We start from the raw sequence: 144,179 nt of genomic DNA on the forward strand, positions 1-144,179 counted from the left end.
ATTTGGATATTGTTTATTTTGAGATTTATTTGATTAGAGGATTTATTGCCAAACAGAATATATAAAGTTTTGTCAATGTTAAGAGTGAGTTTGTTGGCAGATAGCCAAAGATGAACTTTATTTAGCTCAGTATTTACTGTGGCATTTAGAGCAAGGGGGTCAGGACTGGAGTAAATGAAGGTCGTGTCGTCAGCAAATAGAATTGGTTTGAGGTGTTGGGAGGCATTTGGAAGGTCATTAATGTAGATGAGAAAGAGGAGAGGGCCAAGTATGCTGCCCTGAGGAACACCAATGTTGATGGGTAGGGTTGGAGAAATTGAATTATTTACAGAAACATATGTACTCGGTTACCATCCTTATAATCTGTTGTATTCGTGTCGCTCCGGACACAAGCATGTTGCAGTTACTCCTTAAGACTTTTTTCCTATATCTGATTTTGTTGTTATTTATATGTTGATTTGATACTATATATATTTATCATATATATATATATATATATATATATATATATATATATATATATAGATTATTTTGGTCTGATCTATTGTTTTATATTATTATATTGGATTATATATGAATTGAGTTATTACTTCCTAGTTTCCCCTCTGGTTTAACTTCTGCCTTCGCTCCAGATACGGTAACTTGTTACCTGTCCCCCCCCCCCTTCCTTTTTTCACTTGTCCGGGTTTTCTTTTCTTTTTTCCGCTAAAGTTCTGCTCGGTTTGTTAGTTACCTTACTTCGCTAGTCTATTTTCCAGGAAGATCTTATTCTCCTCCTTTCACCTTAATTTTGCTCTAGACACTCCTATCCTCTGTGCCAGTGTTCCTTTCCGAGTTTTCCTCTGGGTTTCATCCTGGCTTTTTCATTTAATGACAGTTGCCCAGTTTGCTTCCGGAAAACGTCCCCCCCTCTTACAACCTAATTCCAGCAGTACCCTTAAGGGATAGGTTTATTGCCCATCACGTTCCTACTGCATGCCCGCTCTGCCCACCCTTACTGTACTCTCTTGAGCGCAGGCGGGAGAGATACATAATAATTTACACGTGGAAAATATAAGAGGGGCTGGTCCCAAACCTGCACACAGAAATAACATCACATGAGACCAGAAGACATGGCAGGATGTGCAGAATACCCCCGTTGAAAAGCAGAGGTGCAACAGGTACTCTGAGAGAGAACTCTATCAACATCAGAGGCCCGAGACTGTTAAACACGCTTCCGCTACACATAAGGGGCATAACTGGCAATCCCCTCACAGTGTTCAACAGAGAACTGGATAAGCACCTCCAAAGGATACCTGATCAACCAGGCTGTGACTCATACATCAGGCTGCGAGCAGCCGCGTCCAACAGCTTGGTTGATCAGTCCAGCAACCAGGAGGCATGGTCGACGACCGGGCCGCGGGGACGCTAAGCCCCGGAAGCACCTCAAGGTAACCATAATACTTCCAGAACCGACTACAGAAGGCGCACAAGGCACACCAATGAAGAACGAGGTAAAAGGGATGGAGCCCAAGGGCAGACTATGGTACCCATGAAGTCGACACCACCCTCACCGCCGTGGGGCGGGCCGCAGCGACAACGACGGACACGGGGTCGACTTTGGGGAGTCGGCCTTGGTGTAGGCGACTTCCCATGCCCGCCCTGGGGCCAGCATTACAGGATTGGTCCCTGTGAGGGTGGGCTCCAGCGATGACCAGTCTTACTCCAGCGGGCACAGCGCCCCCTACTCGGGTGCACAATCCCTGCTGTACGTTTACCTCACAAGGACGTGGCATCGGGGTTCCACCTTGCCTCTCTACGCTCTGTGGATCGACGCGATGATGCTCCGTTGGCCTCACCAAGGACGCTGTTTAACTTGCAGCATCTGCCTAGTAGAACTGGTTGAGCTCCTTTTTCAGTCAGGAGGAACCCGACTGTTTTTAATGCCCTCTCCGGGGATACGGGCACGGTTGCTGTCACGGAAACGAGTGGCCATATTTCTAGTCAAAGGTTGGCGAGGAACACTCGCCTCACAAGGTCTAGTTGGTGGGCTCTTGCCTCACTATGCCCATGGCCCGTCGCGATGGCGCTTCGTTCGCCTCGTCAAAGAAGCCGTTTCACTTGCAGCATCTGTCTAGTAAACCCGGTTGGGTAAATTTTAGTCAGGGAAACCTGTCACGGGCACGGTTGCAGCCACAGTCCGTGTAGTCACACTCCTAGTTACAGCGGCCAGCCGCCGGTCGCCCTTCGGGGTTGGGTTTTCCGCGCCGCTGGCCCGCGTGGGATGGGGGGGCTGCTTCGCCAGAACCCCCAAAGTGATAAGCCTGCAGAGAGCTAAGAAATATTAACATGAACTGTAAATAGTGTAAATTCAAATAATGCAACTTTCAGTTACTAACTATAGATGTAACTATTAATTGTAATTGATTTAATACTTTATCATTATAATGATTATTCATTATAATTATTCTTTACTCCAAAGGATACCTGATCAACCAGGCTGTGACTCAAACGTCAGGCTGCGAGCAGCCGCGTCCAACAGCCTGGTTGATCAGTCCGGCAACCAGAAGGCCTGGTCGACGACCGGGCCGCGGGGACGCTAAGCCCCGGAAGTACCTCAAGGTAACCTCAAGGTACTACTTTATTTTTATGCATTACAGTCACTAATAATTTATCATTCACCCTAATTAGCTATATGATGCATTAAAATTATTGCTTATCATTATACTATTTGTTATTATTATTATTATATTATTATTATATAATAATAATTATTAATTAATATATTATTTATTAATTTATTATTTATTAATTTATTATTAATTTATTATTTACTGATAAATAAATAAATAAATAAATGTTTATTCAGGTAAGGTACATACATACAAGAGGGTTTTAAAAAAATTGATAGATTTATAGATAGAGCTAGTACATACAATGTCTAACGCCACTATTACGCAAAGCATTTCGGGCAGGAAAAACATTAAAGACTAAAACTTAATAGTAATTGAGCTTAAAGTATAAAATGTGTTGAGAAACAAATAGAAATAGAAATAAAAAGGGGGGAACATGACTGAAAAAGCAGCACAAATACAATTAAGTCGACAAACAGCGTTGTTTAAAAAAAAACAGACGTGGGTTGACAATATAGGGGTAAGGTAGGTTATAAGGAATTTACTAGGTAGTGCTTCGTTTTTATCTTAAACTGGTTGAGAGAGGTACAGTCTTTAACATGATTGGGAAGGTCATTCCACATTCTGGGTACCTTGATTTGTAGAGCATTTCTAGTTTGATTAAGTCATACTCTTGGAATATCAAAACTGTATTTGTTTTTGGTGTGGTGCTCATGGGTTCTGTTACAACCTTCAATGAAGCTTTTGAGGTGAGGATTGGCATTACAGTTCAGCGTTATATATATGTATATTACACATGAGAGAATGTGCCAGTGCAGTGCAGTGACTTAATATCTAACATATTCAGAGATTTGAGTAGGGGTACTAAGTGATGTCTGAGGCCAGAGCTGGATATTGTCCTAATAGCAGCTTTGTGTTGAGTAATTAGAGGACGTAAATGATTTTGGGTAGTAGAACCCCATGCACAAATACCATAGTTGAGATATGGATAGATGAGGGAGTAATAGAGCGTCACCAGGGCAGGGCGGGGTACATAATATCTGATCTTAGAAAGAATGCCAACAGGTTTTGAAACTTTTTTTGATATATTTAGAATGTGTCCCCTGGAAATTCAGCTTGTGGTCAATGAGAACGCCAGGGAATTTGCCATCTATTTTGTTACAAATTTGAGTATTGTTTATTCTGAGATTTATTTGATTAGAGGATTTATTGCCAAACAGAATATAGAAAGTTTTGTCAATGTTAAGGGTGATTATAAAATAAACAAGTCCCCACTCTGAGCGCGTTTTCTTCCAACCTCAGAAAAAGAACACTGCTTTCCAAAGTGGTGGGTTTTCTGATGGAAGAAAACATAGGTCTGTGGAGATGCGTCTAACCGCCCACTCTGCGCGCGCAACAGCCAGTGTTTCTATAAGCTTTGCCTGCGGTCTGGTGGGTCCCTGTTCCCGCCATGCATGCAGCTGCTTCACTTACAAAACGCCCACCCTCCTCCTGGGATCCTCTGCATCCCCTGTTTTATTTTTAAAGGGATGACACACAGGCAGGTCATGGGGTACTTGTTCTAGGTTGCTAAGCATTTGCGGTATCTTTGGGGGGTGCTCCACCGGAACCCCCAAAATGATAAGCCTGCAGATTGCTAAGAAATATTAACATGAATTGTAATTAGTGTAAATACAAATAATGCAATTTTCAACTACTAACTATAGATGTAACTATTATAAATAAATAAAATAAATAAATGTTTATTCAGGTAAAGTACTTACATACAAAAGATTTTTACAAAAATTGTTAGGTTTATAGATAGAGCTGGTACATACAATGCCTAAAGCCACTATTACGCAAAGCATTTTGGGCAGATTGTAATTATCAGATCAATTAATTGTAATTGATTTAATACTTTATCATTATAATGATTATTCATTATACTTATTCTTTATTACTTTATTGTTATGCATTACAGTCACTAATTATTTATCATTCACCCTAATAAGCTATTTGATACATTAAAATTATTGCTTATCATTATACTATGTTATTATTATTATATTATTATTACTATAAAATAATAATTATTTATTAATTTATTATTAATTTATTATTTACTATTATAAAATAAATAAGTCCCCCCACTGAGCGCGTTTTCTTCCAACCTCAGAAAATGATTAACTCGCTACAAATTAAATTCATCTTCCTTGTGGAGCATGAAGTCACCGAGCCTTTCTCGATCGCCGTAACCAGCATTTAATCTGAACTGTGTGTCTGTGGGAAGATTATTGAAGCTAGAGGTGGTTGCCCAAGCATCGACTAACTAGTTTGCTCTGTGTAGAGGATGAGGGTGTGCTACTTGGCCGATCTTATCGCCTTTAAATTCTTTTAATATAATAATAATAATAATAATAATTTTTATTTAGGCAAAGGTACATACATGAAGAGATTTTACAAAGTTTGTTGGCTTTATAGATAAGAGCTAGTACATACAATGCCTAAAGCCACTATTACGCAAAGCGTTTCGGGCAGGAAAAAACACTACTGACTAAAGCTTAAAACTAATGGGTAAAAAGAAAAAAATGCGTTGAGTACAAATAAAAATAAAGGTAAAAGAGGGGGGAACATTGTTGAAAAAACAGCACAAATACAATTACAAATTATTACAGAAAATTACATTAAACCAGCGTTGATTTGTAAAACAAAAAAAACAAAAAACATACATGGGTTGACAATAGAGAGGTAAGGTAGGTTACAGGGAATTTATTAGGTATAGCTTCGTTTTTAACTTAAACTGGTTGAGAGAGGTACTGTCTTTAACATGGTTGGGAAGGTCATTCCACATCCTGGGCCCCTTGATTTGTAGAGCATTTCTGGTTTGATTAAGTCGTACTCTAGGAATATCAAAACTGTATTTATTTCTGGTGTGGTGCTCATGGGTTCTGTTACAACCTTCTATGAAGCTTTTGAGATCAGGATTGGCATTACAATTTAGCGTTTTGTATATGTATAGTACACATGAGAGAATGTGCAGTGACTTAATGTCTAACATATTCAGGGATTTGAATAGGGGTACCGAGTGATGTCTGGTGCCAGAATTGGATATTGTCCTAATAGCAGCTTTGTGTTGAGTAATTAGAGGACGTAAGTGATTTTGGGTAGTAGAGCCCCAAGCACAAATACCATAGTTGAGATATGGATAGATAAGGGAGTAATAGAGAGTCACCAGGGCAGGGCGTGGTACATAATATCTGATCTTAGAAAGAATGCCCACAGTTTTTGAAACTTTTTTTGATATGTTTAGAATGTGTCCCTGGAAATTCAGCTTGTGGTCAATAAGAATGCCAAGGAATTTGCCATCTAATTTGTTACAAATTTGGGTATTGTTTATTTTGAGATTTATTTGATTAGAGGATTTATTGCCAAACAGAATATAGAAAGTTTTGTCAATGTTAAGGGTGAGTTTGTTGGCAGTTAGCCACAGATGGACTTTATTTAGCTCAGTATTTACTGTGGCATTTAGAGCAAGGGGATCAGGACTGGAGTAAATGAAGGTTGTGTCGTCAGCAAATAGGATTGGTTTGAGGTGTTGGGAGGCATTTGGAAGGTCATTAATGTAGATGAGAAAGAGGAGAGGGCCAAGTATGCTGCCCTGGGGAACACCAATGTTGATGGGTAGGGTGGGAGAAATTGTATTATTCACAGAAACACATTGGAGCCTGTCAGTAAGGTAGGATTTGAGGTATTGTAGGGAGTGTCCTCTGACACCATAATGATGTAATTTAAGAAGAAGGTTTTGGTGGTTGACAGTATCGAAAGCTTTACGCAGGTCCACAAATAACCCAACAGGGAACTCATTTTTATCAAGAGCTGTATGAATCGAGTTAAGCATACTAATAAGTGCATCGTTAGTGCTTTTTTTGGGCCTGAAGCCATATTGGCAAGGGCTAAGTATGTTGAGTTTGGCTAGATATGAGTAAAGCTGCTTATAGATTAGTTTTTCAAAATTTTTTGACAAGTTTGGCAGGATTGATATAGGTCTGTAGTTGTTAACATCTGTGAGATCACCACATTTGTGGACAGGCGTTACTCTCGCTTTTTTTAGAATATCTGGAAAGGTTTGGAGTTCAAGTGACTTGTTGAAGAGCAAAGCAATAGCAGGGGCTAAAGATCTGGAGGCTTTTTTGTAGATTAAAGTTGGTATCTCCTCAAGGGCACCAGACTTGGTTTTAAGGGAAAGGATTATCTCATTGACGTCAATGGAATTAATAGGCTTTAGGTACAGAGACTGGGGATAGTTCCCTGTAAGATAGTCCTTAATGTCAGTACTGGAAGATGGAATATCATTAGCAAGGGATGAACCAATGGAAGAGAAGAACCTATTGAACTCAATAGCAGAATCAGAGGCTGAAAGCTGACCATCGTTATTAGACAGGAGAGTCGGTTTGTTATTTAAAGACTTCTTTGATATCTTTCCATCCCTGACTGAGGGGGTGTGTAAGAGTTGAGACTGTAAACAAAAGTTTCCCAGTTATCTTGCTTGGGCTCTGTCATGCGCTCCCTCGCCTTGGCTAGGGCTTTCTGAAAGAGCTTGAGCATTGCTGGCGTACGTGTTTCCCTATATGCAAGCCCAACTCGTCTGGCAGTGCGTTTCAAAGGACGCAGTTTGGAGTCATTATAATAGGCATGGTGTTTATTAACTTTCATATCGTTCTGGCTACTGAATGATGCAAGGGGCCGACCTAAAGGGTCAGCAAACGTCTGAATGCTCTGTACTAGACCGTCGTTAAATGTCTGGACTGTGGAGGGATCATAAGTGCTGTACCACTCTGACACATGAGCAACAAAGTCTTCACGTCGAGCAGGAGGAACACTGAGCCAGATTGTTTAATGTTAGACATTAAGTCACTGCACGTTCTCTCATGTGTATTATACATATATAAAACACTAAACTATAATGCCAATCCTGATCTCAAAAGCTTCATAGAAGGTTGCAACAGAACTCATGAGCACTACACCAGAAATAAATACAGTTTTGATATTCCTAGAGTACGACTTAATCAAACTAGAAATGCTCTACAAATCAAGGGGCCCAGAATGTGGAATGACCTTCCCAACTATGTTAAAGACTGTACCTCTCTCAACCAGTTTAAGATAAAAACTAAACACTACCTAATTAATTCCCTGTAACCTACCTTACCCCTCTATTGTCAACCCATGTCTGTTATTTTTTTTAATGAACACTGTTTGTCAACCTATTGTATTTGTGCTGCTTTTCAGTCATGTTCCCCCTTTTTTTTTTATCTTTATTTGTATTTGTTCTCAACACATTTTGTTCTTTATGCTCAATTAGTATTAAGTTCTAGATATTAATGTTCTTCCTGCCCGAAATGCATTGCGTAATAGTGGCTTTAGGCATTGTATGTACTGGCTCTATCTATATATTGATCCATTAATGTAACATCACTTGTATGTATGTACCTTACTTGAATAAACATATTTATTTATTTATTTATTTATGTGAGCCGTTTGCGTTTTAAAGTCCCACAGGTCAGGATGGTCTTTCCTATACATAGAGTACTCAATTTAGGGTAATGATTTGACAACAAATCTGTTACAATAGATTTTTTTTTGAGATATATACAAGAGTTGTTACATTCTTGTACAGCCACTAGTACGCGTAGCGTTTCGAGCAGGTCCCTGGAATACGATCCCCTGCCACAAAGAATCGTTTTTTCATCCAAGTAGACATTTTACTGTTGCGTTAAACAGAGGCTACATTTAAGGAATTGCGCCCAGTAAATCCTCCCCGGCCAGGATACGAACCCATGACATAGCGCTCGCGGAACGCCAAGCGAGTGTCTTACCCGTACGCCACGGAGACTAGAAGAGCAAACCACCTCTAGAGTCAAGAGAGTTACGTTTTAGACTGCACAATGAAACTGCTATAGACAATTTTATAACTGCTGCTGATAATGTCAACTGGGAGTCCGAGTTAGGTAACATATAGGACATCAACCTAGCAGTGCAATCTTTTCTCCAAAAAACTCTTAGCCTTTATAACACCCACTGTCTTATGCTTACAAAACAAGTCACAACCAAAAGGCTTAACAATCCCTGGCTTACAAAGGGAATACTTAAATCCATTAATAAAAAACATGACCTTGAGAAGAAGTATAGGTTAGGAATTGTCTCCAAAGAATTACTCATTATTGCTATCTAAGATAATTAGACGAGCCAAAACTAAATACTACGAAGATAAATTTACCCAAATAAAGAGCAACATTAAACAAACTTGGAGCACAATTTCACAAATATTGGGATCAAAGAAGTCTTTAAATAACAAACCAACACTCCGGTCCAATAACGATGGTCAGCTTTCAGCCTCTGATTCTGCTATTGAGTTCAATAGGTTCTTCTCTTACATTGGTTCATCCCTTGCAAATGATATTCCATCTTCCAGTACTGACATTAAGGACTATCTTACAGGTAACTATCCACAGTCTCTGTACCTAAAGCCTATTAATTTCACTGACGTCAATGAGATAATCCTTTCCCTTAAAAGCAAGTCTAGTGCCCTTGAGGAGATACCAACTTTAATTTACAAAAAAGCCTCCAGATCTTTAGCCCCTGCTATTGCATTGCTCTTCAACAAGTCACTTGAACTCCAATTAACCTTTCCAGATATTCTAAAAAAAGCGAGAGTAACGCCTGTCCACAAATGTGGTGATCTCACAGATGTTAACAACTACAGACCTATATCAATCCTGCCAAACTTGTCAAAAAATTTTGAAAAACTAATCTATAAGCAGCTTTACTCATATCTAGCCACACACAATATATTTAGCCCTTGCCAATATGGCTTCAGACCCAAAAAAAGCACTAACGATGCACTTATTAGTTTTTTATTTTTATTTTATTTTATTTTTATTTATATATATACAAGAAGGTACATTGGGTATGTGAGAATACATTGGATAGTACAGTATTTACATTCTTGTAAAGCCACTAGTACGCGCAGCGTTTCGGGCAGGTCCTTAATCTAGCAGATAATTTTAAGTAGGTAATTTCAATCAGAATTGATAAATGAAAGATACATTACAAGAGAAAAATGAGATGAGAGAGATAAGTAAGTATATTAAAGCACATTGTTATATTAAAGCTCTGATTGATTACATTGACAGCTTGATTAGTAATTTAAACAAGATTAATAGACACCATACAGCAGATTGACAGCACATATAAGACAGCAATGATCACAATGGTAAAGATATTCAGAATGGGTACATAAAGATTGGGAGACTGGGTAGCAAAAGATACAGATAAACAAGATTTATAAACACCATACAATAGAATGGCAGCACATATAAGAAAACAGCAATGATCTCAATGGTAAAGATGTTCAAATTGGGAACATAAAGGTTGGGAGATTGGGTAGCAATAGATACAGTGCAATTTTAAGGCAAAAAGTGAAAAACTATGAAGATGAAATTAGGTACTTTTTAGTATTGATTTTGAATGATGTAAAAGTTGGACAGCTTTTCAATTCAGTAGGGAGTGAGTTCCATAAACTGAGTCCCTTTATTTGCATAGAGTGTTTACACAAATTAAGTTTAACTCTGGGGATATCGAAGAGATATTTATTTCTGGTGTGGTGATAATGGGTCCTATTACATCTGTCCAGGAAGAGTTTCAGACAAGGATTTGCATTTAAGAACAGGGTTTTGTAAATGTAGTTGACACAAGAGAATTTGTGGAGTGAGATTATGTTTAGGACAGGATTAGTATGCTTAACTCGATTCATACAGCTCTTGATAAAAATGAGTTCCCTGTTGGGTTATTTGTGGACCTGCGTAAAGCTTTTGACACTGTCAACCACCAAAACCTTCTTCTTAAATTACATCATTATGGAGTCAGAGGACACTCCCTACAATACCTCAAATCCTACCTTACTGACAGGCTCCAATATGTTTCTGTGAATAATACAATTTCTCCCACCCTACCCATCAACATTGGTGTTCCTCAGGGCAGCATACTTGGCCCTCTCCTCTTTCTCATCTACATTAATGACCTTCCAAATGCCTCCCAACACCTCAAACCAATTCTATTTGCTGACGACATAACCTTCATTTACTCCAGTCCTGACCCCCTTGCTCTAAATGCCACAGTAAATACTGAGCTAAATAAAGTCCATCTTTGGCTAACTGCCAACAAACTCACCCTTAACATTGACAAAACTTTCTATATTCTGTTTGGCAATAAATCCTCTAATCAAATAAATCTCAAAATAAACAAATACCCAAATTTGTAACAAATTAGATGGCAAATTTCTTGGCATTCTCATTGACCCAAAGCTGAATTTCCAGGGACACATTCTAAATATATCAAAAAAAGTTTCAAAAACTGTGGGCATTCTTTCTAAGATCAGATATTATGTACCACGCCCTGCCCTGGTGACTCTCTATTACTCCCTTATCTATCCATATCTCAACTATGGTATTTGTGCTTGGGGCTCTACTACCCAAAATCACTTAAGTCCTCTAATTACTCAACACAAAGCTGCTATTAGGACAATATCCAACTCTGGCCCCAGACATCACTCGGTACCCCTACTCAAATCTCTGAATATGTTAGACATTAAGTCACTGCACATTCTCTCATGTGTATTATACATATATAAAACACTAAACTATAATGCCAATCCTGATCTCAAAAGCTTCATAGAAGGTTGTAACAGAACCCATGAGCACTACACCAGAAATAAATACAGTTTTGATATTCTTAGAGTACGACTTAATCAAACTAGAAATGCTCTACAAATCAAGGGGCCCTGAATGTGGAATGACCTTCCCAACCATGTTAAAGACTGTACCTCTCTCAACCAGTTTAAGATAAAAACTAAACACTACCTAATAAATTCCCTGTAACCTACCTTACCCCTCTATTGTCAACCCATGTCTGTTATTTTTTTTTTAATGAACACTGTTTGTCAACCTATTGTATTTGTGCTGCTTTTCAGTCATGTTCCCCCTTTTTTTTTATCTTTATTTGTATTTGTTCTCAACACATTTTATTCTTTATGCTCAATTAGTATTAAGTTCTAGATATTAATGTTCTTCCTGCCCGAAACGCATTGCGTAATAGTGGCTTTAGGCATTGTATGTACTAGCTCCATCTATATATTGATCCATTAATGTAACATCACTTGTATGTATGTACCTTACCTGAATAAACATATTTTATTTTATTTTATTTTAGATGTGCACCAGACGTGAGAGACGTTGAAACCAACACAGAGGTCTGGAATGCCTCCACATATATGCACGGGTTCAAGGTCACCCACAATCTGCACATTTTGGTGACTATTTAGTAACGACAGCAGTTGATTCCCACTACCGTTACTGAAACGAGAGCCACCATTTATTCAGACGAGAACAGCAGCGAAAACAAACCAGCGCATATAGAACGAAATGGGTTTTATGTACAAACCTCTCAGTGAACGAAGTTGTTTCTAGTGCGGTATCCGAAACTGCAGTAGACGACTTGACCAGTCCACGGCGTGCTTACCAAACCCGGATTATGTCCATTACATCACTAAACTTCATTCAATAACTATATGCCTGTTAAGTAGAAGATTTTAATTGTTAATAGCATTATATTGTTGCTCTAATATCAAATACGTACACATATGCGAAACGTCTGAAGCTGATATCTGAAATGGTAAAAATATTAGTGGTGTTGTGGTCAATGTATGGAGTGTCCTGTTTCCAATTCAAAGTACATTATTATCCCCAAACCACACACTAACACTTTCGCTAATTGGTGACAACAGTGTCGTCACCAATATTTCTACTTATTACGCTGGCGTGCGGCGCTCGGGAGTCACGAGAAAAAATATTTGTATAAAATCCATTTATTATCCGATCAACTTGGGAATAGTTTACAAATGTTTGCCATGAAATTTACGTTTTTTCTAATAGCCGAACAGCTTATTAAAGAGAACGTTGTGGCAGTGAATCATTGTGGTAAAACAATTGTATTATTGACACGACGAATATAATCGACGTAGTTTTTATATATGTTGCCGGTCGAACGCATCCTTATGTGATCTTTAATACTTATGTTCTTATAGAACATTCTATTGCGAACACATTGGTACAAAAATGAAATACATACATCGACAAATAATGTCAGGACAATGAATTGAATATACACTTTTCAAAGCGAGTTTCGCCGATATGCCGCCGCGGGTAACACTTCGGCCACTTCCCACACTGTTTTAGGTGGGCTACGACATTGAATCTATATTTATATGCATATGTCCGTGTAGAGAATTTTATTGCGATACCAATGATATCACAATTAGCGATGTAGGACAAATGTAGGCTTCGCAACCATTAGGAGAGTGGAAACATTTTGTTGCTGTTTGGCGCTCTCGGCGAGTGATCTGAATAGTTTTTTATTTGGTGTTGATAGTCCTTATGCTTTGGCGGCATTTTATAGAGATGTTCTTATAGACAATTTTATTGCGAACACAGTGATACCAAATTTAAATACGTGCGCCTTCAATTATTGTCAGGACAGTCAAAAGAGTGTACACTTTTTCGGTCTTACCGCGTAGGTGCGCGAACCACGGAAAGCATCTAGGGTATGATTTTTTTTTGAACGCGGAGAGCGCGAAAGTGCTAGAAAGTGAAGACGACTACGTTTCGGTCCGTCCCGGACCATTCTCAAGTCGATTGTGGAGTTCCAAGTACATTCTTTGATTGGAAAACATGAGGATAAATACAAATATTAATTGTAAATGACCAGGTATAAAGAAAAATATGAAGTAGGAAAAATGATATGCGGAACCAGAAAAAAAACATTGGAACGCTTAGGTGATGAGAGGGTAAGCGACCGCCGCCATTTTAGTAGCGCTGTCCGGTGATATTCAGCATGAGCATTAAGGGAAAACCTCGACACAAACTGCACCTATCATAAAGAAGAGGTACCACCATTGACCGTTAAGTGCTCACGTCAAGTCTAACTCTAAGAAACAACACTCAAGTCTTGACGCGTCTCCCCTCATCACTCGTGCAGTCATCCTGGGAGAAATCATCACACAAACGGCACTTTTCATAAAGATGAAGACTCACCAGTGTCCACAGTGTGGGAGGGTATTCACTCATCTTGGACATATGAAGAGTCACTTGTTAGTGCATTCTGGTGACAAACCTCATGAGTGTCCAGAATGTGGGAAGAAATTCAGACAGCGTGGAAGTATGAAAAGTCATATGTTAGTACATTCACATGACAAACCTCATGAATGTCCGGAGTGTGGGAAGAAATTCAGTCTGCTTGGAAATATGAAGACTCACATCTTAGTGCATTCAGATGACAAACCTCACGAGTGACCAGAATGTAGGAAGAGATTCAGAGAGCGTGGAACTATGAAGACTCACATGTTAGTGCATTGGGGTGACAAACCTCACGAGTGTCCAGAATGCGGGATGAGATTCAGATCGCCAGGAACTTTGAAGACTCACAGAATGGTGCATGCGGATGAGAGACCTTTTGAATGTGCTGAGTGTGGCAAAAAATTTAGAACACGTGGAAAGATAATAAACCACGTGTTAGTGCATTCGGGGGACAAACGTCATTGAGTATCCAGAGTGTGGGAAAAGATTCAATCGTCTTGGACATACAAAGAAGCACAAGGTGATGCATGCAGATGACACGTTAAACACTTTGAGTGTGGAAGATAATTAAGAGAATGTTGGAGGATAATGAGGCACATAATGGTATATTAACTTACCATTAATCTAACAGTGTGCTATCACAATGTCAGTTGGATGTCCTTCAGAGGTTCTAATTGTTATATTTTCTTTGAGAAATACACTTCAAAATGAAAGGTAAAGATCTAAAAATATTTCATTATATTCTGTTATGAAAGTTAGATGCTCTTCATAGACCAAGCAAAAACTAGAGATGCTGTAACTAGAAAAACTTAAAATTGCTTATAAGTAATCTTTTTTTTTTTCATTTAGCAAAAATAAAACAAAGCTTTAAATGTATTTTTCATCATGTTCATGTAAATAATGATGTGCTTTTTATTTTCAGATTCAGATTCAGATGTTTATTCAGGTAAGGTATATACATACAAGTGATGTTACATTAATGGATTGATATATAGATAGAGCTAGTACATACAATGCCTAAAGCCACTATTACGCAATGCGTTTCGGGCAAGAAAAACATTAATATCAAGAACTTAATACTAATTGAGCATAAAGAATAAAAGATGTTGAGAACAAATACAAATAAAGATAAAAAAAAGGGGGAACATGACTGAAAAAGCAGCACAAATACAATAGGTTGACAAACAGTGTTGATTAAAAAAAAAAGAAAAAAAAAGAAAATAAAAAGAAAATAACAGACATGGGTTGACAATAGAGGAGTGAGGTAGATTACAGGGAATTTATTAGGTAGTGTTTAGTTTTTATCTTAAACTGGTTGGGAGAGGTACAGTCTTTAACATGGTTGGGAAGGTCATTCCACATTCTGGGCCCCTTGATTTGCAGAGCATTTCTAGTTTGATTAAGACGTACTCTAGGAATATCAAAACTGTATTTATTTCTGGTGTGGTGCTCATGGGTTCTGTTACAACCTTCTATGAAGCTTTTAAGATCAGGATTGGCATTATAGTTTAGCGTTTTATATATGTATAATACACATGAGAGAATGTGCAGTGACTTAATATCTAACATATTAAGAGATTTGAGTAGGGGTACCGAGTGATGTCTGGGGCCAGAGTTGGATATTGTTCTAATAGCGGCTTTGTGTTGGGTAATTAGAGGACGTAAGTGATTTTGGGTAGTAGAACCCCAAGCACAAATACCATAGTTGAGATAAGGATAGATAAGGGAGTAATAGAGAGTCACCAGAGCAGGGCGTGGTACATAATATCTGATCTTAGAAAGAATGCCCACAGTTTTTGAAACTTTTTTTGATATATTTAGAATGTGTCCCTGGAAATTCAGCTTGTGGTCAATGAGAATGCCAAGGAATTTGCCATCTAATTTGTTACAAATTTGGGTATTGTTTATTTTGAGATTTATAAGACTAGAGGATTTATTGCCAAACAGAATATAGAAGGTTTTGTCAATGTTAAGGGTGAGTTTGTTGGCAGTTAGCCAAAGATGGACTTTATTTAGCTCAGTATTTACTGTGGCATTTAGAGCAAGAGGGTCAGGACTGGAGTAAATGAAGGTTGTGTCGTCAGCAAATAGAATTGGTTTGAGGTGTTGGGAGGCATTTGGAAGGTCATTAATGTAGATGAGAAAGAGGAGAGGGCCAAGTATGCTGCCCTGAGGAACACCAATGTTGATGGGTAGGGTGGGAGAAATTGTATTATTCACAGAAACATATTGGAGCCTGTCAGTAAGGTAGGACTCGAGGTATTGTAGGGAGTGTCCTCTGACTCCATAATGATGTAATTTAAGAAGAAGGTTATGGTGGTTGACAGTATCAAAAGCTTTACGCAGGTCCACAAATAACCCAACAGGGAGCTCCTTTTTATCAAGAGCTGTATGAATCGAGTTAAGCATACTAATAAGTGCATCGTTAGTGCTTTTTTTGGGTCTGAAGCCATATTGGCAAGGGCTAAGTATATTGAGTTTGGCTAGATATGAGTAATTTTTGTTCTCTGTGGAATTTTTGGAATTCTGCTAGATATGAGTAATTTTTGTTCTCTGTGGAATTTTTTTTCAAAATGTAATATTTTCTCTGTAGCTAAGTTATCTAGAGGTTATCGTGAGATGATTTCGGGGTTTAGTGTCCCCATTTCTGGTCCTCGACCAGGCCTCCTTTTTGTTGCACACCCCCAGGAAGCAGCTGTCTTAACTCCCAGGTACCTATTTACTGCTAGGTGAACAGGTATATCAGGGTGAAAGAAACTGCTCATTTGTTTCTGCCTCCAACCGGGGATCAAACCCGGAACATCAGGACTATGAATCCGAAGCGCTGTCCACTCAGCTGTCAGTTATGGACATTTTTATTTTAGTATTATATAGCATTGGAGCTGGTGATGAAGACAATCTGAGATGTCGTCAATATGAAACCATTTTATTAATGAGGAAATAATTCACTGTGTCGGGGGGACAGGAAGCCAGAGTGTATTCATATACATTTGGCCTTTATTTAGATCTAACCCAAGGCCGAATTACTGACCCCGCCCAGGATGCAATCTCATAACAAGCTGACTATCTCCTGAGTACATACACACTGCTTGGTGAACAGGGCCATTAGGTGACTGGAAATATGTTCAACTATTTCTGTCCCGCCTGGGATTCGAACCCAGAATTCTTGATTGTGCGTCGAGAACAAACCCAACTATTACTGGGACCCTAATCAATAATGTATAGTAATAATGATTAATTAATAATATATATTCTTCAAGGAATTAGCTCATCAGATTAATAAGCAAACTGATATCCATTTTGTATTTTTTGTTTAGGTCTATTTGTGAGTTCTACTCTTAATTAGAAATATGTATCACTCAAGAATTTGTAGGCAGACTGGCATTTATAACTGTCAGTCAAAAGTTTTTTATTTCTCTAGCCTAACTTTATCAGTTATGCTATAATTCTCTGGGAATTATATTTTTAGCCCCAGTGGCCTCGACGAGGACAGGAAGCCAGCAGCTTGTTGAAGCCACCCCCCCCCCCCTCCCCATTGCCTTGATCTTTTCCAGGTATATTTTGAAATTCAGCACAGTTTTGGCAGTTATATCTTTGGTGAGTAGGGGGGTTCCATGGGTCAATAACCCTATGACTGAAAAAGCCTGACTGGAAGCTATATTGGCCTGATTGTCAATTATATTATCCTCAGTGTCATATTATCCTCACTCAGTTATATTATCCTCACTAGCTGTCAATTATATTTGGTATCCCGGTAGTAGGTGGGTTTGTTCTCGATGCACAATCGAGAACTCCAGGTTCAAATCCCAAGGTGGGACAAAAATGGTTGGGCTCATTTCCTTTCACCTAATGTGCCCATTCACCTAACAGTGAGTAGGTACTCAGGTGTTAGTCAGCTTGTTGTGAGATTGCATCCTGGGTGGGGGGGGTCAGTAATCCTGCCTTGGGTGGGAGGGGGTAAACTTTGATTAATTAAAATAAATAAATAAATAAATAAATGTTTATTTAGGTAAGGTACATACATACAAGAGATTTTTACAAAGATTGGTGGACTTATAGATAGAGCTAGTACATACAATGCCTAAAGCCACTATTACGCAAAGCGTTTCGGGCATGAAAAACTTAAATGACTAAAGCTTGATACTAATTGAGCATAAAGAGTAAAATGAAAACAAGAAATGAGAACATAGCTGAAAAAGCAGCACAAATACAATTCTGTCGACAAACAGCGCTCTTTAAAAAAAAAAAACAGACATTGGTTGACAATAGAGGGGTAAGGTAGGTTACAGGGAATTTATTAGGTAAAGCTTCGTTTTTATCTTCAACTGGTTGAGAGAGGTACAGTCTTTAACATAGTTGGGAAGGTCATTCCACATTTAGGGCCCCTTGATTTGTAGAGCATTTCTAGTTTGATTAAGTCGTACTCTAGGAATATCAAAACTGTATTTATTTCTGGTGTGGTGCTCATGGGTTCTGTTACAACCTTCTATGAAGCTTTTGAGGTCAGGATTGGCATTACAGTTTAGCGTTTTATATATGTATAATACACATGAGAGAATGTGCAGTGACTTAATGTCTAACATCTTCAGAGATTTGAGTAGGGGTACCGAGTGATGTCTGGGGCCAGAGTTGGATATTGTCCTAATAGCAGCTTTGTGTTGAGTAATTAGAGGACGTAAATGATTTTGGGTAGTAGAGCCCCAAGCACAAATACCATAGTTGAGATATGGATAGATAAGGGAGTAATAGAGTCACCAGGGCAGGGCGTGGTACATAATATCTGATCTTAGAAAGAATGCCCACAGTTTTTGAAACTTTTTTTGATATATTTAGAATGTGTCCCTGGAAATTCAGCTTGGGGTCAATGAGAATGCCAAGGAATTTGCCATCTAATTTGTTACAAATTTGGGTATTGTTTATTTTGAGATTTATTTGATTAGAGGATTTATTGCCAAACAGAATATAGAAAGTTTTGTCAATGTTAAGGGTGAGTTTGTTGGCAGTTAGCCAAAGATGGACTTTCTCTAGCTCAGTATTTTCTGTGGCATTTAGAGCAAGGGGGTCAGGACTGGAGTAAATGAAGGTTGTGTCGTCAGCAAATAGAATTGGTTTGAGGTGTTGGGAGGCATTTGGAAGGTCATTAATGTAGATGAGAAAGAGGAGAGGGGCCAAGTATGCTGCCCTGAGGAACACCAATGTTGATGGGTAGGGTGGGAGAAATTGTATTATTCACAGAAACATACTGGAGCCTGTCAGTAAGGTAGGATTTGAGGTATTGCAGGGAGTGTCCTCTGACTCCATAATGATGTAATTTAAGAAGAAGGTTTTAGTGGTTGACAGTGTCAAAAGCTTTACGCAGGTCCACAAATAACCCAACAGGGAACTCATTTTTATCAAGAGCTGTATGAATCGAGTTAAGCATACTAATAAGTGCATCGTTAGTGCTTTTTTTGGGTCTGAAGCCATATTGGCAAGGGCTAAGTATATTGTGTTTGGCTAGATACGAGTAAAGCTGCTTATAGATTAGTTTTTCAAAAATTTTTGACAAGTTTGGCAGGATTGATATAGGTCTGTAGTTGTTAACATCTGTGAGATCACCACATTTGTGGACAGGCGTTACTCTTGCTTTTTTTAGAATATCTGGAAAGGTTTGGTTAAAGCCAAATGTGTATGAATACACTCCGGCTTCTTCTCACCCGACACAATGAATAATAATATGCATTATATCGAGATGATTGTGAATTACATAAGCCTGACTGGCAATTATATTAGCATGACTTTCAATTTACACCAGATATGTTTGTTTATGTTTTGGTACTTATGGGTTCTATTACATCTATTAATGAACAGTTTCAGATCAGGATTAGCATTTAAGAACAAGGTTTTGTATATGTAAATAGCACAAGAGAATGTGTGAAGTGAGTGTATATTTAGCATGTTTAGGGATTTAAACAGAGGCTGTGTGTTGTTTGGAAACATAATTTTTAGTTTTGATAGCAGATTTTTGCTGGCTGATGATGGGCTCGAGGTAATTTACAGTGGATGAATCCCATGCACACATACCATTTGTTGAGATACCAACCCTAATTTACAAAAAAAGCCTCTAGTTTTTAGCTCCAGCATTGCATTGCTCTTTAACAAATCATTTGAACTCCAAGCTTTTTCCTGATATTCTAAAGAAAAAAAAAGCAAGAGTAACCTCAGTCCATAATAATGGCGATCTCACTGAAATCAACAATTGTAGACCCATATAAATTCTGCCGATAAAATCATTTTCTAAAAAAAAAAATATTCTAAGAGTTAATCTACAAGCAGCCTTACTCCTATAACAAAACAAAATATACTTAGCCATTGCCAATATGGCTACAGGCCCAAAAAAGCACCAACCATGCACTGATTAGCATGATTAACTTGATATATGCAGCTCTTGAAAAAATGAGTACTGTATTCATTTATTTGTTGACCTATGTAAGACTTGATACTGTCAACACAATAACCTTCTTAAATTACAACATTACGGAGTCAGAAGTCACTCCCTCCAATACCTACAATCTTAACTCAGTGACAGGCTCCAGTATGTCTCTGTGAATAATTCCAATTCTCCCACCCTACCCATTAACCATGGTGTTCCAACTGGCAGTATACTTCACCCTCTCATCTTTCCTTCCCTTTCCAGCCTGTTGCCGTGGTGATGGGGCTTAATGGTCAGCTGCTGGAGTGTAATGCTCCATGGGACAGTGTGTTCTGTTCTTTTGAAGCCTTGTGCTCCGCTGCCATCTTCACTAATTGTGCTGGATGCTTTTTTCTTCTTCATTAAGTTTTATTTTTCAACCCCTCCCCCCCCCCCCCCTCCCATCTTCTCCTTTCTGATTGATATTTCCCACGGACTTCTTTTTGTTATTCTTGATTGTTCTTTCAGATGTCTTCTTTCTGTTTTGAAGGTGGATATTTGAGGAGGCAAATTCTCTCACCCGTAAAACTATGGTACCCGACATTGTCGAGTGAGGGGGAAGCTTTCATTGTCAATCTTTCCCTTCGTTGCTGAGCCCGAACTCGACAAGCTGATGGTTCTTAAGGTGGCTTTTGCAGGGCGTACACCCAAGATACACCCTTGGGGCTCTGTCTTGTTGGGTGGCTTACCTGTTCATTTATATGCCAATATCTGACCCTCTTTTTAACTACTCAGTCTCGTGGCGTGAGCAACCAGCTCCCCCCCCCCCCACCCCCCATCCCCCACCCCCAAGTCGAAATGTGTTGGAAGGCCGAGCTCTGCAGCTCCTACATTGGACCCAGACCAAGTTGCTTCTCTGACTCTCCTGACTACCCTTCTCTGCTCTCCTCCCACCTTTGTGGTAGGGTTGAGTCCCAAGCCCCAAGTGGTGACCACCTGGCTAGGTATGCCACTATGCTAGTCCCAGAGGTAAGTTCAGAGGTATGCCACTAGGCTAGTCCCAGAACTAAGAGGCATGAGTTACGAGGAAAGGCTGCGTAAAATGCACCTCACAACACTGGAAGACAGAAGAGTAAGGGGAGATGTGATCACTACCTACAAAATTCTCAGAAGCGACAGGGTAGATAAAGGTAAACTGTTTAACACTGGTGGTATGTGAACAAGGGAACACGGGTGGAAACTGAGTACCTAAATGAGCTACAGGGACATTAGAAAGAACTTTTTCAGTGTCAGAGTAGTTAACAGATGGAATGCATTAGGCAGTGATGTGGTGGAGGCAGACTCCATACACAGTTTCAAATGTAGATATGATAGAGCCCAGTAAGCTCAGGAATCTGTACACCAGTTGATTGACAGTTAACACTATCGCTCTCTTTGGACACCCCTCGTGTCCACTTTTTTTCTCTCGTGTCCTGGCTTTGGACACTGCTCGCGTCCAATAAATACATTTTTGGTCAAAATTTTAAAATATTTGTTATAATCCTATTGTGCTATTATTATGGGACTAGTTTTAAAATGTGCGCCTTTACATTGCAAACAATTTGATACAAACATTAAAGATGTAACAAAATTTTATGTCAGAACACTGGAAAGATATATAATATAACGTAAAGAACACTGGAAAGATATATAATTTTGGTCAAAATTTTAAAATATTTGTTAAAATTCCAGTTATTGCTCTATTATTATGAGACTAGTTTTAAAATACGCGCCTTTATATTGCGGACAATTTGATACCAAAACGAGCAACGTAACATGACAATTAACGTGAGAAAACTGAAACGAGTATACACATTTTACTGATTTTGTGCGCTCATGGGTAACTTTTCCCGACTTTAGGCTTTGCTGTGGGGAGTCAGGCTTGGCTTTTGGACCTTATATGCATATACACCTGTAGGGAATTGTATTGTGAACACAATGATTCCAAAATGAGCGACGTAGCACGACAATTAAGGTGAGAAAACTGAAACGAGTATACACATTTAGTTTTGCCGAGCGCTCGCCCGCACCATCAGGCCTACTTCGTGCATATGCGCAGAGCGCAATACTGTTAAGAGGCGAGACCAGAGAGTCAGAGTTCAACCCCCGCAAGCACAACTTGGTGTGTACAACTAGGTGAGTACCTACCTGGAGTAGTTCCATCTCTCTCTTTAACAACTGTGCCTTTTATCCCTCTCTTACTGGGGGCTTCTCAGTGCTGCCCTCTCTGCAGATGCACTCGCTTAATTCCTTCTGGTTCTAATAGGAGCCAAGCTTTATTTGGTCCTGCTACATGGACTAAGTATTTTAGTCATGTTGATTCTACTCATCCTGATGATTTATTCATCCATAAACACATTGTTGATTCAGTGGAGATCTTTGTCACTTTTAACCCCACCAGTAACCCTGCAGCTCCTCCTTAGGAAGCAGTTGACCACTTAGCCTCATTGTCCTGCATTGGGGAGACCCCTGTTCGGATCTCCAAAAATGCCTGGTTGAATGCCAGCATTGGCACAGTTATTCTCACACACCATGTTGCGACTGGTGATAGGGAACTTAAAGACTGTCACAAAGATATTAAACATGTCCTTGAGGCCCCAGGCCATCCTATCCTCCAGATTGATACGTTCACTCACTCCCTCGTGGTCATCGTCACCAGACAATGACATAAGGTCTTGTTCCATATATGCTGGGGAGCTGATAGGAACACTACACCTATATGCATCGCCTGCCTCCAGAGACTAGCATCTTCACGGCAGAACTTTATGCTATTTTATTTGCTGTTTGTCAACTGCTTCCTCGCTATCAATCTTCCTTTGTTGTTGTCGTTAACTTTCACAGTGCCCTCATGGATCTGGAATCCTTTAATCCAGTTCATCCTCTGGTAGTCAAAATTCAACATTGGCTGTTTCTTATCTCCAGCAGATTTAAGACGGGGGAGTTTAGCTGCATTCCCAGTCACATTGGTGTGTCCCTAAATGAGCGTGCGAACGCTGCCATTAAAGAGGCCTTCCGCACTTGTCCCCATTTCCTGTAAAGGTGTTCCTTATTCCGACTCCTACCCAGTTATTCATTCCTCAATCCTTGCCAATTGACAGGGTTATCTTGAGATGATTTCAGGGCTTTTTCTGGGGGGAGCCCCGTCGGCTCCCCGGAGCTTTACCGGCTGATATGCTAATGTCAGACTTTGGCATCAGTCATGTGTATGGAGTTCTAGGGCCTACCGGGGACCACGAGCCAGAACCTGGCCCCCTCAGAGAGGCAAGGAGAGCAATGGCCTATAGAAACCCCCGTGTGGTTGGAAGCATTCTATGTCTGCCATCGACCGGGTCAAGCATCCAGAAAGGTAAGCATTCCAAAACAAACCCCTATTCTGGTGAAAATTGCTACCTAAGCCGAACTAGTGGATAGAACTCTTCAACAGAAAACAAGGAAACTAGTATGACGTCATACGTCACTGCGCCGCTGTCTGCGCAGCTCCCCCTCCCCGGGAGGGGGAAGGGGGAGCCCCAGACCTCCCACGCCGGCTATCCACCCACCAGTTCTTCGGCTGATGCTATAGGCAATGGTTATGTGCTCCGGCTCCAGTGGTTGTTTCAGCACTGTGCCTAGAGTGTGGTGTCTGTTTTCTAGGTGGTGCGTGAGCCGGGAGTGGTTCTTCAGTACTCGGGCTGCATGCGCCTAGGGTTCCCTTCCCTAGGTGCCCTGTAAGTACTGCCCTTGGGGCTTGGGGTCACCTTCCACAAGTTCTTTGGGTCCTGCCCCTGCTTGGCCGTTTACTGCTTGGTTTTCGGCCGCTCTTTGTGTGCTCGGGTGTTCTGTCTCCCTTGTTCGCCTTAGAGTAAGGGGCAGTGTTTGCACTGGTGGGGCGCGGGGTACTGTGCAGCTTGTCTTTACCAATCATAGCGGCCGGCTCTGTTCCGCTTGGGTACGCTGTCCTCTTGCGGGGTTTTCTTTTTCTTTTTGTTTATCTACCTGGTGGGGGGGGTCTGCCTTCGTTCTTGCCCCTTGTGTCCCTTGTGTTCTGAGTATTTTCTGGTGGTACCCCCTGCTAGGTCCCCGTGAGTGTACACGTCCCAGGGGTTCAGCTCTTAGAAAGTTGTTTGGTAGCTTTGGGTGCCGGTTAGCAGTACCCTGCCTGGGATTACCTGAGCGCGAGTCCTCTTAAAGTAAATGCTCGGGACCCTGGGAAACCCCTGGGGGCGCGCGGGTCCGATGGATGTGACCCCAGAGTCCCCCCCTCGCTTCCAGCGAGTTTGAGGGTTGCTCTCACCTTTTGTCTCTGGGTGACTCTCTGTTTTGCCTCCGTCTGCTGCCTGTGGGGTCGGTGACACCTTCGACCCGGAGTCCTGCGAGTTTGGTTGCTCGTTGTGGCTCGGTTACCCAGTGGTGCTAACAAAGCGGGTGCGGGCAGCAGGGGCGTTGCACTTGAGCCTTGGTGGTGGCAACGTTCTCGTGGTTTCCTCCCCGGGAGCCCCGGGGCTGCCCCGTTGTAGTTCGTTTTGGGACTTGGGGGTGTTGGTTGCTTCGGTTCCATCCACGCCCCCTTGTCTTTCCCCTGGTTCACCCTTCCTTCCTGCATCCGGTTCCTTACCGTCTGTAGGTTCGGGGCGGGGTTTTTGGGGGTGTTGAGACTCGGGCAGTCTCGGGGAATTCCCCTTCCGGGGTAGTGACGGGGGCATTTGGGCCTGTTCCTCCAGCCGTGTTGTATGAGTCTGCCAGTGGGCTCCCTTCCTTAGTGTTTTCACGGCTGCCCCGGTTTTCTGGTACGGCCGGGGCTTTGGGGGAACGGCTCGGCCCCGGGGCCTGTCGTGTAGGTTCCCGGGGCTGGGGAGGGGCTGACTTGGGGGAGCCTTGGCCCCGTTAGACCCCGTGGGGGTTTTTATCCCCCTCTAGGCGGGACTTGTGGTTACGCGGAGTGGGGTCTTTCCTCCCCACTCGCCGTACGTGCTGTTGGACGTCAGCCCCTCCCCGGGCTCGGTTCCTTTGCCTTTGAGTCGGTTGGTTCCGTCCTGTGGGTGGATGTTTCCTTCCCCCATTTTTGGGACGGTGTTTTTGTCATGTTTCCCCGTTCGATGGGGTTCTGCGTGACTTCTGATCTCGGGTGCACCTGCGCCTTCGTGTGCCTTCGGGACTAGTGTTGGCTTCTGTGTTCTCGAGGGTACGGGAAGGTTTTTCGCTACTTTCCGCATTATTGGAACGTCTGTCGGCTCCTCGTACTTGTCGCCCTGTTGGGGTACTTGTCGCCCTGTTGGGGTACTTGTCGCCCGGTTGGGCTACTTGTCGCCCGGTTGGGCTACTTGTCGCCCGGTTGGGCTACTTGTCGCCCGGTTGGGTTCCTTTTTGGGCTCTTTGCTTCTTTGGCCGGTTTTATTGTTCCTGCTTCCTCTTTTGGCTACTTTTCTCGTGCAGTAGTCCTGGCTGGCGCCTTCCCGCAGGGAGGGTGTGCGGTTCGGTAAGCGTGTTATGCGCATGCGCGTGGAGTTTGTTTTGGTCTGGGCGGTGTTTCAGTGCTGGGGTTTTGCGCCCTTTTTTGCTACAGTGCTTCGCCTCTCGTTCTTCTCCCTGGCTGCGGTATGTGCCCCTTCGCGCCGGGGGTGTCCTGGTTCCCAGTTGTGGGGAGGACACCGTGGTTTTCCCTGTGTCATGGGTGTGGACCGCCTCCTTTGCCTCTCCCTGCTCTCCTGCGGGTCCGGCAGGGTCCGGCTCTGGCGTCTTCACCTGGCGGTGCTTCCAAGTTCTTCTGGGCACGGTTGAGTCGTGTCAAGTTCGTGCCACCATTCGCCAGGTGAGTTTCTGCGGTCTGGCGTCTTTTGGCCGGGCGCTGGATGCGGCGGTGTTTATATACCTTTTTTTATTTAGGTATATTTTTGTACGACTGAGACCGTTCGCACACCAGTGACTGTCCCTTTATCACCCCTTCCTGTCCCCCTCATGTGCATGTCCAACCCATGCTGGAGTCATTCAGGGGACCCTCCTTTTTTTTTTTTTAATGTTGTGAGGTGTGGGGGTTGTAGGGTTGGTTCTGTACTCACCTGGTGAGGCTCCTGGCTGTGCTTGCAGGATTTGAGCTCTGGCTCTTGGGTCCCGCCTATCTGGTAGAACTTGCGGGATAGTACCAGTGGAGTGCAGTGGTGCTATTGGCACTTTTGGGGAACACTGTATTCCCATCAGTGGTCTGTGCTTGTTACACGACCTACTTGCGAGCATAAGCCTTCTTGCTGGTTCGTCCGTGGACTTCCAGGGCGCACTGGCCTGTTTTCGTATGGCAGTTCCGGCCCGTCCTGGTTGTGGGGGTATGTGGGCTGGTGGACTGCTCCTAGCAGCTGCCTGGTGGGCCATCCTCTGGCCGGTCTGGCCTGACCTTGGGCCGGGCTTCAGGTGTAAAAGAGCTCCCAGTACCTCATCCAGCAGGTATCGAGCGGGGTTTCTCCGCCGTCGGTCGCCTGGTGCAGGTTTCTGGGCCTGCAGGGTTTTGTCGTTTCTCCGTTGGCCCTGTCTGGGGTCTGCCTGCTCCGTTCTCTGCCTTTGCAGAGGGGAGTTGCTATTTACATGTTGCATGTTGCAGTGGTGCCTGTTGCTGCTGCTGCACGTGTGCATTGGTACCGTGTCCTTGTTCCTGTGTCCGGTTGTGGAGTGGCACTTTGCTGCCGTTTTGTGCCTGGGGATTGCGTGGGTTTTTTTGTGCTTCTGCTCTTGTTTTTTTGTGCTCTTCCTGCCTCCTCTGCAGCAGGGATGTTCTGCGTGTGTTCTTAGGCGTTGGTCAGCCTGTGTCCTGTGATGTGCTTCTTTGTCTCGGTCTATTGCAGTTGTTCGTGCCCCTTGGTTCGGGTCCTGTTCTGGCGGCGACCCTTCCGCCTTCTTTGGTTTTCCTAGCTTGCCCTGCCGGTTGTTGTTGTTATTTTTTTTTTTTGGGGGGGGGGGTTTCTTGCGATGTCTCGCGTCGGACCCGTCGTTTCTGAACTCCTGGCGGGCTTGCATGCTTTGGGGAGTTTTTCTGTTCGGCAGACGTTCCATCTCCTTGTGCCGCCTGGGTTTCGGTGGTCGCGCCCGAGATCTTCTCGCGGCTCCGCCTTTTTCCTGGGCTCGGGGGGCCTTGTCGGGGCTGCTTATGTTCTGCCTCGTGGTCTCGCCTCCGGTTGGTGGTCGGGTGGCTTCGTGGTAGGTGTCCCACCTGCGTGCTTCTCTTGGCGGCAGTATGGGTATTTTGGCGGTCCTTCCTTTTCCTGTCCCTTCTTAGGTGGTTACTCTTGTTAGCTTGGTTTACTCTCGCCTTGGTTTTCTAGTGGGGGTTGGGGGCCGTCGTCTTGCCACATACTGTCGCCTCTTTTCGTGTGGCGCAGGCGGAGCCGCTTCAGCTTGCTTTCGGTCTTGGTGTTGCTTCTGCACCGTTAGTCAGCTGTCTTGTGCGTCGTTTCACCTCCGACCTGTTCGTGCGCCGCTTGCACCATCCTGGTCTCTGGTCAGCGTGCTCTATCTTCTCCTCGGTTGGTAGTGCCCCTTCGGTTCCGGTGTGTTTTTTCGTCGGCTCTTTCCTTTGGGCCTTTGCCTCTGGGGGTCGGTTCGCTGAGTTTTCTTGCTCCTTCGGTTTTAGCGTTTTGGTTGTTTGATGGCAGCAGTCTCCATCTTTTCTGGCGCGGGGTGGGGCTGCTGCATTCTGGAGGGGTCCAGGGTTTGTTGGTGCTTCGTTGGTCGGGCCGGGGGTGTGTCGTTTTTGTGTTCAGTGGCGGCCCTCCGCTGTTGTTTGCGTTCCACGGCGTTTGGGTCCGGAGCGCGTTTTGCGTTGATCCGGTTCTGTTCTTCCCGGTTCGCGGGTGATGGTGTCCCGGGTGGTCAGCCGTGTTCTTGCGGCTAAGCTGCCTGTGTTCTTCCCTCATGCCTGTGGCATTCGTGGCTTCGCTGCTCTCGCTGCCGTCTGGGCGACGTGGCCTTGCAGTCTTTCGGGCATGGATTTTTGGTGTTCATGCAGGGGCCTTGCTGCTCGTGGTTCTCGTGTTGTTCCCGGGATTTTCGGGGCTGTGGCGCCTTGGGTTGGCGTTTGCTGCCGGTTGTCTCACCTCCTTGGGGGGTGCGTGGTGTCCGCCTCCCGGTTTTGTCCCTTTGACCTTCCTCTGTGGGTAGTTAGCTCCGGGGAGCCGACGGGGCTCCCCCAGAAAACCAGCGTTGAATGTAATGAAACGCCATTTTCTGGGTGAGACCTGGAGGCTCCCCGGCAACCCTCCCTCCCTCCGGTCGGCGTTTTTCGCGTGTTTTGACATCCAGCCTCAGAACTGATGGGTGGATAGCCGGCGTGGGAGGTCTGGGGCTCCCCCTTCCCCCTGCCGGGGAGGGGGAGCTGCGCAGACAGCGGCGTGGTGACGTATGACGTCATACTAGTTTCCTTGTTTTCTGTTGAAGAGTTCTATCCACTAGTTCGGCTTAGGTAGCAATTTTCACCAAAATAGGGGTTTGTTTTGGAATGCTTACCTTTTTGGATGCTTGACCCGGTCGATGGCAGACATAGAATGCTTCCAACCACACGGGGGTTTCTATAGGCAATTGCTCCCCTTGCCTCTCTGAGGGGGCCAGGTTCTGGCTCGTGGTCCCCGGTAGGCCCTAGAACTCCATACACATGACTGATGCCAAAGTCTGACATTAGCATATCAGCCGGTAAAGCTCCGGGGAGCCTCCGGGTCTCACCCAGAAAATGGCGTTTCATTACATTCAACGCTGTTTTTTTTTTTTTTAGTGTCCCCGCGGCATGGTTCTCGACCAGGCCTCCACCCCCAGGAAGCAGCCTGTGACAGCTGACTAACTCCCAGGTACCTATTTTACTGCTAGTTAACAGGGGCATAGGGTGAAAGAAACTTTGCCCATTGTTTCTCGCCGGCGCCTGGGATCGAACCCAGGACCACAGGATCACAAGTCCAGCGTGCTGTCCGCTCGGCCGACCGGCTCCCTCGTTGTTGTTGGTCTTCTGTTACTAGTAACAAACTGCTTGCTCTTAAGGGTAGTGTGTCTCCTCGGCCTTCCTCCTATCACCGTAACCGGGAGTGGGAAACAGCTCTGGGCAGGTTAGGTTTTGTCCATACACGTTTAACTCACGGGCACTTAATGGAGCACCACAATGCTCCTTATTGTCCAAACTGCATTGTTCTTCTTACTACATATTTTTGCATATCCTTTTTTAATGTCCTGACTTCGAGGACGTGCATTTGTCTTGCTTCCCGACTGTCCCTCGCAGTCACTTATTCCTCGACAGAATCCTTGGTGAATCGAATACTTTTGATATCGTTTACCTTATGCGCTTTTGTTCTTGTATTGGCATCCTTAGTGATATTTAAAGTTTTTTGAATGTTCCACATATTTGATGGTGCTACATAGCCTTCCTGGCTTGGTGTCCTCTATTGATAATTACTTACTCTTTCTCATCTACATTAATGACATTCTGAATGCCTCTCAACACCTCTTGCCAGTTTTATTTGCTGTTGACACAACCTTTATTTTCTTCAATCCTAAGAATTAGCAATATCCAGTTTGTTAATAAAGTAGATGGTAAATTCAATGGTGTTCTCATTGATAACAAGCTGAACTTCCATTGCTACATCTATATAAATAAAAATGGAAAGGTTCATTTGTTCAAAATTGCTAATCTCTGAAAGTTCTTCACCGATTGCTTTGAAATTTTCACACAACTTCCCATTCCCATCCAGGCGGGTTTTTATATACATACTATATAGATGTCACGTCTGTGACAGGAAAAAACATGTTCTTTTGTTTAAACTGTGTTTTTCGTGTGTTTTTCATGTAAGGGAAATCTTCAAAACCTTTTTACCGATGGCTTTGAAATTTTGACACAACGTTGCATTCGAATAGATGTATGTTTTCATATAAATACTATATACATGCCTCATCTGTGACAGGAGAAAACATGCTTTTTATTTTTAAACATGGCCATCTGTTGGACGTAAGGGCAACACAAGCTGTAATCTCCGAAAGTTCTTCACCGATTGCTTTGAAATTTTGACACAACTTTCCATTCAAATACGTGCGTGTTCTTATACCTACTATATAGATGCCACAACTGTGACAGGTAAAAACATGCTTTTCGTGGAAAAACAGCGCCATCTGTTGCACATAAGAGCAACACGCACTATAGTACATATGTTGCAGTTCCATTTCAATATTTCCTATTGCATTGATTAATTGAATTTTCATAGATTTCGATTTGTTTTCATTTTTATTTACTTGTGTAACATTGTGTTGAATTGAGCTTATTTGTTGTTTACCATACCGTTCATTTTGTGAGTATAGATACATATGAGTTTCTATAAGTATAAATACCTACCACACTTGTGACAGGCAAAACCAGGCTCTTTTTAAAGAACAGCACCATCTTTTGCACGTAGTGCAACACACACTATACTAAATATGTTATGATTCCATTTCAATGCTTTAGATTACATTGATAAATTTAATTTTCATAGATTTTGATTTGTTTTCATTTTGATTTAATTATTTTATGTAACATTGCCTTGGAATTGAGCTGTGTTGTTTACCATATCGCTCATATCGTGAGTATAGTTTATATTTTATTTTTAATTTTTTAATTTGTTTTTTAACTAATTATTTTTCAGTGATTGGAACATCAGATCATTTGATGTTCCCAATTTTCTGATGGGAACACCAGATCACTTGGGAATGCATCTGACGAGGGAGTGAGGAATAGTGGTGAAGACGGGGGGGCTGGAGTGGGGGATTGTGGGAAAGACGACAGGACGGGAGGAGGTAATGGTGGGGATGAGGTGACAGGGGAATGGAGAACGGTGGGGGAGGACAAAGGGACAGGGGAGGGGGGGGATGGTGGAAAGGAAGAGGGGACATGGGAGGGGAGAATTATAGGAAGGACGAGGGGGAGGGGGGAGTGGGAGATGGTGGGGAGGACGAGGGGACGGTGGAGTGGGGAATTGTGGGGACGATGGTGGATGGTGGGGAGGACAAGAGGATGGGGGAGGGGGGAATGGCGGGGAAGACAAGGGTATTGGAGATAGGTTGGGAAGATGAGTGAGAGGGGAATGGTGGGGGAGGACTGGGGGACCGGGGAAGCTTAATGTGGCTCAGCAACGCACATGCATTGCAGAGCCACAGCAACACGTGGCTGGGTACAGCTAGTACAAAATATAGATAAAAAATTTTTTAAAATAATTTGGCATTCTTTCCTAAATCAGATAATATGTATGTTGCACTCTGCCTTGGTTAAGCTTTATTGGTCTCTCGTCTATCCATATCACAATTATGGAATCAGTGCCTGGGATTCTACTACCCAAAATTATCTCTGACCCCTACTTACTCAAGACATATCAGCAATTAGAACAAAACCAAACTGAAGCCCCAGACAGCACTCGGCCCTTTTAATTAAATCATTGAATATTTTAGATATTTAGCCACTTCACACCCTTTCAGGTGCCCCCTGTATATATATAATTTTGAACTACAATGCTAAACCAGTCCTTAAATACTTGGTAGATGGTTGTAACAGAACCTTTGGACTCCACACTAGAAATAAATATTTATTTACAGATGATGAGTCACAATAACACGGCTGAAGAATGTTGACCAAACCACACACTAGAAATTGAAGAGACGATGTTTTGGTCCATCCTGGACCATTATCAAGTCGAATCACACATTAGACTTGATAATTTCAAATTCAAATTCAAATGTTTATTCAGGTAAAGTACATACATACAAGGTGTGATACAAACATTGATGGATTTATAGATAGACCTAGTACATACAATGCCTATGCCTATGCCCAAAGCGTTTCGGGCAGATGGTCCATAATGGTCCAGGACGGACTGAAACGTCGTTGTTTCTTCAATTTCTAGTGTGTGGTTTGGTCAACAAATATTTATTTGATATTCCAAGAGTGCGATTTAGCCAAAAGTGGAAATGTTCCAGAAATCAAGGGTCCCAAATGTGGAATTATCTTCCCAATAACATCAAAGACTGTCCCTCTCTCAACCAGTTTAAGAGAGAAACTAAGTACAGTACTACCAGATAAACTCCATGTAACCTACCTTACCTATATGATTGTCAACCTATATCTTGCTATTATTAAACAATAATGATTAATGACTGAACTTCTAATACTGCTGATATCTGCCACGTAAAAAAAAAGTATTCTGTTTATTTAGTTAAACTTGCCATCTGCTGTTCTGTTGCAATTTCTGCTGTTCCATTCAACATGTAATTATTGTAATTTCTATCAATTTTTTTTTTACTTCAGTTCAACTTTTGCTTTTGATCTCAATTACCTTTAACTCTTAGTTTTAAGCTTTTGTCCACATCATGCCTGAAACTGTGCATATTAGTGGCTTTATGCATAGTATGTACTTGTTCCATCTAGAAATCCAACATTGTGCTTGTAACCAATTTTGTGTGTACTTTTCCCAAAGTAAACGTTATCACCAATAGCATTTTCATTATCGTGTTAAACAGGGATAGCTTAGATAATAGTACAGTATAGTGAAAGGAGAGAAAAGTGGGGAATATAATATCTGATTTTTAAATTATACCAACAGTTTTTGAGACTTCGTCTGTGCTATATGTGAGCGTTGAAGTTTAGTCTCTTGTTTGTGTATAGGCCAAGGAACTTTCCATCATTTTTAATGCTAACGTTGACATTATCTGAAGGTGAAGTTCGTTTGATGATTTACTTCCAAATACAATGTAGTAGGTATTTTCTATGTTTTGTGTGAGTTTGTTAGTTGACATGCAGGAGTGGATTTTTTTTTAATTTGTTATTTACAATATTATTTAGTATATGAGGATTGGGGGTTTGAATAGATGAAGGTAGTACATTAACACCATCAAATAGTATTGGTTTATGGATGTTAGAGACATTTCGTAAATCATTGATGTATATAAGAAATAGGAGAGGTCCTAAGATGCTGCCCTGTGGCACTCCTATAGTTAATGGTTGAGATGGGGAGGTTGTCATTAATGGCTACATATTGGTGTTTGTCATTAAGATATGATGGAATATAGTTGTCAGGATGGCCTCAGATTCCATAATGATTAAGTTTAAGTTAGTTGTAGGTATGGTTTACAGTATCAAAGCCTGACTGACAATTATATTAACCTGAATCTGGCACTTATATTATCCTGAGTCTGGTAATTATAAAACTCATATATCTGAAAATAACATATGGTAATTACATTTTCTTGAATCAAGCAGTTTTATATTCTTATGAATCTAGCAACTGTGTGTGTGTGTGTGTGTGTGTGTATATATGTATATATATATATATATATATATATATATATATATATATATATATATATATATATATATATATATATATATATATATATATTATATATATATATATATATATATATATATATATATATATATATATATATATATATATATATATATATAAATCTTGCAACAATAGTAGCATAATTCTGACACTATTATGCTGAATCTGGCATTTTATAAACCAGAACTTTGCATTTATATGAGTCTTACTCCAGAATTTATATTATAATGTGGAGTATTTCATTCCAGGCTTAATTACTGCTATTATTCATTACATTTGTTTACAAATGCCTGAATCTAACAATTTATTATCATAAAAGGATGTCTGCTTTTAAAAAATAGTTTTTTAAAAATTTTATGTAAAGTTTGAATATTGTTTAATTAGTAGGTATGATTATTATAGCCTTGTATTACCAGGTATAGGAGGAGCCTATATGGTTTTGATTGTTGTTTACTTTCTTGTTGTCTTGATGGATGTAAATGATGTTTAGTTATTATTTATTTATGCTATTATTAGTTCACATTGTTTATAGATAAAATAATGTGCAATAGTTAAAACCTGTTATTATATAATTATTACTTGATAGTTGTCTCAGCATTCAAATTTACTCTCCTCTTACTATAAATGTTCGTTTAATTAGCACATAAATGATCTTCTTGTAACATTGTTTATTTATCCTATGGCAGTGCTTTGGTATTTGTAAAGGCATAATTCCTAATTACTAAGGTAACTGGAGAAGTAACAAACCCTGAATGTTAAAAGCATTTTGGTATGTGTGAAATATTTTTGTTTTGCAAGAACACTGGCTTAAATCTTACGAATTTGAAAACTACTACAAATTTATTGACTGTTCTTTTTACACTGCCAGTATTGAAATGTGTGAAGACTGGTCAGGTCCTGGAAGACCCTATGGTGCTGTGGCATAAAAACATGCAATATAAAGTTGATGTTGTCAATACTGTTTCAGAGCTCACTCCTGCTGTACTTATCCCCAATTGTTAGGTTATCTTGAGATGATTTTGGGGCTTTAGTGTCCCCGCAGCCCAGTCCTCGACCAGGCCTCCACCCCAGGAAGCAGCCTGTGACAGCTGACTAACACCCAGGTACCTATTTTACTGCTAGGTAACAGAGGCATAGGGTGAAAGAAACTCTGCCCATTGTTTCTCGCCGGCGCCCGGGATCGAACCCGGGACCACAGGATCACAAGTCCAGCGTGATGTCCTCTCGGCCGACTGGCTCCCTAGGCATGGTGCTAGGCAGTATTTGATCACGTGTGTGTATATGCCTTGTTTCACCAGCAATAGTAACTGCAGATTATTGCAGCTTGGGGCTCAACCAGGCTCAATATTGAGCTTGGGGCTCAACCAGGTATCAACCAGATGTGTATGGGGATGAACTGGAGTGAACGATATGGAAGAAAATGCAAAATAAAACCAGTGAAGAGCAGGGGTGTCATAGGCACAATCAGAGAACACTATATAAACATCAGAGGTTCACAGTTGTTCAACATCTTCCCAGCGAGTATAAGAAATATTGCCGGAACAACCATGGACATCTTCAAGAGAAAACTAGATCATTTTCTCAAAGGAGTGTTGGACCAACCAGGCTATGGTGGATATGTGGGCGTGCGGGCAACTCCAAGCAACAGCATAGTGGACCAAACTCTCACAAGTCAAGCCTGGCCTCAGGCCGGGCTTGGGGAGTAGAAGAACATCCAGAACCCCATCAAGCAGGATATGTATAATCAGAAATATATCAATTGGCTAATTTGTATCATAATGCTGAACTCTGTGGTAGGTGATTTTTAACACTGATTTTTCTTGCCAAGATGTATTCTTAAATCTGCTTAAGTACTTATGTTAAAATTAACATCAACTGAGAATAAAGAATAAGCCTCGTATATTGGCAAAGAAGCATTCGACTTCAGTAAGAATATGGCATCTTGTTATTGGAAAACATGTACCTACCAGCTTGCTTGTTAATTCATGTAAATTAGTGAAATTTAAGTGCTATTGAATATTGTAATTAGCCTGGCTCAAGTATCTAGATAGTTTCCCAATTGTTTTTGAAAAATAAGTCACCTTCAGTGACAAGTATAGGGGCCAGATTCACGAAGCAGTAACAAACGTTTTTCTACTTAGCATCTTCCTTGCGGCTACATTGTGGTGCTTGGAGTTCTACTACCCAAAATCATTGAAGTCTTCTAATTACTTAACACAAAGCTGCTGCTAGGACAATATCCAACTCTGGCCCCAGACATCACTTGGTACCCCTACTCAAATCTCTGAATATGTCACTGCACATTAAGGCACTGCACATCCTCTCATGTGTATTATATACAGGTATATATAAAATGCTGAATTGTAATGTCAATCCTGACCTTAAAAGCTTCATTGAAGGTTGTAACAGAACCCATGAGCACCACACCAGAAACAAATACCATTTTGATATTCCAAGAGTACGACTTAATCAAAGTAGAAATGCTCTACAAATCAAGGGACCCAGAATGTGGAATGACCTTCCCAATCATGTTAAAGACTGTACCTCTCTCAATCAGTTTTAAGATAAAAACTAAGCACTACCTAATTAACTCCCTGTAACCTACCTTACCCCTATAATGTCAACCCATGTCTGCTATTTTTAAACAATGCTGTTTGTCGACCAAATTGTATTTTTGGTTGTTTTTCTGCCATGTTCCCCCTTTTTTATTTTTATATTTTCTCAATACATTTTATACTTTAATCTCAATTAGTATTAAGTTTTAGTCTTTAGCGTTTTTCCTGCCCAAAACGCTTTGCGTAATAGTAGCTATAGGCATTGTATGTACTAGCTCTAATTATAAACTCATCAATATTGGTATTACACCTTGTATGTATGTACTTTACCTGAATAAACATTTGAATTTGAATTTGAACATCGGTATTCAGGTAAGCATTTATGTGTGAAAATCTTAGTAAGTACATACTGTCAGCTAAAAGTGGTCTCGACCGCTCGTAGATTTACGTAAACAGGATATAACTAAATTTTTCTCTACTACACAACACGGAGGATCGATTTTATTACTGTATAAACAAACATTTTAGCTGGCGAGTCTCGCCAAGAAGTCCTTCATGTTAGCTATACAGTATATGCATTCTCTGTTTAAAACTTGTAGTAAATATGTCTTTTATATCAGAATTAGTTTTATAATAGCAAGATATTATACTAGTAGTTGTTAAGTAAATAAACACTGGTGAACATGAAACATAAGAGGTGATGATCCTGAGCTGGTGGGAGCATTTACTATCACCAACCCCCTCCCCATCCAGCCTGTTGGCGTCGTGAGGGGGCTTCGTGGTCGGCTGCCGGAGTGTGATACTCCGTGGGACAGTCCTCTGTCCTTTTATGGCCTTGCATTCCTGCTGCTGTCTTCTCTAATTATGCCGGATCGCTTTTCCTTTTCATTATGTTTCGTTTTTCTCCCCCCTCTTCTCCTATCTGCTTGTCGTTTCCTGACGACCTTTTGCTTGTTTTGGATTATTTCTTTGGACTTCTTCTATTTTGACGCCCGGGTGCTTGGGGAGGCATACTCTTGCACCCGTAGAACTGTTGTACCTGACGTCTCGAGTGAGGGGAACCTTTTATTGTCAATCCCCCTTTCGTCGCTGAACCCGATCTCGACGGACTGACGGTTCTTAAGGTGGCGTTTGTGGGGCGTATACTCACGGCACACCCCTAGGGGGCCCCGGCATGATCAGCGATAGCTTCCTGTTGGGTGTCCTGCCTCTAATTGTGGCTCCATGGTGGGTATGGGGGCACATTCGTGGATGAATTTCTTTCTCTTCGTCTCTATGTCGACGAATGTTTCCATTGTACCCTCTCAGGCTTGTGGGGTGGGCGACCAAGCCCCCGAGTCGGCCTGTATTGGAAGACCGGGCTCTGTAGCTCCTGCTGCGTTGGGCCCCGACCTTGCTCCTCCTTTGGCCGTCCTGACTTCTTCCCCCAGCTCCCCTCCCTCTGTGGTTGGGTCGAGCCTCCAGCCCCCAGTAGTGACCACTTCATCCCCTGGTGCGGCTAAGTCTCTCGTTGTGACTACTGCGCCTTTTGACCCCTCTCTCTCTCTCTGGGGGTTCTCAACGCCGTTCGCGCCCCAGCCGCACTCGCTCGATTCCTTCCCGTGTTGACGCGTATCAGGCCTTGTTTGGTCCTGCTTTATGGGCCAAATACTTTGATCTCCTCCCTCTTGATTCTGCACCTCCTGACGATTTCTCCCTCCATCGGCATCTTGTAGATTCCGTGGATGCGTCTGTTACTTTCAACCCCACTTGTCTCGGTACACGTGTCGTTGCTGCTCCTTCTCAGGATGCAGCTTCCCGCTTGGTTGTCTTATCTTGCCTAGGCAAGATCCCTTTTTGGGTCTCTAAGAATGTTCAGATGAATGCCAGTGTTGGCACTATTCTCCTCCCACCCCATGTTGCAACTAGTGTTTGGAATCTGCAGGATTGCCACGATGATATTCGGCATATCCTTGATGCCCAAGGCCATTCTGTCCTCCAGGTTGACTCGTTTACTCGTCCCCCTCGTGGTCATCGCCGTCAACCCCTTCGCGTTGTGAAGATCACCTTTGATGGTAGGACCCTTCCATCCTCTGTCATTCTTGCTGGTGCTAGGTGCTCTGTCCAGGAGTATATTCCTTCTCCTCGACTTTGTAACAAGTGCCGGAGGTTTGGGCATGGTGCCCTCCGCTGCTCTGGGACTGTCTCTCTCTGTCCTTTGTGTGGGGGTGAAGGTCACTCTAAGTCGGAGTGCACTTCTCCCCAAGCTCGCTGCCTCAACTGCGGTGAGGCCCATCATACCTTCTCCCGTGCCTGTGTTCATTACAAGCTTGAGGCAGCCGTCCTCAACCTGAAGCACTGGGAGCGTTTATCTTTTCCTGAGGCGAGGCGCCAGGTTCACCAGCTCCCGCCTTATACTACAACCCGTTCTCACACAAGACAGCACATATATGACTTAATGCTTAAAGTCAATATGTTGAATATGAATTAGTAAATATGTGATATATTCCCAGTTACTTGTTTTACCAAGGCCCAAACTCTTCCTCACGTACCAATTTACGTGTCACAGTACCCGTCCGTCAACATAGATAGCAGAATATTCGTGATTGGTTCAATTATAAGGAAAATTGTAGTTTTCAGGTCCCACATGGGTTGTGAAATTTACCTACTGTTGTCCATGCTCTTATAATATTACAGATCAGCTATATCCTATTGAAGGCTCGTAGTTTTGTTTTGAGAAATATTAGTTGTTCTTAGTAAATTATAATAAGCACTATAAATTATTACATAGAATAACAGTGCTTCACCAATCAATATTATATACCATAGTTTGGCTTTAAAAATCTTTAAAGAATGTTTTGTAGGAACGCTAACAGAAAACGATGTTACATTTGAATGTCTATGGGGTAAACTACTGCAAACAGGACGGTATTGTGTCTACTATACCAACTATAGCTAGGATGGGTATATTGTCACCTACCGCCTGTTAGGTGGGAAAGGGGTCCAATACCACCCACAGGATGGGTATGAGGGTCACATCCACCCACAGGATGAGTATGGGGATCACATCCACCCACAGGAAGGGTATGGGGTCCAATACCACCCACAGGATGAGTATGGCGTCCACTACAACCCACAGGATGGGTATGGGGCTCCAACCACCCATAGAATGGGTATGGGGCTCCAACCACAAATAAAATGGGTATAGGGTCCAATAACACCCACTGGATGTTTAAGGCGTCCATTGCCGCGCGTCGAGCTCGAAAACCGCAGCATTCATCTCAGAACCATGCCTATTTCACACAGATTCCTTAATAAACGTAAGAGTTTTATATGTCACAAGAAAGATAGAAATATAAGCTTCATTATAAATACCTTACCATGGGCATATTTAAATTTAAAGCGAAGATACGTGTACTTTTATAATAGCCGAGCTTTAACCCCGGACAGATTGATCGACCGAGCAACTCTCTCTCAGAACAATGTTTATTTCACGTGAATTCGTTAATAAACATATATGTTTTATATGTCTCAAGAAAGGCAGACATATAAGCTTCACTTTAAACACTTTACCATAGACATATTTAAAGTTCTAATGAAGATACATGTATTTTAAAAATTACGGAGCTCCCACCCCGTACAGACTGAACGACAGAGCAACTCTCTCTCAGATCAATGTTTATTTCACGTAAATTCGTTAATAAACACAAATGTTTTATATGACTTAAGCAAGATAGAAATAAGAGCTTCATTTTCAATACATTACAATAGACATATTTATAGCTCAAGTGAAGATACATATGTTTTTATAGTAGCGCTCAGTAGCTTGTCGGGCATGGAGTGCAGACGCCTACGCACTTGCCGATATATTGTATAATTATCAAAGATACGCTAATAAAGCCTAAAATCTTATATGCCTCCAGAAAGACCGAGATATGAACATTATTATGATTTCACCAAATGAAATATATCATGTTCGAGAACAAAGATATATCAATTTTAAATTAAGTTTCGACTCTTGCTCGGGCGAGAGAGAGGGAGCGACTCTCGCCCCATCTATTGGAGATTCTGTCCACTAAAGACCCAAAGCTACTCAAACCCTCCTAGCATTATTTAAGTAATGAAGTAATATGGTATATTTACTATAATGTGGGTGCTGAATGCAGAACATGAGAAAACATATATTTACTCCAAACTAATATAATTTCATTATGAAATAAGTAAATAAGTAGCATCAAAGGAAGTCGACGGTCCAAGCGTCAATGTTGTGGAACGACTTATCCAAGATATATCGTTGTTTGGAAAGTGTTTGTTGGCATATCCAGTTGTCGCACTTCTCTGCACAAATTATCACAAATTTAAATTATAATGTTAACAAGTAGAATACGTATTTTTAATAAAATCTAACATAGCTAGCCAGAAAACATTTAACATTTATTAAAAAAATATATGTTTGGAAGTTAAATCGACTTCATAGGACAATAGTGTTGTTATATATACTCGTTATTCGTTGACATGCGTTCGCTACTTAAACTACCATGTACTGTACTTATGTGAAATCTCCCATGTCTCTTCGCTCATCTCACCGAACCCTACAGGCTCTGTGATATATTGCTTAATTAATTGAGATTCACAAATAAAGCTTATAATTGTATATGTTATCAAAAAGGCAGAGCTTATTTTAGTTCATTTATTATGCACCCCATACCCATCCTATGGGCGATAATGGAGTGTTACAGAGGCGCATAATGGGCTCAGGGACTGAGCCCCACAATTCATATAGCCAAGGAAGTTATAATCTTGATAAGCTAGTTACAAAAGTCAATGCACATTGTCACATCAACAATGGGCTCGAGACCGACCACAAGTACAGTTTATAATTTAAGCAACTGACATATATGGAGGGCTAGTGTCACAATTGATTTGTTTATCCTACACATAACCCCCTCTCCCCCATCCAATGGGCAGCGGTGGATAGGTTACAATCAAGTCGTTTTTTGCGTTTTATTCAGAGATTAGATCTTATTGGGTGAGGAAAGATATTCATATTTTAAAGAAGGCTTCTTGGCTGATGCTCTCCATTGATGGAAAATATACAACCTTTTGAAAATCAATGTTAGTTTGATCTAGATATTGTAATTAACGAAAGTATTTATGTCATCTGAAAGGTAGAAATATAGGCTACATCTAAAATCCTTTGTCATAAATATAACTGAAGTGAAAACGAAGATATATGCGTTTTGATAGTTACTTGATGGCTAGCTCTGAGAGTGTGAAGCCCTGCACACCAGCCAATAAATTGTATAATTAGTTTCCATATATTTTAATTAATCTTAAAAATCTATATGTCAGAAGAAAGGAAGATGTAGCCGTTAATGTGACAACATTTAAAAATATATATATCTTAAGTTAAATAAATAATATCACCTTATCGCCGGTGTCCGGACACATAAAAATTACCTAGGTATCAGTATCCAGCCAGGCGGGGATCACAGGCTGCACAATACTGATAAATTATGTAATGCACTACTTGTGGTCCATCTCGAACCCATTTATGATGTGACGACTTATAGTGAATTTTGTAACTAGCTCACCAAGATTGTAACTTGCTTAGCTAAATGATTTGTGGGGTTCGGTCCATTTATTTTCTTTCTTTATTATGCACCCCATAATACACATCCCGTGGGCGGTGGTGTAAAGGATTACAGAGGCACATAATCGGTTCAGGAACTGAACCCTCTAGTTCGTTTAGCTAAGCAAATAACAATCTTTTGACGCTAGTTACAAAATTATTAATGTACACATACTTATGCATACATGTACATATTCATACGTATACATATATACATACACATACATATTTAATCACCACCACAAATACACACATCAGTAATCTTTTGTGTCACAAGTGATTCAACAAGAGGCTCACAACAGTCACTATACAAGGCACTTTACATTTATGGTAAGTCACACAGTTACTAGTCTTGCTCCACACCCACCCAACTGGGCGGCAGCTTTACAGTCATGTGCTCCACACCCACCCAACTGGGCGGCAGCTTTACAGTCATGTGCTCCACACCCACCCAACTGGGCGGCAGCTTTACAGTCATGTGCTCCACACCCACCCAACTGGGCGGCAGCTTTACAGTCATGTGCTCCACACCCTCCCAACTGGGCGGCAGCTTTACAGTCATGTGTATGCATTACCTACAGTAAGCAAATTTTGGATACTTCGCTAAGATTTCGGGCAGCACATCATTATGAATGAAGTACTTACACATTTCATGGACACTATTGATGTTGTTATCTTTAAATTCCGCTATTTTTCACATTCCATTATATAATGACTCAAAGTATGCGAATAGTTCTGCTGACAGAGTTTACATTTAGTCAAATCTACATCATCAGATGTTACAAACTTCCAGAGGTACTTGTAGCCGAGCCTAAACCTAGCAGTGGTAACATCTAGAAGTCTGCTAACATTATTGGATGACCCATAGACGAGCGATTCATCAAAGTTTATACAATATTGTGAAATTGAGAGTCAGTGTAGTAACATAAATTGGTAAATAATAAATATTGTAAGTTAAGAATCTGATGCATGTGTGTGTGTTGGGGGGAAGGGGTTATACCCTTGGTAAGCGAGATTGGAAAGTAACCTTAGACGTACTGCGGTCAATGTGGGAGGGGGAGGGGGAGGGAGGGTGGGAGAGTCAAATCCACCCTCCAACATCTGGACATAGTACCAGCAGCCTCCACAACCCTCCATCAGCCTCCAGCTGATGCTTGTAGATGCCTCATCTAACCTCACCTATGTCACACATTAACCTACAGTTCCTGTGATATTTAAACTCCTCATCACAGTGGCGTCTCACCAATATAAACTGTATTGGATTTTGTCCCGAAATAGCTATATGCTGACTGGACGTGTATGTATGTATGTATGTATGTATGTATGTATGTATGTATGTATGTATGTATGTATGTATGTATGTATGTATGTATGCATGTATGTATGTATGTATGCATGTATGAATGGATAGATGTATGTATGTACGCATGCATGCATGTATGCATGCATGTATGTATGTATGTATGTATGTATGTATGTATGTATGTATGTATGTATGTATGCATGTATGTATGTATGTATGGATAGATGGATGGATGTATGTATGTACGCATGCATGTATGTATGTATGTATGTATGTATGTATGTATGTATGTATGTATGTATGTATGTATGTATGTATGTATGTATGTATGTATGTATGTATGCATGTATGTATAGATGGATGGATGTATGTACGCATGCATGCATGTATGTATGTATTTATATATGCATGTATATACGCATGTATGTATGTATTTATATACGCATGTATATACACATGTATTTATATACGCATGTATGTATGTATGTATGGATGTACGCATGCATGTATGTATGGATGTATGTATGTATGTATGTACGCATGTATGTATGTATGTATTTATATATGCATGTATATACGCATGTATGTATGTATGTATTTATATACGCATGTATTTATATACGCATGTATTTATATACGCATGTATATATGTATGTATGCATGCATGTATGCATGTATGTATGTATGTACGCATGCATGTATGTATGGATGTACGCATGCATGTATGTATGTATGTACGCATGTATGTACGCATGTATGTATGTATGTATGTACGTACGTATGTATGTATGTATGTATGTATGTATGTATGTATGTATGTATGTATGTATGTATGTATGTATGCATGCATGTATGTATGCATGCATGTATGTATGTATGTATGTATGTATGTATGTATGTATGTATGTATGTATGTATGTACGCATGCATGTATGTATGGATGTATGTATGGATGTACGCATGTATGTACACATGTATGTACGCATGTATGTACGCATGTATGTACGCATGTATGTATGTATGTATATATGTATGTATGTACGCACGCATGTATGTATGTATGTATGTATGTATGTATGTATGTATGTATGTATGTATGTATGCATGTATGTATGTATGTACGCATGTATGTATGTATGTATGTATGTATGTATGTATGTATGTATGTATGTATGTATGTATGTATGTATGTATGTATGTATGTATGCATGTGTGTATGTATGTATGTATGTATGTATGTATGTATGTATGTATGTATGTATGTATGTATGTATGTATGTATGTATGTATGCATGTGTGTATGTATGTATTCCCAATCACGTTAGACTCCCCCTCTATCATCCAGTTAAAGAGAAAAACAACTATGTACTAAATAATCAACTCCTTGTAACTTTAATTATGCTGACCTTCCTATCTGTATTCAGACTGAGCCTACCATCATTAAAGGTGATTATAACGAATTATGCTGACCTTCCTGTCTGTATTCAGAATGAGCCTACCATCATTAAAGGTGATTATAACGCTAGACATAGGAATATTGGTAATTCGCAGTTCAGTAATCGTAACGGCAACCAACTGGTGTCACTATTAGGTAGTCACGATGATGCACAGATTGTGGGTGACCTTGAACCAACGCATATCTACGGAGGTATTCTTGATCTATGACTCGGTGTCAACGTCTCCCACACCGTGTGCGCCTCGTCAATAGTGCCAGATATGGCGTCTGGTCATCTGGCCATATTAGCCACTGTAAGCATTGGAAGCTCTATCCTCCCTGGTGGAGTGTTCAAGCGGAAGAGGCTGGCTGTGCCCATCGATCAACGAGACAATCTTGTTGCTCATGTGTCAGATTGGTGCAGTTCATCTGAGCCTTCATCAGTTGAAGATTTTAACAATGAGATCACAGGTACTATCGAACAGTTTATAGAATCACTTGATTCATCGTCCAGGCCACGTAACCCAAATTACACTGGTCATAGCACTTATGCTTATTATAATGATTCTAAATTGCATGCACTAAAACGCACTGCCAGAATAATTGGACTAGCTTGTAGAAGGACCCGCACTGCTGAAATGCTTCGGCTCTTTCAAGCGGCTCTGGCTAAGGCCAGAGGTGGAGCTGAGGCAGACAGACTGGGAAACTTTTGTCCGTGGTCTCAATTCTCACACGCCACTAAGTCGGGCATGGAAGGATATCAACAAGATCAAAGGGAAAAATGCTGCAGAGATCTCGTACCCTAATCCTCTGCACAGAGCAAATGAGCTTGTTGATGCTTGGGCCACGACTTCCAGCTTTGACAGTCTTCCTCTACCCTCACAGAATGAATTAAATGATAGATATACTGATAGGGCAAGGCTCCTTGACTTCATGCTTCATCAAGAGGATGACTGTGACATGCTTTTTACTGAATACAAACTAGATTCTGCTCTACATAAAGGCAAAGCTACATCACCCGGGGAGGATGGAGTTACTTACGGCATACTGCTTATGCTTCTGCTAGTTCCAAGGAATACCTTTCTTCAATTGTATAATATGAGCTATGTAACTGGGGAGCTTCCTAAGTCATGGACCAACAGTGTTATTATTCCCATTCCTAAACCTCACCAGCCGAGTGCTTTATGCCCAGTCTCCCTCACTAGTTGTCTCTATAAGTGTCTTGAGAAGATGGTTCTCAACCGTCTCCTTTACAAAATTATTAATATGTTGTCTCCCCAGATATATGGCTTTATGCATGGAAAGAGTGTACATCACTGTATTACCACATTCCTCACCCTGCATACTGATAGGTCATATACCACTTTCTTAGATCTTAAGTCAGCCTTTGACATTGCTAACCCACACGTCATTATGAGAGAACTTGCTAAAATGAATGTTGGAATGTTCATGTTAAAAATTGTTCAAACTGAAATAAATATATAATACTGTACGGTACAGTTGTGTTTAATTATGTTTTGCGATTCCTATGCAAAAGGTATTTGTGCACCAAGTACTACTAGGTCATTATGAGATATGCTGAATGTTGTCAATATACCATCTGAATACGCTTCACTTTGCGTTAATCATTGGACGTCCTAATGATTAAGGTCCCCAAAAGGACTTAATCAGACCTCAGTGGATAATTTTACTCTCTCTCTCTCTCTCTCTCTCTCTCTCTCTCTCTCTCTCTCTCTCTCTCTCTCTCTCTCTCTCTCTCTCTCTCTCTCTCTCTCTCTCTCTCTCTCTCTCTCTCTCTCTCTCTCTCTCTCTCTCTCTCTCTCTCTCTCTCTCTCTCTCTCTCTCTCTCTCTCTCTCTCTCTCTCTCTCTCTCTCTCTCTCTCTCTCTCTCTCTCTCTCTCTCTCTCTCTCTCTCTCTCTCTCTCTCTCTCTCTCTCTCTCTCTCTCTCTCTCTCTCTCTCTCTCTCTCTCTCTCTCTCTCTCTCTCTCTCTCTCTCTCTTTCTCTCTCTCTCTCTCTCTCTCTCTCTCTCTCTCTCAGAGCATCCCCTTATGTGTTGTATGTGGGTGCTGAAGTTCAGTCTCTTTTCTATGTATAGGTGAAGGAACTTTCCGTAATTGTTATTGCTAATGTTTACTTGTAATACTGGGTATACATCCGGTGTTCTTACCCTCGACCGCGGCGAGGGTAAGCCGTGGCCGTATGGTCTGAAACCCACAAATATTTACAATGGGGGGTGGGGGGGGGGGGATAACATTTCCTCTTCAAGCACGCGCACACAAATGAACTATGTTACTTAACTGGAAGCACTCGTACAACATAATTTACACGATTTCTCAGGATAATTATACTTCTTACCAGCATATATACAGTATAGTACCTAGGAGGTTCTCTTCAATGATATCTAAGATAATTAAAAGAACCCAAGCAAACCACTGTGGAAATGTGCAGGACAAACATATCAATTGTGACACTAGCTCTCCACATATGGCATTTGCTTAATTTAGAAACTGTACTTGTGGTCGATCTCGAACCCATGTTGTTGATGTGACGATGTGTTATGAATTTTGTGGCTAGCTCCTCAAGATTGTAACTTGCTTAGATAAATAAATTGTGTGTTCAGTCCCTGAACCCATTATGTGATAAATTAACTAAACTAAAAACTATAGTCTGGCGACGAAGCCTGAACTGCATAATGTAAATAGGGATTAACCAGAAAAAGATATAGGTGAAGAATAACATCAGGTAACTGCGTTAATTACAATATTAGATCAAACTAACATTGATTTTCAAAAGGTTGTATATTTTCCATCAATGGAGAGCATCAGCCAAGAAGTCTTCTTTAAAATATGAATATCTTTCCTCACCCAATAAGATCTAATCTCTGAATAAAACGCAAAAAACGACTTGATTGTAACCTATCCACCGCTGCCCATTGGATGGGGGAGAGGGGGTTATGTGTAGGATAAACAAATCAATTGTGACACTAGCCCTCCATATATGTCAGTTGCTTAAATTATAAACTGTACTTGTGGTCGGTCTCGAGCCCATTGTTGATGTGACAATGTGCATTGACTTTTGTAACTAGCTTATCAAGATTATAACTTCCTTGGCTATATGAATTGTGGGGCTCAGTCCCTGAGCCCATTATGCGCCTCTGTAACACTCCATTATCGCCCATAGGATGGGTATGGGGTGCATAATAAATGAACTAAAATAAGCTCTGCCTTTTTGATAACATATACAATTATAAGCTTTATTTGTGAATCTCAATTAATTAAGCAATATATCACAGAGCCTGTAGGGTTCGGTGAGATGAGCGAAGAGACATGGGAGATTTCACATAAGTACAGTACATGGTAGTTTAAGTAGCGAACGCATGTCAACGAATAACGAGTATATATAACAACACTATTGTCCTATGAAGTCGATTTAACTTCCAAACATATATTTTTTTAATAAATGTTAAATGTTTTCTGGCTAGCTATGTTAGATTTTATTAAAAATACGTATTCTACATGTTAACATTATAATTTAAATTTGTGATAATTTGTGCAGAGAAGTGCGACAACTGGATATGCCAACAAACACTTTCCAAACAACGATATATCTTGGATAAGTCGTTCCACAACATTGACGCTTGGACCGTCGACTTCCTTTGATGCTACTTATTTACTTATTTCATAATGAAATTATATTAGTTTGGAGTAAATATATGTTTTCTCATGTTCTGCATTCAGCACCCACATTATAGTAAATATACCATATTACTTCATTACTTAAATAATGCTAGGAGGGTTTGAGTAGCTTTGGGTCTTTAGTGGACAGAATCTCCAATAGATGGGGCGAGAGTCGCTCCCTCTCTCTCGCCCGAGCAAGAGTCGAAACTTAATTTAAAATTGATATATCTTTGTTCTCGAACATGATATATTTCATTTGGTGAAATCATAATAGTGTTCATATCTCGGTCTTTCTGGAGGCATATAAGATTTTAGGCTTTATTAGCGTATCTTTGATAATTATACAATATATCGGCAAGTGCGTAGGCGTCTGCACTCCATGCCCGACAAGCTACTGAGCGCTACTATAAAAACATATGTATCTTCACTTGAGCTATAAATATGTCTATTGTAATGTATTGAAAATGAAGCTCTTATTTCTATCTTGCTTAAGACATATAAAACATTTGTGTTTATTAACGAATTTACGTGAAATAAACATTGATCTGAGAGAGAGTTGCTCTGTCGTTCAGTCTGTACGGGGTGGGAGCTCCGTAATTTTTAAAATACATGTATCTTCATTAGAACTTTAAATATGTCTATGGTAAAGTGTTTAAAGTGAAGCTTATATGTCTGCCTTTCTTGAGACATATAAAACATATATGTTTATTAACGAATTCACGTGAAATAAACATTGTTCTGAGAGAGAGTTGCTCGGTCGATCAATCTGTCCGGGGTTAAAGCTCGGCTATTATAAAAGTACACGTATCTTCGCTTTAAATTTAAATATGCCCATGGTAAGGTATTTATAATGAAGCTTATATTTCTATCTTTCTTGTGACATATAAAACTCTTACGTTTATTAAGGAATCTGTGTGAAATAGGCATGGTTCTGAGATGAATGCTGCGGTTTTCGAGCTCGACGCGCGGCAATGGACGCCTTAAACATCCAGTGGGTGTTATTGGACCCTATACCCATTTTATTTGTGGTTGGAGCCCCATACCCATTCTATGGGTGGTTGGAGCCCCATACCCATCCTGTGGGTTGTAGTGGACGCCATACTCATCCTGTGGGTGGTATTGGACCCCATACCCTTCCTGTGGGTGGATGTGATCCCCATACTCATCCTGTGGGTGGATGTGACCCTCATACCCATCCTGTGGGTGGTATTGGACCCCTTTCCCACCTAACAGGCGGTAGGTGACAATATACCCATCCTAGCTATAGTTGGTATAGTAGACACAATACCGTCCTGTTTGCAGTAGTTTACCCCATAGACATTCAAATGTAACATCGTTTTCTGTTAGCGTTCCTACAAAACATTCTTTAAAGATTTTTAAAGCCAAACTATGGTATATAATATTGATTGGTGACGCACTGTTATTCTATGTAATAATTTATAGTGCTTATTATAATTTACTAAGAACAACTAATATTTCTCAAAACAAAACTACGAGCCTTCAATAGGATATAGCTGATCTGTAATATTATAAGAGCATGGACAACAGTAGGTAAATTTCACAACCCATGTGGGACCTGAAAACTACAATTTTCCTTATAATTGAACCAATCACGAATATTCTGCTATCTATGTTGACGGACGGGTACTGTGACACGTAAATTGGTACGTGAGGAAGAGTTTGGGCCTTGGTAAAAAAAGTAACTGGGAATATATCACATATTTACTAATTCATATTCAACATATTGACTTTAAGCATTAAGTCATATATGTGCTGTCTTGTGTGAGAACGGGTTGTATACTAACGTCTCTTATGCTCGCGTGTTGCGCTCTTCCTCTCCTCGTCCTTCCCTCCTTCCTCAGACTCACAACCGTTTCCGGGCCTTGGACCCTGATACGCCCACTGCCCCCTCCTCTGTTCCTGTCCCGAGGGGTCCCCCTCCTGGTCCTCTGTCTGGGGTTCCCCTTCTTTCTACCCGGTCTGTCATGTCTCCTGTGTCTTCTTCCTCGTCTCCCTCCGATCCTCCTTCCCATCCCCTTCCTCATCTATCGGCTCTCCCCGCCGCCTGTCGGTGCAGGCGGATGTCCATCGTTCTCCTAACAGCCGTCGTGTGTGCTCTCGTTCACCTTCTCCTGTTGAGACACTGGAATCCGTTGCCCGGTACGTGGTTGCTGGGACACCAGTCTCTTTAAGTCAGAAGCGTAAGCCTGGCTCCTTTCCTTCCTCCTCCCCGGCGGGTAAGAAGGCTTCGCTTTCTTCCTCAGCTCCTACTTCTGGCTCTGTTGCTCCTTCCCCTCCCATTTCAGTGATTGCGCCCCCTGTTCCTGCTATGGAGGTTTCTTTGGCCCCTGCTTCCCTTTCGGTTGCTGCTCGCAGCAACCAAAAGGCTCCCCTCTTTCTACTCCCCCTCTTCCTGCTGCTGTCCTTGACTGCTCCTCTCCGTTGTCTCCTCCTCCTCCTCCTCCTCCGGACCCCGCCCGCCCACCTCTGATCTGTTCTCCCGTTTCCTTCCCTCCGTCTTAGCTCAGTTTACCCATGCCCCCTAACCCTGACTTTGCTGACCCTGATCCCGACCCTGATATTCTTTAACGTGCTCTGTTGCTCTTTCGCCTTTGTTTCTTCCTTGTTCTCTGTTTTTGTCCTTTCTCTTCTCGTCGTTGTCCATTCTTCAATGGAACGTTCGAGGTTATTACGCCAATTTCCTCGAACTCCAACGTCTGATTTCGCGGTTTTCGCCCCTTTGTGTCTGTCTCCAGGAGCCGATGCTTGGTGCTCATCCTAGTCGTTTTTGTGGCTATTCCTTTCTCTCTCTCCCCCCCCCCAGCCGTTGCTGGGGCTTTTAATTCTTCTGCTCTCTTGATTCGTGCTGATGTTCCCTTTGTATCTTTACTTTTTCCTTCGCCTCTCCATTGTTCTGCTGCTCGTATCTTTGTGGGGAAATGGTACACAGTTTGTTCCATTTATCTCCCCCCGAGTGTCCCGCTTTCTCTTCCTGATTTGAAATACCTCCTAGACTCCTTGCCGGAGCCTGTGCTCCTGCTGGGTGACTTCAATTGTCGTCATTCTCTTTGGGGTGACGTTCTGACGAATACCCGGGGTCGCCTTCTTGAGCCGTTTCTCCTCTCTTCTTCCCTGTCTCTTCTGAATTCTGGTGAGCCCACTCATTTGGACTTTCGGACTCGCACCCTTTCTTGTCTTGATCTTTCTCTCTGCTCTTCTTCTCTTTACTTAGATTTCACGTGGCAGGTTCTTGATGACCTCCATGGAAGTGATCATTTCCCCATCCTTGTTATCTTTTTCTCTTTTCGCCCTTCCCTCTCTTTCCCTAGGTGGCAGTTTGCTAAGGCGGACTGGACCCTATTTACCGTCAGTGCTGCTCTCTCTGACCTCTCCCTTCTGCCTCTCTCTCTTGCGCTCTCCTCCTTTTTCATGACACTGTCTTCAACGCTGCCCTCCGCTCTATTTCTCGCTCTTCCTCTCGGGGTCCACGGAAGTGCGTTCCCTGATGGAATGCGGACTGTGCTCGGGCTGTCCGCTGTAAGCGTGCTTGGCTCGATGCCGTTGTCCTCCCTGTTCGCAAACCGGGGTCTCTGGGTACTTCCCCTAAGGACTTCCGCCCTATTGCCCTCACAAGTTGTGTCTGCAAACTCTTTAAACGTATGGTTAACGTTCGTCTGATGTGGTTCTTGGAACACCATCACCTCCTCTCTCCCCTTCTCAAATTTGGTTTCCGCAAGTGCCGCAGCACGACAGATGTCGTGGTGAACTTGGAGGTCTATATTCGTACTGCTTTTGCTGCGAAGACCTCCGTTGTTGCTGTCCTTTTTGACTTGGAAAAGGCTTATGGCACCACTTGGCGGTTTCATATTCTATCTCAACTTCATTCTTTTGGCCTTCGTGGTCGTCTCCCTCTCTTTCTCCGCAGCTTCCTCTCTCGTCGTTCCTTTCGGGTGCGCCTTGGTACCGCTCTTTCTGCTTCTTTTCAGCAATACGAAGGTGTGCCCCAGGGTAGTGTTCTGAGCACTACTCTTTTTCTGGTTGCCCTCAATGGTCTTCTTTCCTCTCTTCCTTCAGGTGTCTTCTCCACTCTCTATGTCGATGATCCTACCCTTTGCTGTCAGGGTGATGATTCGCCTTTCCTTCAGCGCCGGCTTCAACTTGCAATTGATGCCGTGTCGTCTTGGGCCACCGATCATGGCTTCAAGTTCTCTACTTCTAAGACTTGTGCCATGACTTTTACGCGGAAACGGGTCGTTCTTCGTCCCTCTTTGTCACTTTATGGTCATCCCCTTGAGTACAAAGATTCCGAGAAGCTTTTGGCTTCGCGGAATCTTTTATTCCTTGACACTCGTTTGTTTTGGTCTCCCCATATCTTTTACCTCCGTGTTGAGTGCTCTAAGGCCCTTACCCTCCTTCGGGTCTTGTCCCATACTTCTTGGGGGGCAGATAGCCGCATTCTCCTTGCTTTACATTCCTCTCTCGTCCTGTCTAAGCTCGATTATGGTTGCCCTGCTTACTCGTCTGCTTCTCCTTCTACTCTTCGCCGTGTTGATGCTTTGCACCTTACTGGGTTGCGCCTCAGTTCTGGTGCCTTTCGTTCGACTGCCGTCCTTAGCTTGTATGTTGACACTGGCTTCCTGTCTCTCTAAGACCGCCGTGATCGCTACTGTCTTTGCTATCTCGCGCGGTCCTTTCAACATCCTTCCTCTCGCCTCTGACGTGCTTTAACTTTTACCCCTCCTGCGGTTCGTGTTCCTCTTCACCACCTCCCTCTTTCTGTCCGGTTATCTCGCCTACAGGACTCTCTTTCCGTTCGTATTTCTAATGTTTCTCCTCGTGTTGTTCCTTCTTTGCCCCCATGGAGAGTCCCTCTTCCGTGGTTTTGTACATCCTTGACCCGTATCACTAAAGCTTTTACCCCTCCTACGGTTCTAAAACGCATATTCCTTGAGCACTTTTCTTCTCACTCCCGCTCCGTTTCTGTCTTCACCGATGGGTCTAAGTCTGCAGACGGTGTTGGCTACTCTGTTGTTTTTCCTGATTGCACTTATATGTGTCGCTTACCTCCGGAGACTAGCATCTTTACAGCGGAGCTTTATGCTATTCTCTATGCTCTTCGTCTCCTGCTTTCTCATTGTCCTTCTTCCTTTGTAGTTGTTGACTCTCGTAGTGCCCTCATGGCTATCGGGTCCTTTAATCCGGTTCATCCAGTAGTTGTCATGATCCAGCATTGGCTGTTTCTTGTTCACAGTAAATTTAAGTCGGTTGAGTTTTGTTGGGTTCCTAGCCATATTGGTGTGTCTTTAAATGAGCGTGCGGATGCTGCCGCCAAGGAAGCTGTCCGCTCTTGTCCCATCTCTCGTAAAAGTATTCCATATTCCGACTACTGGTAACAAACTGGTATTCTGTTACTGGTAACAAACTATGCACTCTTAAATGTTGCGTTTCCTCGTGGCCGTCCTCCTTCCACCGTAACCGGCGGTGGGAGACAGCTCTGGCGAGGTTGCGTATTGGGCATACTCGCTTAACCCATGGTCACTTGATGGAGCGCCGCCCTGCTCCTTATTGTCCTAGTTGCATTGTCCCTCTTACGGTCGTGCATGTCCTTCTTGAATGTCCTGACTTCCAGGACGAGCGTGTGTCTTGCTTTCCGACCGCCCCTCGCAGTCACCTGTCCCTCAATAGAATTCTTGGCGACTCGGATACTTTTGATATTGTTCACCTTATGCGTTTTTGTTCTCGTATTGGCATCCTTGGTGATATTTAGGGCCCTCTGATTATTTTGCGCATATGATGGTGCTACATAGCCTTCCTGGTTTGGTGCCTTCTTTTGATAATTACTTACTTACTATCACCAAATGCCCTTGTTCACCAAGCAGTAAGTATAGCTAGGGGGTATACCTTATCTATACATACCCATTTTTAATTTATTTTGTTTGGTTTTACTTTGAAATTTAGTCTGGGTGAGACATAATAGAAAAATATTCTGCACAAATGATGTTAGGTAAGGGTAAGGGTAAAAAATTCTAAAACTTTTATCATTTATTTATTTATTTATATACAAGAAGGTACATTGGTGGTTAAGAGAGAACATAGAAATGAAGTTGATTTTACATTCTTGTAAAGCCAGCATGCATAGCGTTTCGGGCAAGTCCTTACAAACTAACAGATAATTTTAAGTAGATAATTTACAGTAAGATTGACAAAAAATGTTTACAGGTACTCTACAGCTTTACTTTACAGGTACAGATAATTTTAACTAGAGAAATTACAGTAAAATTGACAAAAAATGTTTACAGGTACACTGTAAGAAATTTTGACACAAAAACAAAGGTTAGAATAATGCACAATAATAACAATACACTATAATGAACAAGGATTACTAGATACATTAGGATAAAATTTCAGGGTTATACATGGGTTCACAGCACAAATTGAGGATCATTTTAACCCTTTTACTGCGCGGCCTATAAATATGACAACCCCCCCCCCCCAGTGCGCAGGAAATGAAACCTCGGGAAAAAATTCTTTTTTCTTCTGAAAGTGTCAAAAACCCCTCCCTGTATATGGGTATAGCAACGGAAGTTCGAAATTGTACTTACTTTGGCTGCTATGGGGTCCGAAAGGTGGAGCGTGACGTCATCATTCCCCGTGCGCCAGAGCAGTATGCTCTCGGGGCCGGTGGGGCGCCTGGGGCGGGGCCCGCGAGTTGCCCGAATATATTTTTGTTCATTTTTTGCGCACAGTTCCAAATACATTTTATTTGTTTTTACGTGCTAATCCTATGTATAATGAACACGTACACCACATTATGGTAGTAAAACATCCGTACTGTCCAAGGACACTGTTACGTGCATGATCAAATCAAATCAAATGTTTATTTAGGTAAGGTACATACATACAAGAGATTTTACAAAGAGTGATGGATTTATAGATAGGGCTATAGTACATACAATGCCTAAAGCCACTATTACGCAAAGCATTTCGGGCATGAAAAACTTAAATGACTAAAGCTTAATACTAATTGAGCATAAAGAATAAAATGAGTTGAGAAAAAATAGAAAAAGAGATAAAAAAGGGGGGAACATGGCTGAAAAAGCAGCACAAATACAATTCTGTCAACAAACAGCGCCATTTAAAAAAAACACGACATTGGTTGACAATAGAGGGGTAAGGTAGGTTACAGGGAATTTATTAGGTATAGCTTCGTTTTTATCTTAAACTGGTTGAGAGAGGTACAGTCTTTAACGTGGTTGGGAAGCTCATTCCACATTCTGGGTCCCTTGATTTGTAGAGCATTTCTAGTTTGATTAAGTCATACTCTAGGAATATCAAAACTGTATTTATTTTTGGTGTGGTGCTCATGGGTTCTGTTACAACCTTCTATGAAACTTTTGAGGTCAGGTTTGGCATTACAGTTCAGCGTTTTATATATGTATAATACACATGAGAGAATGTGCAGTGACTTAATATCTAACATATTCAGAGATTTGAGTAGGGGTACCGAGTGATGTCTGGGGCCAGAGTTGGATATTGTCCTAATAGCAGCTTTGTGTTGAGTAATTAGAGGACGTAAATGATTTTGGGTAGTAGAACCCCAAGCACAAATATCATAGTTGAGATATGGATAGATGAGGGAGTAATAGAGAGTCACCAGGGCAGGGCGGGGTACATAATATCTAAAATCAAAATCAAAATGTTTATTTAGGTAAGGTACATACATAAGAGATTTTACAAAGAGTGATGGATTTATAGTTAGGGCTAGTACATACAATGCCTAAAGCCACTATTACGCAAAGCGTTTCGGGCATAAAAAACTTAAATGACTAAAGCTTAATACTAATTGAGCATAAAGAGTAAAATGAAAACATGGAATGAAAACATAGCTGAAAAAGCAGCACAAATACAATTCTGTCGACAAACAGCGCTCTTTAAAAAAAAACAGACATTGGATGACATTAGAGGGGTAAAGTAGGTTACAGGGAATTTATTAGGTATAGCTTCGTTTTTATCTTAAACTGGTTGAGAGAGGTACAGTCTTTAACATGGTTGGGAAGGTAATTCCACAATCTGGGTCCCTTGATTTGTAGAGCATTTCTAGTTTGATTAAGTTTGATCTGATCTTAGAAGGAATGCCAACAGTTTTTGAAACTTTTTTTGATATATTTAGAATGTGTCCCTGGAAATTCAACTTGTGGTCAATGAGAATGCCAAGGAATTTGCCATCTAATTTGTTACAAATTTGGGTATTGTTTATTTTGAGATTTATTTGATTAGAGGATTTATTGCCAAACAGAATATAGAAAGTTTTGTCAATGTTAAGGGTGAGTTTGTTGGCAGTTAGCCAAAGATGGACTTTATTTAGCTCAGTATTTACTGTGGCATTTAGAGCAAGGGGGTCAGGACTGGAGTAAATGAAGGTTGTGTCGTCAGCAAATAGAATTGGTTTGAGGTTCGTCGAGTCGAGGTCGAGGGAGGGGGAAGACGTACCGTGCGCGCTCCGTTAAAATCGTGACATTAACCGGGATTTCTTAGGACTACTGCCATGGATTACTGATTACAGACATAACAAAGTGCATAGTGACCCGCTGGAAAATTGAAAACAGTCATTAACAATAGAACTTTGTGTTAAATAGAGAATAAACGGGAGACCACGTGTGAGCCAGTGCACGAGGCTTTGTGTACATGCGTGTATGAGGAAAAAATAGTGAACGGTGATTCGTTGAGCAGTGATGTAGAACGGGTATCACAACAACATATAAGTTGGAAGTGAAGGAAAATCGTGCATAGAATATTATAAATATAGAATACTAGAAATATAGAATAGTGGCAAGAGGCTGCATCAGTGGTTATAAATCGGGTAACTGGAAACTGGTGACTATCAACCTGGGTCAACAAGAGGTCACCTGTACCGACCGGGGGACCAGCTTCGCTACCCTACGCTAAGTACCTGCCATAAAGTTTGAACAAAATAACATACATAATATTACAAATATACGGTATACATATAATATTATAAATATTAAACATAAATATATACATATAATTTTATAAAGAGTTAAAAGGACTGACATCAACAAGTGATCCATACAGTGAATCTCAAATACAATACAATACATCAGACACTGGAGAGGTGTGGCAAGTGTTCGGGAGTACTGGAAAAACGTAATGTAGGCGTAACGTGTTGCATCTGTAACTTAAGATTTCACCCGGGCTGTACAGAATTAGCTCCAGGATGCACAAAAAGGCAAGGAATTTACTGGGTTTGCAAAGATGACAGATTAATGTTAGAGAACATAACTAAACTGATGAAAAACATTCCCGAGTCACAGAGATTATCATTCACAGACAGGCTTCCAGTGATATGCGGACTGGGAAAAGACAACATTGGATAACGACCAAAACTCAGAAACAGATAGTTTAGAGAACCGCAGCAGTAGTGTGGAGGAGGAGACTATTGTGGTACAAAATAACAGCAATATTGCAGAGCCAGATAATATAAACGATGAGAGCAACAGTGAGACAGAGTGCATAGATGAAGGAATTGGGACGAAAAACGGAGATGGCTCCAATAAAGAGGTAGACAAGACAGACACAGATATAAATACCTTGAAAAACGCAAAACCGGAACACATTTGCAAATTCTACGCTAAAGGAATATGCAAATATGGAAAATTAGGAGCAAAATGCCATTTTCTGCATCCTCGAAAATGCAGGAACATGTTGGAGAGGGGTACATGCCGTTTTGGAACAGAGTGTAGATACTTCCACCCTAAATTATGTCAATTTTCAATTAGGGACAAAAAATGCTACAATCTTCAGTGTCCGGAATTCCACGTGAGAGATACAGTGCATTATAGACGGGAAGATCAATATGACACTACTGGAAATTTTTTAGAGGAAGGCAAAAACAGAGTAGTAAATATAAGAGAGAGGAACAGTCAGATGGAACCACTACAGGATTACAGAGGGGAACGGAGATACCCAAAAGACTGGAATTCAAATTTTCAACAAGCACACAGGTACTACACCAGACAACACCCGTCCTACTACCAAAACTGGACGAATCACTTCCAAAACGACACACCCTGGACGCAAACACAGTGGCCTCTTTACCAGAGCCTCAGATATTAACACCAAGAAAAGCATCCAGCACTTCCACTAACACGATAACATCATTTATATTTGCCAACATCCAGGGTGTAAAAACACGCAAATCCAACAAAGTTCACTTTATAGATGGTCTCCTTCATGAGGCAAATGCAGTGTTTGCAGCCCTAACATAAACCCACACAAAGGACAACCATGATGGTGAAATATGGATCTCAGAGTACAATCTTTTCAGATGTGATAGGAAACACTGGCTTCAGGGTGGGGTCAGCCTCTACATCAAAGACACACTCATTTGTACTGAGCTGCTAAACACCTCAAATGATATGGTGGAAGTGCTGATAATCAAAATAGAGATTTTAAATGTAGTTATTGTCCTTGTATATAAGTCACCAGAGGCAAACCCTCAGCAGTTTAAAGACCAACTAATGAAAATAGAACACTGCTTCGAAAACCTCACAAATCCAGCTCCGAACATCATCCTGCTTGGGGACTTCAACCTACGGCACCTGAAATGGAAGCACCTGGCTAATACAGTAATATCAGAAAGAATACCAGGAAGTAGCCTAAATGAACAGGCACATGCAAATGATCTGCTACGGATGTGCGTCAGGTTTGCCTTAAACCAGCAAACAGTAGAACCAACTAGGAAGGAGAACACGCTGGACCTCATTTTCACTAATAATGATGAATTGATCAGGAACATAATGATTACAAATACCTGTTACTCAGATCACAACTTAATTGAAGTTATGACAACCATGGGGAGTAGACCTTCAAAACCAGTCCAGATTCCCGGTGGAGGAGATTTCAGCAAATTCAAGTTCAATAATAAACAGATAAACTGGGAGCAAATAAACCAGGGCTTCACAGAAATAAACTGGGAAGAACAGCTAGAAAATACAAACCTGAACCAGTGCCTGGAAAAAATAAGCTCAGTAGCACTAGATTCAGATTCAGATTCAGATTCAGATGTTTATTCAGGTAAGGTATATACATACAAGTGATGTTACATTAATGGATTGATATATAGATAGAGCTAGTACATAAAATGCCTAAAGCCACTATTACGCAATGCGTTTCGGGCAAGAAAAACATTAATATCTAGAACTTAATACTAATTGAGCATAAAGAATAAAAAGTGTTGAGAACAAATACAAATAAAGATAAAAAAAAAGGGGGAACATGACTGAAAAAGCAGCACAAATACAATAGGTTGACAGTGTTGATTAAAAAAAAAAAAAAAAGAAAGAAAATAACAGACATGGGTTGACAATAGAGGAGTGAGGTAGATTACAGGGAATTTATTAGGTAGTGTTTAGTTTTTATCTTAAACTGGTTGAGAGAGGTACAGTCTTTAACATGGTTGGGAAGGTCATTCCACATTCTGGGCCCCTTGATTTGCAGAGCATTTCTAGTTTGATTAAGACGTACTCTAGGAATATCAAAACTGTATTTATTTCTGGTGTGGTGCTCATGGGTTCTGTTACAACCTTCTATGAAACTTTTAAGATCAGGATTGGCATTATAGTTTAGCGTTTTATATATGTATAATACACATGAGAGAATGTGCAGAGACTTAATATCTAACATATTCAGAGATTTGAGTAGGGGTACCGAGTGATGTCTGGGGCCAGAGTTGGATATTGTTCTAATAGCAGCTTTGTGTTGGGTAATTAGAGGACGTAAGTGATTTTGGGTAGTAGAACCCCAAGCACAAATACCATAGTTGAGATAAGGATAGATAAGGGAGTAATAGAGAGTCACCAGGGCAGGGCGTGGTACATAATATCTGATCTTAGAAAGAATGCCCACAGTTTTTTAAACTTTTTTTGATATATTTAGAATGTGTCCCTGGAAATTCAGCTTGTGGTCAATGAGAATGCCAAGGAATTTGCCATCTAATTTGTTACAAATTTGGGTATTGTTTATTTTGAGATTTATATGACTAGAGGATTTATTGCCAAACAGAATATAGAAAGTTTTGTCAATGTTAAGGGTGAGTTTGTTGGCAGTTAGCCAAAGATGGACTTTATTTAGCTCAGTATTAGAAAAATGTTCAACCGCATACCTCTAACAAAAAAGAGGAAGAGATGCAGATTGGAACGGGAACGTCGTTCCCTATATAGGCGAAGAAAACGAATCGCGGGACAACTTGAGAGTGGCACCCTATCTCAAGAACGGCGAAAAAGGTTAGGTAGAGAAATAGAAACAATTGAACGGAAGCTTCAAGAATCATACAAAACCCAGGAGAGGCAAAGAGAGCAAAAGGCCATCAGTGAAATAGAGAGAAATCTGAAATATTTTTTCTCCTATGCAAAATCAAGATCAAAAACCACATCTAGTATCGGGCCCCTGCGAAAGGGAGATGGAACTTTCACCGATGACAACAAAGAAATGAGCGAGCTACTGAGGAAGCAGTACGACTCTGTTTTCAGCGAGCCATTAAACACACTAAAGATTGATAACCCAAATGAATTTTTCATGGATATGATACCAACATCAAATCATATATCAGACGTCACCCTATCCCCACTGGATTTTGAAGAAGCCATAAACAGTATGCCTTTGCGCTCTGCACCAGGCCCGGATTCTTGGAACTCCATATTCATAAAGAACTGTAAAAAAAACACTATCGCAGGCCCTCCACATTCTGTGGAGACAAAGCCTAGATACTGGCGTTATTCCTGATATACTAAAAACAGCAGAGATAGCACCACTTCATAAAGGAGGCAGAGGCAAAAAATTACAGACCGATAGCACTAACATCGCACATCATAAAAAATTTTGAGAGAGTGCTAAGAAGTAAGATCTCAAAATACATGGAATCACAGCATTTCCATAACCCCGGATAACATGGTTTCAGAACAGGGCACTCTTGCCTATCACAGTTGCTGGACCACTATGATATGGCATCAGATGCTATGGAAGACAAACAAAACGCTGATGTAATTTACACAGATTTCGCAAAAGCTTTTGATAAATGTGACCATGGTGTCATTGCACATAAAATGCGTTCAAAAGGAATTACCGGAAAAATAGGCAGATGGATCTACAATTTCCTGACCAACAGAACCCAATGTGTAAGTCAACAAAATAAAATCCAGTCCATCAACCGTGAAGAGCTCAGTCCCCCAGGGTACTGTGCTTGCTCCAGTACTTTTTCTCTTCCTCATATCGGACATAGACAAGAACACAACCTATAGCACTGTATCATCTTTTGCAGATGACACTAGGATCTTCATGAGAGTAGGCAACATAGAGGACACGGCAAACCTCCAGTCAGATGTAGATCAGGTCTTTCTATGGGCTACAGAAAATAATATGGTGTTTAACGAAGATAAGTTCCAGCTCATGCGCTATGGAAAAAATGAAAATATAAAAACGGAAACCACATACAAAACTCAGGCAAATCAATAGATTTATGTTAATAGAACGAAAAGGCAATGTAAAGGATCTGGGTGTATTCATGTCGGAAGACCTTACCTTTAAAGAACACAATAAAGTAGCCGTCACAACTGCAAGAAAAAGGACAGGTTGGATAACAAGAACTTTTCACACTAGAGATGCTATACCGATGATGATACTTTTCAAAATGCTTGTGCTCTCTAGAGTGGAGTACTGCTGCACAATGACAGCCCCTTTCAAAGCTGGAGAAATTGCTGACCTGGAGAGCGTGCAGAGATCCTTTACTGCTAGAATCCACTCAGTAAAACATCTAAACTATTGGGACCGACTAAAGAGCCTAAAACTGTACTCCCTTGAGCGCAGGCGGGAGAGGTACATAATAATTTACACGTGGAAAATATTAGAGGGGATGGTCCCAAACCTGAACACAGAAATAACATCACATGAGACCAGAAGACATGGCAGGATGTGCAGAATACCCCCGTTGAAAAATAGAGGTGCAACAGGTACTCTGAGAGAGAACTCTATCAACATCAGAGGTCCGAGACTGTTCAACACGCTTCCACTACACATAAGGGGCATAACTGGCCGACCCCTCACAGTGTTCAAGAGAGAACTGGATAAGCACCTCCAAAGGATACCTGATCAACCAGGCTGTGACTCATACGTCAGGCTGCGAGCAGCCGTGTCCAACAGCCTGGTTGATCAGTCCGGCAACCAGGAGGCCTGGTCGATGACCGGGCCGCGGGGACGCTAAGCCCCGGAAGCACCTCAAGGTAACCTCAAGATAAGGAGGTGTTGGGAGGCATTTGGAAGGTCATTAATGTAGATGAGAAAGAGGAGAGGGCCAAGTATGCTGCCCTGAGGAACACCAATGTTGATGGGTAGTGTGGGAGAAATTGAATTATTCACAGAAACATACTGGAGCCTGTCAGTAAGGTAGGATTTGAGGTATTACAGGGAGTGTCCTCTGACTCCATAATGATGTAATTTAAGATGAAAGTTTTGGTGGTTGACAGTGTCAAAAGCCTTACGCAGGTCCACAAATAACCCAACAGGGAACTCATTTTTATCAAGAGCTGTATGAATCAAGTTAAGCATACTAATAAGTGCATCGTTAGTGTTTTTTTTTGGGGTCTGAAGCCATATTGGCAAGAGCTAAGTATATTGTGATAAGAGTAAAGCTGCTTGTAATTTAGTTTTTCAAAAATTTTCGACAAGTTAGGCAGGATTGATATAGGTCTGTAGTTGTTAACATCTGTGAGATCACCACATTTGTGTACAGGGGTAAATCTCGCTTTTTTTAGGATATCTGGAAAGGTTTGGAGTTCAAGTGACTTGTTGAAGAGCAATGCAATAGCAGGGGCTAAAGTTCTGGAGGCTTTTTTGTAAATTAAAGTTGGTATCTCCTCAAGGGCACTAGACTTGGTTTTAAGGGAAAGGATTATCTCATTGACGTCAGTGGAATTAATAGGCTTTAGGTACAGACACTGTGGATAGTTACCTGTCAGATAGTCCTTAACATCAGTACTGGAAGATGGAATATCATTTGCAAGGGATGACCCAATGGAAGAGAAGAACCTATTGAACTCAATAGCAGAATCTGAGGCTGAAAGCTGACAATCGTTATTGGACAGGAGTGCTGGTTTGTTACTTAAAATCTTCTTTGATCCCAATATTTGTGAAATTGTGCCCCAAGTTTTTTCAATGTTGCTCTTTATTTGGGTAAATTTATCTTCATAGTATTTAGTTTTGGCTCGTCTAATTATCTTAGATAGCAATAGTGAGTAATTCTTTGAGAATTCTTTGGAGACAATTCCTAACCTATACATCTTCTCAAGGTCATGTTTTTTAATAATGGATTTAAGTATTCCCTTTGTAAGCCAGGGATTGTTAAGCCTTTTGGTTGTGACTTGTTTTGTAAGCATATGACAGTGGGTGTTATAAAGGCTAAGAGTTTTTGGAAGAAAAGATTGCACTGCTAGGTTGATGTCCCCTATGTTACCTAACTCGGACTCCCAGTTGACATTATCAGCAGCAGTTATAAAATTGTCTATAGCAGTTTCATTGTGCAGCCTAAAACTTAACTCCCTTGACTCTAGAGGTGGTTTGCTAATGTTAGTTAAGAGAAATGTGGGGTAATGGTCTGTAGTGTTATCGGTGATTATACCTGAAGTAAGCGGAGAGGTTATGTTGGTCCAGATGTGATCTAGAGTCGTGGCAGTACTATCAGTGATTCTAGTAGGTCTAGTGATTAAGGGTATGAGGAAGCAGGAATTCATACAGTTGAGGAAGCTAACAGCAGTAGGGTGTTCAGGCTTGCAGAGGTCAATATTAAAGTCCCCTGCGATAATTAGATGGTTTTTGTTCAGTCTGTTATCGAGTATTAGATTTCTAAGGTTTGAGTTGAATTTGGACACATCAGTGTTAGGAATTCTATAGACTGCACCCACAGACAGGACAGACTCGGCACCCTTGACTCTGAAGCTGGCGAAGATATACTCCCCACAGCAGTCTCTAGTTCTAATTACTTTTAAGCATGTTAGTTCTTGGTGGTAGTAAAGAGCAGTGCCACCACCTCTCTGAATTTGACGACAGTTGGGAATTGTCGAGTAGTTAGGCATGTTAAAGAGTTGAGTAGTATCCTCTTTCAACCATGTTTCAGTAAGTATAATAAAAGAGAATTTGTTGTCAATAGTTTCAATCAAGGCACCAACATCATCGAAGTGTTTACCTAGGGATCTAACGTTCAAGTTGATTACAGATATATTGTGATTATGTGTTAATACATTGTTTACATCATGTGCTGCAAAATATCTGCAATTTAGATCATTAAAGTGATGATTGTCATAGATAGTGGATAAGAGGTTTAGTTCTGGGTCTATACTTGTCTGCATAAAAAAGCTGGTTGCAGGAAAACAAGGCAAGAATGGCAAATTACAAAGTAGAATTAAGCTATAAAAGGGGGAAAAATATATAAACAATACTATACAAAACAAACACAAAATGAACAACAAAAGAAAAAAATGAGGTAGCTTACAAGGGGCTTACAGGGGTACAATGGAGTAAGGGAGTATGGCGAGGCTAGGGAACCTAGATAATAAATGAAATGAAAGAAAAAACATATAAACATGGACTATACAAAACAAAAGATATAGATATACAAAACAAAGATATAAACAAGACTATACAATACATGGCCTCTGATTTGAAATACAAATCGGAGATGTTTCTGAAGAGGGGGACAAAGAAACAGTTGCGCAGTGCGCCCCGCGCAGATGCGCGGGAAGTCTGGGGCCATATAAATTCTGGGGCAGAGAGGGGCTCTCCCTCACTCCAACCGACCGTCGCAGTACTCGAAACTGCGCCGCGCTGCGCCTCAACGACATGTGGACCAGTACTCAGTCCTGCATTCATCAGTCTGTCGATAAGGCAGGGGCCCCCTGCCCTACTCATCCTACTCTAAGGTAATGTAAAAATTTTCTGTTAAAGTTTAGTCAGGACTGTCCAGTGTCTGGCGTGTATTGGCGCCTTTCCCCTGCGGTCCGTGTGGGCCGCCTTAGTTCCCTTGTGCCTTCTGCACGTTCGCCTGTCTTGAGGTATGCAGGCGCGCCTTTCAGTCTGTGCCAGGTGCTGCAGCGGCTGCTTTTTGCTGCTGCCGCAATGCCCCGGGTCGGCGTGTGTTTACGCCGTGCCCCGAGTGAACCGCCCTGGTAGTGTTATCTCCCAGGCGTGCACTATGGGCACTGGTCAGCTGTGTTCCCTAGGCGTGCGCCTAGGGGCCCCGGTTCGTGCCCCGCTCGGACGTGCGTGCCTGGCCGGGCCCCCTGCGAGCAGCTCGGCGTCGCCCTTGGAGGCGCCCCCACGTGGACAGGTTGCTGTGGTCCTATGCCAAGGGCCATGGTGCGTGCCGCGCCCGGACGTGCGTGCACGGCGGGTTCCCTGTGAGCGGTCTGGCGGCCTCCAAAGGATACCTGATCAACCAGGCTGTGACTCATACGTCAGGCTGCAAGCAGCCGCGTCCAACAGCCTGGTTGATCAGTCTGGCTACCAGGAGGCTTGGTCGACGACCGAGCCGCGGGGACGCTAAGCCCCGGAAGCACCTCAAGGTAGGCCCTTGGCGGGGGCGCCACGAGGCCAGGTTGCAGTGGTCCTATGCTCCTTGGGCCCGACCTTTGGGGCACATGCCCGGTGGGTGTCGCCCTCGTGCCATGGCGCTCAGAGAAGCGCTTGCCCTGGGTTGTGTCTCGCTTCCTTCCTGTCCCTCTTGGGTGCTAAGCCACGCAGATTAGCGGCGTGGCCTTCCCCGGGACGGGGGGTCTGTCTGCATTCATGTCGTACCCGGGCGTGCCCACTTGTGGGGGGCCTGCCTCACACCCACGCCTGGCGGTGGTGTCCTGGTCGGCAGGCCCTGAGGCTTCTTTGCCTAGGGGCTGCCTCGACGTCAGGTTGGGCTTAGCCGCGTGCCTCCCCGTCCCCTGCTGTTTTGGCCCAGGCTATCCACCGTTCTATGGTCCGTTCTGTTCTATGGTCCCCTGTTCTGTTTGGGGGTGTCTTGGTGAGCCAGGGCGCGCTCAGGCGTGTTTTGCGTTCATCAGGTATGCAGGTATGTTTGTATGGTAGGTGTGGTAACATACCTGCAGGTATGTTTGTCTCCAGACATCTCGTCTGGCAGGTTTAGCCCGGCACATTCGTACCTAGATGTTTTCGCCTGGCCGGTTTAGCCGGCACGTTTGTACCCAGACGTTGTCGTCTGTCCAGTGTAGCCCGGTACATTTGTTCCCAGACGTTTCGTCCGGCTGGTATAGCCGGCACGTTCGTACCCAGACGTTTTTGTCTGGCCGGTGTAGCCCGGTACATCAATTCCACCACGTTTCCTTCGAACGCTGTAGCACAGTACTCCCGTGGTTTTCCTTGGTTGCGTGTACCGAATGTTGGTCTGCCTGGAGTGCCCGGTTATGCGGCCCCTTCCCCATCACAAGTTTTCAGCGTCCAGCCCAACGCCTGGCCGTGCGGTCTGCCGCTTGAGCGTCTTCAAATCAAATCAAATCAAATGTTTATTTAGGTAAGGTACATACATACAAGATATTTTACAAAGAGTGATGGATTTAATTCTAATTATTGCGGTCATTTATTATTTAATTCTGTTCAATTTTAATACATTCCTTTATTTAGACTTTCAGCTTGATTAGTTTCATTACGCGGCAAATTTAGGAAATTTATAGCATTGCTTACACCTCTTGCCGTAAAAAAAAATTATATTTTCGTAAAAGAATTTGTATTTTCATGTCAATTTAGTGAACGGGAGCCCGCTCCTGTTTTGGTGATTTATGTTCCTCCATCATTAACTATACCCTTACTTAAATAACTTTTTATATTCTTAGTCTTTCAGTCATGACGTGTATTAAGACTTGCCTCCTTTATTCCTCAAGTTATTCCTCAATTTACCATTGCGCAAGCCTCTGGATTTAGATCCTTTAGTTTTAGAGGTAATTAGGTATTCGTTTTTCATGTCAATTTAGTGAACGGGAGCCCGCTCATATTTTGGTGATTTACGTTCCTCCTTCATTAACTAAACGCTTACTTAAATAACAGGTTATATCCTTAGTCTTTCAGTCATGACGTGTATTAAGACTAAAGTTATTCCTCAATTTAGCATTGAGCAAGCCTCTGGCTTTAGATTATTCCTGCAATTGATTTTATGAGTTAATTACCCTCAGCAATTTGTTACTGCAATTTATGCATTGAGTTTGCTCCACGTTTTATGTAACGTTTTGTGCCGCAATTATGTTTGTGTAACTGTTGCTTTTGTCATTGAGATTAAGTTAAGTCAGCTGGGATGTGCTAGTTAGGTTATACTATGGTGTCTTTCAGTCACGATGTGTATTAAAGACTTTCAGTTTATTCCTCAATTTAGCCAGAAGGTACCGCAGCTTCCCAGTCGACGTCCTTCCTGTGATGAATCAAGCTGGCGATGTTTTCAGTTTTATATTTATTTGGTCATATTAATATGCGGCCTCCCAGGCCACTGGTTTATCCAGACGTGTTGTCTGCCCGGTGTAGCCCGGATGTCACTGCGGCCTCACAGGCCGCAGGTTTACCCAGACGTGTTGTCTGCCCGGTGTAGCCCGGGAGTCACAGCGGCCTCCTAGGCCGCTGGTCACGAAGTTCCAGCTGAAGCGTTCTAGCTGACGTTGTGCCTATTTTCACTCCTTTTCGTTATTGTATTTGGTTGTATTTACCTCGGCTCAAAGTGTTAATCCCGTTTCTCTAATGAGTTATAGTCCAGCTTTATTTTGAGCATACTTTGTTTTGCAATTTATAATTATTTATAATTAGTTATAATTAATTAGTTATAATTGGTTTATAATTTTATTATTTACACCATTTATTTACGATTATTCATGTTAATATAATTTATTACATTGTTAGGCTTTTTTCCAACGACGTCGTCCCAGCAGTTGTTGTCCCAGCCGGTGTTGTTCCTGCAGAGGATGGGCCAGCTGGTGGCTCGGCCGAAGCTGTTGCAGCGGGCGCCCTCACAGGCTCAGCTAGTTTCAGCAAACGATGTTACAGCTGCTAACGCCCCAGTTCCATGTTAGGCTTCCCGGCAGCCGATGCTTCAGTCATGAAGCTCCAGCTGAAACGTTCCACCCGACGTTGCGCCCATCAATTTATCACTCTTTTCAGTTTTTGTAATTCTCGCTTTCCCAGCTTCATGAATTGTTCCCGTTATTTTCTATGACAGTTATATTCCAGTCTTTAGCCTAAATTGTCTTGTAGCTGGCCTTCTACTTACCATTAACGTCTTCCCTGGTGGCCAGTTGCCGCTATTTTCCTCCCTTTATCAGATGTTGATGCTCCAGCTGTCGATGTCCAGCCGCTGATGGCAGGATTTTGCAGTTCAACATTCGGCAACGGTCGTTAAGTTAATCCATTATTTTGCACAATTTTGACTATTGGTGTTTGTGTTATACACGCTACGTTAATGTGGGTTTAAGGTCCAGGTACTACCCACGTGCATAATTCTTTATTCTTTAACTTATAAAACCCGTGCTTATTGTATTTGAGTTATTAACTAAGCCAGCTAGGTTGTGCTAGTTGCCGTGTCTCAGGCCTCATGCCTCTTGCTTCAGTTTCCCTGGCTTCGCATTTACCACTAGCCTACTCACTTTAGTTCCGCTCAGGATGCTTTGTCTTGTTGCATGTTTCTTTTACTGTGTTTACAGTATGTTTGTTTAACTTTTGCTTTGCCTTAAGTTATTAAGTAAAGTCATTTAGGATGTGCTAGTCACGGTGTTACGGGCCCTTGTCTCCTGCTTTAAGTTTCTGGCCCTGCATTTATGTTTAGTTTCCTCTGTAAATTATTACTGTTATTACGGGTAGCCCTTGCGGCATATTTGTTGTTTCTCCTGGTTACGTTATGTGGTTTATCATTTACGGCCTAAATGTTTACATTTAGCCTATCACAATTCAATTCTTCAATTGATGCCCCTCCCAACACCAGCTGCAGGTTTTACTTCCCGGTGGAAATTTATGCTTGTTCGCTCGACTTTGTTTAAGTTGTTAGGTAAGGCCAGTTAGGCTGAGCGAGTTGCTACTCGCCGTCTCAGTTATCTCTAACTTAAGCTTTGACGCCCTGGCGTCGTGCGGTCCGCCGTTTTGGTGATTTATAATTTATATTATTTGTGAACAATTTTAAAATATATCTTATGATTGCTAGACTTTCAGTTATGAGTTGTATTACTTCCGCAATTTATAGCATTGATTACGTCTCATGCCTAAAAAAAATTATTATTGGACTCGCAATTATGGTTCGTATTTAACACGGCAAATTTTTCCCGCAATTTACACTTTGCTTAAGTTTTACGTTTAATTTGATATATTAAGGGACTTTCAATTAGGATTTGTATTAATCTATTGCTTTGCCTCTGCGCCATTAAGTTAATTTCAGCTAGGGTACGCTAGTTGCAGTGCATTCGGGTTGGGTCCCCCCCCCCCATTTTTTCCTCTGGTTATTTCGTCCTATTACACTCGTTTCCCTTATTATATATTCTAAATATTGTGCATTATATTTGTCCACCCATTCTTCATCGTTTCGGGAGTACATTAAGATACATTTGGAATGCTACAGAGAAGTTTAGCATGGCCTCGCGCACGGTGTCATGCAAACTGGCCATTCGGCCTTCCATATGGCAAGCATAAGCCAGTCAGTCGCATGATGTCGGCCACCATGCTGTTGGTCAGCAGTCAGCCAGCATGTTGTTGGCCATATGGTCGCTAACGTTCTTTGGCCATCCGGCCTTCTGGGCTAATTTACCCTTCTTGTTCCTTCGTCATTGTTGTTTCTTACTACGTAATAGTATTCTATTTAATTTAACCTCATCTATCATTACGTTAGGGGCCCTTACCTCCAACTGCTATTCCTTCCCCTGTGCTCTGCCCGCTTGGTGCACAACGTCGGCTTCTTATGTTCCCTTTTTTCGCAGCCACGACAAGCCGGAACCCTTTCCCCCTCCTCACCCTACTGCGGCGAGGAAGCGAACGCGAGCCGGATAGCCCTCTTATCACCGTTACAACGCACGCAGCGGCGCCGGGATGCAGCCGCCCAGGGCCTATGTTAATACTATTATCTTCCCTTATTTGCTGGGCTATATTGTAGTACTAATATTATTCCATATCGTTACTGTCATTCCAGTATTATTTTATTAAGAATATAAATTGTTATTATGGTTTGGCGTTGCTTTCTTAATTTTTTCTATTCTGCGGCACTTGCCGTCATCAGTTATTTACGATATTACATTGTATTCTTACATTGTACGGTTATTTACGACATTGTATTCTTAATATTATCCTTATTACAGTTACTGGATGCCAGTTCCCTGCCGTCGATTTCACTTTGCTCCTGTTCTGAAAGATGTAGCCGAAGTTCACGGCGTACTAGCTGCGGCTGCAGACGCTCATTGACAACACAAGACTACACTCAGCGGCCACTTAAGGCAGACTCCTTGGCTTCTATTCAGCTCTATCACCCGTCTGGAGGCAGAGATGGGATGGAGACCAAGGGTAATGTTCCCCGCTCACATTCTACATCCGCTTAGGACACAAGCATGTTACAGATTTGGCTTTAAGAATTGGTTCTTATTCCATTTTATTGTTTATGTATATATTGCTTTGTTGTATATACCCGTTCTTGGTATATGTATTGTTTATATTATCAAGATTTATAGTGTTTCGTATTATCCCTGTTCATATAGTTGCTTTGTGCTTCCTTGCTGTTCTCTTATTGGCTTTCTCCCACCTTTGCTCCTAGCAAAGGTACTTCGCCCTTCCGTTTGCTGGAAGATTCTTAGAATTGTTAGCTCCCTTCATTGCTACAGTATAGTTATTCGGAAAATTCTTATTCATCCAGGATTGTTAATTAAAGAATCTCTTAATTCCTGCTGCTGGGCCCCCTCCCCCCGTTTTTTCGTCTCCTCCGTATTGATTCAGCTAGGGTTTACCTATCGTCTGTGCTCTTGCCTGTCACGATAACACTGCACGCCGCTTTTGCTCACCCTTACTGCCTTATATCTTTCAGCCCGGGTAAGGTGATCTACGCGACAAAAAATCGACGCACGCTCCGACTGGACCAGGTATCGTTTACATGGTCAGGAATCAACACTCTTCGGGTCCTACAAGCACAGCGCAGGACGCACGCATACCCTAGCCCAGCGAGCGCCCCCCCCCCTACAAGCTCTACCCGGCCCGTGCCCCAGTGAACAGGCAAGACTTCTCCAGGGCGCTTAATTCGCGCCGCCCTCGCAGAGCTAGGCTCGCCTCCAGCCGACCACGCTCTCTTACCTTTAGAATTGGCAGGGCCACTCAGCTCTCTTGATGGGCTCGCCAACGGAGATAACGGCGGGTCCAGCATCCAGCTGGAACCCCCACCTGACTACGTCCGGGACGTTGTTGCTCTGCCACTCTGAGGCCTCCTTGCGGCCAGCGGGCCTCGCCCTTCAGGGGGTCGGGGTCTGGCCAGCTGGCCTGCGGTGGGGGTGCAGCGCCGGTCCCCAAGTGTCCCGCTGTCCGCAGCTAATCTAGGTGCTAGTAAGAGTCAGGAAACCCTTCTCCTTATTCCTTGGCGGCCGGCCTCACGCCCTGGGAAAAACTTCTCCCATTTGTCATATCAGTTTTCCCCAGTCACTAGGTATTTTCTGCCCGCCTAGTTAATTCTAGGATTTCCCATTATGTCTTGGTCGGGCTCCATTAAGTGTTGTGTCTATACACTTTATTTCCCCTTTGTGTCCTGACTGTTATACCTAGTTCTAATTACATTTCATCTGCCATTAGGTTTCTGCAGAACGTGTTTGCCATGTCACTAGGCTATGCTTACTACTACGGGGGTACATTTTAAGTTAATTATTAGCCCTCAGACATGGACATGTTACATTTGTTAATTCCTACTTATATTATTTACATATTCTGCGGAATTTAATTTACTAATAAAATTTAAGCCCCAATCGGCCTGTGTATTTTTCCCCCTGGTCAGAAAAAAAACAAATTGAACAAAAAAAGAAAAATGAGGTAGATTGCTTACAAGTACTCTCAGGTACACTGTAAGTAACAATTTGCAATTTGAGATACAGGCAAAGCCAGGGGGTACAATGGAGTAGGGGAGTATGGCGAGGCTAGGCAAACTAGGTAATAAATGAAATCAAAGAAAAAAGTTGAATAATAAACATAGGCAAATTTAAGCTAATGATTATTAACTATAAATAGTTCAGTTATGACTGTATAATTAATAAGACCTAAAGAATTATTTATGCACTCAATTAATTAAGTCCAGTAAATGACTAGTGAAGAGTAAGTTAAAAATTAAGTAAAAAAATGAAACAAGGAGACTTAGGATACCTACCTTGAGGTTACCTTGAGGTGCTTCCGGGGCTTAGCATCCCCGCGGCCCGGTCGTCGACCAGGCCTCCTGGTTGCCGGACTGATCAACCAGGCTGTTGGACGCGGCTGCTCGCAGCCTGACGTATGAGTCACAGCCTGGTTGATCAGGTATCCTTTGGAGGTGCTTATCCAGTTCTCTCTTGAACACTGTGAGGGGTCGGCCATTTATGCCCCTTATGTGTAGTGGAAGCGTGTTGAACAGTCTCGGACCTCTGATGTTGATAGAGTTCTCTCTCAGAGTACCTGTTGCACTCAGAGTATCTGTTTTTCAACAGGGGTATTCTGCACATCCTGCCATGTCTTCTGGTCTCATGTGATGTTATTTCTGTGTGCAGGTTTGGGACCAGACCCTCTAATATTTTCCACGTGTAAATTATTATGTACCTCTCCCGCCTGGGCTCAAGGGAGTACAGTTTTAGGCTCTTTAGTCGGTCCCAATAGTTTAGATGTTTTACTGAGTGGATTCTAGCAGTAAAGGATCTCTGCACGCTCTCCAGGTCAGCAATTTCTCCAGCTTTGAAAGGTGCTGTCATTGTGCAGCAGTACTCTACTCTAGAGAGCACAAGCGTTTTGAAAAGTATCATCATCGGTATAGCATCTCTAGTTCTAGTAAAAAGTTCTTGTTATCCAACCTGTCATTTTTCTTGCAGTTGTGACGGCTATATACTTTATTGTGTTCTTTAAAGGTAAGGTCTTCCGACATGAGTATACCCAGATCCTTTACATTGCCTTTTCGTTCTATGTTATGATTTGCCTGAGTTTTGTACGTAGTTTCCGTTTTTATATTTTCATTTTTTCCATAGCGCATGAGCTGGAACTTATCTTCGTTAAACACCATATTATTTTCTGTAGCCCATAGAAAGACCTGATCTACATCTGACTGGAGGTTGGCCGTGTCCTCTATGTTGCCTACTCTCATGAAGATCCTAGTGTCATCTGCAAAGGATGATACAGTGCTATAGGTTGTGTTCTTGTCTCGAGTGCTGTGGTGAGACTGCGGATCGCGCAAAAGGGAAAGCAACGAAGAGTAAGGAAGCACAGGCCCCTCAGAGAGTAACGGACGTACCTAAGCAAACCTTAGTTGTGGGAGATTCCCAGATAAGGTATTTGGATAGAGCGTTTTGTGCTAGAGATAGGAGGAACAGGTTAAGGGTTTGCTATCCCGGAGCTGGCATTGGTGATATTATAAACAACATGAATGATATTATGGCTGGAAATGGGAACAATCCCGTTATTTGCATTAGCGTGGGAGGAAATGATGTTGGTCGAGTTAGGAGTGAGGAACTGATTCAGAGGTATAAAACAGCCATAGAATTAGTTAGGAGCAAGGGAGGATTCCCGATCATATGTGGCATTCTTCCAAGAAAGTGAGTGGGAAATGAATGGATATCGAGGGCACTTGGTGTCAATTGCCGGCTGGAAAGATATTGCAAATCAAATGCAATATCTTTCATAGACAACTGGGAACACTTCTATGGAAGAAATGAAATGTATGCTCGGGATGGGGTGCATCTATCGAGGGCAGGGGTTGTTGCTGTTGCGAACTCATTGGAACCAGTGGTTAGAGGCATTTGTTTGGGTTTAAACTGTTAGTAGATAGTGGTATGGGAATTGATTTGGAGGAAGGAAATAATAAAAGTATGTGTTTGTGGGAGAAAAGAATTGGCAAAATGATCAGGGAAAGAGAAGGGCCTCAAAATAACTATTCACTTAGGGTATATTACACTAACACTAGAAGTCTGAGAAACAAAATAAACGATTTAAATGCTCTTGCCTGCACAGAAAAAAATAGATATTATTGCACTTACCGAAACGTGGATGAATGTACAAAATAGAAAACTATTAGCTGAATATCAAATCAATGGATTTAAACTATTTCACACAGATAGATATATTAGACGAGGAGGGGGAGTAGCCATATATGTTAGGGACAAATTGAAATGTAGTCTCAAAGAGGGTATCAAAACTGAGCTACATATGAGCTATGAATATCAAATATACGGATTTAAACTATTTCACACAGATAGATATATTAGACGAGGAGGTGGAGTAGCCATATATGTTAGGGACAATTTGAAATGTAGTCTCAAAGAGGGAATCAAAACAGAGCCACACACAGAAACTATTTGGATAGAATTAAACGAAAAAGCTAATAATATTATAATAGGAGTAATATATAGGCCACCAAATTTAGACAGAATGGAAGCAAAGCACCTATGGGATGAAATATCTAGAGCATCTAGATCTTACAGTATTTATGTCATGGGTGACTTTAATTTTAGCGGAATAAACTGGTTGAACAAAACAGGGAATAGTGAAGCAGAAGATTTTCTAGAATTAATTGACGATTGCTTTCTTACGCAACACATTAAGGAACCAACACGGGAAAATAATATTTTAGATTTAGTGTTAACTAACAGGGAAACGCAAATTAATGACATCGAAATAGGGAGTGAGCTAGGGAACAGTGATCACAAAGAAATCAGATTTAGCATAGAATGGAATAGACCAGTAGGAGAAAATTCTGTTAAAGTGTCAGATTTTCGAAAAGCTGATTTTAATAGCCTAAGAAATTTTTTGGGTCAAATTGATTGGAAAGTCTTGGGTATGGGGTGTGGGCCGGTCTTGGAGCGAGACATGAACCCAGCGATAGGTGACTTAAATGGGGATTTCGATGTGGATTCAATATATAACTTATTTAAGAATATTCTAAACAAAGCACAGGAACGTAGTATACCATACAAATTGAATAGATCGAATACTAATGACCCAAAGTGGATAACAAAGAATTTGAAGAACCTTATAGGTAAAAAGAGAGCTTGGTACAAAAGGATTAAAAATGGGGAGGTCACTTTAGAACAGGAATTCGTACAACTGGTTAGAAATGTTAAAAAAGAGATAAGGAAAGCAAAAAGAAACTATGAAGTTCGCATAGCAGGGCAAGCAAAGACAAATCCTAAAGGGTTTTTTCAGTTATATCGTACTAAGACTAGGGAAAGGATAGGTCCATTAAAAACTGATACAGGTCAAATAACAGATAGTGATGAAGAGATGAGTAGTATTTTTAATAAATATTTTGTATCTGTATTTACTAAAGAGGAACTTAACAATATGCCTTCAGCTGAACAAGTCTATGTGGGTGGGGACGAGGACAGGTTGACGAGTTTAGCAGTTACCAGGGAGGATGTTCTTAAACAAATAGTAAAACTCAAACCAAACAAATCCCCAGGGCCGGATGAAGTGTTTGCCAGGGTGCTTAAAGAATGCAAAGAGGAGCTTTGTGACCCACTGTCAACCATATTTAATAAATCAATAGAGTCAGGCAGAGTGCCAGAGTTTTGGAAAGTTGCTAATGTGATACCAGTTTTTAAGAAAGGAGATAGATCACTTGCGTCTAACTATCGACCAATTAGCCTAACGTCTATTGTGGGAAAGTTACTCGAATCTATAATAGCAAATAAAATTCGTCTTCATCTTGAAAAACATAAATTAATAATTGAGTCTCAACATGGTTTTATAAATGGCCGTTCATGTTTAACAAATTTGTTATCTTTTTATTCTAGCATTGTTGAGGCAGTTGATAGTGGTAAGGATTGCGATGTTGTATACCTTGACTTTAGCAAAGCTTTTGATACAGTGCCACATGAAAGACTGATTAAAAAGATAGAGTCTCATGGTATTGGGGGTGCTATATTAAGCTGGATTAGGGCATGGCTATACCAAAGGAAACAGAGAGTTAGTATAAATGGAATCAAGTCAGAGTGGGAAAATGTTGTAAGCGGAGTGCCTCAAGGCTCTGTCCTGGGACCTCTGTTGTTTATAATATATATAAATGATTTAGATTCAGGTTTGAGTAGCAACATTTGCAAATTTGCCGATGATACGAAAATCGGTAGGGAAATTAATTCGGAGGAGGACTCACTATCACTTCAAGTTGATCTAGATAGGGTTTTGAAATGGTCAAAGGATTGGCAGATGCAGTTTAATGCTGATAAATGTAAAGTTCTGAGGTTAGGTAATGATGATAGAGTTACAAGATACGAGCTAGTTGGTGTTGTGATTGCGAAGTCGGATTGCGAAAGGGATCTGGGAGTTATGATTAGTAAGAATTTAAAACAAAAGGATCAATGCATAAATGTTCGTAATAAGGCAAATCGGACACTTGGATTTATTAATCGCAGCGTTAGTAACAAGACACCTGGTGTGGTTCTCAAGCTATATCTTGCTCTAGTTAGGCCCCATTTAGATTATGCAGTTCAGTTTTGGTCGCCATATTATAGAATGGATATAAATTCACTTGAACGTGTCCAGCGTAGGATGACTAAGTTAATTCCCCAAATTAGAAATCTTTCATATGAAGAAAGATTAACAAAGCTTAAGTTGCATTCACTGGAAAGGCGAAGAGTTAGAAGCGACATGATAGAGGTTTACAAGTGGGTGAATGGACATAACAAGGGGGATATTAATAGGGTATTAAAAGTATCAACACAGGACAGAACACGAAATAATGGGTATAAATTGGATAAGTTTAGATTTAGGAAAGACTTGGGTAAATACTGGTTCAGTAACAGGGTTGTTGATTTGTGGAACCAATTGCCGCGTAACGTGGTGGAGGTGGGGTCCCTCGATTGTTTCAAGCGCGGGTTGGACAAGTATATGAGTGGGATTGGGTGGTTATAGAATAGGAGCTGCCTCGAATGGGCCAATAGGCCTTCTGCAGTTACCTTTGTTCTTATGTTCTTATGTTCTTATGTAACGTGCTGGAGGTGGGGTCCCTCGATTGTTTCAAGCGCGGGTTGGACAAGTATATGAGTGAAATTGGGTGGTTATAGATAGGAGCTGCCTCGTATGGGCCAATAGGCCTTCTGCAGTTACCTTTGTTCTTATGTTATTATGTTCTTATACAGAAACTATTTGGATAGAATTAAACGAAAAAGCAAATATTATAATAGGAGTTATATATAGGCCACCAAATTTAGACAGAATGGAAGCAAAGCATCTATGGGAGAAATATCTAGAGCATCTAGATCTAACAGTATTTATGTCATGGGTGACTTTAATTTTAGTGGAATAAACTGGTTGAATAAAACAGGGAATAATGAAGCAGAAGATTTTCTAGAATTAATTGACGATTGCTTTCTTACGCAACACATTAAGGAACCGACGCGGGGAAATAATATTTTAGATTTAGTGTTAACTAACAGGGAAACACAAATTAAGGACATCGAAATAGGGAGTGAGCTAGGGAACAGTGATCATAAAGAAATTAGATTTAGCATTGAATGGAATAGATCTGTAGGAGAAAATACTGTTAAAGTGCCTGATTTTCGAAAAGCTGATTTCAATAGCCTAAGGATTTTTGGGGGTCAAATAGATTGGAAAGTCTTGGGTATGCAGGCGATGAGTCACAATAACGTGGCTGAAGCATGTTGACCAGACCACACACTAGAAGTTGAAGGGACGACGACGTTTCGGTCCGTCCTGGACCATTCTCAAGTCGATTGAGAATGGTCTTGGGTATGGGGTGTGGGCCGGTATTGGAGCTAGACGTTAACCCAGCGATAGGTGACGTAAAAGGGGTTTTCGATGTGGATTCAAATTATAACCTATTTAAAAATATTCTAAGCAAAGCCCAGGAATGTAGTATACCATATAAATTCAATAGATCGAACACTAATGATCCAAAGTGGATAACAAGGGATCTGAAGAGCCTTATAGGTAAAAAGAAAGCGTGGTACAAAAGGATTAAGAATGGGGAAGTCAGTTTAGAACAGGAATTCGTACAACTGGTTTGAAATACTAAAAAAGAGATAAGGAAAGCAAAAAGAAACTATGAAGTTCGCATAGCAGAGCAAGCGAAGACAAATCCTAAAGGGTTTTTCCAGTTATACCGGACAAAAGATTAGGGAAAGGATAGGTCCATTAAAAACTGAGACAGGTCAAATAACAGATAGTGATGAAGACATGAGTAGTATTTTTAATAAATATTTTATATCTGTGTTTACTAAAAAGGAACTTGACGATATGCCTTCAGCCGAACAAGTATATGTGGGTGAGGACGAGGACAGGTTGACTAGTTTAGCAGTTACCAGGGAGGATGTTAAACAAATAGTAAAACTCAAACCAAACAAATCCCCAGGGCCGGATGAAGTGTTTGCTAGGGTGCTTAAAGAATGCAAAAAGGAGCTTTGCGACCCACTGTCTACCATATTTATTAAATCAATAGAGTCAGGCAGAGTGCCAGAGTTATGGAAAGTTGCTAATGTGATACCAGTTTTTAAGAAAGGAGATAGATCACTTGCGTCAAACTATCGACCAATTAGCCTAACGTCTATTGTGGGAAAATTACTCGAATCGATAATTGCAAATAAAATTCGTCTTCATCTTGAAAAACACAAATTAATAAATGAGTCGCAACATGGTTTCACAAATGGCCGTTCATGTTTAACAAATTTGCTATCTTTTTATTCCAGCATAGTTGAGGCAGTTGATAGTGGTAAGGATTGTGATGTTGTGTACTTTGACTTTAGCAAAGCTTTTGATACAGTGCCACATGAAAGACTGATTAAAAAAACAGAGGCTCATGGTATTGGAGGTGCTATATTAAGTTGGATTAGGTCATGGCTATTCCAAAGGAAACAGAGAGTTAGTATAAATGGGGTTAAGTCAGAGTGGGAAAATGTTGTAAGTGGAGTTCCTCAGGGCTCTGTCCTGGGACCTCTGTTGTTTATAATATATATCAATGATTTAGATTCAGGTTTGAGTAGCAACATTTGCAAATTTGCCGATGATACAAAACTCGGCAGGGAAATTAACACGGAAGAAGACTCACTATCACTTCAAGTTGATCTAAATAGGGTTTTGAAATGGTCAATGGATTGGCAGATGCAGTTTAATGCTGATAAATGTAAAGTTGTGAGGCTAGGTAATGATGATAGAGTTACAAGATACGAGCTAGATGACCCATGAACCCATGAGCACCACACCAGAAATAAATAAAGTTTTGATATTCCTAGAGTACGACTTAATCAAACCAGAAATGCTCTACAAATCAAGGGGCCCAGGATGTGGAATGACCTTCCCAACCATGTTAAAGACAGTACCACTCTCAACCAGTTTAAGTTAAAAACGAAGCTATACCTAATAAATTCCCTGTAACCTACCTTACCTCTCTATTGTCAACCCATGTATGTTTTTTGTTTTGTTTTTTTGTTTTACAAATCAACGCTGTTTTAATGTAATTTTCTGTAATAATTTGTAATTGTATTTGTGCTGTTTTTTCAACAATGTTCCCCCCTCTTTTACCTCTATTTTTATTTGTACTCAACGCATTTTTTTCTTTTTACCCATTAGTTTTAAGCTTTAGTCAGTAGTGTTTTTTCCTGCCCGAAACGCTTTGCGTAATAGTGGCTTTAGGCATTGTATGTACTAGCTCTTATCTTTAAAGCCAACAAACTTTGTAAAATCTCTTTATGTATGTACCTTTGCCTAAATAAAAATTATTATTATTATTATTATTATTATTATTATTATTATTATAGATGGTGTTGAGATTGCGAAGCCGAATTGCGAAAGGGATCTGGGAGTTATGATAAGTAAGAATTTAAAACAAAAGGATCAATGCATGAATGTTCGTAATAAGGCAAATAGGACACTGGGATTTATTTAATCGAAGCGTTAGTAACAAGACACCTGGTGTGGTTCTTAAGCTATATGTTGCTCTGGTTAGGCCCCATTTAGATTATGCAGTTCAGTTTTGGTCGCCTTACTATAGAATGGATATAAATTCACTTGAACGTGTCCAGCGTAGGATGACTAAGTTAATTCCCCAAGTTAGAAACCTTTCATATGAAGAAAGATTAACAAAGCTTAAATTGCATTCTCTGGAAAGGGGAAGAGTTAGGGGTGACATGATAGAGGTTTATAAGTGGATGAATGGACACAACAAAGGGGATATTAATAGGGTAATTAAAGTATCAACACAAGACAACACGAAACAATGGGTATAAATTGGATAAGTTTAGATTTAGGAAAGACTTGGTAAATACTGGTTCGGTAACAGAGTTGTTGATTTGTGGAACTAATTACCGCGTAACGTGGTGGAGGTGGGGTCCCTCGATTGTTTCAAGCCCGGGTTGGACAAGTATTGCAATATTATTATTGCAATAATGGAAGGATTAGTTAATGATTTGGTGAGTTTGGTTGGAGCTCTGAGAGCAGAGATGGATTCCCTGCGAGAGGAGGTACGACGGCTGAGACTTCGAGAGGAAACGAAAGAGGAGACCAGTGTTGACGAGACCTCATCGTGGAGAGTAGTGAAAGACAGGGGTCTTAAGAAGACCTTGACAATGCCGCCTACAGACGCCCTAAGGACGGCAAATTCATTTGCCGTGTTGGAGGACGAGTGCTGTAGTGCGCCTGCAGCGAGAAAATCAGCGAGGAACGGCCGAGCGCAGGCCCCTCAGGCTGCTCAGAAAGTTAGGGCGGTACCGAAGCGAAATTTGGTTGTGGGAGATTCCCAGGTGAGGTATTTAGACAGAACGTTTTGTGCCAGAGATAGGTGGAACAGATTAAGGGTTTGCTATCCGGGAGCTGGAATTGGTGATATTGTTGAAAACATGAATGATATTATGACGGCAAATGGGAACAAACCCATTACTTGTATTAGTGCAGGGGGTAATGATGTTGGGCGAGTTAGGAGTGAGGAACTAATACAGAGATTTAGGACAGCCATTGAATTAGTTAGGAGCAAGGGAGGAATTCCGATCATATATGTGGCATTCTTCCAAGAAAGAGAGTGGGAAATGAATGGATGTCAAGGGCACTTGGTGTCAATTGCCGTCTGGAAAGATATTGCAAATCAAATGCAATATCTTTCATAGACAACTGGGAAAGCTTCTATGGAAGAAATGAAAGTATATGCTCGTGATGGGGTGCATCTATCGAGGGCTGGGGTTGTTGCTGTTGCGAATTCGTTGGAACCAGTGGTTAGAGGTGTTTGTTTGGGTTTAAACTGTTAGTAGATAGTGGTATGGGAATTGATTTGGAGGAAGGAGGTAATAAAAGCATGTGTTCGTGGGAGAAAAGAATTGGCAAAATGATCAGGGAAAGAAAAGGGCCTCAAAATAACAATTCACTTAGGATATATTACACTAGAACATAACATAAGAACATAAGAACAAAGGCAACTGCAGAAGGCCTATTGGCCCATACGAGGCAGCTCCCACTCTATAACCACCCAATCCCACTCATATACTTGTCCAACCCGTGCTTGAAACAATCGAGGGACCCCACCTCCACAATGTTACGCGGCAATTGGTTCCACAAATCAACAACCCTGTTACTGAACCAGTATTTACCCAAGTCTTTCCTAAATCTAAACTTATCCAATTTATATCCATTGTTTCGTGTTCTGTCCTGTGTTGATACTTTTAATACCCTATTAATATCCCCCCGGTTATGTCCATTCATCCACTTGTAAACCTCTATCATGTCACCCCTAACTCTTCGCCTTTCCAGTGAATGCAACTTAAGCTTTGTTAATCTTTCTTCATATGAAAGATTTCTAATTTGGGGAATTAACTTAGTCATCCTACGCTGGACACGTTCAAGTGAATTTATATCCATTCTATAATATGGCGACCAAAACTGAACTGCATAATCTAAATGGGGCCTAACTAGAGCAAGATATAGCTTGAGAACCACACCAGGTGTCTTGTTACTAACGCTGCGATTAATAAATCCAAGTGTCCGATTTGCCTTATTACGAACATTTATGCATTGATCCTTTTGTTTTAAATTCTTACTAATCATAACTCCCAGATCCCTTTCGCAATCCGACTTCGCAATCACAACACCATCTAGCTCGTATCTTGTAACTCTATCATCATTACCTAACCTCAGAACTTTACATTTATCAGCATTAAACTGCATCTGCCAATCCTTTGACCATTTCAAAACCCTATGACCAAGAACAAAATCAAAACCCAATCAAAACCCTATGATTCACTAACAGTAGAAGTCTAAGAAATAAAATTAATGAATTAAATGTTCTTGTCTGCACAGAAAAAATAGATATTATTGCACTTACCGAAACGTGGATGAACGTAGAAAATAGAGAACTATTTGCTGAATATCAGATAAATGGATTTAAACTATTTCACACAGATAGATATATTAGACGAGGAGGGGGGGAGTAGCCATATATGTTAGGGACAATTTGAAATGTAGTCTCAAAGAGGGAATCAAAACTGAGCCACACACAGAAACTATTTGGATAGAATTAAACGAAAAAGCAAATAATATTATAATAGGAGTTATATATAGGCCACCAAATTTAGACAGAATGGAAGCAAAGCATCTATGGAATGAAATATCTAGAGCATCTAGATCTAACAGTATTTATGTCATGGGTGACTTTAATTTTAGTGGAATAAACTGGGTGAACAAAACAGGGAATAGTGAAGCAGAAGATTTTCTAGAATTAATTGACGATTGCTTTCTTACGCAACACATTAAGGAACCAACGCGGGAAAATAATATTTTAGATTTAGTGTTAACTAACAGGGAAACACAAATTAATGATATCGAAATAGGGAGTGAGCTAGGGAACAGTGATCACAAAGTAATCAGATTTAGCATAGAATGGAATATACCTGTAGGAGAAAATTCTGTTAAAGTGCCAGATTTTCGAAAAGCTGATTTTAATAGCCTAAGAAATTTTTTGGGTCAAATAGATTGGAAACTCTTGGGTATGGGGTGTGGGCCGGTCTTAGAGTGAGACATGAACCCAGCGATAGGTGACGTAAAAGGGGATTTCGATGTGGATTTAATATATAACATAAGAACATAAGAACAAAGGTAACTGCAGAAGGCCTATTGGCCCATACGAGGCAGCTCCTATTCTATAACCACCCAATCCCACTCATATACTTGTCCAACCCGTGCTTGAAACAATCGAGGGACCCCACCTCCACAATGTTACGCGGCAATTGGTTCCACAAATCAACAACCCTGTTACTGAACCAGTATTTACCCAAGTCTTTCCTAAATCTAAACTTATCCAATTTATACCCATTGTTTCGTGTTCTGTCCTGTGTTGATACTTTTAATACCCTATTAATATCCCCCCGGTTATGTCCATTCATCCACTTGTAAACCTCTATCATGTCACCCCTAACTCTTCGCCTTTCCAGTGAATGCAACTTAAGCTTTGTTAATCTTTCTTCATATGAAAGATTTCTAATTTGGGGAATTAACTTAGTCATCCTACGCTGGACACGTTCAAGTGAATTTATATCCATTCTATAATATGGCGACCAAAACTGAACTGCATAATCTAAATGGGGCCTAACTAGAGCAAGATATAGCTTGAGAACCACACCAGGTGTCTTGTTACTAACGCTGCGATTAATAAATCCAAGTGTCCGATTTGCCTTATTACGAACATTTATGCATTGATCCTTTTGTTTTAAATTCTTACTAATCATAACTCCCAGATCCCTTTCGCAATCCGACTTCGCAATCACAACACCATCTAGCTCGTATCTTGTAACTCTATCATCATTACCTAACCTCAGAACTTTACATTTATCAGCATTAAACTGCATCTGCCAATCCTTTGACCATTTCAAAACCCTATCTAGATCAACTTGAAGTGATAGTGAGTCCTCCTCCGAATTAATTTCCCTACCGATTTTCGTATCATCGGCAAATTTGCAAATGTTGCTACTCAAACCTGAATCTAAATCATTTATATATATTATAAACAACAGAGGTCCCAGGACAGAGCCTTGAGGCACTCCACTTACAACATTTTCCCACTCTGACTTGATTCCATTTATACTAACTCTCTGTTTCCTTTGGTATAGCCATGCCCTAATCCAGCTTAATATAGCACCCCCAATACCATGAGACTCTATCTTTTTAATCAGTCTTTCATGTGGCACTGTATCAAAAGCTTTGCTAAAGTCAAGGTATACAACATCGCAATCCTTACCACTATCAACTGCCTCAACAATGCTAGAATAAAAAGATAACAAATTTGTTAAACATGAACGGCCATTTATAAAACCATGTTGCGACTCAATTATTAATTTATGTTTTTCAAGATGAAGACGAATTTTATTTGCTATTATAGATTCGAGTAACTTTCCCACAATAGACGTTAGGCTAATTGGTCGATAGTTAGACGCAAGTGATCTATCTCCTTTCTTAAAAACTGGTATCACATTAGCAACTTTCCAAAACTCTGGCACTCTGCCTGACTCTATTGATTTATTAAATATGGTTGACAGTGGGTCACAAAGCTCCTCTTTGCATTCTTTAAGCACCCTGGCAAACACTTCATCCGGCCCTGGGGATTTGTTTGGTTTGAGTTTTACTATTTGTTTAAGAACATCCTCCCTGGTAACTGCTAAACTCGTCAACCTGTCCTCGTCCCCACCCACATAGACTTGTTCGGCTGAAGGCATATTGTTAAGTTCCTCTTTAGTAAATACAGATACAAAATATTTATTAAAAATACTACTCATCTCTTCATCACTATCTGTTATTTGACCTGTCTCAGTTTTTAATGGACCTATCCTTTCCCTAGTCTTAGTACGATATAACTGAAAAAACCCTTTAGGATTTGTCTTTGCTTGCCCTGCTATGCGAACTTCATAGTTTCTTTTTGCTTTCCTTATCTCTTTTTTAACATTTCTAACCAGTTGTACGAATTCCTGTTCTAAAGTGACCTCCCCATTTTTAATCCTTTTGTACCAAGCTCTCTTTTTACCTATAAGGTTCTTCAAATTCTTTGTTATCCACTTTGGGTCATTAGTATTCGATCTATTCAATTTGTATGGTATACTACGTTCCTGTGCTTTGTTTAGAATATTCTTAAATAAGTTATATATTGAATCCACATCGAAATCCCCATTTAAGTCACCTATCGCTGGGTTCATGTCTCGCTCTAAGACCGGCCCACACCCCATACCCAAGACTTTCCAATCAATTTGACCCAAAAAATTTCTTAGGCTATTAAAATCAGCTTTTCGAAAATCTGGCACTTTAACAGAATTTTCTCCTACTGGTCTATTCCATTCTATGCTAAATCTGATTTCTTTGTGATCACTGCTCCCTAGCTCACTCCCTATTTCGATGTCATTAATTTGCGTTTCCCTGTTAGTTAACACTAAATCTAAAATATTATTTTCCCGTGTTGGTTCCTTAATGTGTTGCGTAAGAAAGCAATCGTCAATTAATTCTAGAAAATCTTCTGCTTCACTATTCCCTGTTTTGTTCAACCAGTTTATTCCGCTAAAATTAAAGTCACCCATGACATAAATACTGTTAGATCTAGATGCTCTAGATATTTCATCCCATAGATGCTTTGCTTCCATTCTGTCTAAATTTGGTGGCCTATATATTACTCCTATTATAATATTATTAGCTTTTTCGTTTAATTCAATCCAAATAGTTTCTGTGTGTGGCTCTGTTTTGATTCCCTCTTTGAGACTACATTTCAAATTGTCCCTAACATATATGGCTACTCCACCTCCTCGTCTAATATATCTATCTGTGTGAAATAGTTTAAATCCATATATTTGATATTCAGCTAATAGTTCTCTATTTTCTACATTCATCCACGTTTCGGTAAGTGCAATAATATCTATTTTTTCTGTGCAGACAAGAGCATTTAATTCGTTAATTTTATTTCTTAGACTTCTACTGTTAGTGTAATATACCCTAAGTGAATTGATATTTTGCGGACCTTCTCTTTCCCTGATCGTTTTGCCAATTCCTTTCTCCCACAAACACATACTTTTATTACCTCCTTCCTCACAATCAATTCCCATACCTCTATCTACTAACAGTTTAAACCCAAACAAACACCTCTAACCACTTCTTCTAACGAGTTCGCAACAGCAACAACCCCAGCTCTCGATAGATGCACCCCATCACGAGCATACATTTCATTTCTTCCATAGAAGTGTTCCCAGTTGTCTATGAAAGATATTGCATTTGATTTGCAATATCTTTCCAGCCGGCAATTGACACCAAGTGCCCTTGATATCCATTCATTTCCCACTCCCTTTCTTGGAAGAATGCCACATATGATCGGGATTCCTCCCTTGCTCCTAACTAACTCTATGGCTGTTTTATACCTCTGAATCAGTTCCTCACTCCTAACTCGACCAACATCATTTCCTCCCACGCTAATGCAAATAATGGGATTGTTCCCATTACCAGCCATAATATCATTCATGTTGTTTATAATATCACCAATGCCAGCTCCGGGATAGCAAACCCTTAACCTGTTCCCCCTATCTCTAGCACAAAACGTTCTATCCAAATACCTTATCTGGGAATCTCCCACAACTAATGTTTGCTTAGGTACTTCCTTTACTTTCTGAGGGGCCTGCGCTTCCTTTCTCTTCGTTGCTTTCCCTTTTGCGCGATCCAGTCTCTCCACAGCACTCGTCCTCCAAAACGTCAAATGAATTAGAAGTTGCTATGGCGTTTGAAGGCGGCTTTATCAAAGTCTTCTTAAGGCCCCTGTCTTTCACAACTCTCCAAGACGAGGTCCCTTTACTGCTGGTCTCCTCCTTCGTTACTTCTCGTTGTTCTTTCAGCTGACGCACCTCCTCCCGCAGAAAGTCCAACTCTGTCCTCAGGGCTCCCACTAGAGTCACCAGGTCCCTAACTACAACTTCCATATTGCAATGATAATATAACAACACTCAGGAGCTCCGGTTAACACAACCTCTCACTGTGACTTCACCTGACCGACTAACTTATTTAAGAATATTCTAAACAAAGCACAGGAACGTAGTATACCATACAAATTGAATAGGTCGAATACTAATGACCCAAAGTGGATAACAAATAATTTATAGAACCTTATAGGTAAAAAGAGAGCTTGGTACAAAAGGATTAAGAATAGGGAAGTCAGGTTAGAACAGGAATTCATACAACTGGTTAGAAATGTTAAAAAAGAGATTAGGAAAGCAAAAAGAAACTATGAAGTTCGCATAGCAGAGCAAGCAAAGTCAAATCCTAAAGGGTTTTTTCAGTTATATCGAACTAAGACTAGGGAAAGGATAGGTCCATTAAAATCTGAGACAGGTCAAATAACGGATAATGACAAGGAGATGAGTAGTATTTTTAACAAATATTTTATATCTGTATTTACTAAAGAAGAACTTAACAATATGCTCGATCATATGTGGCATTCTTCCAAGAAAGGGAGTGGGAAATGAATGGATATCGAGGGCACTTGGTGTCAATTGCCGGCTGGAAAGATATTGCAAATCAAATGCAATATCTTTCATAGACAACTGGGAACACTTCTATGGAAGAAATGAAATGTATGCTCGTGATGGGGTGCATCTATCGAGAGCTGGGGTTGTTGCTGTTGCGAACTCGCTAGAAGAAGTGGTTAGAGGTGTTTGTTTGGGTTTAAACTGTTAGTAGATAGAGGTATGGGAATTGATTTGGAGGAAGGAAGTAATAAAAGTATGTGTTTGTGGGAGAAAGGAATTGGCAAAACGATCAGGGAAAGAGAAGGTCCGCAAAATAACAATTCACTTAGGGTATATTACACTAACAGTAGAAGTCTAAGAAATAAAATTAACGAATTAAATGCTCTTGTCTGCACAGAAAAAATAGATATTATTGCACTTACCGAAACGTGGATGAATGTAGAAAATAGAGAACTATTAGCTGAATATCAAATATATGGATTTAAACTATTTCACACAGATAGATATATTAGACGAGGAGGTGGAGTAGCCATATATGTTAGGGACAATTTGAAATGTAGTCTCAAAGAGGGAATCAAAACAGAGCCACACACAGAAACTATTTGGATTGAATTAAACGAAAAAGCTAATAATATTATAATAGGAGTAATATATAGACCACCAAATTTAGACAGAATGGAAGCAAAGCATCTATGGGATGAAATATCTAGAGCATCTAGATCTAACAGTATTTATGTCATGGGTGACTTTAATTTTAGCGGAATAAACTGGTTGAACAAAACAGGGAATAGTGAAGCAGAAGATTTTCTAGAATTAATTGACAATTGCTTTCTTACGCAACACATTAAGGAACCAACACGGGAAAATAATATTTTAGATTTAGTGTTAACTAACAGGGAAACGCAAATTAATGACATCGAAATAGGGAGTGAGCTAGGGAGCAGTGATCACAAAGAAATCAGATTTAGCATAGAATGGAATAGACCAGTAGGAGAAAATTCTGTTAAAGTGCCAGATTTTCGAAAAGCTGATTTTAATAGCCTAAGAAATTTTTTGGGTCAAATTGATTGGAAAGGCTTGGGTATGGGGTGTGGGCCGGTCTTGGAGCGAGACATGAACCCAGCGATAGGTGACTTAAATGGGGATTTCGATGTGGATTCAATATATAACTTATTTAAGAATATTCTAAACAAAGCACAGGAACGTAGTATACCATACAAATTGAATAGATCGAATACTAATGACCCAAAGTGGATAACAAAGAATTTGAAGAACCTTATAGGTAAAAAGAGAGCTTGGTACAAAAGGATTAAAAATGGGGAGGTCACTTTAGAACAGGAATTCGTACAACTGGTTAGAAATGTTAAAAAAGAGATAAGGAAAGCAAAAAGAAACTATGAAGTTCGCATAGCAGGGCAAGCAAAGACAAATCCTAAAGGGTTTTTTCAGTTATATCGTACTAAGACTAGGGAAAGGATAGGTCCATTAAAAACTGAGACAGGTCAAATAACAGATAGTGATGAAGAGATGAGTAGTATTTTTAATAAATATTTTGTATCTGTATTTACTAAAGAGGAACTTAACAATATGCCTTCAGCCGAACAAGTCTATGTGGGTGGGGACGAGGACAGGTTGACGAGTTTAGCAGTTACCAGGGAGGATGTTCTTAAACAAATAGTAAAACTCAAACCAAACAAATCCCCAGGGCCGGATGAAGTGTTTGCCAGGGTGCTTAAAGAATGCAAAGAGGAGCTTTGTGACCCACTGTCAACCATATTTAATAAATCAATAGAGTCAGGCAGAGTGCCAGAGTTTTGGAAAGTTGCTAATGTGATACCAGTTTTTAAGAAAGGAGATAGATCACTTGCGTCTAACTATCGACCAATTAGCCTAACGTCTATTGTGGGAAAGTTACTCGAATCCATAATAGCAAATAAAATTCGTCTTCATCTTGAAAAACATAAATTAATAATTGAGTCGCAACATGGTTTTATAAATGGCCGTTCATGTTTAACAAATTTGTTATCCTTTTATTCTAGCATTGTTGAGGCAGTTGATAGTGGTAAGGATTGCGATGTTGTATACCTTGACTTTAGCAAAGCTTTTGATACAGTGCCACATGAAAGACTGATTAAAAAGATAGAGTCTCATGGTATTGGGGGTGCTATATTAAGCTGGATTAGGGCATGGCTATACCAAAGGAAACAGAGAGTTAGTATAAATGGAATCAAGTCAGAGTGGGAAAATGTTGTAAGTGGAGTGCCTCAAGGCTCTGTCCTGGGACCTCTGTTGTTTATAATATATATAAATGATTTAGATTCAGGTTTGAGTAGCAACATTTGCAAATTTGCCGATGATACGAAAATCGGTAGGGAAATTAATTCGGAGGAGGACTCACTATCACTTCAAGTTGATCTAGATAGGGTTTTGAAATGGTCAAAGGATTGGCAGATGCAGTTTAATGCTGATAAATGTAAAGTTCTGAGGTTAGGTAATGATGATAGAGTTACAAGATACGAGCTAGATGGTGTTGTGATTGCGAAGTCGGATTGCGAAAGGGATCTGGGAGTTATGATTAGTAAGAATTTAAAACAAAAGGATCAATGCATAAATGTTCGTAATAAGGCAAATCGGACACTTGGATTTATTAATCGCAGCGTTAGTAACAAGACACCTGGTGTGGTTCTCAAGCTATATCTTGCTCTAGTTAGGCCCCATTTAGATTATGCAGTTCAGTTTTGGTCGCCATATTATAGAATGGATATAAATTCACTTGAACGTGTCCAGCGTAGGATGACTAAGTTAATTCCCCAAATTAGAAATCTTTCATATGAAGAAAGATTAACAAAGCTTAAGTTGCATTCACTGGAAAGGCGAAGAGTTAGGGGTGACATGATAGAGGTTTACAAGTGGATGAATGGACATAACCGGGGGGATATTAATAGGGTATTAAAAGTATCAACACAGGACAGAACACGAAACAATGGATATAAATTGGATAAGTTTAGATTTAGGAAAGACTTGGGTAAATACTGGTTCAGTAACAGGGTTGTTGATTTGTGGAACCAATTGCCGCGTAACATTGTGGTGGGGTCCCTCGATTGTTTCAAGCACGGGTTGGACAAGTATATGAGTGGGATTGGGTGGTTATAGAATAGGAGCTGCCTCGTATGGGCCAATAGGCCTTCTGCAGTTACCTTTGTTCTTATGTTCTTATGTTCTTATGCCTTCAGCCGAACAAGTCTATGTGGGTGGGGATGAGGACAGGTTGACTAGTTTAGCAGTTACCAGGGAGGATGTAATTAAACAATTAGAAAAACTAAAACCAAACAAATAAGAACATAAGAACATAAGAACAAAGGTAACTGCAGAAGGCCTATTGGCCCATACGAGGCAGCTCCTATTCTATAACCACCCAATCCCACTCATATACTTGTCCAACCCGCGCTTGAAACAATCGAGGGACCCCACCTCCACCACGTTACGCGGCAATTGGTTCCACAAATCTACAACCCTGTTACTGAACCAGTATTTACCCAAGTCTTTCCTAAATCTAAACTTCTCCAATTTATACCCATTGTTTCGTGTTCTGTCCTGTGTTGATACTTTTAATACCCTATTAATATCCCCCTTGTTATGTCCATTCACCCACTTGTAAACCTCTATCATGTCGCCCCTAACTCTTCGCCTTTCCAGTGAATGCAACTTAAGCTTTGTTAATCTTTCTTCATATGAAAGATTTCTAATTTGGGGAATTAACTTAGTCATCCTACGCTGGACACGTTCAAGTGAATTTATATCCATTCTATAATATGGCGACCAAAACTGAACTGCATAATCTAAATGGGGCCTAACTAGAGCAAGATATAGCTTGAGAACCACACCAGGTGTCTTGTTACTAACGCTGCGATTAATAAATCCAAGTGTCCGATTTGCCTTATTACGAACATTTATGCATTGATCCTTATGTTTTAAATTCTTACTAATCATAACTCCCAGATCCCTTTCGCAATCCGACTTCGCAATCACAACACCATCTAGCTCGTATCTTGTAACTCTATCATCATTACCTAACCTCAGAACTTTACATTTATCAGCATTAAACTGCATCTGCCAATCCTTTGACCATTTCAAAACCCTATCTAGATCAACTTGAAGTGATAGTGAGTCCTCCTCCGAATTAATTTCCCTACCGATTTTCGTATCATCGGCAAATTTGCAAATGTTGCTACTCAAACCTGAATCTAAATCATTTATATATATTATAAACAACAGAGGTCCCAGGACAGAGCCTTGAGGCACTCCACTTACAACATTTTCCCACTCTGACTTGATTCCATTTATACTAACTCTCTGTTTCCTTTGGTATAGCCATGCCCTAATCCAGCTTAATATAGCACCCCCAATACCATGAGACTCTATCTTTTTAATCAGTCTTTCATGTGGCACTGTATCAAAAGCTTTGCTAAAGTCAAGGTATACAACATCGCAATCCTTACCACTATCAACTGCCTCAACAATGCTAGAATAAAAGGATAACAAATTTGTTAAACATGAACGGCCATTTATAAAACCATGTTGCGACTCAATTATTAATTTATGTTTTTCAAGATGAAGACGAATTTTATTTGCTATTATGGATTCGAGTAACTTTCCCACAATAGACGTTAGGCTAATTGGTCGATAGTTAGACGCAAGTGATCTATCTCCTTTCTTAAAAACTGGTATCACATTAGCAACTTTCCAAAACTCTGGCACTCTGCCTGACTCTATTGATTTATTAAATATGGTTGACAGTGGGTCACAAAGCTCCTCTTTGCATTCTTTAAGCACCCTGGCAAACACTTCATCCGGCCCTGGGGATTTGTTTGGTTTGAGTTTTACTATTTGTTTAAGAACATCCTCCCTGGTAACTGCTAAACTCGTCAACCTGTCCTCGTCCCCACCCACATAGACTTGTTCGGCTGAAGGCATATTGTTAAGTTCCTCTTTAGTAAATACAGATACAAAATATTTATTAAAAATACTACTCATCTCTTCATCACTATCTGTTATTTGACCTGTCTCAGTTTTTAATGGACCTATCCTTTCCCTAGTCTTAGTACGATATAACTGAAAAAACCCTTTAGGATTTGTCTTTGCTTGCCCTGCTATGCGAACTTCATAGTTTCTTTTTGCTTTCCTTATCTCTTTTTTAACATTTCTAACCAGTTGTACGAATTCCTGTTCTAAAGTGACCTCCCCATTTTTAATCCTTTTGTACCAAGCTCTCTTTTTACCTATAAGGTTCTTCAAATTCTTTGTTATCCACTTTGGGTCATTAGTATTCGATCTATTCAATTTGTATGGTATACTACGTTCCTGTGCTTTGTTTAGAATATTCTTAAATAAGTTATATATTGAATCCACATCGAAATCCCCATTTAAGTCACCTATCGCTGGGTTCATGTCTCGCTCCAAGACCGGCCCACACCCCATACCCAAGACTTTCCAATCAATTTGACCCAAAAAATTTCTTAGGCTATTGACCCAAAGTGGATAACAAAGAATTTGAAGAACCTTATAGGTAAAAAGAGAGCTTGGTACAAAAGGATTAAAAATGGGGAGGTCACTTTAGAACAGGAATTCGTACAACTGGTTAGAAATGTTAAAAAAGAGATAAGGAAAGCAAAAAGAAACTATGAAGTTCGCATAGCAGGGCAAGCAAAGACAAATCCTAAAGGGTTTTTTCAGTTATATCGTACTAAGACTAGGGAAAGGATAGGTCCATTAAAAACTGAGACAGGTCAAATAACAGATAGTGATGAAGAGATGAGTAGTATTTTTAATAAATATTTTGTATCTGTATTTACTAAAGAGGAACTTAACAATATGCCTTCAGCCGAACAAGTCTATGTGGGTGGGGACGAGGACAGGTTGACGAGTTTAGCAGTTACCAGGGAGGATGTTCTTAAACAAATAGTAAAACTCAAACCAAACAAATCCCCAGGGCCGGATGAAGTGTTTGCTAGGGTGCTTAAAGAATGCAAAGAGGAGCTTTGTGACCCACTGTCAACCATATTTAATAAATCAATAGAGTCAGGCAGAGTGCCAGAGTTTTGGAAAGTTGCTAATGTGATACCAGTTTTTAAGAAAGGAGATAGATCACTTGCGTCTAACTATCGACCAATTAGCCTAACGTCTATTGTGGGAAAGTTACTCGAATCTATAATAGCAAATAAAATTCGTCTTCATCTTGAAAAACATAAATTAATAATTGAGTCGCAACATGGTTTTATAAATGGCCGTTCATGTTTAACAAATTTGTTATCTTTTTATTCTAGCATTGTTGAGGCAGTTGATAGTGGTAAGGATTGCGATGTTGTATACCTTGACTTTAGCAAAGCTTTTGATACAGTGCCACATGAAAGACTGATTAAAAAAATAGAGTCTCATGGTATTGGGGGTGCTATATTAAGCTGGATTAGGGCATGGCTATACCAAAGGAAACAGAGAGTTAGTATAAATGGAATCAAGTCAGAGTGGGAAAATGTTGTAAGTGGAGTGCCTCAAGGCTCTGTCCTGGGACCTCTGTTGTTTATAATATATATAAATGATTTAGATTCAGGTTTGAGTAGCAACATTTGCAAATTTGCCGATGATACGAAAATCGGTAGGGAAATTAATTCGGAGGAGGACTCACTATCACTTCAAGTTGATCTAGATAGGGTTTTGAAATGGTCAAAGGATTGGCAGATGCAGTTTAATGCTGATAAATGTAAAGTTCTGAGGTTAGGTAATGATGATAGAGTTACAAGATACGAGCTAGATGGTGTTGTGATTGCGAAGTCGGATTGCGAAAGGGATCTGGGAGTTATGATTAGTAAGAATTTAAAACAAAAGAATCAATGCATAAATGTTCGTAATAAGGCAAATCGGACACTTGGATTAATTAATCGCAGCGTTAGTAACAAGACACCTGGTGTGGTTCTCAAGCTATATCTTGCTCTAGTTAGGCCCCATTTAGATTATGCAGTTCAGTTTTGGTCGCCATATTATAGAATGGATATAAATTCACTTGAATGTGTCCAGCGTAGGATGACTAAGTTAATTCCCCAAATTAGAAATCTTTCATATGAAGAAAGATTAACAAAGCTTAAGTTGCATTCACTGGAAAGGCGAAGAGTTAGGGGTGACATGATAGAGGTTTACAAGTGGATGAATGGACATAACCGGGGGGATATTAATAGGGTATTAAAAGTATCAACACAGGACAGAACACGAAACAATGGATATAAATTGGATAAGTTTAGATTTAGGAAAGACTTGGGTAAATACTGGTTCAGTAACAGGGTTGTTGATTTGTGGAACCAATTGCCGCGTAACATTGTGGAGGTGGGGTCCCTCGATTGTTTCAAGCACGGATTGGACAAGTATATGAGTGGGATTGGGTGGTTATAGAATAGGAGCTGCCTCGTATGGGCCAATAGGCCTTCTGCAGTTACCTTTGTTCTTATGTTCTTATGTTCTTATTAAAATCAGCTTTTCGAAAATCTGGCACTTTAACAGAATTTTCTCCTACTGGTCTATTCCATTCTATGCTAAATCTGATTTCTTTGTGATCACTGCTCCCTAGCTCACTCCCTATTTCGATGTCATTAATTTGCGTTTCCCTGTTAGTTAACACTAAATCTAAAATATTATTTTCCCGTGTTGGTTCCTTAATGTGTTGCGTAAGAAAGCAATCGTCAATTAATTCTAGAAAATCTTCTGCTTCACTATTCCCTGTTTTGTTCAACCAGTTTATTCCGCTAAAATTAAAGTCACCCATGACATAAATACTGTTAGATCTAGATGCTCTAGATATTTCATCCCATAGGTGCTTTGCTTCCATTCTGTCTAAATTTGGTGGCCTATATATTACTCCTATTATAATTTTATTTGCTTTTTCGTTTAATTCTATCCAAATAGTTTCTGTGTGTGGCTCTGTTTTGATTCCCTCTTTGAGACTACATTTCAAATTGTCCCTAACATATATGGCTACTCCACCTCCTCGTCTAATATATCTATCTGAGTGAAATAGTTTAAATCCATATATTTGATATTCAGCTAATAGTTCTCTATTTTCTACATTCATCCACGTTTCGGTAAGTGCAATAATATCTATTTTTTCTGTGCAGACAAGAGCATTTAATTCGTTAATTTTATTTTTTAGACTTCTACTGTTAGTGTAATATACCCTAAGTGAATTGTTATTTTGCGGACCTTCTCTTTCCCTGATCGTTTTGCCAATTCCAATTGAAGGATTAAAAATGGGGAGGTCACTTTAGAACAGGAATTCGTACAACTGGTTAGAAATGTTAAAAAAGAGGTAAGGAAAGCAAAAAGAAACTATGAAGTTCGCATAGCAGGGCAAGCAAAGACAAATCCTAAAGGGTTTTTTCAGTTATATCGTACTAAGACTAGGGAAAGGATAGGTCCATTAAAAACTGAGACAGGTCAAATAACAGATAGTGATGAAGAGATGAGTAGTATTTTTAATAAATATTTTGTATCTGTATTTACTAAAGAGGAACTTAACAATATGCCTTCAGCCGAACAAGTCTATGTGGGTGGGGACGAGGACAGGTTGACGAGTTTAGCAGTTACCAGGGAGGATGTTCTTAAACAAATAGTAAAACTCAAACCAAACAAATCCCCAGGGCCGGATGAAGTGTTTGCTAGGGTGCTTAAAGAATGCAAAGAGGAGCTTTGTGACCCACTGTCAACCATATTTAATAAATCAATAGAGTCAGGCAGAGTGCCAGAGTTTTGGAAAGTTGCTAATGTGATACCAGTTTTTAAGAAAGGAGATAGATCACTTGCGTCTAACTATCGACCAATTAGCCTAACGTCTATTGTGGGAAAGTTACTCGAATCTATAATAGCAAATAAAATTCGTCTTCATCTTGAAAAACATAAATTAATAATTGAGTCGCAACATGGTTTTATAAATGGCCGTTCATGTTTAACAAATTTGTTATCTTTTTATTCTAGCATTGTTGAGGCAGTTGATAGTGGTAAGGATTGCGATGTTGTATACCTTGACTTTAGCAAAGCTTTTGATACAGTGCCACATGAAAGACTGATTAAAAAAATAGAGTCTCATGGTATTGGGGGTGCTATATTAAGCTGGATTAGGGCATGGCTATACCAAAGGAAACAGAGAGTTAGTATAAATGGAATCAAGTCAGAGTGGGAAAATGTTGTAAGTGGAGTGCCTCAAGGCTCTGTCCTGGGACCTCTGTTGTTTATAATATATATAAATGATTTAGATTCAGGTTTGAGTAGCAACATTTGCAAATTTGCCGATGATACGAAAATCGGTAGGGAAATTAATTCGGAGGAGGACTCACTATCACTTCAAGTTGATCTAGATAGGGTTTTGAAATGGTCAAAGGATTGGCAGATGCAGTTTAATGCTGATAAATGTAAAGTTCTGAGGTTAGGTAATGATGATAGAGTTACAAGATACGAGCTAGATGGTGTTGTGATTGCGAAGTCGGATTGCGAAAGGGATCTGGGAGTTATGATTAGTAAGAATTTAAAACAAAAGGATCAATGCATAAATGTTCGTAATAAGGCAAATCGGACACTTGGATTTATTAATCGCAGCGTTAGTAACAAGACACCTGGTGTGGTTCTCAAGTTATATCTTGCTCTAGTTAGGCCCCATTTAGATTATGCAGTTCAGTTTTGGTCGCCATATTATAGAATGGATATAAATTCACTAGAACGTGTCCAGCGTAGGATGACTAAGTTAATTCCCCAAATTAGAAATCTTTCATATGAAGAAAGATTAACAAAGCTTAAGTTGCATTCACTGGAAAGGCGAAGAGTTAGGGGTGACATGATAGAGGTTTACAAGTGGATGAATGGACATAACAGGGGGGATACTAATAGGGTATTAAAAATATCAACACAAGACAGAACACGAAACAATGGGTATAAATTGGATAAGTTTAGATTTAGGAAAGACTTGGGTAAATACTGGTTCAGTAACAGGGTTGTTGATTTGTGGAACCAATTGCCGCGTAACGTGGTGGAGGTGGGGTCCCTCAATTGTTTCAAGCGTGGGTTGGACAAGTATATGAGTGGGATTGGGTGGTTATAGATAGGAGCTGCCTCGTATGGGCCAATAGGCCTTCTGCAGTTAACTTTGTTCTTATGTTCTTACACAACAGACGACGCTACAATTACGATGTCACATCCCTCACCAAAATAGCTCGTATGGGCCAATAGGAGCTGCTTCGTATTGGCCAATAGCTGCCTCGTATTGGCCAATAGCTGCCTCGTATGGGCCAATAGCAGCTGCCTCGTATGGGCCAATAGCAGCTGCCTCGTATGGGCCAATAGCAGCTGCCTTGTATGGGCCAATAGCAGCTGCCTCCTATGGGCCGATAGCAGCTGCCTCCTATGGGCCAATAGCAGCTGCCTCCTATGGGCCAATAGCAGCGGCCTCCTATGGGCCAATAGCAACTGCCTCCTATGGGCCAATAGCAGCTGCCTCCTATGGGCCAATAGCAACTGCCTCGTGTGGGCCAATAGCAGCTGCCTCCTATGGGCCAATAGCAGCTGCCTCCTATGGGGCAATAACAGCTGCCTCCTATGGGCCAATAGCAGCTGCCTCCTATGGGCCAATAGCAGTTACCTCCTATGGGCCAATAGCAGCTGCCTCCTATGGGCCAATAGCTGCTGCCTCCTATGGGCCAATAGCAGCTGTCTCCTATGGGCCAATAGCAGCTACCTCGTATGGGCCGATAGCAGCTGCCTCGTATGGGCCTGTAGCGAGTTAATCTTATACTCGCTCCATTATCTCATTATCTTAATAGCATAACTAATTACAGAAGCTACAATCCTTTCCCCAATTACAGGTAATACTCTTCTCACTTTGTTGGAGGAAGCTAAGGTGTAATCAACATATAAGCAACGATTTGATGAATAGAAAACACGGAAGACATCTCCCGTCACGCTGGGTGTAGTCGCACCTCCACAGATCTCCAGTATCATCTATTGATACTGGTGATGGCTTAAAAGGGCCACCACTTACGGGCTATTCATGCCCATGCCACCTTTTGGGTGGCTTAATCTTCATCAGTCGAATAGAAAACAGTTCAATTTCCACAGTCAACAATGTAGCACTCGGCGTGTACAGTCCTAATCGACCCAAGACGCTACAGCTTCGACACAGTAGACAGCAGACTACGACCGCATCGAGCCGCCACGCTCTCGCTCCCCGAGTTCAGACACTCACAATTCTCAATCGAGCCGCCACGCTCTCCCACATAGAGCTCCACGACTCCGGCCGCACTCAGCTCTGCTCCAGGCTTCGTCTCAACGTCTACGACACTGCTGTATCCAGGACTACTAAATAAATATGAAACTCACTAAACACTGTGTATCTAATCAACCCAACAACATAACATAATCGTACGTTACATTGGTGACCCCAGAGAGTTTCGACGATACCCAGCCACGACTGACTACAACATGGATTCTCACTGGACCTCTACTGCTGCTGCTTGCTGTGGACCGCAGCCACCTGTCATGGAACGTTGCCAACACCCTCGCCACAGCTATGATTTTTATGGCGATCATCTCTGCATTTTCATCTACTACGGCTTGCTGCTCCACGATCGTTACTCACTCATCTGGCAGCTTCATCAGTAACTACATAATGTGGGATCTACAGCCTGTCCTGCCGACTCTCCGTCGCTGCCGTGGCACTGCTTGTTCTACAGAGCAGCCCACGAAAGCTGCTCTTTCGTCAGATTCATCTACACGTTCACTGCATTCTGATACTCTGCCGACTCAAGCACTTTGCGCAGTACAGGACTTACAGCTTGCGTTTCTGACTCTTCGTCGCCTCCAGGACAATTCAGCTCTAGCAGTGATTCCCTCGTTGTCCTAACTACGTGCCTACATTACCTCCTATTGTCCTGGTGCCCGAGCCCATCCGCCCCGGATCTAAATGCTCCACCAACGACCCAAGGACGCAACAATCATGCACACTCTTCTCTCCTGCTACACCGAGCTTGTCCACACACTGCCTGCATCTTTTGGTACCAGACTACATGTTCCACAGCGACCCAGGCCTCGACCCAGGAACAGTAGCCTCGTTTTTTTGTTTATGTATTGCTTTTCTTCCATTCCCTGGCAGGGGGAGTCCTGTAGCGAGTTAATCTTATACTCGCTCCATTATCTCATTATCTTAATAGCATAACTAATTATAGAAGCTACAATCCTTTCCCCAATTACAGGTAATACTCTTCTCTTCTTGTTGGAGGAAGCTGAGGTGTAATCACCATATAAGCAACGATTTGATGAATAGAAAACAGTTCAATTTCCACAGTCAACAATGTAGCACTCGGCGTGTACAGTCCTAATCGACCCAAGACGCTACAGCTTCGACACAGAGCAAACAGCAGACTACGACCGCATCGAGCCGCCACGCTCTCGCTCCCCGAGTTCAGACACTCACTGTGGGGTGTTTCTTTTTTGCTTTCACGACTGCAATGCGTACGTCGCCAATGTACATGTAGCAGACGCTTCACGAAGCTGTCGGAATTTGCAGAATAGAAAATACGAGAGCAACCGTATAGGGCCTGGGAGCAAGGTCGAGTTGGAGTCCTTGAGGATCTCCTCTTCTCAGACTTGTCTCACCTGGTCCTGCTCCACGTTGATTGTTGGAATCTCCTCAATGATTTAACACTTTAAGGGACTCCTAGGGTCCTCATCACATTTATAGTTTGTGACTTATAGGCAACTCGGTGTTGAAGACACTTAGAGCTGAAGGCTTGTGTAATGTTTGCAGTATTCAGAAGTGGTTCAACGGAAACACCGCATAAAGCTTAACAGTAGTTTATTTACTAACTTAACCACTAATACACAAGGTACTTGATTTACTTTAGATTGGCGTCAGCAAAGCTATGGTTATATTAGCGAGACTCTTGACGTCTGGCTAAACGACTCGTATCCACTCGTGGAGAAACACCTAACTTAACACAGTTGACAGCCAATCATTAAAAAATAAAATAAAATAAAATGTTTATTTAGGTAAGGTACATACATACAATAAATTTTTACAAAGATTGGTTGACTTATAGGTAGAGCTAGTACATACAATGCCTAAAGCCACTATTACGCAAAGCGTTTCGGGCATGATAAACTTAAATGACAAGCCTAATACTAATTGAGCACAATGAGTAGAATGAAAACAAGAAATGAAAACATAGATGAAAAAGCAGCACAAATACAATAATGTCGACAAACAGCGCTCTTTAAAAAAAAAACAGACATTGGTTGACAATAGAAGGGTAAGGTAGGTTACAGGGAATTTATTAGGTATAGCTTCGTTTTTAACTTAAACTGGTTGAGAGAGGTACAGTCTTTAACATGGTTGGGAAGGTCATTCCACATTCTGGGCCCCTTGACTTGTAGAGCATTTCTAGTTTGATTAAGTCGTACTCTAGGAATATCAAAACTGTATTTGTTTCTGGTGTGGTGCTCATGGGTTCTGTTACAACCTTCTATGAAGCTTTTGAGATCAGGATTGGCATTATAGTTTAGCGTTTTATATATGTATAATACACATGAGAGAATGTGCAGTGACTTAATGTCTAACATATTCAGAGATTGTTGACCAGACCACACACTAGAAATTGAAGGGACGACGACGTTTCGGTCCGTCCTGGACCATTCTCAAGTCGACATTAAATTCTCTTGACATTAAACTCGCCTTTCGACAAACTAACACACTTCGTAGCAATCTAGTTCACACTGCTCCTCCTGCTGCTAATGCTGCTGGTGTCTACTCTATTTCCTGTTCATCTTGTCCTCTCCAATACTTTGGCGAAACTGGCCGTACACTGAATGACAGACTTAAAGAACACAAGAGAAGTGTTAAGTCTGCAGACACTAACAATGCTCTCTTCTGCCATGTGAGGGATTCTAATCATCCCATTGATTGGTCTTCCTCCAAAATAATCTTTCCTGCCTCTACTCTACACAGACGCCGTCTTGTAGAATCGGCTCTTATAAACAATGTACCCAACATGAACTTGAGTCCTGGCTTTGTTGCTGTGGACTCTTCCCTTTCACAGTATATACTCAAATGCTCTAATCTTTCTAACAAACGTGACTTAACATAAGCTTTCCCCCTTCCATTTCTTTCTTTCTCTTTCCTTTTCTCTCTCTCTTCTCCCTTTTTCTGTTCATTGTCTTCTCCTACGCTCCCTTGCTATCCTCTTCTTTTTCCTATTACTATCTCCTTCGGTGGTTATAATAGGAGCTGCCTCGTATGGGCCAATAGGCCTGCTGCAGTTCTCATTACTACTATCCCCTACACCTGACTTTCCTCCTCAGCTCTCTCTTGCCTATTTATTGCCTGTCCCTACCTCCACATCACAATCGACTTGAGAATGGTCCAGGACGGACCGAAACGTCGTCGTCCCTTCAATTTCTAGTGTGTGGTCTGGTCAACATACTTCAGCCACGTTATTGTGACTCATCGCCTGCATATTCAGAGATTTGAGTAGGGGTACCGAGTGATGTCTGGGGCTAGAGTTAGACATTGTCCTAATAGCAGCTTTGTGTTGAGTAATTAGAGGACGTAAGTGATTTTGGGTAGTAGAGCCCCAAGCACAAATACCATAGTTGAGATATGGATAGATAAGGGAGTAATAGAGAGTCACCAGGGCAGGGCGTGGTACATAATATCTGATCTTAGAAAGAATGCCCACAGTTTTTGAAACTTTTTTTGATATATTTAGAATGTGTCCCTGGAAATTCAGCTTGTGGTCAATGAGAATACCAAGGAATTTGCCTTGGAATTTGAATTTGTTACAAATTTGGGTATTGTTTATTTTGAGATTTATTTGATTAGAGGATTTATTGCCAAACAGAATATAGAAAGTTTTGTCAATGTTAAGGGTGAGTTTGTTGGCAGTTAGCCAAAGATGGACTTTATTTAGCTCAGTATTTACTGTGGCATTTAGAGCAAGGGGGTCAGGACTGGAGTAAATGAAGGTTGTGTCGTCAGCAAATAGAATTGGTTTGAGGTGTTGGGAGGCATTTGGAAGGTCATTAATGTAGATGAGAAAGAGGAGAGGGCCAAGTATGCTGCCCTGAGGAACACCAATGTTGATGGGTAGGGTGGGAGAAATTGTATTATTCACAGAAACATATTGGAGCCTGTCAGTAAGGTAGGATTTGAGGTATTGTAGGGAGTGTCCTCTGACTCCATAATGATGTAATTTAAGAAGAAGGTTTTGGTGGTTGACAGTATCAAAAGCTTTACGCAGGTCCACAAATAACCCAACAGGGAACTCATTTTTATCAAGAGCTGTATGAATCGAGTTAAGCATACTAATAAGTGCATCGTTAGTGTTTTTTTTGGGTCTGAAGCCATATTGGCAAGGGCTAAGTATATTGAGTTTGGCTAGATATGAGTAAAGCTGCTTATAGATTAGTTTTTCAAAATTTTTTGACAAGTTTGGCAGGATTGATATAGGTCTGTAGTTGTTAACACGGCAACCTAACTGCCGGTATGCAAAGGAATCACAAGAGTTCCAACCGTATACTCGGTAATGATGATATGCAATAAATCAACAAATACACTGTCAATGGAACAGGCAATAACATGCACAATAACTAAATGTGTGGTGTATGTGAAGCTCACATTCAACAGACGAGTGAAATGCCGTGATACCACACAGATAAACACGCATACACCGTCGATTCACCTATGACCTGTGACAGGTATGAGAAGGTGAGAACTGTGGTTGATCCCTCAGATCAACACAGACACAATAAAACAACGACAAGATCTTGTACTTATAGATAGGGTACCATTCCTTACTCACTCACTCAGGCACATTTATACAAGCACTCGTAGGTGGCCTGACAGCTGGCTTCGCTCGTAGACACGGAGGGTACTTGCAGTAGGGCGGGCTGTATGCTTAACAGACACACGCGCACCCACTGGCACTGGCGATGAGCAAGGTGGTGACGTCACGTAGTAGTGTGAGGGCGGCGGCGGGCGCTCGAGGCACAGAAGTACAGAGGTAATGGGGTACTGAGGTGCACGCTCGGGACGAGTGGCGGCGGCTGTGGTACCATGCAGGTACACACAGCTTAGGCGGCGGCACTGCCTTAATTCACTCTTAAGTCACTCACAACGATCTTTGTCACCAGGGGTTACCTGATACCAGTCTGTTTCGCTCTGGAGGTTTGTCACTTTAGGCTTCTGAATAATATATGTTCCCACTCGTGATTCTGGGCGAGTGTGTCGTATAATCTTCAGACGCTGAGTTAACTTGACGGTGAGGAATAGACGGTGTTCAGTCTATTGGCCGGTAGACTGAACAGAACACGTCCACTTTGCTAGAGATCCCTCACAAGAATGCTTTACAAGTGCTGCCGGGCATCTCGTGGCACACACAAGGGGATTACAATTTGACCAATGACATTGCAGCAAATGAGCGGGAACCAATCATATTAGCTTGTTCGATGAGCAGTAGGAGAGGTGACGTCATGAACACGTCATAGCTGTTATTGTCCATCGCGCCGGTTGACCCCAGAGGTCAGACGCTGCTAGCGTCTCCCCTCTCCCACGCGGGCACCAGCCATGTATACTCACTGACCCTTTGGTGGCAAGTATGCTTAATTCCCTGTATCTACTTCCTGCCTGGACATACGGCGGCCTCCGTATTATGAAAGTGTTCCTGGTTAAGTGGGCATTCTGGAGATACCCAACATGCCAGGTCACTATCCAGGGTTGACAGAAATAGGACCTTGTGCACAAGATCGGTGCACTGTGCACAGAAATGAGTCATTCCAGTCAGCTGTGGGAGAATCTTGAGAGACACTCTCTCACAACACCCCCAACAAAGATCGAGCCCACATAGTGGCGCTCGTTCAGACCTCACACCGCTGACGCACGTGCACAGTGCTGAGTGCACGTGGGGGTCTAGCAGACCCCCATCTTCTATACAGCTAGGCGAGGCGGGTCCCCGTCTAAACTATTCTCTTCTGGTAAGAGAGGAATTTCTTTAGTCACCGGGTCACATGTTCAGGTCTTGAGCAGGCACTGTGGTCTGACAGAGCTCCAGGTCTGGGTCGGCTCAACGCCTCGAAACCCTGAGTGGCGCTAGTCTGTTCACTACCTCTCTCCACCTGTGTCATGCCTGAAACATCAGACACACACTGGGAACCAGTGTCCGGTGATTCGCGTTGCATTTCCTCACTCATGTCTCCCTCGTTCGACGTCTCGTTAATCACCCCTGACCTACTCAACCAGTCAGCACCTACGTTGTCAGCTCCCTTTATATAAACCACGCGGAATGTGAACTGTTGAAGGAACAGCGCATTATTCTAGGGTTTGGGTTTTTAAGCGTACCGATGTGGCTGAGGGGTTGGTGATCTACTTGAAACGTGAAACGCTTACCATAGAGATACTGGTAGAATTTCCTTACTCCCACGACAGCAGCAAGGAGTTCCTTTTCTACAGTGGAGTACTTCTGCTCAGCATCGCTCAATTTACGACTGGAGTACGCAACTGGCCAGATTTCACCGTCGTACTCTTGCATGAGTACAGCACCAATACCTGTATTTGAGGCATCTGTCCGTAGGATGTACTCCCCTGCATGGTAGAATCTGGTAGTCTAAGGATGGGTGCTTTAGTCAGCTTCTTCTTGAGCGTTGAGAATGCTGAGTTCTCCATTTCTGTCCAACGTACTCTAACAGGTGCTTTCTTCTTGGGTGTTGTAAGAGAGTGTCTCAAGATTCTCCCACACTCACAATTCTCAATCGAGCCGCCACGCTCTCCCACATAGAGCTCCACGACTCCGGCCTCACTCAGCTCTCTGCTCTGCTCCAGGCTTCGTCTCAACGTCTACGACACTGCTGTATCCAGGACTACTAAATAAATATGAAACTCACTAAACACTGTGTATCTAATCAACCCAACAACATAACATAATCGTACGTTACAGGCCAATAGCAGCTGCCTCGTATGGGCCAATCCTGGTCACTAATTTATGTAAATGAATAATTGACCACAAGTTTATTTTGAAAAGGAACCTAAGAAGTCGTTTGAAGATTCCTAGATGGACGAAATAATGCTGTGGTGCTCTGGCTAGCGCTGTGAACATCGTGAACAGCATTGAATCACTGATATTTGAACATTGTACCCAGTCATTATCCCACTCAGGCTCTTCTATAATACTATCACGGCTAAATAATACAGGTTATATATATATTTTGACATTATTAGGCGATGCTGTGGTCACACGCTGAACAGCAGAGCTGTGCGCTCATGCTGCAAGCGCCAGCCTTGGTTGCTCACTCACTACTGAGACTCTGACACCCTGCAATATGTGGACCATGATTTTTTTTAAAGATGGCATCTGTTTACAAGAGCTCTGAGGAAGCTGATGTGAACCCCATGTATCCGAGGGAGTTTTGAATGGAACGTGAAAAATAAAAACACCTGGAGGCGCGTTGCGCACCCGAAGCCTGGGCCTGCAGGCGTGTTGCGCAGTTAAAGGGTTAAGGAATAATGCAGTAGATATGCACACAATATAACAACCATATCAGACGATATCTAAGATTACAATGGTAAAGTAATAATGGCTTAGGTACAAGTATTGGCGGATTGGGTAGCACTAGATACAGTGCGAGTTAAAGTACTAGGTTGGAAACTATGAAGATGAAATTTGGTAATTTCTGGTGTTACTTTTGAATACAGCAAAAATTGGAAAGCTTTTCAATTCATTAGGGAGTGAGTTCCATATACTAGGTACCTTTATTTGCAGTGTTTACACAGATTAAGTTTGACTCTGCGGATGTCAAAGAGATATTTATGTCTGGTGTGGTGAGTATGTATTCTATTACATCTGTCCAGGAAGAGTTTCAGAACAGAGTTTCCATTTAAGAAAAGGCGTTTATAAATGTAATTGACTCAATAATTTTTTTTTATTTTATTTAGGAAAAGTACATACATAGTTGATTTACAAACATATTGTTGGATTTATAGTTGAAGCAAGTACATACAATACCTAAAGCCACTAATATGCATAGCGTTTCAGGGAAGATGAGGAAAAAAACACTTAGACTAAAACTTAATAGTAATTGGGATTAGGTATCCCAAAATGTATGGAGTGGCAAAGGCCAGGAACTTATCATCGTTTTTATTGCTAATGTTAACATTGCCTATCTGAAGCTGAATTGCATTTGTTGATTTGCTTCCAAATAAGATGTATTATGTCTTTTCTATGTTTAGTGTGAGTTTTTTGGTTGACATCCACAAGTGGGTATTTTTTAATTCATTGTTTACAACATTATTTATTTATTTATTTATTTATATATAAACAAGAAGGTTCATTGGGATTGTGAGGATACATAATATAGTAATTACAATTTTGTAAAGCAACTAGTACGTGCAGCGTTTCGGGCAGGTCCTTAACCCTTTAACTGCGTGGCCTATAAATATGACACCCCCCCTCCCCCAAGTGCGCAGGAAATAAATTCTCTTGAAAAAAATCTTTTGTTTTTTTAAAGTGTCAAAAACCCTTCCCCCAGTATGGGTATGTCAACAAAATTTCGAACTTGTACTTTGGCTGCTATGGGGTCCGTAAGTTGGCACGTGACGTCATAATTCCCCGTTCACCCGTGCAGTAAGCTCCCGGGGCAGGTGGGGCGCGCAAGTTGCCGCGAATATATTTTTGTTCATTTTTTGCGCACTGTTCCAAATACATTTTATTTGCTTTTACGTGCTAATCCTATGTATAATGAACACGTACACTATATTATGGCAGTAAAACATCTGTATTGTCTGAGGACACTGTTATGTGCATGACACTTGTGTACACATATGTTGCACATATTTACCATGTATCATGCTAATTTATGTATATATACAATCTATTTACAGACTATACACTGTCACACACTATATACATTCACCATCAACACATTCAGAACAACAGGAGTGTGAGCAGCCACACTCAACCAGCCCTCCCTCACTCCTCCAACATCTTACTCGCCAACATTGCTCCTCCAAATCATACAGTTATTCACACCAATGTTTCATGTTCATTTATGTATATTTACAACATATGTACACACTATACACTGTCACACACTATTTACATTCACCATCAATACACTCAGAACACCGCAAGTGTGAGCAGCCACACCCAGCCAGCCCTCCCTCACTCCAACATCTTACTCGCCAACATTGCTCCTCCCACCATACTGTTATTGTATTTATATTACACATGTTATATTTTTTTACACATGTTATATATACCTATCTACATGTTTTATTTACCAGAACTATGCAAGTAAGCCGGTATTGTGTCCAAACAGTACAGTGGCCACCATACACTGCATGACAAATCACACAGCAGACAGCTGATGACGCCCCGATTACGACGTCACCTCCCTCACCAAAATAGCTCCTCACAACATACTCCTGGTGCTGTTATTACACTATTCACACACGCACCTTATATACCCATGTACTGTACATGTGTGTTCCCCATAGCGAACCACGAAGCTAGTATGGTGAGCAAAACAAGAGTTACTGCCACACAGTGAGGCTCCCTCAATTCTCTCCCTTCCTCCCTCCCTCACCAAAATTCCTCCTTCCTACGCACAACGCTTATTGACCACAAGTTTATTTTGAAAAGGAACCTAAAAAGTCATTTGAAGATTCCTAGATGGACGAAATAATGCTGTGGTGGTGTGGCTATTGCTGTGAACATCGTGAACAGCATTGAATCACTGATATTTGAACATTGTACCCAGTCATTATCACACTCGGGGTCTTCTATAATACTATCACGGCTAAATAAAACAGATTATATATATTTTTTGGCAATATTAGGCGATGCTGTGGTCACACGCTGAACAGCAGTGCTGTGCGCTCATGCTGCGAGCACCAGCCTTGGTTGCTCACTCACTACTGAGGCTCTGACACCCGACAATGTGGACCATGATTTTTTTTTAAGATGGCGTCTGTTTACAAGAGCCCTGAGGAAGCTGATGTGAACCCCATGTAGCCGCGGGAGTTTTGAATAGAATGTGAAAAATAAAAACACCCGGAGGCGCGCTGCTTACCCGAAGCCTGGGCCTGCAGGCGTGTTGCGCAGTTAAAGGGTTAATCTAAGAAAATTTTTAGTAGGTAAATACTTGCAAAATTTATAAAAAATGATAACAGTTACAAGGCATGAAAAAAAATAAAAGATGAGAGAAAATTGTAGGTATATTAAAGCACATAGGTAGCTCAGATTGATTGCAATGACAGCTTAATTGGTAGTTGACAAAAATTGCTAGGCACAATACAGCATATGGCTAGCACATAAAAGAAGACAGCAATGAACACAATGATAAGGGTGTTTGGGTTAAGTATATAAAAATTTGGAGATTGGGTAACACTAGATACAGAGCAAATTTAAAGCTCAGTGTAGGAAGCTACGAAGATGAAATTAGGTACTTTTTGGTTTTGCTTTTAAATGAGGCAAAAGTTTGACAGCTTTTCAATTCACTAGGGACTGAGTTCCATGGACTAGGTCCCTTAATTTGCATAGAATGCTTACACAGATTAAGATTGACCCAAGGGATATCAAAGAGATATTTATTTCTGGTGTGGTGATAATGGGTCCTATTACATCTGTCCAGGGAGAGTTTCAGAGCATAGTTTGCATTTAAGAACAGGGTTTTGTAAATGTAGTTGACACAAGAGAACGTGTGGAAGTTAGTTAGTTTAGTTCATTTATTATGCACCCCATACCCATCATGTGGGTGGTAGTGGAAAGGGTTACAGAGGCACAAAATGGGCTCAGGGCCTGAACCCCACAATTCATTTAGCTAAGCAAGTTACAGTCTTGATGAGCTAGTTACAAAATTCAATATAAGTCGTCACATCAACAATGGGTTCGAGATCGACCTCAAGTACAGGTTCTAAATTAAGCAACTGACATATATATGTGGAGAGCTAGTGTCAAAATTTATATGTTTGTCCTGCACACCGCCCCCCCATCCAGTGGCCAGTGGTGGATAGGTTACAATCACTCAGTTACTACCTACAGTTAGCAAACTGGGGATATTTGGCTAAAATTTCTGGTAGCAGATCATTTTGAATGAAATATTTACACATCGCTGGAACATTGGTTATAGAATTGTCTCTAAATTCACGTATCTTTTCGCACCCCATCACATAGTGACAAAGGGTGTGGGAATAATTTTGTTGACACAGTTTACATTTGGTCAAGTCTACATCAGCAGATAATGAGAATTCCCAGAGATACTTGTAACCGAGTCTAAGCAGAGCAGTAGTAACATCTAGAAGTCTGCTGAATTTATTCGATGATCCATCCAATAAAATCCATCCATGTAGTTATTGTCCTTGTATATAAGTCACCGGAGGCAAACCCTCAGTAGTTTAAAGACCAACTAATGAAAATAGAACACTGCTTGGAAAACCTCACAAATCCAGCTCCGAACATCATCCTGCTTGGGGACTTCAACCTACGGCACCTGAAATGGAAGCACCTGGCTAATACAGTAATATCAGAAAGAATACCAGGAAGTAGCCTAAATGAACAAGCACATGCAAATGACCTGCTACGGATGTGCGACAGGTTTGCCTTAAACCAGCAAATAGTAGAGCCAACTAGGAAGGAGAACACGCTGGACCTCATTTTCACTAATAATGATGAATTGATCAGGAACATAATGATTACAAATACCTGTTACTCAGATCACAACTTAATTGAAGTTATGACAACCATGGGGAGTAGACCTTCAAAACCAGTCCAGATTCCTGGTGGAGGAGATTTCAGCAAATTCAACTTCAATAACAAACAGATAAACTGGGAACAAATAAACCAGGACTTCACAGAAATAAACTGGGAAGAACAGCTAAAAAATGCAAACCTGAATCAGTGCCTGGAAAAAATAAGCTCAGTAGTACTAGAAATATGTTCAAACCGCATACCCCTAAGAAAAAAGAGGAAGAGATGCAGATTGGAACGGGAACGTCGTTCCCTATATAGGCGAAGAAAACGAATCGCGGAACAACTTGAGAGTCGCACCCTATCTCAAGAATGGCAAAGAAGGTTAGGTAGAGAAATAAAAACAATTGAACGGAAGCTACAAGAATCATACAAAACCCAGGAGAGGCAAAGAGAGCAAAAGGCCATCAGTGAAATAGAGAGAAATCCGAAATATTTTTTCTCCAATGCAAAATCAAGATCAAAAACCACATCTAGTATCGGGCCCCTGCGAAAAGGAGATGGAACTTTCACCGATGACAACAAAGAAATGAGCGAGCTACTGAGGAAGCAGTACGACTCTGTTTTCAGCGAGCCATTAAACACACTAAAGATTGATAACCCAAATGAATTTTTCATGGATATGATACCAACATCAAATCATATATCAGACGTCACCCTATCCCCACTGGATTTTGAAGAAGCCATAAACAGTATGCCTATGCACTCTGCACTAGGCCCGAATTCTTGGAACTCCATATTCATAAAGAACTGTAAAAAAACACTGTCGCAGGCCCTCCACATTCTGTGGAGACAAAGCCTAGATACTGGCGTTATTCCTGATATACTAAAAACAGCAGAGATAGCACCACTTCATAAAGGAGGAAATAAGGCAGAGAATTACAGACCGATAGCACTAACATCGCACATTATAAAAATTTTTGAGAGAGTGCTAAGAAGTAAGATCACAAAATACATGGAATCACAGCATCTCCATAACCCCAGACAACATAGTTTCAGAACAGGGCGCTCTTGCCTGTCGCAGTTGCTGGACCACTATGATATGGCATTAGATGCTATGGAAGACAAACAAAACGCTGATGTAATTTACACAGATTTCGCAAAAGCCTTTGATAAATGTGACCATGGTGTTATTGCACATAAAATGCGTTCAAAAGGAATTACCGGAAAAATAGGCAGATGGATCTACAATTTCCTGACCAACAGAACCCAATGTGTAATAGTCAACAAAATAAAATCCAGCCCATCAACCGTGAAGAGCTCAGTCCCCCAGGGTACTGTGCTTGCTCCAGTACTTTTTCTCATCCTCATATCGGACATAGACAAGAACACAACCTATAGCACTGTATCATCCTTTGCAGATGACACTAGGATCTTCATGAGAGTAGGCAACATAGAGGACACGGCAAACCTCCAGTCAGATGTAGATCAGGTCTTTCTATGGGCTACAGAAAATAATGTGGTGTTTAACGAAGATAAGTTCCAGCTCATGCGCTATGGAAAAAATGAAAATATAAAAACGGAAACCACGTACAAAACTCAAGCAAATCATAACATAGAACGAAAAGGCAATATAAAGGATCTGGGTGTACTCATGTCGGAAGACCTTACCTTTAAAGAACACAATAAAGTAGCCGTCACAACTACAAGAAAATGACAGGTTGGATAACAAGAACTTTTCACACTAGAGATGCTATACCGATGATAATTTCAAAACGCTTGTACTCTCTAGAGTGGAGTACTGCTGCACAATAACAGCCCTTTTCAAAGCTGGAGAAATTGCTGACCTGGAGAGCGTGCAGAGATCCTTTACTGCTAGAATCCACTCAGTAAAACATCTAAACTATAGGGACCGACTAAAGAGCCTAAAACTGTACTCCCTTGAGCACAGGCAGGAGAGGTACATAATAATTTACACGTGGAAAATATTAGAGGGGCTGGTCCCAAACCTGAACACAGAAATAACATCACATGAGACCAGAAGACATGGCAGGATGTGCAGATTACCCCCGTTGAAAAGCAGAGGTGCAACAGGTACTCTGAGAGCTAGAGAACTCTATCAACATCAGAGGTCTGAGACTGTTCAACACGCTTCCACTACACATAAGGGACATAACTGGCCGACCCCTCACAGTGTTCAAGAGAGAACTGGATAAGCACCTCCGAAGGATACCTGATCAACCAGGTTGTGACTCATACGTCAGGCTGCGAGCAGCCGCGTCCAACAGCCTGGTTGATCAGTCTGGCCACCAGGAGGCCTGGTCGACGACCGCGCCGCGGGGACGCTAAGCCCCGGAAGCACCTCAAGGTAACCTCCATAGATGTGTGGCTCCTCTTGCATGATAGTATGATGATAGATGGAATTACTGGTGTCAATTTCACTTTGCCTCAGATCTACAAGATCTTGTTGAAGTTCTCGGTGTACTGCTGCTCTCAGATTGCTCATTGACAATCCAAGGTTACACTCAACGGCTCCTTTAAAGGCAGATTCTTTGGCTAACTTATCAGCTCTATCATGCATTTGGAGGCCAACATGAGATGGAGACCACATGAAATGGACTGTTACCATCCTTAATAATTTTGTTGTATTTGTGTCTAGCTTCGGACACGAGCATGTTACAGTTATGTCTTAAAGAGTTGAGAGCATTTAAGGATGATAAGGAGTAACTTACAATTAATGTATCAAGTTTGGAGACTTGTACACATTTCAATGCAAGGATCAAGGCAAATAGTTCAGTCTGAAGGGTAGAGGCCCAATTGTTTATACGGACTCCCCACTCAAAGTACAAGCCATCGCCCATTGTCAGAACACCTGCACTTCCAGCTACACCTGTGGTGCGGTGTAGGGAACCATCAGTGTATATGATTTGAGAGAGAAAATGCTCTGTGGACAGAGCATCAATATGGCTTAAGGCGTTGAGCTTTGCCTCAAGACGAAGCTTGGGATGATCTCTAATTTGCTTCTTGGGTGGAAAGGGAGGGATTAAAACTGTTAAGGGTGTAACCTCCCACGGTGCAGAAAAGTGCCGTTGTTGTTTCTCTTGGTACAAATCATGAACCTGATACATTCTGAGTTGAGTTCCAGTTTTTGTTATCCATTTGGAACAATGCTGATTTTCAATAAAGAAATTCTGGAGGGCTTCTGTGCAAGGATTAGGTTGAGTTAGCCTAAGCATTTTTATACCAATTTGACAGTTAATTTCAGTAACACGATCAACAACGCTCAGAATATAACCGCTGCATTACGTAGGAATGCGGAGGAATTTCTGATGGAGGAGAAGACAATTGCACAGCGCGATCCGCAGCGCAGCGTGCGGAGCGCCGCGGGGGGCCTATATAAGAAGAGAGGAGGGGACATGCGTTCTCCATTTGGTCACCACTTGGTCCGGGAGACATCTCCCGTCACGCAGGGTGCAGTTGCGCCTCCACAGATCTCCAGTATCATCTTTTGATACTGGTAATGGCTCGAAAGGGCCACCACTTACGGGCTATTCATGCCCGTGCCACCTCTTGGGTGGCTTAATCTTCATCAATCAATCAATCGACATGCGTTCCCACCATTTGGTCACCACTTGGTCCGGGAGACATCTCCCGTTACGCAGGGTGCAGTTGCACCTCCACAGATCTCCAGTATCAGCTCTTGATACTGGTAATGGCTCAAAAGGGCCACCACTTACGGGCTATTCATGCCCGTGCCACCTTTTCGATGGTTTAATCGTCATCTTGGACACATTCATGGGAGACATCTCCCGTCACGCTGAGTGCACTTGCACCTCCACAGATCTCCAGTATCAGCTCTTGATACTGGTGATGGCTCGAAAGGGCCGCCACTTACGAGCTATTCATGCCCGTGCCATCTTTTGGGTGGCTTCATCTTCATCTTCTTCATCTGTTTAAAACACGGGAGACATCTCCCGTCACGCTGGGTGCAGTCGCACCTCCACAGATCTCCAGTATCATCTATTGATACTGGTGATGGCTCAAAAGGGCCACCACTTACCAATTCATGCCCGTGCCACCTATTGGGTGGCTTCATCTTCATCTTAACACATTCACAAGGGAGACATCTCCCATCATGCAGGGTGCATTCGCACCTCCACAGATCTCCAGTATCAGCTCTTGATACTGGTAATGGCTTAAAATGGCCACCACTTACGGGCTATTCATGCCCGTGCCACCTTTTGGGTGGCTTAATCTTCATCATCATCATCATGACATGCGTTCTGTCTTGCTACAGCCTCGCCCCGCTTCACAAGTCAAAGGAAAAATTTTTATTTTATTTTTCTATTACTTACTCAAGATACATAATTATAGACCTTAATTTACTAAGGCTTAGGGTCATTCGTTATTAGCTCTTCTATTAATTGTGCATGGATTTCTTTATTATTCCTGTTACCTCGGAGGTACTTAGGTACTCTGTTCTGTATTACTTCGGCTACTCCTTTGTTGGTGACGATACTTCCCTCTTCTAGAAACGCTGGGGCCTCGTGGATCTATAAGTTTGTAAATAACATATGTTGTTACATTTCTCCCACACCCTTTCAATTCGTCCTTCAATAAATTAACTGAAACTTTAAATCACAATAGTTAAATATTTAAGCTGCTTAATTTAACTGGTACTTAACTTTTCTCAGTCTCGTGCGTTTCATTTAGTGGGTACCTTACGTTAATCCTTCTTCAGTCCTCGGTAGCATTGGCGCGTGAGATCATTATGTCACGTTCCAATAGGATTACAGTTAAAGTCAAGTCTATTCATACTCTTTAAGAATTTAAGCTAAAAAACTTACAGGTCAAGCGGTCTACACTCTTTTAATTCTTTTTTTTCTCTTCACTGACTTATCTCATTCACGCAGTTACTTATCAAACGTTATTTTCTGTTTCTGCGAAGTAGGGAAGTTTTTTATATATTTTTCAGTGCTTCCCTTTAGGTAATTCTGTAGTTGCATGTTTTTCTTTACTTAGGAATTTTCGGCCAGTCAAGTGCGGAAATTTTTATTGTCGGTCGCTGGGTCTCACGTTACAAATTTCATCCTGTACTTCTTTAAAGCATTTAATTCTTGCTAATTTTCCCATCACATATTCATTAACTTATTCACGCTACATATTTATATACAGTAATTATTTAAGGATTATGGTCATTCGTTATTTGTACTTCTATTATATGTTACATCGATTATATTATTATCCCTGTTATCACTGGGGTAATTAGGTATTCTGTTCTGGAAATCTGAAACCCCCCTTTTGTTCGCTGATGGTATTTCCCTCATCCTGTAACGCTGTGGTCTTGAGGCTTTCCAAGTTTGTAAATACTACGCGCTGCCACGTATTCTCACAACCACAATCATTCTTACCCTTACCTATTTTTATTAAAACTTTAATCACAATAGTTAATTAATCACGCTGCTTTTTCTCTCAGTTTGGGATGTGTTCTTATTGGTTTTGTTATCACTGATTAACGATAAACCTTAAACATTGCTGCTTCCCCTTTTAGTCATTATTTCGTCGTCACACCTTGGCCTACCCTACCGTAATTAAATACTGTTCACAATCGCGCCTTCCTTTTAATTAATCGGTCACTGGTTTTCCGGAACATATTTAAAAAACTATAATTACGAAGGTTTTCTAAGTTTATATTTGCTACTTTTATACTTATATCTATACAAATGATATTGAGAATTACTATTACTGACATTCTAAAGTACTTAATTGTTGTTGTTAAAAGTTCGCTGCCTGGAACGGGGGGGTTCCGGGCATCACGGGCTATGGTGAGCCGTAGATGAAAAGTACTTAGTTATGTTAACGACTTTTAATATTCATTAATCCGCTTACTTGTAGCAGTCTGGGACGCTTATTCTATCAATTATTAATTTGTTTCTATCCACAGACTGTTGGGGATAGTCTTTATGGTATTCTTATACAGCCCATTTGTGGTTAGAATTAGTGGCTCCGTTGTTGGTTGGTTGTTAAGGATTAAGCAACTCAAGGGGTGGCACGGGCATGCTTCGACAGAAACATCGTATGACATTATACAGCTCATTTTATTCTGACTAACGACCAGTTCGAAAAATGTGGTCGACAGCCCGCACTGACGCAATATCAAGCTTGATGAGGTGCCCCCTTGGCATTTTTGGGGGTGTGGGTTGTTCTCACAATTTCATGCATTAATTGCAGTATATTACACGTTCATGCGAATTTAATGACGTTCTATAGTACATGTCTTCACATGCTTGGAACAGTGGAAGGTCCCATCCTCCGCTACGCTTCGTGGTAATTGGTCTACAATTTTAACAAACCATGTTATCGAACCAGTTTTTAATTTCCTACGCTGTACATGTTAAAGGGAATTTATTTACGTCCATAGTATGACGCTACATACAGAATTGCTTATTCTAACTAAGGCACAAATTCAGTGCAAGATTAACGGAAGAACAACTCCAGGCGTCTTGTTACTAATGCTTTATTAATATTGCCCAGTGTCCTATTCGCCTCATTTACGACCGAGCATGCATCGCTCCTTTGGTTTTAACCAACTTACTAATTGCAATTCCCAGTTCCCTCACGCATTCCCTTCTTAATCCTGACATCATCCGCTTGTGACTAGTAATCCTTTTTCATCATTACCTAGCCACAAAACTTCACATTTATCAGCATTAAACTGCATCTGACAAGTTTTTGCCATCACAAATACTATTTAGCTCAACTTGATGTGTTAGTGAATCTTCTACCATGTTGTTTTCAACTTGTTGCAAGGAGCACTGTTCGTTTGGTTTTGTAGCGTTTTAATCCCCCCCCCCTGCTTTACCACACTGTCCTACTTATGCCACATGTCCACCCCTGCCAACTCTTACTGCCGTAATATTTCCAGAACGACTACAGACCATCGGGGAACACCTAATGGACGGGGAACATTGGTTTGGCACCGAAGAACACCCTCGATCGGTCCATAGAATTACCCCAATCACCCCAAATCAGGCCAAAACTACCCAAATCGTCCTAGCATTACGTAAGTAATGAAGAAATATGGCATATTTACTTACTATAATGTTGGTGCTACACATAGAACATGATCAAACCTATTTTTACTCTGAAAAAATCTAATTTCATAACGAAATTAGACGTAAATATGTGAGAGGTGACGCCATAGGAAGTCGACGGTCCAAGCGACAATTGTGTGGAGCGACTTATCCAAGAAATATGGTCGCCAGGAGAGTGTTTGCTGCCATATCAGCCTCCTGTACACAGTGATCCAGTCCTTTTCGTTCATTGAACACCGAACCCTACACGCCCTCTGATATATTGCTTAATTAACAAATATTCACAAATAAAGATTATATTTGTATATGTTATCAGAAAGGCAGATATAAAATAGTTTTTGTGAATCCATCACAGAGATTATACCTTATTAGAGAGGAAAAATATTCATACTTTAAACAAGGCTTCATGGCCGACGCTCTCCTTACCGATATGGGAACTATGACCTTCCGAAGATCAATGTTAATTTAATCTAGATATTGTAATAAACGAAGTTTTCTATGTCATCATAAAGACATAAATATAAGCTGCATGTTAATACTTTGGCATAAATATAACTGAATTGAAAGTTAAGATATATGCCTTTTTATAGTTACTTGATGGCTCGCTCAGGGAGTGTGAAGGCCTCCACACAAGCCAATCAATTTTATAATTACTTTGCATATATGCAAAGTAACGCCATAGGTCTTTATGTCAGAATAAAGCCATGTAGACGATAATGTAACTACATTTCAAGGAAAACATATCTTAATATAATTATTAAATGAATGCAAAGTTATGGTTAAATAAATAGCCAATACCACACAATCGCCGGTGTCCGGACACATGAATAGTCGCATTAGGTGAAAGGAAATGTACCCAACCATTTCCATTTACCCAACCAGTTTGTGCACCCTATACTCATCCTCTGTGCGGTAATTTATTGTGCATCCCATACTCATCTTGTTACCAGTAGTTTGTGCAACCCATACTCATCCTGTGACCCGTAATTTATTGTGCATCCCATACTCATCCTGTTACCGGTAGTTTGTGCAGCCCATACCCATCCTGTGACCTGTAATTTATTGTGCAACCCATACTTATCCTGTGACCTGTAGTTTATTGTGCAGCTAATACTCATTCTGTGAGTCATAGGACATTGCGCAACCCTTTCTCATCGTGTGAATCTTTGTTTACTATGCTCTCCATATTCATCCTCTGCGCGATAGTTTCTTGTGCAACCCATACCCATGATGTGAGTGGTAGTTTATTGTGTACCCTATATTCATCCTGTGAGTATAGGGTACACAATTCTTGTTTGGATTCTTGTAATGTTATTTGTCTATTTGTAGTCACAGTATTTGTGCGCCCCTTGAGGGACTTGAATTAGAGGGGGGTTGAAATAGCCTAAGCTACTCTATCCCTTTGAGATGTATTTATTGCTTATCTCAATAAACATACTTGAACTTGAACTTGGGTACACAATGAGTTCATTTGTACTCCATACTCATCATCAAGAAGTGTATTTTACCAGCATTGTAATATAAATTAAGAATAAAAGCTTAACTGGATTACGGACCCATAATCAAAATAAGAGTCATCACTAATTATCATGACAAATTCTCTAGGCTACACTTCCGCCTTCGACAAGCTGCCGCCGGATGTGGGTATAGTTTATTGTACACCCCCGCACCCCCAGTCCTGGAAGGGCGGGCATTGGGATGTGGACATGTGTACCATTGTACCCCCCCCCCCCCCCACACACACACACTCGATCCTCTCCTGTTAATAATAATACTAATAATAATAAAAATTAAAAATAATAACGTTAATAAATATTATAATTAAAACACTTACTGTAATACCCTAGTGCTTGAATGAAGGTGAAGGAAAGACCCAATAAATGTGTAAGTGTATTAAAAACCAAATTTTCGTTGGGTGAGCTGGCAGGTGAGCACCACCTGCCAGCTCACCCAGTAATGAACATCACCTGCACACTGCACCGAACCACTTGCCAGCAGGTGCAGAAGTACGATGGAGAGAGCAAAGTATACAATATTTCAAGTATAATATTAAAGATATATTTAGGATTTAATGTTTTCCTATAAAGTTTCAATAATACCTTTATTTGATTTTTTGTATTATTTTCTACCACAGACGTGGCCACACATTAACAATGCTAACCAGCATATATACATTTTCTTCAGTCCGCCATGGACTCTAACCCTTTCCACTACCGCCCACAAAATGGGTATAGGGTGCATAATATAAGAACTAAACTAACTAACTCCATTGATAGGGTTAGAGATTTGTTAAACATATAGTTCAGGGATTTATTGAACAATCAACCACATAAGGTGATTGTAGTGTTTTTAAAATGCTAGGCTAAGCTACATACGTAAATACATAAATACACAGATTTACGTATGCCCTACATAAAGTGTTCGATGTGTCTTTTACATAGTGTCATTAACGTGCATTTACAAAGGTGAAATTGAATTCTGACCAGCTTCCACATATACTTTATACACATACATATACACACACAGACGTATGCGTACATATACATATATATACATACATATATACACACATACATACACATATATTTGTCTCTTTTACTCTGACAAGGTGAGATAACTGATAGAGAAACTAGTGTGCAATTAAGCACTTAATCACTGAAGGTGATTAAGGTGCTTTCACAAGCTCAGGTTATAGAGTTACATCACATACATTCATTGTATAATTGATACGTTACATGGTCAATCTAGGGTACAAGTTCAATATATCATCAAGTGTTCCAGTACTCAAATAGTAGTTACACAGTTCAGCATACCTTAGCCCAGGAGGGCGAAAGTCAGTCAGTATGGGACATTCTACAATATAATGTTCAAGGGAGTGCATATTTTCTCTTTCACAAAGTTGACACATTGTGTACTCGACATTTGGGTTTTGAGAAAGCTGCCAGATACGTCTATATCCCAAGCATATTATGGCCACTATAACATCACATTGCTGGGTTCTTGTTCCATTAATCCTGTATGTGAATGTCTCCGCACGATATCTATCATAATATTTAATGCTACAATTTTCAGGTCTTTGTGAATTTGTTAGGTCGGTGAGACTTTCATTAGATGTTTGCTTAAGTATTCTCTTTGTCACTGCTAATGAAACACCCATATAAATTTCTACCACTGGTTTTCTACAGGCTGTCTTTGCAAGCATATCAACAGTGTCATGCCTTGAGATGCCAACATGTGATGGTATCCATAGGAATTTAATTTCAAATCTCTTTTCTTTGGCAGCTAAAATATTCATTCGAATATCACTGACTATTTTCTGGGTGTCACTACTATGTGCGTTCAATACCAGGAGTGCACTCTGCGAATCACAGTATATAAGTCGACTGCCTTTGTGTTTTAAAAATTCAGTGGCAAGGTATATGCCTGCAAGTTCGATTTGAGTTGTACTTGCCCAATCATTGACGCGCTTCATTCATGTATGTACGAGAGAAGATTGTTCAAATATATTACATGCACATCCGGTACATCGTCCACCTTCTTCTACAGAACCGTCGGTATAGCACTGACACACATCGTTACCCATACCCTGAGTACTCTCAGTGATGCTTTTCAGTGTTAACTGTTTTAATAATGTAGAGTGTACATTATCTTTCTTGGGTGCATTTACAAAATCAACTACTAGATCCAAGTTATCCCATGGAGTAATTGGTTGATTAATCGTTAATTGAGTTGGGTACATATTTAATATTTTGATGGAGTTGGCTACCTTGTAGAACCAAAATGCATAATCAGATTTCGCTCTTCTACGGACCTCAGGTGAGTGTAGCATATTAGAAAGTTTAGCTTGAAACTTCTTGTATTGCCGAGATCTACTCAATGCCTTCACGCCGAAAACTGTGCTAATAGACAAAATTATGTTAGAGATATGGGTCTATAATTATCTGAGTGTGCTTTGGGGATGGGAACAATGACACTGTCCAATCATCAGGTAATACTCCTTCACTTAAACTCATTCTGTACAACACTAAAAGTGGATTACCTGGTGCTTGTGAGACTAATCTCAGTAAACTGTAAGTAATACCGTCCTCTTCAGGAGCAGTAGACTTATTTTATTGTGCTACACAGCCTTCCCGGCTTGGTGCCTTCTTTGGTAATTACTTATCAAAGGCAGCTCCATACGAGGAGCTGCCTCGTATGGGCCAATAAGTCTTTTGCAGTTACCTTCATTCTTATGTTCTTACTTACATTTATTGAACTTTATCATCATCATCATTTACAGAAATAAATTAACATAAAAAGTAGTCATTTTAATACACAAAACTGAAGTAGATATTATGTAAATTATGATGCAGGATAGGATCACTATTAAGAACTTAATTATAAACCACAATATGTTTTATATCGTCAGAAATTCGGAAACATACCATATATTTTCAAATATTTACAATTAAAGTATTTATTTAGGAAATAAGTATTCTAGTTACCCTAGTTAGCTCTGAGAACACACATTCTTGCAGCAAGAATTTCTTCCCACTAATCTGAGAGATGCTAATGAGACCAGTCTCGACCCACTGAACAGGTCATGAACAACAATCAACTACAGCACCATCTATATCAAAAGATATTCAAAATATTCTTGATATCATTCAAATTGTCAATACGAGAACAGAATACATAAGTTGAGTGATGTCAAAGGAATCATATTGACTGACCGAGCCCCATTGTAAATATCCGTGGCTTCCTGACCATAAAGGTACCGACGCAGTCGAGGGTAAGAGACCGGATGTACCCATATACCTATGAGGCCATCAAAAATAGTGAGTCACGCCAAACAAAAAGAAGTACTGGTAAACAGGTCAGACACAACCAGTACTATGATGATGCTAAACTGAAAGAGCTTAAATCAATTGCTAGACAGACAGGTAAAGCATATAAGAGCCTTAGAACTCCTCAAATGTTAAAACTGTTTCAGGCCGCGCTTGCAGCGGCAAGGGAGAGAATGACTGAACTGAGACAAAATGAATGGGAGGGTTTTGTTAGTGGACTTAACCTGCATACTCCCCTGGGCAAAGCCTGGAAAGGCATAAACAAAATTATTGGTAAAAATAGTAGACAAGTTTCACACCCAAACCCGCTACAGAAAGCCAATCAGTTAATTGCAAAATGGGCTCAGGTTTCCAGCCTTGGAATGCTACCAGCTAGCACTGGGGAGAAATTGCAGGCGAGGTCCACAGACAGAAATTCTCTCATAAATTTCATGTTGAGCAAGCAACATGATGAATGTGATGTTCCATATACAGATTATGAATTGGATGCAGCCCTCTCCAGGGGCAGTAGCACTGCTCCTGGTGAGGACGGTATCACCTATGATATTCTAAGACTCCTACATCGTGTACCCGGTAACCCATAATTAGAATTGTTTAATGCCAGCTATGTCTCTGGGCAGTTGCCTGTATCATGGACCACCAGTCTTACGGTACCTGTACCAAAGCCTGGCCAACCGGATGCTTTCCGTCCCATCTCACTGACCAGTTGCATGTGCAAAACCTTTGAGAGAATAGTAGACAATCAACTAAGCACCATTCTCTCTTTGAGAGAATGGTGCTTAATAGATTATTGTATAGAGTTAAAGAGCACATGTCACCTGATATCAATGGTTTCACACATGGTAAAAGTGTACACAACTGTATCACAACCTTTCTTACTGTTCATGGAGATAAAAGGCACAAGTACACAACATTTCTTGATTTAAAAAATGCCTTTGATATTGGTAATAGGGAAGTGATTATGTATGAATTAGCGAGAATGGATATAGGGGGACATTTATTACAGTGGATACGAGGCTATCTTACCAATCGGAAGTCCTCTGCGCTGTTCCAAGGCTACAAGAGTGAAACTAAAGTAATGCAACTAGGCACCCCACAAGGAGGAGTACTTAGTCCTACCTTGTTTAATGTTCTAATTAATGCTTTATTAAAATCAATCCCAACTAGTCCGGCAAACATCACTATCAGATATGCAGATGACATCCTTGTACATACTAAAACCCACCGCAAAATGCAAACAGTCTTAAATTGTATACATACAGCTTGTGAGAGCCTTGGTCTTGTAATCAACGCTGCTAAAACTAAGGTATTTAACAGACAAATTGGCAACCGCAAAAGTGGACCACGAAAACTTAAGATAGACAACATACCAATAGACTATGTCTCTTCTTTCAAATACCTTGGTGTCTCTGTCCCTTGTACCTCAACTGCAGTCAATAAGTTACATCAACAATGTAGAGACAGTCTCAAGGCTCTCAGAACTGTAGTGGGGTACAGCCCGAAATATGGTGTTAATATTAGAATAGCAAGAATGATGTATTTAGCGTATATAAGATCTCTGATAGACTATCATGCACCAGCTTTGGTCCTGCAGAATGGCAAAAGTATTGATAGACTGGAAAAAATGCAAAATGAAGCACTCAGAATTATACTTGGCTGTCCTATAACTACCAAAGTTCTCAACATGCGGAAAGAATTAAATATACTTAGCATTAGAGATAGAATATTTGAAAGGTTGAAAGAAAGAATATTTAGGGTTGGTTAGGTTCGGTCATATATCTACGTTAATTTTAACTCCAATAAAAAAAATTGACCTCATACATAATGAAATAGGTAGCTTTATCATTTCATAAGAAAGAAATTAGAGAAAATATATTAATTCGTAAAACTTGGCTTATCAGGCAAATCGGGCCTTGCATAGTTGGCTGAGAAGTACGTTCTGGCTACTAGGTACGACATATATATATATATATATATATATATATATATATATATATATATATATATATATATATATATATATATATATATATATATATATATATATATATATATATATATATATATATATATGTCGTACCTAGTAGCCAGAACTCACTTTTTGGCCTACTATTCAAGGCCCGATTTGCCTAATAAGCCAAGTTTTCCTGAATTAATATATTTTTTCTAATTTTTTTCTTATGAAATGATAAAGCTTCCCATTTCATTATGTATGAGGTCATTTTTTTTTATTGGAGTTAAAATTAACGTAGATATATGACCGAACCTAACCAACCCTACCTAACCTAACCTAACCTATCTTTATAGGTTAGGTTTGGTTAGGTAGCCGAAAAAGTTAGGTTAGGTTAGGTTAGGTAGGTTAGGTAGTCGAAAAACAATTAATTCATGAAAACTTGGCTTATTAGGCAAATCGGGCCTTGCATAGTAGGCTGAGAAGTGCGTTCTGGCTATTAGGTACGACATATATATATATATATATATATATATATATATATATATATATATATATATATATATATATATATATATATATATATATATATATATATATATATATATATATATATATATATATATATATATATATATATATATATATATATATATATACACACATATATTTATAATATACACACACACACTCATCCTAGCGCAGTAATTTATTGTGCAACCCATACCCATCCTGTTACCAATAGTTTGTGCAACCCATGCTCATCCTGTTACCTTTAGTTTATTGTGAAACCCATAGTTGACAGAACCATTATTATTATTCACTATGATGAAGTTGCACACTTAATGCCTGAATATATATTTTGCTTGTATGTACTCGATATCTTTGTTCACTACCTTTTGTTCAAAATGGACTCGGTAAGAGATGCCGCAGTTTCGCATGATTACTAAATTGTCCTGGTTTCTAGGAACTGTGAGCATGGGTCTGAGGAAGAACTGTCCTGTCCTTACTCTGAATACCGCAACGTCTGTGCTTATATGAATATATGTCACATACACATATTTTATAGCACACATTTAATTTGTATCTAGTTCTTTATTGTTAACTTACATAATCAAAGAACCTTGCAACATCTACATTCGAGGAAGGATTCCAGAAGCAGTTAACAACTGCCATTTCTTGTTTCTGGAATTCTTCTTTATGCTGTAGGTAAAGTAGTTAATAGAACTACTGTCTCCTGCTCCTGGGGTTAGTGGTTCGAGACTACTTGTGCCCAGGGTGAATGTGGAGGTCAGTAGTTCGACCTTGGAGGTGGACCTCGATATACACCTAACGAATAGACATGCACAAGCTGCCTGTCCTCAGTGTATATTTTACACACACACACACACACACACACACACACACACACACACACACACACACACACACACACACACACACACACACACACACACACACACACACACACACGCACACACACACACACACACACACACACACACACACACACACACACACACTACAAATGACAAGGAAGTGTGTGAGGAATTGAATAAGAAATTCCAGGAGGTCTTCACCTTAGAACAAGGAGAAATTCCAGAGGTAAGTGAGGGAATAGCTAACCAGGAACCACTGGAAGAGTTTGAGATTACCAGTGGGGAAGTAAGGAAGTGTTTACTAGAGTTGGACGTGACGAAGGCTATAGGCCCAGATGGAATCTCCCCTTGGGTTCTAAAGGAAGGAGCAAGAGAACTGAGCCTACCACTCTCCATAGTGTATAACAAATCACTGGCAACAGGGGAACTGCCAGATATTTGGAAAGCAGCTAACGTAGTCCCGATATACAAGAAAGGGGATAGACAGGAGGCACTGAACTACAGGCCAGTGTCCCTAACCTGCATACCATGCAAGCTGATGGAGAAGATTGTGCGAAAAAAACTAGTGGACCATCTGGAGCGAAGGAACTTTGTAACACAGCATCAACATGGGTTCAGGGATGGCAGGTCCTGCCTCACAGGGTTACTTGAATTCTACGACCAGGCAACAAAAATAAGGCAAGAAAGAGAAGGGTGGGCAGACTGCATATTTTTGGATTGTCAGAAAGCCTTTGATACAGTACCACACAAGAGGCTAGTGCGAAAGTTGGAGATGCAGGCTGGAGTGAGAGGGAAGGTACTCCGGTGGATAGAGGAATACCTAAGCAACAGGAGACAACGAGTCTGTGTGAGGGGTGAGGCCTCAGATTGGCGAGACGTCACAAGTGGAGTCCCGCAGGGGTCAGTCCTTGGACCTATACTGTTTCTGGTATATGTAAATGATCTCCCAGAGGGTATAGATTCGTTCCTCTCAATGTTTGCCGACGATGCAAAAATTATGAGGAGGATTGAAACAGAGGATGATAGTAGGAGGCTACAAGATGACCTGGATAGACTGAGTGAATGGTCCAACAAATGGCTGTTGAAGTTCAACCCGAGTAAATGCAAAGTAATGAAACTAGGCAGTGGAAACAGGAGGCCAGGCACAGGATACAGAATAGGAGATGAAGTACTTAATGAAACAGACAGAGAGAAAGATCTAGGAGTTGATATCACACCAAACCTGTCTCCTGAAGCCCACATAAAGAGAATAACGTCTGCGGCATATGCGAGGCTGGCTAACATCAGAACGGCGTTCAGGAACCTGTGTAAGGAATCATTCAGAATCTTGTACACCACATATGTAAGACCAATCCTGGAGTATGCGGCCCCAGCATGGAGCCCGTACCTTGTCAAGCACAAGACGAAGCTGGAAAAAGTCCAAAGGTAAGCTACTAGACTAGTCCCAGAACTAAGAGGCATGAGTTATGAGGAAAGGCTGCGGGAAATGCACCTCACGACACTGGAAGACAGAAGAGTAAGGGGGGACATGATCACAACCTACAAAATCCTCAGGGGAATCGACCGGGTAAACAAGGATGAACTATTCAACACTGGTGGGACGCGAACAAGGGGACACAGGTGGAAGCTGAGTACCCAAATGAGCCACAGAGACGTTAGAAAGAACTTTTTCAGTGTCAGAGTAGTTAGTAAATGGAATGCATTAGGAAGTGATGTGGTGGAGGCTGACTCCATACACAGTTTCAAATGTAGATATGATAGAGCCCAATAGGCTCAGGAATCTGTACACCAGTTGATTGACGGTTGAGAGGCGGGACCAAAGAGCCAGAGCTTAACCCCCGCAAGCACAATTAGGTGAGTACAATTAGGTGAGTACACACACACACACACACACACACACACACACACGTGAGTGTGTGATTATGCGAGACTGGCTAACATCAGAACAGCCTTCAGGAACCTGTGTAAGGAATCATTCAGAACCTTCTATACCACATATGTAAGACCAATCCTGGAGTATGTGGCCCCAGCATGGAGTCCGTACCTTGTCAAGCACAAGGCGAAGCTTGAAAAAGTTCAGATATGGCACTAGGCTAGTCCCAGAACTAAGAGGCATGAGCTACGGAGAAAGGCTGCGAGAAAAGCACCTCACGACACTAGAAGGCAGAAGAGTATGGGAGACATGATCACTACCTACAAAATTCTCAGAGGAATTGACAAGGTAGATAAAGATAAACTGTTTAACACGGGTGGTACGCAAACAAGGGGACACAGGTGGAAACTGAGTACCCAAATGAGCCAGAGGGACGTTAGAAAGAACTTTTTCAGTGTCAAAATAGTTAACAGATGTAATGCATTAGGCAGTAATGTGGTGGAGGCTGACTCCATACACAGTTTCAAATGTAGATATGATAAGAGTCCAGTAGGCTCAGGAGTCTGTACATCAGTTGATTGACAGTTGAGAGGCGGGACCAAAGAGCCAGAGCTCAACCCCCCAAGCACAATTAGGTGAGTACACACACACACACTCACTCTCTCCCTCTCATAAGGGAGGTGGTGGCCGAGTGGACAGCGCTCTAGGCTCGTGGACCTAGGGAGTAAATGTTATTCCTACTGCTATGTAACAAGATTTTGTTGGTACATTTTCATGTAAATTCACAACTCTTCGCGCCGGAAACAAGTCATGAGAGAGCCACACAATAATTTTCGGATCTAACCTTCATTCTTTCTCAATGTGTTGTATACAATGAAATGATTATACATTGCTCTGTTGTGAACAATGTATACAGTACCTCAAGATATACATCCCACAACAGTTAACTAGCTCCCAGATACCTAATTAATTCCCTACTCTCTGTAAATGTTAATGTGATGTCACCGAGCAGTAAATAGGTACCAGGGCCAGATTCACGAAAGAACTTACGCAAGCACTTACGAACGTGTACATCTTTCCTCAATCTTTGACGGCTTTGGTTACATTTATTAAACAGTTTACAAGCATGAAAACTTCCCATTCAACTGTTGTTATTGTTATAAACAGCTTTCTACTGCTTCGGAGCTCATTAGCTGTTTAATAATTGGAAACAAAGCCGCCAAAGATTGAGAAAAGATGTACAGGTCCGTAAGTGCTTGCGTAAGTTCTTTCGTGAATCTGGCCCCTGGAAATTAGACAGTTGCTACGGGTTGCTTCCTGGTGTGTGTGTACTCACCTATTTGTACTCACCTATTTGTGCTTGCGGGGGTTGAGCTTTGGCTCTTTGGTCCCGCCTCTCAACTGTCAATCAACTGGTGTACAGATTCCTGAGCCTACTGGGCTCTATCACATCTACATTTAAAACTGTGTATGGAGTTAGCCTCCACCACATCACTGCCTAATGCATTCCATCCGTTAACTACTCTGACACTGAAAAAGTTCCTTTTAACGTCTCTGTGGCTCATGTGGGTACTCAGTTTCCACCTGTGTCCCCTTGTTCGCGTCCCACCAGTGTTGAATAGTTTATCTTTGTTTACCCGGTCGATTGTTTGTGTGTGTGTGTGTATGTGTGTGTGTGTGCGAGAGAAAAAAAATTAGTTAGTCAGTAATAGTTGATTGACAGTTGAGAGGCGGGCCGAATGAGCAGAGCTCAACCCGCGCCGACACAACTAGGTGAATACTCTCTCACTCTCTCTCTCTGTCTCTCTCTCTCTCTCTGTCTGTCTCTCTCTCTGTCTGTCTGTCTGTCTCTCTCTCTCTCTCTGTCTGTCTCTCTCTCTGTCTGTCTGTCTGTCTCTCTCTCTCTCTCTCTCTTTCTCTCTCTCTCACCACTCACATATGTGTTGTATGTGGATGCTGAAGTTCAGTCTCTTGTCTATGTATAGGTCAAGGAACTTTCCATAATCATTATTGCTAATGTTAACATTGTGTATCTGAAGTTGAATTTGGTTTCAGGATTTACTTTCGAACAAAAATAGTGATCGGTCTTTTTTATGTTTGATGTGAGTTTGTTAGTTTACATCCATGAGTGGACTTTTTAAATCTATTATTTTCATTATTATATAGTGCGTTTGGGTTGGGGTCTGAATAGAGGAAGGTAGCATCGTCAGCACTTATGTTTACACTTATTGGAAGTATCTAAGTATCAAATAAAGTATCTTCACACTTAACTTAAACTTTAGTAGCTATTTTCTGGACCATTCCTCAAGTTTCGGAGGTCAACGAAGATGGAATTCACATGAAATGGCTTATGTTACCATCACTAATAATGTTGTGTTTTCTGTCTAGCTTCAGACACGGTCATGTTACAATTGTGTCTTAGAGAGTTGCGCGCAATTAAGCATGATAGAAATCACTTAAAATTAATGCAGGATGGTAGAAAATCACTTACAATTAATGCATCAAGTTTGGAGACTTGAATTGAAATTGAAATTGAAATTGAAATAAGTTTATTGAGGTAAAATACACACAAATGGATGAGGTAGCTCAAGCTATTCTCACCCCGTTCAGTACATCGTGTTAATACATACATAGACACACACACTTGTACACATTTTAGTGTAACAAGCAAGGCAAATAGTTCTGTCTGATGGGTAGAGGCAACTGCACTTGCAGCTGCACCCGTGTGGCGGTGTAGGAAACCATCACTGTATATGATTTGAGAGAGAGTGAATGATCTGTGGACAGAGCATCAATATGGCGTAAGGTATTGGGCTTTGCCTCAAGATGAAGCATAATAAAGAACCCGAATATCAGGAGAAAAAATTACATTAAAAACTGTCCACATGATACATATATATAATTACGTTTTAAACATTTTAATTGTATTATTTGCATATATATATAATTAGGAAGTAATGTTTATCTGGGTAAGTTGTCAGCTTTTATGAACTAATAGCTAGTGCGGCTTGTATATGGGTACATCCGGTCTCTTACCCTCGACTGCGGCGGTAACTTTATGGTCAGGAAGCAACAAATATTTACAGTTCAAGTTCAAGTATGTTTATTGAGACAAGAAAAAAATACATCTCAAAGGGATAGAGTAACTTAGGCTATTTCTACCCCCTCTACTTCAAGTCCCTCAAGGGGCGCACAAATTCAGTAAGTACAAATAGACAATTAACATTACAAGAATCCCATTTAACATTGCAGGTTAATATAGTAAGTACAGCATACAATTGTTACACTCTTGGGGCAAAATTTTTGTAGCTCCTAAGTATACTGTCTATCATATCATTATCACACATACAAACAATTTGATGTGGTACATTACTTATTTCCTTATTTCTATAGTTATCAATAAGTTGACACTCTAATACATAATGTTCTAAGGTGTGGGCGTGCGGCATACTACATAATTTACACTCCTTATCTTTTTCACTGACATCAACTCCGTATTGCCAGATATATTTGTATCCTAATCTTAATCTCATGTAAATTGAATCCTTCCAAGTTAACTTTCCTTTATCATAGGTGAAGGACGAGTTTGTATTTATTACTGAATAATTCTTAAGTGTGTTACTACTATCCACTATTGCCATTCTTTTTATCATTTCTTCATCTTCATTTCCTCTTATTAATGTTATATATACATGTACACATAATCATACATACATGTACATATATATACATATGCGGTAAATCCACAGAAATGAAATATGGAATTTTCCGCATACAAATGATTATTGTTTCGTGATCGTCAATTGCATATATACATATACATACATATACATTCACATACATATTCAATCACCCACACAAATACACACATCAATAATCTTTGTATCACAAATGATTCAACAAGAGGCTCACAAGTCACTATACTAGGCACTTTACATCTATGGTGAGTCGTCCAATTACTAGTCTTGCTCTACACCCACCCAACTGGGCGGCAGCTTAACAGTCATGTGCTCCACACCCACCCAAATGGGCGGCAGCTTTACAGTCATGTGCTCCACACCCACCCAACTGGGCGGCAGCTTAACAGTCATGTGCTCCACACCCACCCAAATGGGCGGCAGCTTTATAGTCATGTGCTCCACACCCACCCAACTGGGCGGCAGCTTAACAGTCATGTGCTCCACACCCACCCAAATGGGCGGCAGCTTTACAGTCATGTGCTCCACACCCAACCAACTGGGCGGCAGCTTAACAGTCATGTGCTCCACACCCACCCAACTGGGCGACGGCTTTACAATCATTTGCATGAATTACTTACAGTAAGCAAATTTTAGATACTTCGCTAAGATTTCGGGCAGCACATCATTATAAATGAAGTACTTACACTTTTCTTGGACACCAATGATGGTGTTATCTCTGAATTCCGCGATTTTTTTTAAATTCCAGTACTGTATATAATGACGCAAAGTATGCGAATAGTTCTGCAATAGTGATCCTATCCTGCGTCATAATTTACATACATATCTACTTCTGTTTTGTGTATTAAAATTACTACATTTTTATGTTAATTTATTTCTGTAAATGATGATGATGATACACTTCAATAAATGTAAGAACATAAGAACGGAAACTGGTCGCGTAAATGGAAATGGTTGGGTACATTTCCTTTCACCTACCTAATGCGAATATTCATGTGTCCGGACACTGGCGATGGTGTGGTATTGCCTATTTATTTGACCATATCTTTGCTTTCATTTAAGATATGTTTTCCTTGAAATGTATTTACATTATCGTCTACATCTGTCTTTATTCTGAAATAAAAACCTTTGACGTTACTTTGCATATATGTACATTATAAAATTGATTGGCTTGTGTGCAGGCCTTCACACTCCCTGAGCGAGCCATCAAGTAACTATAAAAAGGCATATATCTTCACTTTCACTTCAGTTATATTTATACCAAAGTATTAACATGCAGCTTATATGTCTTTCTGATGACATAAAAAACTTCGTTTTTTACAATATATAGATTCAATTAACATTGATTTTCAAAAGGTCATAGTTCCCATCGAAAGGGAGAGCGTCGGCCAAGAAGCCTTGTTTAAAATATGAATATTTTTCCTCTCTAATAAGGTATAATCTCTGTGATGCATTAACACAAACTATTTTATATCTGCCTTTCTGATAACATATATAAATATAATCTTTATTTGTGAATATTTGTTAATTAAGCAATATATCAGAGAGCGTGTAGGGTTCGGTGTTCTATGAACGAAAAGGACTGGAGTAGTTTAAATAGCGAACGCATACCAACGAATAACGCTAGTATCTATATAACAAATTTATTGTCATGTGGAATTGATTTAACTACCAGACACTTTTTTTTAATAAATATTAAATATTTTGTGGCTGCTTATGAAAAATATTATTATAAATACACATTCTACTTGTTAATATTACCAATTAAATTTGCGACAATTTGAGCCATGAAATACGACGACTGGATCACTGTGTACAGGAGGCTGTTATGGCAGCAAACACTCTCCAGGCGACCATATATCTTGGATAAGTCGCTCCACACAATTGTCGCTTGGACCGTCGACTTCCTATGGCATCACCTCTCTTATATTTACGTCTCATTTCGTTATGAAATTAGATTATTTCAGAGTAAAAATAGGTTTGATCATGTTCTATGTGTAGCACCAACATTATAGTAAGTAAATATACCATATTTCTTCATTACTTACGTAATGCTAGGACGATTTGGGTAGCTTTGGCCTGATTTGGGCCGACTTGGGTAATTCTATGGACCCCTCTCGATGGACTGCACGGATGGGCGAATGAAGGAACTACTCAGCTGCACTGGGGCCAGCCTCGCTAGGCTAGCCTCCGCATGGGCGGGATACAGCGACGACGACGCCCACGAGGACGACCTGGCGTGGCGGTGCACAGCACGCGAAGCATGCACGAGAACGACTACAGACCATCGGGAACACCTCATGGACGGAGAGCATAGGATCGCGCACGATGAACACTCCCGACGGACTGCTCGGATTGGCACACGCAGGACCTATTCACCCACCCTGGGGTCAACCTCACTGGGCTAGTCTCTGCAAGGGCGGGATACAGCAATGACGACGACACGAGGATGTCCTGGCGCGGCGGGGCATAGCACGCGAGGAAGGCACGAGGTAATACGCCCACTACACACGGACATCAAGACGGCCGCCTTGTATACCCATGCACCAGAAGGAGCTCCATTGGACACTTCCAGGATGCTGCTTACCTAGCAGCATTTAACAGCATGCTGTTAAATGCTGCTAGGTATGCTGTACGCCCGACTCTGTACCTTTTTTCAGTTCTGGAAATTCCTGACTGTTTTTTTAACGGCAGAGGTAACGGGTGTACGGGCATGGATGTGGACGCAGACAAGGAAAAACTCAATGACACCACGCGATGCAGAACTTGCGGCTACGCCATTCCTGGTGGCACGGCCCCCAACGTCAGATGAGAAGACAACGCCCCTACACGCTGATGCTCCTTACGCGGCCAGCGCCCGCCCAATGGACGGGCCACGCAACTGTCACTTGACGGGCATGAACAGGAAACAATTAAGGATGTCGGACGGTGGAGGAGTGACGTTTTTTTTCACTATTACGCCAGGCAAGAGGTCTTCATGCTTCCACATTGAAAACATTACGCGGCCAGCAGGCACTCGCCCCTTCGGGGGGGGAGTCCGGCCAGCTGGCTCTGCGAGTGGGGGTGCAGCGCCGGCCCCTAAGTATTACACTGTCCGCAGCTACTTACTCTCACTTGTAAGAATATTGTAAAATTTGTCCTATAGGTGTATTCTACAGCTACTAGTTACCATTTCACATTATGTCTGGGATTGGCGCATTATTTCTGTCATGTGTTAGGCCACTATATGATACTCTATAAGCCCTGATTCTACTTGAAAATTATGTAAAAGTTTGCCTTACTTGTACCAATAGTTAATAAGGATTCCGCGTTCTGCAGACCATGTTCTATTTAGTTACCAGATATAAGCATAGGTATTAATGTTATTAAGTCATTGTAGTCAAGTCAAGCACTAACGATGCACTTATTAGTATGATTAACTTAATTCACGCAGCTCTTGATAAAAAGGAGTTTCCTGTTGGGTTATTTGTGGACCTGCGTAAGGCTTTTGACACTGTCAACCATCAAAACCTTCTTCTTAAATTACATCATTATGGAGTCAGAGGACACTCCCTGCATTACCTCAAATCTTATCTTACTGACAGGCTCCAGTATGTTTCTGTGAATAATACAATTTCTCCCACCCTACCCATCAACATTGGTGTTCCTCAGGGCAGCATACTTGGCCCTCTCCTCTTTCTCATCTACATTAATGACCTTCCAAATGCCTCCCAACACCTCAAACCAATTCTATTTGCTGACGACACCACCTTCATTTACTCCAGTCCTGACCCCCTTGCTCTAAATGCCACAGTAAATACTGAGCTAGAGAAAGTCCATCTTTGGCTAACTGCCAACAAACTCACCCTTAACATTGACAAAACGTTTTATATTCTGTTTGGCAATAAATCCTCTAATCAGATAAATCTCAAAATAAACAATACCCAAATTTGTAACAAATTAGATGGCAAATTCCTTGGCGTTCTCATCGACCACAAGCTGAATTTCCAGGGTCACATTCTAAATATATCAAAAAAAGTTTCAAAAACTGTTGGCATTCTTTCTAAGATCAGATAAATAAATAAATAATAAATATGTTTATTCAGGTAAGGTACATACATACAAGTGATGTTACATTAATGGATTGATATATAGATAGAGCTAGTACATACAATGCCTAAAGCCACTATTACGCAATGCGTTTCGGGCAAGAAAAACATTAATATCTAGAACTTAATACTAATTGAGCATAAAGAATAAAAAGTGTTGAAAACAAATACAAATAAAGATAAAAAAAAAGGGGGAACATGACTGAAAAAGCAGCACAAATACAATAGGTTGACAAACAGTGTTGATTAAAAAAAAAAAAAAAATAATAATAAAATAAAATAACAGACATGGGTTGACAATAAAGGAGTGAGGTGGGTTACAGGGAATTTATTAGGTATTGTTTAGTTTTTATCTTAAACTGGTTGAGAGAGGTACAGTCTTTAACATGGTTGGGAAGGTCATTCCACATTCTGGGTCCCTTGATTTGTAGAGCATTTCTAGTTTGATTAAGTCGTACTCTAGGAATATCAAAACTGTATTTATTCCTGGTGTGGTGCTCATGGGTTCTGTTACAACCTTCAATGAAGCTTTTGAGGTCAGGATTGGCATTACAGTTCAGCGTTTTATATATGTATAATACACAAGAGAGAATGTGCAGTGACTTAATATCTAACATATTCAGAGATTTGAGTAAGGGTACCGAGTGATGTCTGGGGCCAGAGTTGGTTATTGTCCTAATAGCAGCTTTGTGTTGGGTAATGAGAGGACGTAAATGATTTTGGGTAGTAGAACCCCAAGCACAAATACCATAGTTGAGGTATGGATAGATGAGGGAGTAATAGAGAGTAACCAGGGCAGGGCGGGGTACATAATATCTGATCTTAGAAAGAATGCCAACAGTTTTTGAAACTTTTTTTGATATATTTAGAATGTGACCCTGGAAATTCAGCTTGTGGTCGATGAGAACGCCAAGGAATTTGCCATCTAATTTGTTACAAATTTGGGTATTGTTTATTTTGAGATTTATCTGATTAGAGGATTTATTGCCAAACAGAATATAAAACGTTTTGTCAATGTTAAGGGTGAGTTTGTTGGCAGTTAGCCAAAGATGGACTTTCTCTAGCTCAGTATTTACTGTGGTATTTAGAGCAAGGGGGTCAGGACTGGAGTAAATGAAGGTTGTGTCGTCAGCAAATAGAATTGGTTTGAGGTGTTGGGAGGCATTTGGAAGGTCATTAATGTAGATGAGAAAGAGGAGAGGGCCAAGTATGCTGCCCTGAGGAACACCAATGTTGATGGGTAGGGTGGGAGAAATTGTATTATTCACAGAAACATACTGGAGCCTGTCAGTAAGATAAGATTTGAGGTATTGCAGGGAGTGTCCTCTGACTCCATAATGATGTAATTTAAGAAGAAGGTTTTGATGGTTGACAGTGTCAAAAGCCTTACGCAGGTCCACAAATAACCCAACAGGAAACTCCTTTTTATCAAGAGCTGCGTGAATTACGTTAATCATACTAATAAGTGCATCGTTAGTGCTTTTTTTGGGTCTGAAGCCATATTGACAAGAGCTAAGTATATTGTGTTTGGCTAGAAAAGAGTAAAGCTGCTTGTAGATTAGCTTTTCGAATATTTTTGACAAGTTAGGCAGGATTGATATAGGTCTATAGTTGTTAACATCAGTGAGATCACCACATTTGTAGACAGGGGTTACTCTTGCTTTTTTTAGAATGTCAGGAAAGGTTTGGAGTTCAAGTGACTTGTTGAAGAGCAATGCAATAGCAGGGGCTAGAGATCTGGAGGCTTTTTTGTAAATTAAAGTTGGTATCTCCTCGAGGGCACTAGACTTGGTTTTAAGGGAAAGGATTATTTCATTGACATCAGTGGAACTAGTAGGCTTTAGGTACAGAGACTGTGGATAGTTACCTGTAAGATAGTCCTTAACATCAGTACAGGAAGATGGAATATCATTTGCAAGGGATGACCCAATGGAAGAGAAGAACCTATTGAACTCAATAGCAGAATCAGAGGCTGAAAGCTGACCAACGTTATTGGAAAGGAGTGTTGGTTTGTTATTTAAAATCTTCTTTGATCCCAATATTTGTGAAATTGTGCTCCAAGTTTTTTTAATGTTGCTCTTTATTTGGGTAAATTTATCTTCATAGTATTTAGTTTTGGCTCGTCTAATTATTTTAGATAGCAATAACGAGTAATTCTTTGAGAATTCTTTGGAGACTGTTCCTAGCCTATACTTCTTCTCAAGGTCGTGTTTTTTGTTAATGGATTTAAGTATTCCCTTTGTAAGCCAAGGATTGTTAAGTCTTTTGCTTGTGACTTGTTTTGTAAGCATAGGACAGTGGGTGTTATAAAGGCTAAGAGTTGTTTGTATAAAAGATTTCACTGCTAGGTTGATGTCCCCTATGTTACCTAACTCGGACTCCCAGTTGACATTATCAGCAGCAGTTATAAAATTGTTTATAGCAGTTTCATTGTGCAGCCTAAAGCTTAACTCCCTTGTCTCTAGAGGTGGTTTGCTAATGTTAGTTAAGAGAAATGTGGGGTAATGGTCTGTAGTGCTATCGGTGATTATACCTGAAGTAAGCGGAGAGGTTATGTTGGCCCAGATGTGATCTAGAGTCGTAGCAGTACTATCAGTGATTCTAGTTGGTCTAGTGATTAAGGGTATGAGGAAGCAGGAATTCATACAGTTGAGGAAGCTAACAGCAGTAGGGTGTTCAGGCTCGCAGAGGTCAATATTAAAGTCCCCTGCGATAATTAGATGGTTTTTGTTCAATCTGTTATCTAGTATTAGATTTCTAAGGTTTGAGTTGAATTCAGACACATCAGTGTTAGGAATTCTATAGACTGCACCCACAGACAGGACAGACTCGGCACCCTTGACTCTGAAACTGGCGAAGATATACTCCCCACAGCAGTCTCTAGTTCTAATTATTTTTAGGCATGTTAGTTCTTGGTGGTAGTAAAGAGCAGTACCACCACCTCTCTGCATTTGACGACAGTTGTGAATTGCCGAGTAGTTAGGCATGTTAAAGAGTTGAGTATTATCCTCTTTCAACCACGTTTCAGTAAGTATAATAAAAGAGAATTTGTTGTCAATAGTTTCAATCAAGGCACTAACATCATCGAAGTGTTTACCTAGGGATCTAACGTTCAAGTTGATTACAGAGATATTGAGATTATCTGTTAATACATTGTTTACATCATGTGCTGTAAAATATCTGCAATTTTGATCATTGAAGTGATGATTGTCATAGATAGTGGATAAGAGGTTTAGTTCTGGGTCTATACTTGTCTGCATAAAAAGGCTGATTGCAGGAAAACAAGGTAAGAATGGCAAATTACAAAATAGAAAACAAAGAAAAAAGCAGATTAAAAATTCTAAAGTAAAATAAACTTAATGGTAATTTTAAGTAAAAAGAAAAAAAAAACTTAATGGGAACTAGGAATATTATGTACCCCGCCCTGCCCTGGTTACTCTCTATTACTCCCTCATCTATCCATACCTCAACTATGGTATTTGTGCTTGGGGTTCTACTACCCAAAATCATTTACGTCCTCTCATTACCCAACACAAAGCTGCTATTAGGACAATATCCAACTCTGGCAACAGACAGCACTCGGTACCCTTACTCAAATCTCTGAATATGTTAGATATTAAGTCACTGCACATTCTCTCTTGTGTATTATACATATATAAAACGCTGAACTGTAATGCCAATCCTGACCTCAAAAGCTTCATTGAAGGTTGTAACAGAACCCATGAGCACCACACCAGGAATAAATACAGTTTTGATATTCCTAGAGTACGACTTAATCAAACTAGAAATGCTCTACAAATCAAGGGACCCAGAATGTGGAATGACCTTCCCAACCATGTTAAAGACTGTACCTCTCTCAACCAGTTTAAGATAAAAACTATACACTACCTAATAAATTCCCTGTAACCCACCTCACTCCTTTATTGTCAACCCATGTCTGTTATTTTATTTTATTATTATTATTATTTTTTTAATCAACACTGTTTGTCAACCTATTGTATTTGTGCTGCTTTTTCAGTCATGTTCCCCCTTTTTTTATCTTTATTTGTATTTGTTTTCAACACTTTTTATTCTTTATGCTCAATTAGTATTAAGTTCTAGATAATAATGTTTTTCTTGCCCGAAACGCATTGCGTAATAGTGGCTTTAGGCATTGTATGTACTAGCTCTATCTATATATCAATCCATTAATGTAACATCACTTGTATGTATGTACCTTACCTGAATAAACATATTTATTTATTTATTTATTTATTTATTTAAGTTATACATGTATTTATGCTGTTGAAAAATTATACAAGTTATCCTGTTCATTAACATGGTCTGAAAAAATTTACTTATTTGTTTCTACTAAAAATTTAAATAAAATAGGTCCCAATGCTGTCGGTGTCTCATTCCTCCGTTATCAGAAAATAACCGCTGCATTACGTAGGAATGCGGAGGAATTTCTGACGGAGGAGAAGACAATTGCACAGCGCGATCCGCAGCGCAGCGTGCGGAGCGCCGCGGGGGGCCTATATAAGAAGAGAGGAGGGGACATGTGTTCTGTCAGCTACAGCCTCGCCCCGCTTCACAAGTCAAAGGAAAAATTTTTCCCACCCTCCTCCCCTTCCAATGGCCAGCGGCAAATAACCCTAAGCACAGTCCTATGTACTTTGTCCTTTATTGTTAGTAAACTGGGGGGGGGGGGGTGCAGCGCCGGCCCCTAAGTATTACGCTGTCCGCAGCTACTTACTCTCACTTGTAAAAGTATTGTTAAATTTGTCCTATAGGTGTATTCTACAGCTACTAGTAATTTACCATTTCACATTATGTCTGGGATTGGCGCATTATTTCTGTCATGTGTTAGGCCACTATATGATACTCTATAAGCCCTGATTCTACTTGAAAATTATGTAAACGTTTGCCTTACTTGTACCAATAGTTAATAAGGATTCCGCGTTCTGCAGACCATGTTCTATTTAGTTACCGGATATAAGCATAGGTATTAATGTTATTAAGTCATTGTAGTCAAGTTATACATGTATTTATGCTGTTGAAAAATTATACAAGTTATCCTGTTCATTAACATGGTCTGAAAAAATTTACTTATTTGTTTCTACTAAAAAATTAAATAAAATAGGTCCCAATGCTGTCGGTGTCTCATTCCTCCGTTATCAGAAAATTAAGTTCCTTTCTCATATTAGATTCAGATTCAGATTCAGATGTTTATTCAGGTAAGGTATATACATACAAGTGATGTTACATTAATGGATTGATATATAGATAGAGCTAGTACATACAATGCCTAAAGCCACTATTACGCAATGCGTTTCGGGCAAGAAAAACATTAATATCTAGAACTTAATACTAATTGAGCATAAAGAATAAAAAGTGTTGAGAACAAATACTTAAGAATCTTTTTAATTATTCTCAAATTAAGAATCTTTGAGGTACGAGGGCACCCAAGGATTATCCTCAAGGCTTCGTTCTGCAATTTTTCAAGCCCTTCAAGTTTTCTTTCAGGCATCAAAACAAACAGAGGTGCAGCATAATCCACTAAAGATCTGATGTATGCAAAGTACATCATTTTGACAATTCTGACATTGGCACCATAGCCTGAGTGATAACCTGCAACAGCCTTGAGAGCTCGGAGCCTCTCTTTATACTGACGACAGAGTCTGAATACAACAGGACCATACAGTGGCACCTCAAGGCCAAGGTATTTGAATCTGTTTACATAGTCAAGCTGGGAGCCATCAGACAGTTGCATCTTGCGAACAGCTCCTCCCTGCTTGGGTGAGCGCGGATTTAGTATCTGTTTTCTCTGCTGAGATAATTAAACCTAGGTCCTGACATGAGTCTAATACAGAGTAAAGAGTGTTCTGCGTGTTAGCATACCCAGTGGTGTGTATCATTATATCATCAGCATAGCTAATGATGTGGACGTTGGGTTTGCTCAGTATAGTGTTTAACAGCGTGTTTATTAAGATATTAAAGAAGGTAGGACTGAAGACACCACCCTGTGTGGAAAGAGTTAATATTTAGCAAGTTTACGGATTAAACAAGGGAGCTGAGTGTTGTCTGAGAGCAGAGTTAGTTATTATTCTGATAGCAGATTTTTGCTGGGTGATGATGTGCTTAAGGTGGTTTGCAGTGGTAGACCCCCATGCACAGATACCATAATTAAGATAGGGGTAGATTAGTGCATAATATAGTGAGAGGAGAGCAGAGTTAGGAACATAATATCTCATTTTAGAGAGTATACCAACTGTTTTAGAGACTTTCTTAGTTATGTGTTGAATGTGGGTGCTGAAGTTGAGTCTCTTGTCTAGGAATAGGCCAAGAAACTTGCCATCATTTTTATTACTGATGTTAATGTTGTCTATCTGTAGCTGAATTGCATTTGATGATTTGCTTCCAAATAAGATGTAGTAAGTCTTTTCTATGTTTAATGTTAGTTTGTTAGTTGACATCCATAAGTGGACTTTTTTTTAATTCATTATTAACATATACACAATATTTAGTGTATGTGGGTTGGAATTAGAGTAGATGAGGGTAGTATCATCAGCAAACAAAATAGGTTTCAGAATGTTAGAAACATTAGGCAGATCTTTGATGTATATAAGAAATAGGAGAGGTCCCAAGATGCTGCCCTGTGGCACTCCAACGGTTATTGGTAGAGTGGGAGAGGTTATATTATTCATGGTTACACATTGGTGTCTATCACTAAGATCGGATTGGATATAGTCCAGTGCATGGCCTCGGATTCCATAATGATGGAGTTTATGTAAGAGGTAATTGTGATTAACAATATCAAAGGCCTTTCTCAGGTCAATGAAGAGTCCAATCGGAAACTCATTTTTGTCAAGGGCGGAGTAAATTATATCAAGGAGACTAATAATTGCATTGTTGGTACTCTTTTTGGAGAGGAAGTCAAACTGACAGCGGCTAAGAATGTTGAATTTTACGAGATAGGAGTAGAGCTGTTTGTAGATAATTTTTTCAAATATTTTTGATAGTATGGGTAGGTTTGATATTGGTCTATAATTGTTTATGTCTGCCGGATTACCTCCTTTACGAACTGGCGTTACTCTTGCTTTTTTAAGGATATCAGGGAAGGTATGACACTCAAGGGATGTGTTGAACAGCAGAGCTATAGGTTATTTATAGTTAAGAGCTTATTTAAATATCCAGAGATTAGTTCAGAGTAAAACCATGTTTTTTCCAAATTCTACATTACATACCATCATTATAATAGATAAATATGTCGTATTTCTTCATTACTTATATAATGCAAGGAAATTTTGGAGTATGATTAGGTAGCTTTGGGTAAATACATGGACTCGCTCTGGGTGTGTGTGTAGAGCCGTACACATTAGCCAATCAATTAATAAAATAAATAATACATTTTTATTCAGGTAAGGTACATACAAGGTAAGATACATACAAGGTAAACTGTGGGCATTCTTTCTAAGATCAGATATTATGTACCACGCCCTGCCCTGGTGACTCTCTATTACTCCCTTATCTATCCTTATCTCAACTATGGTATTTGTGCTTGGGGTTCTACTACCCAAAATCACTTACGTCCTCTAATTACCCAACACAAAGCCGCTATTAGAACAATATCCAACTCTGGCCCCAGACATCACTCGGTACCCCTACTCAAATCTCTTAATATGTTAGATATTAAGTCTCTGCACATTCTCTCATGTGTATTATACATATATAAAACGCTAAACTATAATGCCAATCCTGATCTTAAAAGCTTCATAGTAGGTTGTAACAGAACCCATGAGCACCACACCAGAAATAAATACAGTTTTGATATTCCTAGAGTACGTCTTAATCAAACTAGAAATGCTCTGCAAATCAAGGGGCCCAGAATGTGGAATGACCTTCCCAACCATGTTAAAGACTGTACCTCTCTCAACCAGTTTAAGATAAAAACTAAACACTACCTAATAAATTCCCTGTAATCTACCTCACTCCTCTATTATCAACCCATGTCTGTTATTTTCTTTTTTTTTTTTTTTCTTTTTTAATCAACACTGTTTGTCAACCTATTGTATTTGTGCTGCTTGTTCAGTCATGTTTCCCCCTTTTTTTTATCTTTATTTGTATTTGTTCTCAACATCTTTTATTCTTTATGCTCAATTAGTATTAAGTTCTAGATATTAATGTTTTCTTGCCCGAAACGCATTGCGTAATAGTGGCTTTAGGCATTGTATGTACTAGATCTATCTATATATCAATCCATTAATGTAACATCACTTGTATGTATATACCTTACCTGAATAAACATCTGAAATCTGAATCTGAAATCTGAAATCTGAAGATACAAAGTTGATGGATTTATAGATAGAGCTAGTACATACAATGCCTAAAGCCACTATTACGCAAAGCGTTTCGGGCAGGAGTAATTGAGTTTTACCCCAATATAGTAATCGGGCATGTTAATTGCGTAATTAACTTGCATTCATATTAATAATACATTCAATAACATCATTATAGGGGGTAAATATGTCATGTATCTTCATTACTTGTGTAATGCTAGAAGACCGGAGTAGCACTGGGTAACTATGGATAGCTTTGGGTAAATACATAGACCCACTCTGGGTGTGTGGAGCGCTACACACCAGCAAATCAATTGTCTAATTAACATGCATATATATGCTAAGTAACCTTCAAGATTTATATGTCAGAAGAAAGGCAGAAATGTAGACATTACTG

The sequence above is a fragment of the Procambarus clarkii genome, chromosome 30 (assembly GCF_040958095.1).
Source record: "Procambarus clarkii isolate CNS0578487 chromosome 30, FALCON_Pclarkii_2.0, whole genome shotgun sequence".
NCBI classification, from domain to species: Eukaryota; Metazoa; Arthropoda; class Malacostraca; order Decapoda; family Cambaridae; genus Procambarus; species Procambarus clarkii.